Genomic DNA, 142,260 nt, shown 5'->3' on the forward strand with positions numbered 1-142,260 from the left:
TTTTTTTTTTTTTTGATAAAAAGTGAAAGTATATGGTGTGATTTTGATATATATATATATATATAAGATTCATGTTATTATTCACATTAATTTATCACTTATTTTATATTGACTTATATGACGTGTTATATATATATATATATATATATATATATATATATAATATGATTGATTTGAACATGCAACTTTACCTGGTATGAAATAAGTGTGAAGAGTAGCATTGCTCTTTTTCTAAAACAAAATTAAGGGTGTGCAGTTTTCTAACACAGTGTTGACTCGTGTGGATTGACTCTCGATGGTAGGTGGAGACGAGGCCGAAATTCTATTTTGGTTTCCGACAAAGTCAAAGGCAGGAATTGAGGTAAAGCTTCTTCATTGATCATTTGTGCGCTCTTCGCTTCAAATTCATCATTCTTCACTTCTCTTGTCTATTTTTGCACCCACCCCAAGGACAAATCTCTTTGCTCATATATAATTGTAACGACTCAAGAAAAAATGTTAATTATATATGCGCTATGACCCTAAAATAATTAGTCAATTTGGAGCTTGCATACAATTATTTATAAAGTCCAATTTCGCCTAATAATTAGGCAATGTGTGACTTAACATTCATGACTGTTTTTATAAATTACCCATTCTATATGAGTTAGACCTCATTTTCCCATATATGGGACCGATATGTTATAAATTACCCCTCTTAAACTATTGACATTGTTCGTCAAGGCCACGTCGACGTCATGCATTGCTCCAATACCACATGACTTGGCATTACTAAGGGACATTGATACCATTTGTAATTATTCAGAGAAAATAGAGAACGCTAATCATATTTGCGCTATAACCTCAAAAGAACTAACCAATTAGCGAAATCAAAATTAAACAACAATCATTAGTTTAGTGTAATTTGGTTATGTGAAATTTGATTGGATTGATTTGATTGTCGGATTTTGCCCCTACTAATATGCATACTTATAGTACTTCATGAGATTTTATCGCAAATATACTAGACTTATAATCAAAAGTTATATTATGTAATATATTTATTTTTTGATGGGGTCATTTTTATTTTTTTATTTTTGAAGGGGAAATTATTCCAATCTCATTAATTGATAAATGATACATTGTAGAGCAAAAACTTTTAGAAAATCATAGTCGAATATATGAGGTTACAAGTTATAGATATATACATAACAATATGGCATTCAAGACCTATCTATGACATCAATATCCGCTAATTCATGAACAACAAATCTATTCGAGACAGACTCAGCTCAATGCATAGGTAGCTCATATTCTCTGGCCTTAGAAGCAGAAAACCTAATGCCGAAACTTATCATCCTTAACCCCAAAGCTAGGAAACTGTTCACATCCACGACCCAAGGGTTTGAACAATAATTATTCAAACAAGTTACAAAGAAACTGCAAAAAAGAAATCAAAATACAGAAAAACACAAAACCAATAGACAGCAGCATCGATGGAGGCGAAGCAACAACTGCACGTGTGGAGCACGCGCAGGAGAGTGAAGCTCTCACGTAAGTGTGTAGGCCACGCACTGGTGCGTGGTGGCAGTGTTGCGACAAGGAGGACGGCGATAGGTGGCGGAGAGGCTGGAGAAGGCGGGTGAGAGTCGTGTCGTTAACCTGGCAAGCCCAAAAGAAACAGATCTAACTTAGATCAGACTGAATCTAAAACTCCCAAGACGACCAGAACAAAGGAAAAAGGCGACAACCAAATGAGTCAGCAAGTCAATAAGGTGGAGGAAGTGGCATGGCTGTTGCTGAAACCAGTGATGGATACTAAAACCAGGAGACATAACAGAAAAAACAAGTGCATAAAAACAAAAGAAGGGTAGGAGGGGGGAGGGAAGGGGGATAGGGGTCATTTTGTTAGTTAATGAATAACAAATTAGATGGGAGATTATATTATATAAAATGAATGTGATGAATACTTATAAATAATAACTCTATATATAGATTAACTAAAGATGTCCCTTTTGTGACTCAGAGGCATTCATAGTTGTCATAGAAAAATTAACTAGAAACTAACTCCGATGTTAAAATATATTAAAGGCCGCTCAATTAACACCTGAATCCTCTTCAATTGACATTCATATAAAGAAATCCCTTTGAAACACTCTCAACTGCATTATGAAAAGACACGTATAAAAGTTTATTGAAAATAATACCTTTTTGTTGTTGTAATATTTTAGATTATTCACTCAAAGTAATAGTATTTAAATATATCTCCTCAAATAAAAATGGGGAGCATGCTCCTAATTTGTTTATGTACACCCTTTCATGTTTCATTTGAGGCCCAAACCTTTGGATCATTTCGAGGATTAAATCTTAAAAAGTAAGTAAATCTAAATTTTGAATAATGATAAATATTATATATCAACTATTACGTGGCAGCCTCAATAAACTTATATATATATATATATATATATATATAAAAAATAATAATAATAATAATAATAATAATTATTGTAAAAAAAAAAAAAACGAATAATTAATTGATTATGAATAAATCATAAAACACTTTGAAACATTCGTCACTCGCCCGTCCACGTCAAAGTTAGCTAATAACCGGCCAGATTTAAGTCAACTGTTACACCCAAAAAGAAATAATAAAAGCCAAAAACTTTGGTCAACCACCAACCAAGGGAAATCCCGTCAATACATCCTTCTTCTAATTTCTTTATACATAACCTCTAAAATTTGTAATTTTTTTATTTTTTAATAAGACTTTAAGGGTGCGTTTGAGATTGAAATTTTGCAAGAATAATCTGCGTTTTAAAAAAATATTACAAAATGTAAGGGGTTTGATATTGAGATTTAAAAAGTATTTAATCTAAAATAAGAAAAAAATCAACGATTTCTATAAGTAGGTAGAAAATTTTAAAAAATCGCACTTATTAAAATCGCAATTCCAAACAGATCCTGACTTCTTACATCCTGAATAAAAAGTATATAAAATTAGGACAGAGTTTTCTTCTAAACTGGGTTAGAGGAACTTCCTTTAACCCAGTCTATAAAAATGACATATGTCCATTTTTTTTGAATAACATGTGTTTATTTTTTTTAATAACATATTAGATACATATGAGTTTTTAATATATATATATTTTGACATGTCCGGACAAGAGGGGGGAGAGGGATTCGAACTAGTGACTTCCACTTCATTAAGGGGGTGTTTGTTAAACAACACCCCACCACACGTCACTGTTCATGGACCACGGCACTGTTCATGGATTAAAAAAAAGAATAAAATAATAATAATAATTGGTATGGAAAAATGAAAAAGTGGTATTGGGAAGTAAAAAATTTTGTTTTGTAGTAATTTTTTTATTTGAATAGTAATAAAAAGTAAATGATTGGATATAAAAAGTGAGTGATTTGATATAAAAGTAAGAATATTTTTTTGGAAAAAAAATGAAGTGAATAGTATGGTGGATGTGGGGGAATGTGAGGGGGTTTAACAAACACCCCCTAAATGTGGTCACAGCCGATTGAGCTACCTCTTGGGGACCTCCACTTTATTTATTTCAACTTTATCCCTGTTATTAAAAAACATATGCATCTCACATGTTTAAATGATACATATAATTTTAATAAACTGAGTTTGAGAAAGTTTTTCTAATCCCTGTTATTAAAAAACATATGTATCTCACATGTTTAAATGATACATATTATTTTAATCGACTGAGTTGGAGAAAATTTTTCTAATCCAGTTTGAAGAAAAAGTCTGTCCATAAAATTATTTCTTAATTTTAAATAAATATTGTAATTAGATTTTAAAAAATTATATAAGCTAAGAATTACATAGGATCCATAACCAGAATTAGAAAGGAAAGGGCAAAATCGAGAAAGAAGATACATAAAAAAAAAAAAAAAAGGACATAAATAGCACGCGGGGACCGCCAAGGAGTTTTAAGTTTGAAGCACACGCATGCGTCATGACAACACAGTATCCAATTCGAACCCAACCAAACTCCCAACTCTCGATTCTCAACCAAAACATAAATAAACCGCGACATTAAAAGCCGGTTCTTCTCTCTCATCACCTGGCTTTTCAAAAAGCAACACCACCCATCCGGACTTTCTTTGCATATTCTCGTCACACAAGGACTCTCTATACTCTCTCTATCTCCTCCTTTCTCTCCCATTGACGCTGAGTTTATTGGATAATCGGGTCGGAGGGTCTGCCTTGGATCGATCCAAGAATCTCCAACCCTGAAATTGCTACTATTCACACTATTTTTTTTTCATGATCTGTAAGTTCAAGTCTCACTTTTTGTCCCCATTGTTAACTTTTTTCTGCGTCTTTAAAAGGGATTCGAAGCATTAGGGTTTCGTTTTGGTTGTCTTAGCTCCTGGTTTGACTTCAAAGCTTTTGTGGGTTGTTGCATTTGATCTTGTTATTCTTTGCTTTACTGTGTATCTAGTCTAGTTTATTCTGGCTGTGCATATTGAGTGTCTTTTATATGATTGTTTGAGCTAGTAATGATCAGTGTGAGTGATTTGGTTTGTTGTATTTTGAAAGAAAAAAAATGCTTTGTTTTGAATTCAGGGGTGAAATTAAGAAAAGAAATTGAATTTGCGTTTTCTGGGTTCTGTTTGTTTGGGTATTTTTTTTTGCTGTAAGCCGCTGTTTGGTTGCGGAGAGAACAAAGGGAAAATTAAAAGTTTTTAAAATTTTGGACCCTACTCTCTTGCTGATTAGAATTTGGCGAAATGATTTAACTTTTCAACTAAGCTGTGTATGTGAAGGTTTTCCCTTTTGGAAGCTCATAAATTATGAAATTGTTTAGAGTAAATGCAATTGATTGCTTTCATTTCGCTGGTATTTTGGACTGACCAATCAGAAAATTTTGGAAATTAATTACGTAATTGAAGTTATGTGGGTTGGCAGGCCCTGACTGTTTGAGCTAGAGCTCAGTTGCAAGTCTTTTTACGTATTGTTTGTGGTTAATTCTTTCGTCTTGAGCTTTGCTTTTTGGTGATTAACAGAATAGTTGGTCTGGAATAATGACAAGAGTGACCCGTGATTTTGGTGATACCATGCAAAAGGAGGCCGTCCCAGCAGTATCTGCTGATGTGATATTTAATTCTAGTCGTTTTCCAAATTACAAAATTGGAGCTAACAATCAGATTGTGGAGGTGAAGGATGACCCAAAAGTACTATCAATGAAGGAAGTTGTTGCCCGTGAGACTGCGCAACTGTTGGAACAGCAGAAACGCCTCTCAGTTCGTGACCTCGCTAGTAAATTTGAGAGGGGTTTGGCTGCTGCTGCTAAGTTGTCTGAAGAGGTTGAGTTTTATTTATAATTTTTATGCTCTCTATGTTAGTAAATTAAGTTTGGATCGTGAGTGATTGTTTGGTACTTATTAAATTTTTGTAGAATTCCATTTCATTCATTTAATTCTCATTATGTATGAATTTTTCTGAGCTTTTGGTCGCTGAGAACAAAGGGAAAATGGTAGTTTGAACACTTTGTATCTGTTCTAATAAACTCAGTTTAGATATGCTAATTAGTGGTACTAAGCTGAGTTGAAAGAAGAGTATTTTCAATAATTAAATTATTGAAGAATATAAGGTCAAACAGATTAAATTATTTGTATTTCATATATTGTAGAGGGTGTAAATAATTTGGAACACTGTTGGTCTGTTATACGTGTGAATGCTTCTTTCTTATGTTGTTTTTGTGTCCAACTTGGAAGAATAAGAAGTAATGATTTCCAAGAAGAGTGGATGATACTGGTATCCAAATTATAAGCTAGTCATTTGTGGACTTCAGGCTCGGCTCAGGGAGGCAGCTTCATTGGAAAAACACGTTCTTTTGAAGAAGCTTAGAGATGCACTGGAGTCCTTAAAAGGGCGTGTGGCAGGTAGAAACAAGGATGACGTAGAGGAAGCTATTTCTATGGTTAGTTTTCTATATCATGCCCTTTTTATTGGATTTGTTCCTTTGAGCATTCTTATGCCACATATCAAACATTTTACTTGGTTACTTGACAAGAAAACCCAATGGGCTGGGGAACAAATTACCTACAACAGAAAAAGGTCCAAGATGGTTACTCATGTTTACATGGACTGAGGAACGTATGAAGCTTAAAAAAAAGAAAATACATAAAGAAAGAGTAAGCGTAATTTGGTATGTGTAGTGTATGTGTAATGTATAAATTCAATTTATAATTTACATTTTGGTTAGCTTGTATAGCTATTAAATCGGAATTATCCATGGTTTGACCTAAGAAACATTCCTTGTACTCAGTCAATCAAGTGGTGTTACTGGAAATTACTAGCATAGCCAATTGCATTTTGATTTTCCTCATATAAATATTGCCCTTTTGTTCTGAAATATTAAGTTGAGTGGCCTCAAACCCTATAGTTCTTTCTTTTGTTTTGCCCTTTTATAGCAACTTGAAGATTATGAATTAAATCCTTAAAGAGCTTGAACTATGAAGTTTCAGAATGAAAAAAGAGGCTAAACTCATGGGATTGTCGAATAAGACATCACATTGATTCTATATCTAGATTTAAACTTAACCTACCTTAACTGTGTCTGTTTTTAAACAACACTAACCATGTTATTCTGTTTTGTCTGGTAACATTGTGGTTAACTCTCAAAGTTTCACTCATCAAGGTTTATATAAAAAAGAGAGAGTTGAAAAGGAACACCTTTAACAAAGAAGCATTTAATTGAAGATAAAAAATCAATCAACACTCAAACTCTCTTTTTCTATACTTGCCTTTACAGGGCCCATTTGCCATTGGTGTGAGTTTTGCGTAACCATTTTGCTATAATCAGGGTTGCATAATCACCAACAACGAATAGCATGTTAGCATTTTACAACTGTATTGGGAAAATGCTGTTGAGATTAAAGTGCTTCTGAAACTGTTGGGCTACATAAATGCATAATCACTTTTGGGCCTTGGCTTGTTAAAATAACCATCAAGGATACTGTGAAAATTGTTTTCGAAGAACCATTTGGCTGGTGGAAATAACCATTAAGCAAATAATTGCTGCTAAATTATTGTCACTTCCTGCAGGTGGAAGCTTTAGCAGTTCAGCTGACTCAAAGGGAAGGGGAGTTAATACAAGAAAAGGCGGAGGTCAAGAAGCTAGCAAATTTTCTTAAGCAGGTGAGATGAACTTTTTCAGCAGAAGTTGGATTTTATGAGGAATAGTGCAACAAGTAGAATAAAAAAAAAAGGGGAATAGTGGGTTTTATCTGATGGACAACAAAGGGTGCTGAATGCTGGCAAAATGATATGAATGAAAGAAATGGAGTGGATCTATCACTTTGATATCAACACCTCCAATATCAAATTTTTGGGTTCAACAATTCCTTAAATGTCATAGAAATATGTTCTCTATTTCTTTATACTAGATCTCCCCAAAATTGCTCCACCCAATTCTGTACTGAAAAAATTACGAAACACTAGCAAATGAAGAATGTGGAGTCCGTGGACCATCTTCTTCTTCATTGTGAGGTTACATGTGCTATTTGGAATGTTTTCTTTAATTAATTTGGGTTGTCTTGGGTTATGCTTGGACGAGTAGTCGATTTGTTTGTTTGTTGGTGGATTGTCGGCAACACTTGGAGTGTTGTTGTGTGGAAGATGGTGTATTTATGCCTTTTGTGGTGTCTATGGAGGGAACTGAATAATAGGTGTTTTGAGGACAATGAGAGGATTTTGGAGGAGATTAAGCCTTTATTTTTCAATACTTAGTATCTTTAGACATTTGCTTATATATCATGATTTTGTTGTTCTTTTTGCTCCTATTAGCTAGGTGGCTTCTCTTGTATGCTTTCTATGTAAATGGGGGCGCTTTATTCTTTTAATAATATCTTGATTAATTATCCTAAAATGAAAAGAAAGAGAACTTGTTCTCACTATAGTTCCAAACACTTGCTATTGTGACACACTCTCTCTCCTCCCACCCTTCTAGATTATTTTGATTCTTAAACTTTTCATTACTCTTAAAAAATACTCCTGCTTTCCTTCTCTAGACATTCCAAGATATTTTTCCCATTGGCAAAAGTCGAGCATAAATTTTGTTCACTTTCCTACCATGCGTGTGTAAGGAATTTTTCTTTTTTTGCCCCCTATTGAGTGTTTAGATGCAATTGTAGGCTTCAGAAGATGCTAAAAGACTGGTTGATGAGGAAAGAGCTTTTGCTCGTGCTGAAATTGAGAATGCCAGAGCAGCAGTTCAAAGAGTGGAAGAGGCCCTTCAAGAAGAAGATCGAATGTCTCGGGGTTCTGGAAAGCAGGTATGTTTTTTCATGTTGTTTCAAGAGCGTTTGACTTTCACAGCCTTAATGTAGCATTTGAGGCTTGTTTAGTTGAAAATGTTTTAATGCATCGAGTTTTATGTAGCATGTTGGCATGCTTATCCTTTATTGCATAATCTATTTCTTTACCTCTTTATATTTGGATCTGGATTGGTAATTTTATTGATTTGAGAGTTGATATGGGAAGATAGTTTCATCTTGGTTTATGTTCTCTTTGGTGGTGTCTAGTGTTTGGAACATGTCAACATAATAAGAGCATCATTTGATATAACATACCTTATTTGTTGTTTTAAACAAATATATTTTATTTGGGACTTTTAGGATTTGGAAGAATTGATGAAGGAGGTTCAAGAGGCTAGACGAATTATAATGCTACACCAGCCTAGCAAGGTATATACTAAATCTATGGTCTTCTTTTCCTTATAAATTATCCCCCCCTCCCCCCCTTCCCTCTATGTGTGCTTGTGTATGTGATGGCATTATTTGGCCTCATCTATTTATAAAATTTGTCTTTTATTTGGTGAAATTTTCATTTTCTATGTGGGTTCCTAGGTGTTTTTTGCCCCGTAAATCTGTCCATCTTTACCATGTTATTGTTGTAATTCATCATTGTATGTTATAAGTGTTTCACATGTTTTTTGCTTTGTGTAGCTGTCAATTCATCCAAATATGTTTTAGCTGTTTCATGCGCTGTCTGCTTATGTATAAATAAGTAAATATACAGTTTAGCAATGGACTTAATGATCTGTGGACGGTTCCTGTCACAGATCAAGTTTCTGTAGGTTGAAATGACTTTCAAGGTTGGATGGTAATTCTGAGGACAATAGCTGTGAGCTTAATATTTTGAATTTTAGCTATGAGGATGTCTTCGTTTCTTTTTACTATCAAAGAAGTTCCCAAAACTGAAAATTACTCTAAAGAAGGCAGCTTGACCTTTCTTCTTTGGCTGCATCACCAACGTGAAGAAGAGAAATCGAGGAAATTGGGTGTGTTAGCCTTGGATGAGAGAGCCTATGACCTATTAATAGATGCTGGACTTCAAATTTTTGGGGTGCATTGCTTGGAAATGGTAAAGCTGGCTGCTAGTTGAGATGATCACTAGCATGGAGTTTTTTCATCTAGACTTTCTTTTCTGTATTTGTATTTTTGTTTCTAGTGTTTCCAGATATTCAAAGAATTTTGTACCCAAAGGATGGCTCATCCTCCTTTCTATTAGTAAATTTCGTTGTTTTTCTATTTAAAGTAAAAAACATAGAGGCTTTTCAAATCTAGCAATTCGATTTTTCACTGGACCAATATAGTGAAATTTGTCAAGTTGCAAAAGTCATTCTTATGCATAAAGTTGTTATGAATTATTATGTGTATCCATTATAATGTAAACACTCCTGAGTTTGTTTAATTTTGTCGTGCTGTTGAAATGGATGGTTACATTCTTTAACCATATGATGAATTAGATTTATTATTATTATTTTTTCTGTTATTTTCATATATACATTCTCCTGTTTTGATTTAAAATATATCCACCAGATGTTCTTATGTTAATAATGAATGAATAAAACATTAATTTGTAGGTTATGGACATGGAACTTGAGCTTCGAGCATTGAGAGCTCAACTTATGGAGAAGTCTAAGCATTCTCTTCGGCTTCAGAAAGAGGTTTGTTTATTATTTTTCACTATGTTTGCAGGTTTTGGTTTTAACGTTTATGAGCTTGTCAAGTATTTTTGGCCCAATGTATGTTTCTATATGCTTAGTTTATTGGTGGCACATTTTTTTTCCTGCATTATCTGAAGGCGAATTATTCAAACATGGCGTTACCTTTGCTGTTATTCTCCATCAATTTCTTATTGTTTGAAGTTATCTACTTGTCACATATGTATCCTCTTACTATTCTTTCTTGTTTTGGATTACTCTATTATTTAGCATATCTATCCCATAGGCGTTTTTGAATGAAGTGGTTTTAGAGACTTTTGAATTCTGTAAGGGAGCCAAGTGCATGCATCTTTCGACATAACATTTTTTTTTTAATAACATGGAATCTCACCAAGGCTGCCCTTTGAACCCACCCCTAGAGAGTAAACCCTGGATACATGATCCCACTTACCAGAACCGTGTATCAGGTAATCCAGTGGAACTTCTAGTGCGGAATCAAGCCCAGCCTTTGACCACTAGGTTGCTCCTTGACGGGTTATAACGTTTTTCTAGTTTGACGATATAGCAGCCCTTGGATGATTTGGGTTCTGTACTTAAGATCTTGAAGCAATCCACATATATATGATTTTGGGCAGAGAGTTGCAATTATTGTTAATATGAATAATCATTTATCCTAACGGAAGATTGTGGACCTAGGTCCTGTTTTGCATGCTTCTGATAATCATTTTAATGCTCTTGCTGTCATTTATCAGTAATTAATGGTCATCTCTATGCTTTAGTTGGAGTATTCTTTCATCAAAATGTCATGGCTCTAATGACGTTGGGGTATCCTTTGTATACCTCATGGATGCTTGTGTAGGGTACCAGAAATGGTGAATTTGTGGTTCTATTAATTATCTGATCTGACCCAACATGCCATTTTTCTTCTCCTATTCTCTCTATCTCTCCCCCTGAGAACTATATACAAGAAAGTGGTATGACCATAATCTAACTTGGATCTTATATTATGTTAGAGGCTCTTAATCCTGTTTTTTTAAACTAGGGTGAGTCACATACTTGTTCGGGGCTCACCAATCTCTAGTATTAAATATCCCCCCCTTGTAAAAGAAACGGGGAGTCCGTGGACGATCTTCTGCTTCATTGTGAGGTTGCTTGTGCCATTTGGAATGTTTTCTTCAGTTGATTTGGGTTGTCTTTGGTTATGTCTAGAAGAGTAGTTGATTTGTATGCTTGTTGGTGGACTGCTAGCAACACTCTTGAGTGCTATTGTGTGGAAGATGGTGCCTTCGTGCCTTTTGTGGTGTTTATGGAGGAAAAAGAAGGATTAAAGGTTTGAGGACCATAAGAGGACTTTAGAGGATATTAAGTCTTTATTTTTCAACATTGTACCTTTGGACAACTGCTTTTGTTTTTCCTTTGGTGATTAGTTATTATGATTTTCCTACTTATCAAAAAAAAAAAGTTATTATGATTTTCTTGTTCTTTTTGCCCATACTAGTTAGGTGGCTACTCTTGTATACTTCTTGTATACTTGATTGCGTCTTACACTTTTAATGATATTTTGATTACTTATAAAAAAAAATTAAATATCCCCCCATGGTTTCTACCTTCGTCTTTACTCCCTTTTGCTTTGATCCTGTTGAAATATTTCAGCTGCCAATATTATGTACAAAAGAACTATCCCTGGAATGTGAGAAGCTAATTGACTTTATTCATTTTCAACATTGTAAAAATTTTGGTCAGGGTACTTATCAAAAAAAAATTTTGGTCAGGGTAGTATTGCATTTGTACCTAACACTTTCTTTCATCCACGTTACTTTTTTTTTTTTTTTTTTTTTTGTCATGTCATGATTGATGTGGTTGTGTTTCTTCATGATTCCATTTCTCTACTTTTCCTATTTCTTATAGCCTTTTCAACGAGGGCAAGCATGCAGGTATTGTCCCCAGGAAAAACTAGCTCGGTGATTCAATAGTTGTGACACAAGTGACAATTATTTAAATGTGTGATGTGTCACTGGGTTTCACATAGCAATAGTTGGTAAAACATTATTGTTCTGTAGGAGTTTCTTGGTTTATTCTTTTGTTATTGATCTTTTATCTCTGCTGTGTGTGTATGTGGCTCTGCTGGTGTAACATAAATAAAACTTTCTCGTGTGTGCATCTTTTTTTATTAATTTGTTAAAGTTTCCCCCGCATACCTTTTCCAGCTGGCAAAGAGCAAGAGGGTCGCCGAAAACAATTCTCAGTTATTTGAATTAGATGGGCATGAAGCTTTAGGTTCATACTTGCGGATTCAACCTTCCTCTGATAATGCTCCAGAACTTTCTAAATGTTTAATTCAGTGGTATCGTGTATCATCAGAAGGTGGCAAAAAGGAACTTATATCAGGTATATGTGGTAATATATTTGCTGCTTTACATTATAGACTTTTGTGCTGTATTTATCAGAATAAATTACCATAGTGATGGCCCTGTTGTGCTATTCTATAAAAGCAATTCAACTTTATGCAGAGATTTATGCTTCTTTGTTGCAGTCTTTTTCCTTATTTCAGCAGAAGTCCATGGCTCAATTCTTGACTTGTTATTCAGATTGTAAGATTGGAAGTAGGGAATCCAGGATGTAAGGCATACTCATAAATTATGCATTCTCATCAACTTATCAAAAAATTATGCATTCTCATCTGTGCTTAAGTTACAGTCATGGAAGGTCTTGGGGGCTCGTACTCCCTAAAAAACATAAATATGTACTCTAGAATATTTATGTGGATATTTATGTTTTTAGGGAGTACGAGCCCAAGACCTTCCATGACTGTATTCCAATCTTTAACCAAAATTAGAAACCAAAATTTATTATATAAAGTTTATTATTAGAAACCAAAATTTATTTTTAAAATGCCATCCTGCACTCCCAAACAGGCCTATTCCCGTGAGCCTAGCTATTGCCTTGTAGAGGTAAAATAAAGGAATCTTTGTTGACATGGTTTTCTTCATGTGCCCGGTAGACAATGATTGCAATAATGAGGACTTGAATATTTTACAGTGCTGCTAGATGAGGGGAGAGACCAAATAGTGTGTGGGGTTGTGAAAATTCACTTGTTGACCTTTAATACAACTGGATGCATGGCCATAGTTGAGGACCGAGATGACAGGTTGAAAGACCCCTAGTTAAGGGTTTGTTATGTATTTTAATGTTGTTCCACACTTGCTAATCTGTAGATGTAGCGGAATTTTTTTCGTACAAATTCTACCAACTATTGTGACCCATTGACAGTGTTCTGAATGCTTAGATTCCATAGCTTCAATTTCCTTCTTTTATTTTTGTTTATTTTGCAGTGAATGTGTCAATAAGAAATGATATAATTAGTTTAGTATATTCAAATCTTCTCGAATAGCTAATCTTGTACCACAGAATGTAAGTGGCAGTTCAAAGTTTGATAAAGCAAATTTTGGGTTTGTAGAATAAACTTCTTTAGCAAATCCTCTCATACTTTGCTTGACCATACCCAGTCTTCCCTTGGTCATTGTCTATTCTATATATATGCTTCATCTCACCTTGGGCTGATTACCCGCATATTCACTATTGCTTAGTAGGTGATGTTGTGCACAAATCCTGGGGAGATGGAGTTCATAAAGTTACTAGGGATAGTCAAGAAAAGGAGTTCTTTACAGGCAAATTTTATTATTTGTGAATATATTTATTTTGCCGCCACTTTATTTTAGAGACGGTTAGCTTGGTGTGCTGGTAGGTTTTTTTTTTTTTTTTTTTTTTTTTTTTTTAATAATATCTACTTGTTTAATTATTTATTATTGTTTGCGGCTGACCAGTCATATTCTTATATCTACTTGTGTGTATTTGTGGTTGGTTCTCTCTCATTTAACATCATAATTTCGTCTTTTTGTACCCAAATTAGCTGTTGGTATTATAACTCAAATTTGTTAATGGTGGAAATCATGTTGAGTTTATGTTCTAAGGTATCAAGCTGCACACAGAGAGCTGCAAAATTTGGTAGTTTCTTTTGTCCCCCTTTTGTCCCTATTTCTGATGCAACTTTCCATATCTCAGGAGCCACAAAGTCAGTTTATGCTCCTGAGCCTTTTGACGTTGGGAGAATCTTGCAAGCTGACATTGTTTCAGAAGGACAGCAAATCACATTGACAACCGCTGGTCCCATAGATCCAGGTCTGGTTTTGATCCTTGCTCTCAATGGTTATTCCTTTGAGTGTTTTTTTCATTGATAAATTACATGCACCTGGTGGATTTTGAACTCACTACTTCTCCAAAGTTGTTTCTTACGAAGGGAGGACTTGCCATTTGAGTGGCATTGTTTATTTGAGTTTGAAATATCAATTTGTATGGTTTCCTTTTCTCTTAATTTATTTCAAAAGTAGGTAATAAAATGTTTTTGTGGTTCTCATACATGCAAATTATTTGTGTGCTTATACTGTTAGAATGAACTGAAAAAGGGCTGATGTTTTCTTCTTGAGCAGCTGCTGGTTTGGGAAGCTATGTGGAAGCACTTGTGCGGAAACATGATGTTGAATTCAAGGTGTGTTTCCTACTGTTCTTTTATTTATTTATTTTTTGTATGTGACTAAATGTATGCCAGCATTTGACAACATTTCAGTATTTGTTATAACCTTAAAGTTTTCTTACATTAGGGCTGTGCATCATTTTTCTGATAATCTTGATACTTCAGATTATGGGAAATAGCTGTATATTTTTATCACCAGTCGGTAGATATACTCTCTTTTGATGTTTGTTTTTTCACTTCACAGGTAGTTATCACCCAGATGAATGGTGTAAATTATGCATCAGAATCCATTCATGTGCTTCATGTGGGAAAGATGAGGATAAAACTTTGTAAAGGAAAGACAACACTTGCTAAAGAATACTATTCCACTTTAATGCAGGTAATTGCAAAGTAATTTTTTTTTTCCCTGTTAAAAAAAGGGCCCTAGAGTGGTTTTGCATTTACCTCCTACCCTTATTCTTTACATGCTCTTCTGCACCTGCAATAAACAAATTAGTTAGATATTGACAAACTTCTTAAAGATCCAGGCCTACAACCTACCCTAACAGAATCCAACATCTAACCTGACTGATCTCTAGAACAATTTAAGCTCCATTCCCGAATTTGCAGTGAGCCACTTTTGACAATCTTCAAACGAATGACCAGCAATATGGTTAGTTGATAGAACACTGTCGAAGAACGGAGTGGCGGGCTTGCATTTTTTTGGTTCCCGACCACTAAGTGGAATTTTCTCTTGCCTTTTTATTCAAAAGTATAATTTCATTTCATTATATAATGGGTCTAATTATCTTAAGTTCTTTACTTTCATATGATACTCAATTTACTGAAATCTTTTGGTGATTGTGATGTGGTTTTGGTCGACCACGATTTATTCTAGCCTTTAAACAAGAAAAAAAAATGAATTGTAAAAAGACTGGCGAAAAATACGCGTTAGTAATGAGGGATGGGTCAGCAGTTATTGAACACAACCCTAAATCAATGAGATCTTCTAACATATTCGAGGGCTCAACGTGACTAAGAAGGGAAGGCGCGCTACAACTAACATGACAGGCAGCTGAAAAACGCTAGCTTAGTGCACACAATGGTTTCTCTGATATGGCCTCGTTTCTTCATGCTCCGCCCAACCTTCTTATCTAAAACCTTAATTTGCTTGGATTTTTTGTGTTTAACAAGCCAAAGTCACTTGTCATATCAGTTATTTCTGACACTGTTTTATCATATGCTTTAGCTATGTGGAGTTAGAGGAGGTGGGAATGCTGCAGCTCAGGCATTGTTTTGGCAAGCAAAGAAAGGACATTCCTTTGTAATAGCCTTTGAATCGGAGAGGGAGAGGAATGCAGCTATCATGCTGGCCAGGAGGTTTGCTTTTGATTGCAATGTATGTGTTTCTCAAAGTTCTTTCAACTTATGGCTTATATTAAAATTTCTAGTTATCACTTATAGATAAAGTTTTCCTCCAAGAAATTCCTCAATTTCAGTCTATTAAATTGATATCTGTTCAAAATGCGTGTGAAAATCACATGCTATATTAAAATACATGTGAGAATTAAAAACGCACGGTAACAAACAGATGTCAGTTTAACAAACTCGGTCAGGACAGTTTGAAAGAAAACTTTAAATCCCTAGTCTTTTTTGTTTTCCCCTGTTGCTTTTTGTTACTGATTGCAAACGCTTAAAATCCCAGATCATGCTAGCTGGGCCAGATGACAGAGCTCCTTTGGGAACCTAAAGGATTTCCATGGATCCCACTTTCTCTAAATGTAATTATTTGAGTTCTCCCACGTATCATGTATAAGTTTGTAATAGTAGAGATGGCATTGTATAATTGATATGGGCTTCCATGATTTTTCTTTTTTTTCTTTTGAGTTTTTTCCCCCCAACACCAAGGCATTTTTTTTTATTTGCCTTTTTGTCCGAGTGTTAAAAAGTTTCCCACTTGCATTTGAAGGAATTATTGCAGCTCATTGTAAATCTGTAATACATTACTTGAGGTTTTGATTGATTGATATATTTGACGACTGGTGCTGATTGATTGATACTTGCTATTGGAGTTCAATGTGCTACATTTCTCTGTGAAGATTGATGCAACAATTTGCATTAGCATCACAATCTATTTATATTACCTGTATGTGGAGAGTACATTCTTCCCCGCCACAATTTGAGAGCATTTTACTAGAATTTGACGGTTACATTTTGTGAAGCGGCTGAAGAAGATAAAGATGAGGGAGGGTTACGCAAGGCGTAAAATTTTGGGAATAGAAAAAATTAGGTAATTAATTTACTGTAGCAGTATGACGTGGAGTGAGGGTTAATGTGTAATCTTAGCTGGTGTCTTAAAATGATGTGAAGAATCCTAGCTGTCATCTTGGAAGTCAGAAATTAATAAGAACACTTGTCGCGTTTTTATTGGGTATGCCATGAAAAAGTAACAGATTTTGTTAAGTTACTTAACAAAAATTGATTTTAGGGAGTAAACTGTTATTTTGGCCTACCCTAAGGATCTATAAATTATTTTTTATATTACATGAAGTGATTTGTAATTTAGGCCAATTACATAGGCTTATAAATTATTTTTTATACTACATAGAGTGATTTGTAATTTAAGCCAGTCACATAGACTAATTTTGCATTTATTCCTTTTATTAATGCTTAAATATTATTAAATAGTATTTTTGAACTCAATTACTGAATATTATTAGACTGAGTGCGCTCTTCACTTGGGAAATTGTAGAAGTTTCTTATGAGGTGATTTTTAAAAACACAATTCGATCAAAATTCAATAATAAGATTCGAAAAGCCATGTCATTTAAAAAAAAAAAAAACAAAAAACACTTGTAAATAGGGGTGTTTGAACGGGACGGTTATAACCATCAACTGCTTATAACCACTAACCGCTTTAGAATGCGGTTATAAAAAACCGCTAACCGCCTACCCATATATATATATATATATATATATATATATATATATATAACATCCAAAACGACGTCGTTTTGACAGTGTATGACTGTATGTATGTGAAATATAACGGGATATGTGATGTTTTAGGCCAAATTTTATTCAAAAACATTGCATGCCCCAAAAAATATGTTCTTTTTCATCTTTTTGGGAATGCTTAGGCTAAATAAGCTCAAAAAATAGGCATAATGATGGCTTAAAACACTTAAAAAGCTTAGAAGTCCATATAAAAAGCGATTATAAAATCATCTTATTGGTTTGAATAATTACTAATCGCCTGTTATAAAATAATGACTAATCGCCTAAGCGGGTTATTAAAAATTGATAACCGCTTGTGAAGACCAACTGGTAAAGACTTACATAAAATGGACAAGTTTGGATTTCCTAGACATAAACCCACGAGGTTTATACTTTATCGCACGAAAGACTTTCACTGTGTCGCCGCCAACAAGGTTTTTGGTGGATCCCAGCTTGGAAGCGTATTTACAGCCAGGGCAGCACAATCAGAGCTTCTGCTTGCTTCCTCCGCCATTGTCAGCCTCCCAAACATTAACGTAAGAATCCTCGGTGCCTCCTGTGACTATTTTGCCGCAAGAGCGTGGGAAATTCAAGGTTTACTTGATTTCCCATTCCCTTGGAAATTCATCTCTCTGTGTGAATTTATTTCTTTATTTGTTTGAAATTATGGTTGATTCTGATTCTGATTCCGATCCCGAGACCCGGAAAATCCGAAACATATGCATACTAGCACACGTTGATCACGGCAAGACCACGCTTGCCGACCACTTGATCGCCGCCTCGGGTGGCGGCGTGCTCCACCCGAAGCTGGCGGGGCGCCTTCGTTTCATGGACTATTTGGACGAGGAACAAAGGCGTGCCATCACGATGAAGAGCTCCTCCATTGCTCTTCACTACAAGGACCACTCCGTTAACCTCATAGACTCCCCTGGCCACATGGACTTCTGTAGTGAAGTCTCCACCGCCGCTAGGTTAAGTGACGGTGCGTTGATATTGGTTGACGCCGTGGAGGGCGTCCATATCCAGACTCATGCCGTTTTGAGGCAATGCTGGATAGAGAAGCTGTCACCCTGTTTGGTGCTCAATAAGATTGATAGGTTGATTTGTGAGTTGAGGTTGAGTCCAATGGAGGCATATACCCGGTTGTTGAGGATTGTTCATGAGGTTAATGGGATTGTGAGCGGGTATAAATCGGAGAAGTATTTGTCCGATGTTGATTCAGTGCTTGCGGGGCCGGTGGGGGAGATGGGTGATGATGAGAGCTTTGAGTTTGTGGAGGATGATGAAGAGGATACATTTCAGCCCCAAAAGGGGAATGTAGCTTTTGTGTGTGCATTAGATGGGTGGGGTTTTGGAATTCATGAATTTGCTGAGTTCTATGCTTCGAAGCTTGGGGCGAGTACTGCTGCACTGCAGAAGGCTTTGTGGGGTCCTCGGTATTTTAATTCAAAGACAAAGATGATTGTGGGGAAGAAGGGAATTGGTGGAGGCAATAAGGCTCGACCCATGTTTGTTCAGTTTGTTCTTGAGCCACTTTGGCAGGTTTACCAAGTGGCTTTGGATGCTGACGGGGATAAAGGGATGCTTGAGAAAGTAATTAAGTCATTTAATTTGTCTATTCCAGCTCGTGAGCTTCAGAACAAGGACCAGAAAGTTGTGCTTCAAGCTGTTATGAGCCGGTGGCTTCCTCTGTCAGATGCGATATTGTCAATGGTGGTTAAGTGTATGCCGGACCCTATCGCAGCACAATCATTTCGTGTATCACGTTTGCTGCCGAAGAGAGAGGTCCCAGATAATTTGGTTGATTCTAATTTGCTTGCAGAGGCAGAGCTGGTTAGAAAATCTGTTGAGGCTTGTGATTCGAGGCTTGAAGCTCCTTGTGTTGCTTTTGTTTCCAAGATGTTTGCTGTGCCGGTCAAAATGCTTCCGCAAAGGGGTTTACGAGGAGAGGTTATAAACAGTCCAACTGAAGAAACTGGAGAAGGTGAGTCGGATGAGTGTTTCCTTGCATTTGCTAGGATCTTCAGCGGGGTTCTTTATTCAAGGCAGAGGGTTTTTGTGCTCTCAGCTTTATATGATCCACTAAGAAGGGACTCAATGCAGAAGCATGTGCAGGAGGCTGAGTTGCAATCCTTGTATCTAATGATGGGCCAAGGCTTAAAACCGGTTGCTTCTGCAAAGGCAGGGAATGTTGTGGCAATTCAAGGCCTTGGTCACCACATATTGAAGAGTGCAACTCTGTCATCAACAAGGAACTGTTGGCCTTTCTCAAGTATGATATTCCAGGTTGCCCCAACTCTTAGAGTTGCTATTGAGCCATCTGATCCAGCAGACATGGGTGCTCTTTTGAGAGGTTTAAAGCTTCTGAATCGGGCAGACCCATTTGTGGAGGTCACTGTTTCTGCAAGGGGTGAACATGTCCTGGCTGCTGCAGGAGAAGTTCATCTAGAAAGGTGTGTAAAGGATTTAAAGGATAGGTTTGCGAAAGTAAGGTTGGAAGTCTCTTCTCCTCTCGTGTCCTATAAAGAGACCATTGAGGGAGACGTTTCCCATATGCTGGAGAATTTAAAATCAATTAGTGCGGGTTCAGATTATGTTGAGAAGGCAACACCAAATGGAAGGTGCGTAGTCCGGGTGCAAGTCCTGAAGCTTCCGCCTACTCTAACAAAGGTGCTTGATGAAAGTTCTGATTTACTTGGAGATATTATTGGAGCTAAGTCTGGGCAAACCAGTAAAAGTTTGGAAACCCGGAGATCAACCATCGTGGAAGATGAGAATCCAATTGTAGCACTTAAGAAACGCATAATGGATGCTGTGGAGAAAGATATTTTGTCAATGACTGAGATTGACAAGGAACGGGCTGACAAATGTAGAGTAAAGTGGCTAAAGCTTCTTAAGAGGATTTGGGCACTCGGGCCTAGGCATATTGGTCCTAATATCCTCTTTATACCGGATTTCAAAAGAAAGGGCACCGACTCCTCTGTTCCTATACATGGTTCTCCTTTTGTGTCGGAGAAATTGGGCTTTGTGGATGAGCCTATTGATGGTGACACAGCTGCTGAGACATCTTCCGAAGTAACTCAAGCGTTATCCGTGGAAGCAGAGCGACTTGAGAGTAGTGTTGTATCAGGGTTTCAACTTGCTACAGCATCTGGACCCTTATGCGATGAATCTATGTGGGGTTTGGCATTCATTATTGAGGCTTACATTTCTCCATTTATTGGGCAGGCTGATGAGTCTGAAACTTCCCACCAACAACTTGAGCAGTATGGCATCTTCACAGGACAGGTTATTACAACTGTCAAAGATGCTTGTAGGGTGGCTGTGCTTCAGAAGAAGCCGAGACTTGTTGAGGCCATGTACTTTTGTGAGTTGAACACCGCTCCTGAATATTTGGGTCCCATGTATGCGGTGCTTGGTCGAAGGCGGGCCCGAGTGAGCAAGGAAGTAATGCAGGAAGGTTCCCCATTGTTCACTGTGCATGCTTATGTGCCACTTTCTGAAAGCTTTGGTTTCGCCGATGAGCTTAGAAGATGGACTTCTGGAGCTGCTAGTGTTCTTCTTGTGCTTAGCCATTGGGAAGCACTTCCTCAGGATCCTTTCTTTGTACCCAAAACAGAGGAGGAAATTGAAGAGTTCGGAGATGGGTCTAGTGTGCCTCCAAATATAGCCAGGAAGCTCATTGATGCTGTAAGACGACGGAAAGGCCTTCCTGTGGAGGAAAAAGTAGTCCAGCATGCAACAAAGCAGAGGACTTTGGCTCGTAAAGTGTAGAGGTTGTTGATTTTGTTGTATCATTAGCTCATATGAAAACTGTAAGGCAATACATCTCATCATTGAAACAAGTTTAACTCTCTTTTGTCATTAGCTATTAAGAGATATCTACAGGTCACTATTGATTTCGTGAAAAAAATTCAAACTCAATGATTGAAAGTACTAGTTTGACCTATTCATTTTCTGTTTTTGTCAAATGCAACTCATTTCATGACATATACTCGTTTCCTAGAATGATTGTGTGGAGTCCTGCATGATTTTTTTATTTAATTTAATTTTTTATTTAGTTTTTCTTATGATGCATGGGACTTTGCTTTATGAGTAGTTGTTTCCTTGTATTTTTGCTCTACCATGGCTAGCAAAATTGGGGATATAATTTGACCCATCTCATGGGAAAATATGATGCCTGATTGCTGTATGCGAAATTCAATCTGACATTAAATTGTTTGAGGTTACTTATTTGGTTCTCAAAGCTGGTCTCAACAAACACGACTTACAATTTTGTGTCCTATCAAGAATTTTTTTTTATTTTTTTGTTGGAAGTTGTAGGAGACTTGTGTGAATTTTTATAACTTAGAACATTAGCAATAGACTCCCTAAATCCCATTCTCTTCCCTAATTGTAGGGAAAACTCCTAAAAAGACCCCTGCAATAGACTCCCTTCGTGTTCCCTAGACTAAGGGAAACTCCCTTATTATATTTAAAAAAATGCTCTATCTTTCTTCTTTCATCTCTCTTTCTCATAATATTTATTTAAAGAATATTTAAATGGTATAGGGAAAGGATAAGAGAAGATATTGTGAGTTTATTTGAATAGAGAAGCAAAGAGTAGCTTGGTTCTCTAAATTTAAGAAAAATCTAAGGAAGCTGCTGCTAGTGCCCTTAGATATACTGGTAAGATCACATAAGTGTGTGCACACTGGAGCAGGATCCTCTGCAATTGTTAGGATATTCTATCCATGCAATTCTGTGAATCATGACTGCTTGTATGTAATGGAAGACCAAGATTTGGTCACATCACCAATCGATATGAAAACTCCAATGTTTAGAAAAAGTAAGGAAAGACACTAATGAGTGCTGACAACATTTCTGCTTTTCTATCTTCACAATCTACAACAAACAACAGAAGAACCCCATTGTCAGCCTCAATTCTCGCAACCATCTCACGCGGTCAGTCACGGTTGGCTTGCTGTAAAATATGTTGATTATACTGTTGGAGGTAAATTTTTTTTTCCTCTATTCATACTGTTGGAGTTAATCAGTTGTTCTTCTATGTACATATGCATCTGCTTGGGAAGCCAAGTGTAAAATAATTGGGTAATGTAACTAATGTTCATTTTAACATTATGTACATGCTTTTGCACCTATAGTTTTCGAGAGTTATGCTGTGTTGCAGCTCATGCCTTATTGATGCTTGTGCTTGTGTCCAAAAGTTAAATTACCACCCTCTAAGATCTCAATATTACTGTAAGAACACATGGCATGTATTGCTCCGAATGCTTTCATATTCTGTTTAGTGTATTGGTTTTATTACATTCCTTGATCATTTAGTCTGATATGTTATAGAGGTTCTGAGGATAAATGGGTTTGCTTTTTTGATGTCGTCGGGAATTGAAAAATTTGAGCCTTTGTTGTTTATTTCTGATTTTAAAAGCCCTAAGATTCTTGGTACATAATTTATTATGCTATCTCTTTCTCTCTCTCTCTCTCTCTTCCTGATGGGTTATGGATAAAGAAGTTGCTTCTGCAATAATCTGTGTAAAAGTGTTCTATTTTTACTAGGTTTTTATTGGTTAATTCAAGCTAAAATTCATTTGAAGTCTTGGTTCACTTTGGTCTTGTGGTTGTTTGATTGAGATTGATGGTGGGTATTGAAAGTTTTAGATCTTTACCACCGGAAGTTTGTTGATAACTGAGAACAGGGTTTCTGAGCTGGTTCAAGATGATATATGTATTTGGAAATTATGTAATCTTCCGTTCATAGGAAATGGCTCTAAAGTCAATTTCGTGTGTGCGTTTAATTTGTGTAAAAATGTGTACTTTGGTAGGTTTTTTTTTTTTTTTTTTTTTTTTTTTTTTTTTTTTAACATTTTTTTTTTAAAACTATATTTATTTGTGCTTTTTTTTTTTTAGATTAATTTAATGCAATTTTTAAACTAAATATATTTATAAATTGTAATATGAAAATACAACTTGACATTTACACCTTGAGCAATACGTCAAGACCTACCACTACCTGCTGGCGGACAATTACCGTCGTCATTGGTCTTTGTCCGCGGCCACATTATTCAACACACAATGGTCCAACCACTCTGAAAAAGGAGCCGAATTGCTCCGCAAGAGAAATGAAAACAGAAATAAAAATATTAATTTTAGGCTTTCCCTTCTCTCACTTTCTGTCTTTGACGTTTCCATTGGGTCCGCTCGATCAACGGATCTCCCGCCGTTACATTCAGTTTCAGGTGAGCCTTCTAAATATTTCTAAAAACTCATGGGTTTAGCTCGATCTGTGCTTGTTTGCTATCTTTTCCTAAGCTTCTTTGTTTATTTATTTATTTATTTTTTTCAAGACTAAAGCTTGAGGGAGATGGAGGTCCTCCAACATTTTAGCCACAAGGAGCATCCCTTGATCTTTGTAGAAGACTTAGAAAATGAAGTTGTTTGCTCTGGTTGCAAAGAATCAGTATGGGGCGGTGCCTACAAATGCTCTGAATGCAACTTCTTCCTTCACAAGTCATGCGCCGAGTTACCCCCTGAGATACAACACTCTCTGCATCCAAACCACACCCTTGTCCTCCAACTGCCATCACAGCTTAAACTTTGTGAAGCCTGCTATGGGAGTTGCGAAAATAGATTCTTCTACCATTGCAATACTTGCGATTTCGAAGGCCTTCATGTCGAATGTGCTTCCGGTTGGCGAACGAAACCCGACAATTGTCACCAACATGAATTCGTTCCCATCTTTCAACAGATCCACTTCACTTGCGAAGCCTGTGGTGAGGATTGCAACAGCTTTGCCCAGGTATGTCGCATTTGTCAACTCTTGGTTCACACTGAATGTACTGAGATGCCACGTAGCATAAGAATTATAGCTGATCGTCACTTGCTCACTCTCATTTATTCACTTGGTAAAGTGATGAAGGAGCACGACGATCATGTATTCTGTAATCTCTGCTACAAAAAGCTCAAACTGAAGTATGGGGGTTATTATTGTCGTGAGTGCGATTTCGTAACCCACTTGGAATGCGCACGCCAAAATTGGATTGGACCAAGTGATACCATAGACTCAAGCAGAGATCTTATTGAGGATATCAACTTAGAAGAGGATGAAGAACCTGAGGTGGTCAAACATTTGGATCATAAACATTACTTAATCATCAGCCGCAATGAAAGGGAGATTTATGATCATAAGCGTTGTGAAGGATGTATGCAATCAATTACCGCCCCATTTTATAGTTGAGAGCAATGCAACTACTTTCTTCATAGCACGTGTGCTAGATTACCCTTAAAGATACGACACCCAAAACACCGACATCTGCTTACCCTCTCCGCAAGGGGAAATCTCATCGATGGCATCGTAAATTGTAATGCTTGCGGTTGTTATAGCCATGGCTTCGCTTATAAATGTCACGATTGTGACTACAGCCTCGACATCCGATGTTGTTTGATTCCGAAAACCTTTAAACATGAAGGTCACCAACACTCCCTCTTCCATGCTATAAGTTCTGTTGAAAAGTGCAGTGCTTGTGACAGATCAAAGAACAACAATGGTGTATTTGTATGCACTAAATGCAATTTTGCATTGGGTTTTGAATGTGCAACACTTCCACTCAAAGCTAAGTATGAATATGATCCACATCCCCTCTCACTAATATACACTGTCGAAAATAATTCAGGAGAATTTTATTGTCTAATTTGCGAAGAAGAAAGAAATCCAAACCATTGGTTTTATTACTGTGTAAAATGCAACTTTGCTACTCATCCTCAATGTGTGGTTGGAAGGCATCCCTACATTAAGTATGGAAGAAATTTTACTCGGAAAAATCACCAACACCCTCTCAATTTTGTCCGAAGGACTAAGGAGTCCCATCCATGTAACGCTTGCAGTGAAACTTTTGATGAAGATGCAGCCGTAAACTGTACACAATGCAAATCCATTATCCATTTGTGGGATAAATGTTTGTATAAATTATTTTAAAATAAAATAACTTCTTAGCACCGAATAGAAAAATATATTTTTGTAGTTAATTGTACTAGCTAGCACATTTGTGTTCGCACTAGAGAGAGCTCCTCATAATTGTATACATTTATTTCATCATATATATACTTTGATTGGATTAGACTTTTGTTTCTCTTTCTCTTTTATTCTTTTATATGTTAAAGTTTGGTTAAGTCACTAGAGGAGTAATATAGATATGGATGTCACTAGGGCCATAATTAAGTCGAGCTGAGCTTTAAGATTTCAAGACTTGCTCATTTTTTAGGATGCTTATTCGAGCTAAGCTATTAAATGTGTGTTCAAGCTCAACCCATTGGAAGCTCAAGTGAGCTCAAGCTCATTGAGAATGTCATTTGAACCGAGCCAAATACTTGATAAGCTTGACCCAACTTGAGCTCGAGCTAGACTATAAAATTTTATCACATATCCCCAATTGAAATCCACAAATAGCCAAAATTGGACCATACCATTACATCTTCATGTTTCCTAATCCATTTCCCTTTTTATCTCTTCTGCAAATTCCCCTGTATTGATTTTTTTTTCTTCTTCCAAAAGCTAGAAAGGATGGAAGATGAGATGGGGGTTGGGTAATACAATGCCCAGGTGCGAGGTCGACTCAAATTGAGGCAATCAGCCACAGAGCCATGGTTACGCACCTTCACCCTCTCCACTACATTTTCTCAAGTGATCGCCCACCACCATGTCATAGTCTAGCCATCCCCAAATGAAAAGAGGCCAAGGATGGCTAAACAGAGAAGCTAACCTGTCATAGTTTGTAATTTGTTGGGATCAAATGTCATTTTTTGAACTTCGAAGGCTAAAATGCAAAAGTGATCATACTTCGCAAAGAGAAGGGTTAAATGTATATTTTCCATATAAGAAGAAAAGAATGCTTAACCCAAGTGACACAACTTAGAGATTTTATATATATAGAAAAAAAAAATTACAAATTATATAGAATCAGAAAACCAGAAAGGGAAAAAGAGATGAAAAAGTACAACATAAAATTCCCCTAGACTAACATGGACAAACATAGCAAAAAAAAAAAAAACAAATGGTACAAGAAAAGAAGGCAATTATTTTGAAAGCACTTGGTGCTGATCACGACCGTTGAACACAACTCAGAAAATCTTGCAGCCCCTCGACAATGGGACCCCACCAGAGCAAATAAACTAATCAAGTTCATTTCATCACAAGGAACGCAACCACGACAACTCCAATGGACTCCAACATTCCATGCATGCTGAGACTTACTGCGGCAGCCTTGTCCATGGTGGTAGCAGCACCAGACGGACTCACCGGAGCATCCTCCTTTGTCGTCTTAGGCTTCGACGCCGTTGGTGTGGGGGCTGCTGCAGCCGCTACTTTTTTAGGCTTAGGCTTAGGATTGAAAATGTCCAGCGGAAGAAGCACTTTGCTCACCTGATAAATAACAAGTTGGTCATCTGAATACACTGTACCACCCAATGTGGTGTTCACAAGGCCAGTCGAGATGTTCACTTGGTTTCCAGCGGTGGTAATGTTTAGAGGAAACGCGCCGGCGCTGACATCTCCAGCTTCAGTCGGCACTGGATTGCTCAAGGTTTGGAAGTTTGAGAGAGCAACAACGGTGTTCAAGATATGAAATTGTATTAATTGAGTCTTTTGCAGGTCAGATAGAGAGTTTATAGTTCCCGGTTTAAGGTTCGAAAATGCGGAATCAATAGGAGCAAAGATAGTAAACCCATTACTTGAACTGTTGAGCTGCCCATAAAGTTGCTTAGCCACACCTGTGCTCTTTAAGAGGCGAATAAAGACCGAGTACCCATGAGCCTTTTCGAGGATTTTGGGGACGTCGGTGGGACCTTTCTGCACAGGGACCAGGGCAGGCTGGGCTGGTGCTTGGGCTGACTGGACTGGGGGAATGGCAGGCTGAGCTGGGGGATTGGCGGGCTGAACCGGAGGATTGGCAGGCTGGGCCGGGGCGTTGGCGGGCTGGACTGGAGCTGCAGCCGGCTGGGCTGAAGTTGTGATGCAATGGATGAGAAACACAAGAAGAATTGAGAGGGAGGAGATAGCCTGTTTGGTCATATTTGAAGTGTTGCTTAATTTGTTTGCTTGGGAAATGGAGAATTGGAAGTGAGTGTTTGATATGAGGAGATCGAGGGGGTTTTATTGAGGGCGGGAGAGAGTGTAGTTAGGTGAAAGGGTAGAATAATTGAAATATAGTTACAAATGCTTAGTTGTTTGCAGCTTATCTGTCTTGGGAAGGTAGAGGGATGAAGGGATAGAATGAGAGGTTTCGCTGTTTTAGCTGCTACTTCGCTTGGCAAGGTAGGAAAAAGAGAGTGGATCTCAATTTGATGTACGTGCGGGCGAAAAAGAGATGAATATGATTGCTTTGCTTCATTGAGACAGACTGAAGAAATAGAAAGGGATTTATAACATGGGGAATGCAAGCCTAGCATAATGGAACAAGAAGTACTTAAACCTTTTTTGTTTGTTGTTTTTTCCTAAAATAGAAAATTTAAGCAGATACCAATAGAGTCTAGAGGGGCATTTCTATATTAGCAGCTCACTATACCGAGTAATTCTAGAAGGTCTATTTATGTCCTACTAAGAATGATGTAGCTATTAAAATCACAATTTAATCAAAATTCAATAATGATTAATCACAAGCCCAATTGTGATTTTAATAAACACGTTATTCTTAGTAGGACACAAGTAGAACATAAGTAGGCCTCCTAAAATTACTCCACTATACCAGTTCCGTTCATGAAATTAAATTTGTCTTATTAATGAAACTATGTTTGGCTTATCAATGTTTTAAGATTTGTTTTATAAATTTTTTAATTTATTTATTTTTCTCTTTTAAGAGTTAATTAGGAGACAGTAACCTACAAGCTATATGAATATGTTAAGCTTTTATTTTCGGTTCATTTCAATTAGACAAAGACCTCAGTTGGTTCATTTCACCAACATAGAAACACTGCATCAACTAGGTAGAACCCCTCTCTCTCTCTCTCTCTCTCTCTACACAAAGTAACACAGAGGTTTCTAGCGTTTCTCAAACACCGGAAATCAGTGTGTAATTAAATTCCAAGAAAAATTTCTTAGTGTTTATTTTTCGGTGTATTCGAAGGGCTGAGTTTTGTGTATCGGGATTTGGTTTTTGTCGACTTAAAATAAAGGAAAAAAAAGAAGCAAAATTGGTCCCTATGATTTACTTGATTTACAATTAACTCTCTGTGGTATCAAAATGAACTCAGATATTTTTTAGGTATGTCAAAAAAAAGAAAAAAAAAGACAACAATTTACTCTTTACAGTTAAATTTCGTCAACTCAGATTGCATTAGTTTGATACTGATACAGTCTAAGTATAACAAACATAGGTAGTAAACTTAGACATTGTTTAACAATGGTTTTAAAAAAAAAAATGGAGTTAATTAACATATTCGTATGAAAGGCCATGAAATAGAATTGTCACACAGATCAAGTTGAAACTAGGGAGCGACTCTCAGTATGTTTACAAGTAGATACTCGGCCTCAAAGGTTAGCTCAATCGGCTGGCGACCACGTTTTATGAAGCGAAGGTTACTAGTTCAAATTTCTCCTCCTCCTCTTATATGGACATGTCAAAAAATAGAAGGAAAAAAAAAAAAAAGGTGGGTACTCTTCTTACGGGTGCCAAACATACTTTAAGCTAAATTAAAGCTCCATTAATTACCTCTCAAATTCACTTTTTTTTTTTTTCTCAAACAAGGGCAAATCATCAATCTACCATGTCAAAAACACAAATTGAACCAACAAATTCAATCCATTCGGCATCAAAACCAGAAAATGAACCACAGGTTAACATCAGTACGTAGGCTAAGAATTTTCCAAAAATCAATGTAACACATAAAGCAGCTGCCAGCAAAAACCCCAGGTTAAGGCAATGGTTTTGTCTTAAGATGACCTTGTACACTTTTTTTTAAATTTTTTTATTAAGGGCATTTTTGTTATTGGGAGGCATATTATATTGTTTGTTAATTGAATGATAGTTTAAAGGTATATTGTCAAAATTGAAAGTTTGAAAAAGAGATTGTCAATTAGGTGATAGCTTAAGGAAGATATTGTGGTCCTTGTGAATGCTAGCCCCGGATGGTTTATAAGCTAATTAACTAAAATCCAAAATAGATAGGTGACATCAAACTTGAGGTTTGGATTTAAATCTCATATAGATTTTTAATTCATGCCAATGTGATTTAAGATTAAAAAGAAAATATGAAGAAATTAATTAAGTTGTAATTAACCAAACTGCACCAATCTTAGACAAAAAATAAAAATAAATAAAAAAGAAAAAAGAAAAAGAATAATGTACTGGCTAGTCCTTCAAAATATCTATCGTAGCATTAATTGTCAACAAGGTTGGATAAGGTCTAATAGACTAATATGATCTCAATACCACACATTGCTACACAAGAATGGATAAGGTCTTTAAATTTGACGTTGCAAAACTCTTGGCGTGAAGACCAACCACCTAGCAGAGTATCACCGTCCGTCTGCGATCGGCGTCCAGACCACTATTTCACCAGATCGATCAGTGAGCATTCCCTCTTGATCCGTTGTGATTCGGAGTGGGCAAGATGGAGATGGAGGCGATCCAACATTTTAGCCACGAGCATGACTTGATCTTTGTGGAAGAACTACAAAAAGATGGCGAGAATGAAGATGTTTGCTCTGGGTGCGATAAATCGGTATGCGGTCCTGCCTACGTATGCTTTCGCTGCAACTTCTTTCTCCACAAGTCATGCACTGAGTTACCCACTGAGATACAACACCCTGTGCATCCAAACCACACCCTTGTTCTTGTTGCGCCATCAAAGAGTAAATTTTGTGATGCCTGCCTTAAGTGTTGCGAAAGATGCTTCGCCTATAGGTGCCATAGTTGCAATTTCGACCTTGACATTGAGTGTGCTTCTGGTTGGCGAATTAAACCCGACGACTGTCACCAACATGAATTTGTTCCTATCATGAAGCACATTCCGTTCACCTGTGAAGTCTGTGGTGAGGATCGCAACAGCGGCTCCCAGATATGTCGCATTTGTCAACTCTTTGCTCACACTACATGTGCTAAAAGGCTGCGTAGCATAAGAATTATGGCAGATCGTCATTTGCTCACTCTCATCTATTCACTTGGTCAAGTGATCAGGGAGCATGAGGACGATCATGTATTCTGTCAGCTTTGCTATAAAAAGCTCAAGTATGCGGGTTATTATTGTCAACAATGTGATTTCATAGCCCACGTGAAATGCGCACAGCAAAATTCAATTGGAGCAAGTAGTGATACCATAGACGACTCAAGCATAGAGGAGGAGGAGGGTATCGACTTTGAAGAGGGTGAAGAACTTGAGGAGCTCAAACATTTCCATCATGAACATAACTTATTCCTCAGCCGCAACCAAGTGGAGGTTCATCATGAACATAAGCTGTGTGAAGGTTGTGTGAAATCAATTTCTGCCCCATTTTATAGTTGTCAGCAATGTAATTACTTTCTCCATAGCAAATGTGCTAGACTACCCTTAAAGAAGCGGCATCCAAAACACCGACATCTGCTTACCCTCTCCGCATGGAGAAGCAAAATTGACAACCTCTTATTTTGTTATGCTTGTGATCATCTAAGCCATGGCTTCTGTTATATGTGTCACGAATGTCCCTACAGCATTGACATCCGATGCTCTTCAATTCCGAAAACTTTTCGACATGAATGTCACCAGCACCCTCTCTTCCATGCTGTAAGTTCCGATGAAAAGTGCAATGCTTGTGATATGCCAAACCATAATTCCAGTGGTGTATTTGTATGCACTGAATGCAATTTTGCCTTGGGTTTTGAATGTGCAACACTCCCACTCAAAGCTAAGTATGAATATGACCTACACCCCCTCTCGCTCACTTGCGCTGCACAAAATGATTCTGAAGAATATTATTGTTTAATTTGCGAAGAAGAAAGAAATTCAAATTATTGGTTCTATTACTGTGTAGAATGCAACTTTACTGCTCATCCTCAATGCGTGGTTGGGAGGCATCCCTACATTAAGTATGAAAGAAATTTTGCTCATAAAAACCACCAGCACCCTCTCACTTTTGCTAAAGACTCTCGTCGATGTGATGCTTGTGGTGAACCTTGTGAGAAAGATCTGGGCGTAAACTGCGCACAGTGCAAATCCACTATCCATTTGTGGAAGAAATGTTTTGATAAATGGAGAATAAAATAACTTCTCAGAGAAATATTACAGCCGGCCATAAAGAGATTTCGAAGTCATTCAAAGTTCGACATTAATAGACCTCAGAAACTCATCCACTCACCCAAACAACAGAAGATCGAGCCCCATCGTCAGCCTCCAACTCACATGGTCTCTGTCATTGGCGTGAATCAAACCTCATACGATCGATGATCATCATTGAATTGTATACAGGTAGGTACTGTGAGGTCACATTCTATGGCCATCAAATTGCTTATCAAATGATGAACAATTGATTACTTTTTTTCATGCGTTTTTTAATGTATTGTTGTTGTTGTTCTTTTGTTCATAAATATCTGCTGCAGCCATGGCACTGATGATGTCATGGCTGCAGATCACCAATGATCATCTGCAGACTGCATTTACATCGATCTTCTGTCTTTCATCCCATTCAAAGTCATTCTGATCCAACACTTCTGAATGTGTTTTGATAGGATTCCACGTAGGACTCATCATATACATCAACTGAACCCACATTATTTGGTTATGGAGATGGATAAGGAGAACCAACATGAAGATCATGGGCAGTAGTGGTGTTTGCCATGGGCCAAAATGTGCCACGTGGCATGGGTAATGGGGTTAGTTTTAGTCTTATCTTATAAGAGGAGTTAGTGGGAAGTTTATTTACTAGGAGGTTGTTTAGTATGGGCAGTTATGTGTTGTGGTGTGAGATAGTGTGAGAGAAGTGGTAGTGGTATAGGTAACTGCTAGTAATAGAGTATTTAAGAGTCTTTGTATTATGTTATGAGGAGGATGATTTGTGTAGAATCCTAATTCTGTTGTGGTTCAACTCCCACCCTAAGTAGAGTATTATCTTGTTTATCTTGTTCTGACTGGGACCCACTAAGGGTATCAGAACGTATTATCTTGTTTATGTATTTATATTGTGGTAGAACTCCAACCATAAGTGGAGATTTGTAACGTATATTATCTTTATATTATATTAAATATTAGTTGTGTTTCTATTATCTATTTAGGACCTAACATGTTTCTTAAAAGTGTTTGATCAAAATTACACATACCTTAACATAGTCATCGATCCCACACGTACTGAATCATTTGCAACGATTATCTTCTGCATTTCATCCCATTTGAAACCAGGATTAGAATGGAGTCCCTTTTTAAGATCCCATACTGCTTCTTCCAAGTTCTAAGGCGATTCCTAATGTGTTCTTTTGTCAAAACGTACAAGCCCAAAATTTTCATTCAAGGCTGTAAGTGCTGCTCTGTATTCTGCAGGCTTCATAGGAAATTATATGCAATGCAATTTTTTTTTTTTATTCTATTCGTTACCTTTTCTAGTTTGAACCACAAAAAAAAAAAAAAAAAAACTCAGGTTGCTTATCCACAAGCACAGAACAAACGTTGCTAATCCATGGTTACGCACCTTCACCCTCTCCAATACATTCTCAAGTGGTCATTGGTGTGCACTATCGCCCACCAGCATATGGCATAGCCGAATCCGAACCATCACCAAGTTATGCAATTTCCCAAAAAATCTCTTTTTTTTTTTTTTTTCCCAAAAAACCAAACAAACAAAATAAAATAAAATTTGGGGCTAATTAAATGAGTTCCAGCCTTGTTGATCTATTTTATATTCTTTTTTTCATGATATATAGGCTTTTCTATTATTTGTATTATAAGATAATTTTCTAATTATTATTTTTTCCTTTATGTTTTAAAATTATTTTAGTTACTAAACACAAAAGAAAACAAATTATGTATTTCCTTCCATTGGCTTTACACAAATCTCGATCTACAAACCTAGAAACATTAGAAATCTAGACAAAAAAGTACTAAGTATATATATGATGACACACCGACATATAATAAAGATACACATATATGTTTATATATATAAACACAAACAAGGGTAAATGAGGATGGTATCAATCGGTAACCCAAAAATCTAATTTAGATTTTCATAAACTCTTATAAGCATTCTTAATTTGCACACCTTTGAACCATCTGTGCCTGTTTTTTCTTTTTTTTTTTGTTCAATTGTGCTGACATTTCTTTCTCTACACACTTCTTCTTCTTCTTATTATTATTATTATTATTTGTTTCTAATGGCATTTTTTGCATAGATTACCCTTCATTTTTTTTTAAAAAAATTATGTTTATCAAATGTTAGTTTGGCCCCTACAATAATGATTTTCTGGCTCCGCCATTGTAAATGGGGGTGGCTTGGCCAACATCAAGCTGGCCATAGGGTGTGCTTGAGTCAACCCTAATTTTTCTTTTTAAACAATTTACCCCCTCCCGGAAGCATTGTTGGGAGTTTGTGTGGTTAAAAGTCAGGCGTGTCGCAGGTTACTCATATTTCATCCAAAAGACCAAAAAAAAAAACTAAAAAGATGGCTAACTTGTCATAGTTTGATAAAACACAAAAGCAATCATGCTTTCCCGGGGAGGGGAGCGCGTTAAGTGTATTTTTCCCATATAATCTTATCATTCTTATGAAAAGAAAAGAAAAATGAAAAATGAAAAATGAATCTAAATTTCGAGAAATCTAGTCTTGTTTTGCTACATTACTTTGTAAATGTCTTTTTTGTAAAAAGTTTTGCAAGCCTAGCATAATGGAACAAGAAGTACTTAAACCCCCCTTTTTTTTTTTTTCCTAAAGTAGAAAATTTAAGCAGATCCCAATAGAGTGTAGAGGGGCATTTCTATATTAGTGGCTCACTATACCGAGTAATTTTAGAAGGCTTAGTACTTGTGTCCTACTAAAAATGATGTGGCTATTAAAATCACCCTTTAATCAAAATTCAATAATGATTAATCACAAGCTCAATTGTGATTTTAATAGGCATGTCATTCTTAGTAGGACACAAGTATGACATAAGTAGGCCTCCTAGAATTACTCCACTATACCAGTTCCGTTCATGAAATTAAATTTGTCTTATTAATGAAACTATGTTAGGCTTATCAATGTTTTAAGATTTTTATTATTATTATTATTATTATTATTTTTCCTTTTAATAGGAGACAGTAACCTACAAGCTATATATATGAATATGTTAAGCTTTTATTTTCGGTTCATTTCAATTAGACAAAGACCTCAGTTGGTTCATTTCACCAACATAGAAACACTGCATCAACTAGATAGAACCCCTCTCTCTCTCTCTCTCTCTCTCTCTACACAAAGTAACACAGAGGTTTCTAGCGTTTCTCAAACACCGGAAATCAGTGTGTAATTAAATGCCAAGAAAAATTTCTTAGTGTTTATTTTTCGGTGTATTAGAAGGGCTGAGTTTTGTGTATCGGGATTTGGTTTTTGTCGACTTAAAATAAAGGGAAAAAAAAAATGTAAAATTGGTCTCTATGATTTACTTGATTTACAATTAGCTCTCTATGGTATCAAAATGAACTCAGATATCTTTGAGGTATGTCAAAAAAAAAAAAAAAAAAAAAAAAAGACAACAATTTACTCTTTACAATTAAATTTCGTCAACTCAGATTGCATTAGTTTCATACTGATACAGTCTAAGTATAACAAACATAGGTAGTAAACTTAGACATTGTTTAACAATGGTTTAAAAAAAAAAAAAAAAGGAGTTAATTAACATATTTGTATGAAAGGCCATGAAATAGAATTGTCACACAGATCAAGTTGAAACTAGGGAGCGACTCTCAGTATGTTTACAAGTAGATACTCGGCCTCAAGGGTTAGCTCAATCGGCTGGCGACCACGTTTTATGAAGCGAAGGTTACTAGTTCAAATTTCTCCTCCTCCTCTTATATGGACATGTCAAAAAATAGAAGGAAAAAAAAAAAAAAGGTGGGTACTCTTCTTACGGGTGCCAAACATACTTTAAGCTAAATTAAAGCTCCATTAATTACCTCTCAAATTCACTTTTTTTTTTTTTCTCAAACAAGGGCAAATCATCAATCTACCATGTCAAAAACACAAATTGAACCAACAAATTCAATCCATTCGGCATCAAAACCAGAAAATGAACCACAGGTTAACATCAGTACGTAGGCTAAGAATTTTCCAAAAATCAATGTAACACATAAAGCAGCTGCCAGCAAAAACCCCAGGTTAAGGCAATGGTTTTGTCTTAAGATGACCTTGTACACTTTTTTTTAAATTTTTTTATTAAGGGCATTTTTGTTATTGGGAGGCATATTGTTTGTTAATTGAATGATAGTTTAAAGGTATATTGTCAAAATTGAAAGTTTGAAAAAGAGATTGTCAATTAGGTGATAGCTTAAGGAAGATATTGTGGTCCTTGTGAATGCTAGCCCCGGATGGTTTATAAGCTAATTAACTAAAATCCAAAATAGATAGGTGACATCAAACTTGAGGTTTGGATTTAAATCTCATATAGATTTTTAATTCATGCCAATGTGATTTAAGATTAAAAAGAAAATATGAAGAAATTAATTAAGTTGTAATTAACCAAACTGCACCAATCTTAGACAAAAAATAAAAATAAATAAAAAAGAAAAAAGAAAAAGAATAATGTACTGGCTAGTCCTTCAAAATATCTATCGTAGCATTAATTGTCAACAAGGTTGGATAAGGTCTAATAGACTAATATGATCTCAATACCACACATTGCTACACAAGAATGGATAAGGTCTTTAAATTTGACGTTGCAAAACTCTTGGCGTGAAGACCAACCACCTAGCAGAGTATCACCGTCCGTCTGCGATCGGCGTCCAGACCACTATTTCACCAGATCGATCAGTGAGCATTCCCTCTTGATCCGTTGTGATTCGGAGTGGGCAAGATGGAGATGGAGGCGATCCAACATTTTAGCCACGAGCATGACTTGATCTTTGTGGAAGAACTACAAAAAGATGGCGAGAATGAAGATGTTTGCTCTGGGTGCGATAAATCGGTATGCGGTCCTGCCTACGTATGCTTTCGCTGCAACTTCTTTCTCCACAAGTCATGCACTGAGTTACCCACTGAGATACAACACCCTGTGCATCCAAACCACACCCTTGTTCTTGTTGCGCCATCAAAGAGTAAATTTTGTGATGCCTGCCTTAAGTGTTGCGAAAGATGCTTCGCCTATAGGTGCCATAGTTGCAATTTCGACCTTGACATTGAGTGTGCTTCTGGTTGGCGAATTAAACCCGACGACTGTCACCAACATGAATTTGTTCCTATCATGAAGCATCCCTTGATCTTTGTGGAAGACTTACAAAATGATGATAAGAAGATTCAAGTAATTGTTTGCTCACTTTGTGATCAACTTATTTGCGGTCCTGCCTACAAATGCTCTCACTGCAACTTCTTCCTTCACAAGTCCTGCGCCGAGTTACCCCCTCAGATACAACACCCTGTGCATCCAAACCATACCCTCGTTATCGGAAGACCATCAGAGTATAGAATGTGTGATGCCTGCCGTAGGGACTGCAAAAGATGCTTCTTCTACCATTGCAGTAGTTGCAATTTCGACATTGACATCGAATGTGCTTCCAATTGGCGAAGTAATACTGATGACGGTCACCAACACGAATTCATCCCCATCTTTCAACGCATCCACTTCACTTGTGAACTCTGTGGTGATGAGGATCGCAACAGCGTTGCCCAGGTATGTCGCATTTGTCGACTCTTGGCTCACACTCGTTGTACTCGGAGGTCACGTACCATCAGAATTATGGCAGATCGTCATTTGCTCACTCTCATCCATTCACTTGCTAAAGTCATCAAGGAGCACCACGATCTGCTATTCTGTAACCTCTGCTATAAACAGATCAACCTCAAGTATGCGGGTTATTATTGTCAACAATGTGATTTCGTAGGCCACTTGAAATGCGCATACAAAAATTCAATTGGAGCAAGTAGTGATACCAAAGACGACTCAAGCATAGAGGAGGAGGGTATCGACTTCGAAGAGGGTGAAGAACTTGAGGAGCTCAAACATTTCCATCATGAACATAACTTATTCCTCAGCCGCGACCAAGTGGAGGTTCATCATGAGCATATATAAGCTGTGTGAAGGTTGTGTGGGATCAATTTCTGCCCCATTTTATAGTTGTCAGCAATGCAATTACTTTCTCCATAGCAAATGTGCTAGACTACCCTTAAAGAAGCGGCATCCAACACACCTACATCTGCTTACCCTCGGCCCAGGGGGAAACCTGTACGTTGACGGCCTCAGATTTTGTTATGCTTGTGGTCGTCTAAGCCATGGCTTCGCTTATGTGTGTAACGAATGTCTCTATAGCATTGACATCCGATGCTCTTTGATTTCGAAAACTTTTCGACATGAATGTCACCAACACTCTCTCTTCCATGCTGTAAGTTCTGATGAAAAGTGCAATGCTTGTGATACTTCAAACTTTAATTCCAGTGGTGTATTTGTATGCACCGAATGCAATTTTGCCTTGGATTTTGAATGTGCAACACTCCCACTCAAAGCTAAGTATGAATATGACCCACATCCCCTCTCGCTCACTTGCGTTCCAGAAAACGATTATGAAGAATATTATTGTTTAATTTGCGAAGAAGAAATAAATTCAAATCATTGGTTTTATTGCTGTGTAGAATGCAACTTTGTTGCTCATCCTCAATGCATAGTTGGGAGTTATCCGTACATCAAGTATGAAAGGACTTTTGATCATGAATGGCACCAACACCCTCTCACTTTTGTCCGAAGAACTAAAGACTCTCGTCCATGTGATGCTTGTGGTGAAAGTTTTGGGGAAAATGTGGGCCTAAACTGCACACATTGCAAATCCTTTATCCATTTCTGGTGCGTGTTTTGATAAATGGAGAATAAAATTACTTCTTAGAGAAAGATTACAGCCATAAAGAGATTTCGAAGTCATTCAAAGTTCGACATTAATAGAGCTCAGAAACTCATCCACTCACCCAAACAACAGAAGATCGAGCCCCATCGTCAGCCTCCAACTCACATGGTCTCTGTCATTGGCGTGAATCAAACCTCATACGATCGATGATCATCATTGAATTGTTTACAGGTTGGTACAGTGAGGTCACATTCTATGGCCATCAAATTGCTTATCAAATGATGAACAATTGATTACTTTTTTTCATGCGTTTTTAAATGTATTGTTGTTGTTGTTCTTTTGTTCATAAATATCTGCTGCAGCCATGGCACTCATGATGTCATGGCTGCAGATCACCAATGATCATCTGCAGACTGCATTTACATCTTCTGTCTTTCATCCCATTCAAAGTCATTCTGATCCAACACTTCTGAATGTGTTTCTTAAAAGTGTTTGATCAAAAATTACACATACCTTAACATAGTCATCGATCCCACACTGAATCATTTGCAACGATTATCTTCTGCATTTCATCCCATTTGAAACCAGGATTAGAATGGAGTTCGTTTTTAAGATCCCATACTGCTTCTTCCATGTTCTAAGGCGATTCCTAATGTGTTCTTTTGTCAAAACAAGCCCAAAATTTTCATTCAAGGCTGAGTGCTGCTCTGTATGCTGCAGGCTTCAAAGGAAATTATATGCTCTATTCGTTACCTTTTCTGGTTTGAACCAAAAAAAGAAAAAAAAAAACTCAGTTTGCTTATCCACAAGAACAGAACAAACGTTGCTTATCCATGGTTACGCACCTTCACCCTCTCCAATACCTTCTCAAGTGGTCATTGGTGTGCACTATCGCCCACCAGCATATGGCATAGCCGAATCCGAACCATCACCAAGTTATGCAATTTCCCAAAAAATATATATATATATTTTTTTTCCCAAAAAAGCAAACAAACAAAATAAAATAAAATTTGGGGCTAAATGAGTTCCAGCTAGCCTTGTTGATCTATTTTATATTCTTTTTTTCATGATATATAGGCTTTTCTATTATTTGTATTATAAGATAATTTTCTAATTATTATTTTTTCCTTTATGTTTTAAAATTATTTTAGTTGCTAAACACAAAAGAAAACATATTATGTATTTCCTTCCATTGGCTTTACACAAATCTCAATCTACAAACCTAGAAACATTAGAAATCTAGACAAAAAAGTACCAAGTATGATGACACACCGACATATAATAAAGATACACATATATGTTTATATATATAAACACAAACAAGTGTAAATGATGATGATATCAATTAAAGGAAATATCCTCCAACTCATTTAAAATAGTGTCAAGTACTATAAACATCTAAAATGCACATTAAATTCTTAACTTCATTAATAGTAGTTAGTAAACTTAGACTGAATTGAATGTACATTTTAAATATTTATAAACACTTGACACTATTTTAAATGGGTTTGAGAATATTTTTTTCAATTTGGTTTGGAAGAAATTTCTGTCCATGTCTCTCATCATGTGGTTATAAATAACTTAAGATTTTTAGTAAATTGTGTTTTGTCCTTTAGGATAGGATTTGTTTGGATAGGATAGGAAATGTGCATAGTTATCCATGATTTAAAAAAAGAGAAATGACCTAGACACAACTTTTTGGTATAACTTTGACCCAACTTTTTTCTCGTCATTTTTTTAAAAAAGCAAAAAAAAAAAGAAGTAATATCATCCTATGTGATCCTTTTTTTATTTGGTATTTATTATTATTATTATTATTTTTTTTTAAAAAAAAAAGTTTTTTTCTTCATAATAATGACCTTTTTTTTTATAATTTTTTTTTTTTTTTTTTTTTTAAAAAAAGATAATTTTTCTGAAAAAAAAATACCAAATAAAAAGTAATGCAAAAAATTGTGTTTATCATTCTTCTTTTTAAAAAGTCATGGATAACGCATCTGTGCCCCACTTTGCCGGCCAATGCTGGCTTTTGATATTATATATATGGGATAAATTATAAGAAAAAGTTGACTTATTATATGCACATTTCCAACCAAACAATCTCTTCGATCAGCTTCATTTTATTTATGTGGTCTATATATCGCATGCCGTGTCGTGTGCGTATGAAGAGATTGTTTGGTTGGAAATGTGCATATAATAATTAAGTCAACTTTTTCACATAATTTATCCCATATAATGATCATATCAAACGCCGGCATTGGCCGGCAAAGTGGGGCACAGATTGCGTTAATATCCATGATTAATTTTTTAAAATCATGGATAACTATATATGCACATTTCCAACCAAGCAATCTCTTCGATCAGTTTAATTTTATTTATATGTGGTCTATCGCATGCCGTGTCGTGTGCGTATGTTTGCTTTTGTGCACGACTGTGAAAGCTTGAAGAGGTAATTATAATAAACATTTTACCCATTTCTAAATGTTAAGAAATTTGATCAAAATAGTTCAATGAATGAAGTTCAAATTGTATTCTAGATCGACTAACACCTTCTACTGTAATAAAACATCTTACAACATATTAAACCCTTCAAAAGGGACCAGAAACGCTCAGATTTTTCTTTATTAGTGCAGATTCTCCCGGCCCGCGCCTTCGGGTGCCGCAATGGCATCATCTTGATTCACCGAGCTAGCCTCGGTGATCCTTGAGCATCATAAATTAATCCGCAATGGCATCATCTCAACCCAAAATATCTCTGTTTCTCGTTACCAAGAAATCCTAATCCATCAAACCCACAAACGGATCGTTTTTTCTCCCTTCTCCGCTAATTAATATGAGCTTGTACCCCGTGCAATGCACAGGTTGTTTTTTAAAATGACATAATGGATAAAAAATAATAATAATTAGTGAGTGAATAAATGACAGGAAAAAAAAAAAAAAAAGGTTTGAGTTTGAGTTTTTTGTGAGCATTATACCTCCCAAAAAAGATCCATTGTGACTTGTGAGCATTAAACCCTACTACCTATTCTCGATGCAACAAATATCAAATAATGAGCCTAAGGAAATATTTTGCAAATTATTTTATGATGACAAAATATTTTGGCATGACAGATTATTAATATTAGACTTTTAATCAGACCTATGGTTAATTTAGCCATTTTCCATATATGACTCAGTTATGCCAAATCTTCATATTACCAATGGGTCCATATTGCTTCATTTATATTCTAATATAACGTGTTATTTTTTACCCATGTTATATTCTAATATAACATTCACGCAATAATGAGCTTAAGAACAATTTTTCATTTATGAGTTTAAGGAAATTTGTTTGAAATTATTTAATTAGGACATTATTTTGAATAGATATCAAATAGTCATTGCAAGAAGCAAAAATGAGGCAACGTGAATAAGTATTAACTATATAGAGTAAAAGTTCAAGCATGCAAATTATGATTAAGTGGAGTTATTTTCCAATTTATTTTCTATAAGTTGTTTCTACTTTCTGTTTTTTCTACATTAATTCGGGTTTGAAGGCCAAATTTTGAACTATAAGTAATAAACGTTTTGAGATAATGAAGAGAGAAAGCTCATGTAAAAACTGCAGAAAAATTCCAAATGAGAGTATCTATCAAAATGTTCTAAAGCTTTTTGGGTTCTTATTATCATAAAAAATCATTTAATGATTTATAAAATTGGAATTGGTTATAAATTAAATTAATATCAAAAGCATTTACAAAGAAAAAAGTGATTAAAACACTGCAATAGAAATTGAAAGCGAGAAAAAAAAAATGAAAAGGCATTAACGGATGATAAGTAATTAATTCAATAAATCATTTAGCTTTTGAGGGAAAAGTTAGAACTATATGTCTTTTTTTTTTCTAAACCAAATTTTTAAAAAAATATATATTTCTTTTTTTAAGTTTTTCTTTTCTTGGTTCACGCATCACGTACGTGGGCACATATTCGTCAACCTTTATATTCTTTGTCTTTTTAAGCAAAAATTAAAAATATTAATAATAATAATAATTATTAATTCCATGTGCAAGCCTTCACGTTATTTTAAGCAAAAATTAAAATAATAATAATAATAATAATAATTAATTCCATGTGCAATCCTTCACGTTATTTTAAGCAAAAATTAAAGAATAATAATAATAATAATAATTAATTCCATGTGCAGGCCTCCACGTTATTTTAAGCAAAAATTAAAAAAATAAAATTTGTCTCCCATGTGAAACCCTTCACGTTATTTTAAGCAAAAAATTAAAAATAAAATTTGCAGTCAAGTTAAATGAAACGCACAGTTTAACTAAAAATGCAAGAATTAAAAAAAAAAAAAAAAAAAAAAAAAAAAACAATTTTTTAAGCACAAATTTGATTCAAAAAGCAAAAGCTGTGCATGGGCCACCATATAGCATAAAGATAATTTAGGATTATGAGGTCTCTTAGATTTTTTTGTTCTTTCTTCGTATGTACCATATATACTCTTGCCAGACAATTATGGCATTCATAAGAAGGTGAGAAAAAATTTCAAGGTTCAGTAAATTTTCCTGTATGAAATAGGGAAGCAAAAGAAAAATAAATATTGGATAAAATTTATTTATATTAATCCAATAAAGTTAGTAGCTAATTTGTTTGGAATATCTTCATTGTCTGTTCTATGGCTTGATCCACATTCTGTCAAACTTTTTTTTTTTTTTAAAAAAAAAACTTGCTCTTTATTCATTGAATCAGAAAAGAAGCCAGAGCCAAAAAGCTCTACAGAGATAGAGCCAGTTACTCTAAAATAACAGTATGTCAAACTTTGACCAGTCAAATGGGTTGGTTGAATGCTAGTGCAATCCTAATTTGGATAGGGTCACTAATAGGACGTCGTTTTGCTTTGTTATCCATAATCAGTCTTCTTTGTCGTGCTAATCTTGAATTTTCTATTTTGTTTCTATTGCAAAATTGTGAAGGGAAGAATACTTTAATAACAAAATTCTATATACTATCATATCGTTCATGTAATTAAACTTCACAATAATACTTAAATAAATGTGTTTCAAATAGTTAAACACATCATAGGGGCACATCTTTGTATTTTGAATGGTTTGTTGGATAGCATTTAAAAATTAACACGCAGTACTACATCCTCCCGCTTCCTAATAATGGTTTAGGATTGATGTGGGCACATCTTCCTTGACCTTTATGTTATTTGTTTTTTGAAGTAAAAAATAATAATAATAATTAATCCTTTCACGTTATTTTAAGCAAAACAGTTTTTTAAAAAAATTTGTCTCCCATGTGCAACCCTTCACGTTATTTCAAACATAAATTTAAAAATAAAATTTGGGCACATCTTCCACAAACTTTATATTCTTTGTTATTTTAAGCCAAACTTTTTTAAAAAATATATTTCTTTTTTTTAAGTTTTTATTTTCTTGATTCACTCATCACGTGGGCACATATTCGTCAACCTTTATATTCTTTGTCTTTTTAAGCAAAAAGACAAAGAATATAAAGGTTGAACTCATCAAATGTCTTTGAGATATGTTTAAAAATAAAAAAAAATTAAAAAAAAATAACAACAACAACAAGAAGTGGGTACTCTTCTTTCGGGTACTAAACATACTTTAAGCTAAATTAAAGCTCTATTAATTACCAATCAAATTCACCCCTTTTTTTTTTTTTTCTCAAACAAGGGCAAATCATCAATCCACCACGTCAAAAACACAAATTGAACCATCAAATTCAATCCATTCGGCATCAAAACCAGAAAATGAACCTCAGGCTAACATCAGTAGGCTAAGAATTTTCCAAAAATCAATGTAACACATAAAGCAGCTGCCAGCAAAAACCCCAGGTTAAGGCAATGGTTTTGTCTTAAGATGACCTTGTACATTTTTTTTTAAATTTTTTTTATTAAGGGCATTTTTGTTATTGGGAGGCATATTGTTTGTCAATTGAACGATAGTTTCAAGGTTTATCGTCAAAATTGAAAGTTTTGAAAAGACATTGTCAATTAGGTGATAACTTAAAGAAGATATTGTGGATGCTAGCTCCGGATGGTTTATAAGCTAATTAACTAAAATCCAAAATAGATAGGTGACATCAAACTTGAGGTTTGGATTTAAATCTCATATAGATTTTTAATTCATTCCTACAGATTTCATTTCAAATTTATATTGCATTTAGTATATCTTTATCCAAATTATTCTTTTCTCACAATATTGACAATGTGATTTAAGATTAAAAAGAAAATATGAAGAAATTAATTAAGTTGTAATTAACCAAACTGCACCAATCTTAGCCAAAAAATTAAAAAAAATTAAAAAAAAAAAGAAAAAAGAAAAAGAATAATGTACTAGTCCTTCAAAATATCTATCGCAGCATTAATTGTCAACAAGGTTGGATAAGGTCTAATATGATCTCAATACCACACATTGCTACACAAGAATGTATAAGGTCTTTAAATTTGACGTTGCAAAACTCTTGGCGTGAAGACCAACCACCTAGCAGAGTATCACCATCTTCGATTGGCGTCCAGGACCACTATTTCAGCAGATCGATCAGTGAGCATTCCCTCTTGATCCGTTGTGATTCGGAGTGGGCAAGATAGAGATGGTGAAGATCCAACATTTTAGCCACGTGGAGCATCCCTTGATCTTTGTGGAAGACTTACAAAATGATGATGAGGAGAATGAAGTTGTTTGCTTTGGGTGCGATAAATCGGTATGCGGTCCTGCCTACAAATGCTCTCCCTGCTACTTCTTTCTCCACAAGTCATGCGCTGACTTACCCACTGAGATACAACACCCTGTGCATCCAAACCACACCCTCATTATCAAAGCACCAGAAAACAATATTTGTGATGCCTGCTGTAGGGATTGCAAAAGATGCTTCTTCTACCAATGCACTAGTTGCGATTTCGACCTTGACATAGAGTGTGCTTCCGGTTGGCGAACTGAGCCAGACGACTGTCACCAACATGAATTTGTTCCTATCATGAAGAAGATTCAGTTCGCTTGTGAACTCTGTGGTGAGGATACCACCTGCGAAGCCCAGGTATGTCGCATTTGTCAACTCTTGGCTCACTCTCTTTGTACTCTGTGCCCACGTACCATCAAAATTATGGCACATCGTCATTTGCTCACTCTCATCCATTCACTTGCTAAAGTCATCAAGGAGCACCACGATCTGCTATTCTGTAACCTCTGCTATAAACAGATCAACCTCAAGTATGCGGGTTATTATTGTCAACAATGTGATTTCGTAGCCCACTTGGAATGCGCACACGACAATTCAACTGGAGCAAGTAGTGATACCATAGACGACTCAAGCATAGAGGAGGAGGAGGGTATCGACTTTGAAGAGGGTGAAGAACTTGAGGAGCTCAAACATTTCCATCATGAACATAACTTATTCCTCAGCCGCAACCAAGTGGAGGTTCATCATGTACATAAGCTGTGTGAAGGTTGTGTGCAATCAATTTCTGCCCCATTTTATAGTTGTCAGCAATGCAATTACTTTCTCCATAGCAAATGTGCTAGACTACCCTTAAAGAAGTGGCATCCAAAACACCAACATCTGCTTACCCTCTCCGCAAGGGGAAGGGAAAACTACTTTGACGGCCTGATCATAAGTTGCGATGCTTGTGATCGTGCAAGCCATGGCTTTGGTTATATGTGTCACGTATGTCCCTATAGCATTGACATCCGATGCTCTTTGATTCCAAAAACTTTTCAACATGAATGTCACCAACACCCTCTCTTCCATGCTGTAAGTTCCTATGAAAAGTGCAATGCTTGTGATATGCAAGAATATAATTCCGGTGGTGTATTTGTATGCACCGAATGCAATTTTACCTTGGGTTTTGAATGTGCAACACTCCCACTCAAAGCTAAGTATGAATATGACCCACATCCCCTCTCGCTCACTTGCACTGCACAAAACGATTCTGAAGAATATTATTGTCTAATTTGCGAAGAAGAAAGAAATTCAAACCATTGGTTTTATTGCTGTGTAGAATGCAACTTTGCTGCTCATCCTCAATGTGTAGTTGGGATCCATCCGTACATCAAGTATGGAAGGACTTTTGATCATGAACGGCACCAACACCCTCTCACTTTTGTCCGAAGAACTAAAGACGTCTCTCGTCCATGTGATGCTTGTGGTGAAAGTTTTGAGGAAAATGTGGGCCTAAACTGCACACAATGCAAATCCTTTATCCATTTGTGGAAGGAATGTTTTGATGAATGGAATAAAATAACTTCTTAGAGAAATATTACAGCCGGCCATAAAGAGATTTCGAAGTCATTCAAAGTTCGACATTAATAGACCTCAGAAACTCATCCACTCACCCAAACAACAGAAGATCGAGCCCCATCGTCAGCCTTCAACTCACATGGTCTCTGTCATTGGCGTGAATCAAACCTCATACGATCGATGATCATCATTGAATTATATACAGGTAGGTACTGTGAGGTCACATTCTATGGCCATCAAATTGCTTATCAAATGATGAACAATTGATTACTTTTTTTCATGCGTTTTTTAATGTATTGTTGTTGTTGTTCTTTTGTTCATAAATATCTGCTGCAGCCATGGCACTCATGATGTCATGGCTGCAGATCACCAATGATCATCTGAAGACTGCATTTACATCTTCTGTCTTTCATCCCATTCAAAGTCATTCTGATCCAACACTTCTGAATGTGTTTCTTAAAAGTGTTTGATCAAAATTACACATACCTTAACATAGTCATCGATCCCACACGTACTGAATCATTTACAACGATTATCTTCTGCATTTCATCCCATTTGAAACCAGGATTAGAATGGAGTCCCTTTTTAAGATCCCATACTGCTTCTTCCAAGTTCTATGGCGATTCCTAATGTGTTCTTTTGTCAAACCAAGCCCAAAATTTTCATTCAAGGCTAGAAGTGCTGCTCTGTATGCTGCAGGCTTCAAAGGAAATTATATGCAATGCAATTTTTATTTTTATTTTTTTTCCTATTCGTACCTTTTCTGGTTTGAATTAAAAAAAAAAAAAAAAAAAAAAAAAGAAACTCAGGTTGCTTATCCACAAGCACAGAACAAACGTTGCTTATCCATGGTTACGCACCTTCACCCTCTCCAATACATTCTCATGTGGTCATTGGTGTGCACTATCGCCCACCAGCATATGGCATATATAGCCGAATCCGAACCATCACCAAGTTATGCAATTTCCCAAAAAATCTCTTCTTTTTTTTTTTTTCCCCAAAAAACCAAACAAACAAAATAAAATAAAATTTCGGGCTAAATGAGTTCCAGCTAGCCTTGTTGATCTATTTTATATTCTTTTTTTCATGATATATAGGCTTTTCTATTATTTGTATTGTAAGATAATTTTCTAATTATTTTTTTTCCTTTATGTTTTAAAATTATTTTAGTTACTAAACACAAAAGAAAACATATTATGTATTTCCTTCCATTGGCTTTACACAAATCTCAATCTACAAACCTAGAAACATTAGAAATCTAGACAAAAAAGTACCAAGTATGATGACACACCGACATATAATTAATAAAGATACACATATATGTTTATATATATAAACACAAACAAGCATAAATGAGGATGATATCAATCGGTAACCCAAAAATCTAATTTAGGTTGTCATAATAAACTCTTAGAAGTATTCTTAATTTGCACACCATTGAACCATCTGTGCCTTTTTTTTTGTTCAATTGTGCTGACATTTCTTTCTCTACACACTTATTATTATTATTATTATTTGTTTCTAATGGTATTTTTTGCATAGATTACCCTTCTTTTTTTAATTTTTTTTTTTTTAAATTATGTTTATCATATGTTAGTTTGACCCCTACAATAATGATTTTCTGGCTTCGCCATTGTAAATGGGGGTGGCTTGGCCAACATCAAGCTGGCCATAGGCCGGGTGCGCTTGAGTCACCCCCTATTTTTTCTTTTGTTTTGATTTTTTTTTTTTTTACAATTTACCCTCTTCCGGGAAGCATTTTTGGGAGTTTAGGTGGTTAAAAGTCAAGCGTCAAGTGTTTTTTTCCCCTATAATCTTATCATTCTTATGAAAAGTAAAGGAAAAGGAAAAAGAAAAAAGAAAAATGAATCCTTAATCCCAATGACACAACTTTTCTGGAGATTTTACATATTAAAAAAAAAAAAATCACAAGTTACATAGAATATGTAAATCAGAAAACCATAAATGGCAATAAAGATGAAAAAGCACAAACATAAAATGCCCCTACACTAACATGGACAAGCTTAGTAAAAACAAAACGCAATTATTTTGGAAGCACTTGGTGCTTGCTGATCACGACCGTTGAACTCAACTCAGAAAATCTTGCAATGCCTCGACAATGGAACCCCACCACAGCAAATAAACCATCAATTTCCTTTCAACACAAAGAATGCAACCACGGCAACACCAAAGGACTCCAACATTCCATGCCCGCTAAGACTTACAGCAGCAGCCTCGTCCACTTTGGCAGCGTCAGACGGACTCTCCGGAGCATCCTCCTTTGTCGTCTTAGGCTTCGACGCTGCTGGTACGGGAGCTGCAGCTACTTTTTTAGGCTTAGGATTGAAAATGTCCAGCGGAAGAAGCACTTTGCTCACCTGATAAATAACAAGTTGGTCATCCGAATACACTGTGCCGCCCAATGTGGTGTTCACAAGGCCAGTCGAGATGTTCACTTGGTTTCCAGCGGTGGTAATGTTTAGAGGAAACGCACCGGCATCTCCGGCTTCAGTCGGCACTGGATTGCTCAAGGTTTGGAAGTTTGAGAGAGCAACAACGGTGTTCAAGATATGAAATTGTATTAATTGGGTCTTTTGCAGGTCAGATAGAGAGTTTATGGTGCCCGGTTTAAGGTTCGAAAATGCGGAATCAATAGGAGCAAAGATGGTAAACCCAATGTTGGAATTATTGAGCTGCCCATAAAGTTGCTTAGCCACACCTGTGCTCTTTAAGAGGCGAACAAAGACCGAGTACCCATGAGCCTTTTCGAGGATTTTGGGGACGTCGGTGGGACCTTTCTGCACCGGGACCAGGGCGGGCTGGGCTGGGGCTTTGGCCGGCTGGACTGGGGGAATGGCGGGCTGAGCTGGGGGATTTGCGGGTTGAGCCGGAGGATTGGCGGGCTGGGCCGGGGCATTGGCGGGCTGGACTGGAGCCGCAGCCGGCTGGGCTGAAGTTGTGATGCAATGGAAGAGAAACACAAGAAGAATTGAGAGGGAGGAGATAGCCTGTTTGGTCATATTTGAAGTGTTGCTTTGTTTGCTTGGGAAATTGAGAATTGGAAGTGAGTGTTTGATATGAGTGGGAAGGAGGAGAGGGGTTTTATTGAGGGCGGGAGAGAGTACTGTAGTTAGGTGAAAGGGTAGAATTATAGTTACAAATCATTAGTTGTTTGCAGCTTATCTGTCTTGGAAAGGTGGAGGGAGTGAATGGATAGAATGAGAGCTTTTGCTGGTTTTGCTTGGGAACGCAGGAAAGAGAGAGTGTATCTCAATTTGATGTGCGGGCGAAAAAGAGATGAATATATATAATTGCTTTGCTTTCACAGACAAAATTGCTGTGGCATCCACCCCTACGGAAGTACGTAGTTGATCCAATTTTTTTTTTTTTAAAGAGAGTATGTTAAGCTTTTATTTTCGTTCATTTCATTTGATAAAGACCTCATGAGTTGGTTCATTTCACAAACACATAAACATTGCATCAACTATATTGGTTTTTGTCGGCTTAATAAAATAAACGCCAATAAAAAGTTAAAACTTTTTTGACGATGTTGTGAGTGCACTTGTGAGTATTATGTCACACAGTGAGAAAATATAAAAGAAATTAGTGTTTAATATATCTAAGTCGACCTTAGCTCATTAGCTTAGGCTTTTGGGCTAAAATTGTGTTCAATTAATTATATTAATGTACTCTGGGTAAAAACTCCATAACCACTTTATCTTCCAACAAATGGTATCAGAGCCATAGTTACAGTGAAGGGGAGTTGGATCAATGTGAAGAGACTCACAAGTGAGGAGAAGATTGTTGTGAGTGCACTTGTCAGTGTTGCGTCCCACATTGAAAAAATATAAAAGAAAAATAATATTTTTTGGCCTTAGGCTTTTGGGCTAGAGTTGTGTTCAATTATGTATATTAATGTATTTTTCGTAAAAACTTCATAAGTCGACAACAAATTTTATGAACCACCCAAGGCCAAAATGGTTGTGCAGGCCGGCTAGCCTTCCTCTGCCACCAACTTACTTTCCCTCCTTCCTCTACAACTCATCACCACCTTCTTTTATGAAACTGATCACGGCGGCTACCTCTTCCTCAATGTGGACACATAATTGACTCATACACAAAGTAAAAAACACTTCGAACGATAATGTGAGAACTCTCTCCCTTCGCCAAACTAGCTTGATGAAGAATTTTATGATCGCGATGAGCATGTTTAGCAGCGGAGCTAAAAAATTACCAAATTAAAAATATAATAAATGTAATTTAAAAATAAAAAAAAAATGAATGTTTTTCAACTGCAACCGTTAGGTTTCCACAACTAGAGTTTTAGAATGATATTCTTTAACAACCCTTTTAAGTTTGAAGTTTTGTCATTAAAATCCAACAGTGTATTATTTTTTGAAATATCAAATGTTTTTTTTTTTTTTTTAATAGATAGTTTTTAATTTGGACATTGTGATTCATATATATATATGGAATAAATATAATCATGGAATAAATTATATAGAGCAAAAGTGTTTACTTTTTTGCTTTGATTATGAACACTACCCAACTTTTTTTTTAAAACATATATCTTTCGTAATTTTCTACAAGCTAATATTATATGAATCATATAATATTCTCTGAGTAGCAAATAGTACTTGATGGGTGATGCAATCAAATAGTACTTGATGGTTGATGCAATCAAAATAACATATCATTTTTGCCTTATTTACTAACCAGAGAAAAGGAGAAGGTTACCAATAATTCAATACAAAGCTTTAGAAGGATTTTTTTTTTTTTTTTTTGACTTTGGTTTTCAAAAGATCAAGTGAGCCTCTCTTAAAAGTTTTTATTTTTTTTTAAATAACAAATGCGTAGAGGCCATTTTCAAACTTTTTCTTAAATAAATAAATAAAAATTGAAAGGCTTGTGGTGGCGATACTGCCATAGCCCCCACTGGCCCAAATGTGGTTCCGCCATTGAGCATATTGTAGCAACCGCTAGAACAATAATTATATTACTCTTGGCAGGCCATATCCAGCTTGAATTTAAAGCATGTTTAAGATTGCGTTAAAGAGCTTAAAAAATATTTTTAGTGCCTAAAAAACTATACCAAAGTTAGGAAACAATAGAAGAGTTGTAACCAAGGCTAGCAAATTCATCACCGCTAACCGCACTAAGCTTCTTGGAAAGAGTCGGTATTGCGTATGGTGATTGCCCTTCTACTATCTACAGCAACACCACCTACACGTGGTAAAAAATCCACCATCGATGCATCCAAGTGGCTTCGCCGATCGCATCGCTTGGCATCAATTTTTAATTTTTAATGAGGAATATATATAGCCAAGTGATAGCTTTTTATTGGTTTAGCGTGACTTTCAGTTAATTTTTTGGACATAAGATGGATGGAGAGACTATCTTCGTTTTTAGTCATAAGCAAAGTATTATCTATGATACGAAATGAAATTGAGGTGAATAAAAATAAACTTGTTAAACCACATGTGTAAGCTTAGTCGTTAATGGACAAACTTTGACAACCTTTTTAAAGTTGATAATCGAAGAACCCATGCAAATCAACTACAAGATCTTCTTATATTTCTTATTGATTGCTCGATGGCTTTACATAGAGATTACATGAAAGAAATAGACTTGAATAAAAATACATTAAAAGATAGCTAATTAATGAAATATAACTTTTCTGGAGATTTCATATATAAAAACAAAATCACAAATTATATAGAATATGTAAATCAGAAAACCAGAAACATGGAAAGAAGGCAATTATTTTGAAAGCACTTGGTGCTGATCACGACAGTTGAACTCAACTCAGAAAATCTTGCAACGCCTCGACAATGGAACCCCACCACAGCAAATAAACTAATGAAGGTATAAGCCATCAAGTTCCTTTCATCACAAAGAATGCAACCACAGCAACTACAATGGACTCCAACATTCCATGCCCGCTGACACTTACTGCAGCAGCCTCATCCACTTTGGCTGCAGCACCAGACGGACTCTCCGGAGCATCCTCCTTTGTCGTCTTTGGCTTCGACGCCGCTGGTACGGGGGCTGCAGCTACTTTTTTAGGCTTAGGATTGAAAATGTCCAGCGGAAGAAGCACTTTGCTTACTTGATAAATAACAAGTTGGTGATCTGAATACACTGTACCACCCAATGTGGTGTTCACAAGGCCAGTCGAGATGTTCACTTGGTTTCCAGCGGTGGTAATGTTCAGAGGAAACGCACCGGCATCTCCGGCTTCAGTCGGCACTGGATTGCTCAAGGTTTGGAAGTTTGACAGAGCAACATCGGTGTTTAAGATATGAAACTGTATTAGTTGGGTCTTTTGCAGGTCAGACAAAGAGTTTATGGTGCCCGGTTTAAGGTCCGAAAATGCGGAATCAATAGGAGCAAAGATGGTAAACCCATTATTTGAACTGTTGAGCTGCCCATAAAGTTGCTTAGCCACACCAGTGCTCTTTAAGAGGCGAACAAAGACTGAGTACCCATGAGCCTTTTCGAGGATTTTGGTCACATCGGTGGGACCTTTCTGCACCGGGACCAGAGCAGGCTGGGCTGGTGCTTTGGCCGCCTGGACTGGGGGAATGGCAGGCTGTGCCGGAGGATTGGCAGGTTGAGCAGGAGGATTCGCAGGCTGGGCCGGGGCGTTGGCGGGCTGGACTGGAGCCGCAGCCGGCTGAGCTGAAGTTGTGATGCAATGGAAGAGAAACACAAGTAGGATTGAGAGGGAGGAGACAGCCTGTTTGGTCATCTTTGAAGTGTTGCTTCGTTTGCTTGGGAAATTGAGAATGATTGGAAGTGAGTGTTTGATATGAGTGGGAAGGAGGAGAGGGGTTTTATAGAGGGCGGGAGAGAGTGTAGTTAGGTGAAATGGTAGAATTATAGTTACAAATCATTAGTTGTTTGCAGCTTATCTGTCTTGGAAAGGTGGCGGGAGTGAATGGATAGAATGAAAGCTTTCGCTGTTTTAGCTGCTACTTTGCTTGGGAAGGCAGGAAAAAGAGAGTGGATGTCAATTGGATGTGCAGGCAAAAAAGAGATGAATTTGAGCAAAATTAGCAAGCATGGCATTCCAAGATACAACGTTGTTTTCACCCATCTTGCAGAACACATTGGACGCCACGTACAGTAATTGTATGGCCTGATTCTGCTTTTCTTATATCCACAGATATCAATCAATCTTAGCTTTAAACATGTTAAGGCAGAGCACTACATGTGTTGTGTCTTTAAACATGGTCTTTTATTTTTTAATATCAAATGTACATAGAGGCTTAAAGTTGTACACACAGCCAGTCAAAAAGAGAATGGGCCTTTTCATGCGTTTTTTTATGCAGTGCTTTTGTTATTTTGTTCATAAATATGATTTCTGATTTCTTATGATTATGAACTCTAGAAATTCAAAATCTTCAGATTATTATTCATAAATTCCATGACTTATAAATGTAAATGATTATAAACGATTAGGTAATAGATTACAAAGTAGAATGCAACTTCCATCTACAGCTTCACTATTATTAGCATCCATTTCCACGTTGAAGTGCTGAAGGCGAACCAGTCCAAGTTGCTAAGAAATGTGGTAAAGGTTATCTAACTCTCCAGACTGGGCTCTCAAGTCTCAATGTCATTCCAAAGAGACAATATTTGCACCATATACCGTCTTCTTAGGTGAACCCTCAAACCGAATCTAAAATGTAAAAAAACAAACTAACTGCATTCTGCAAGCCAAATATCTGAATCTAATCGCTCTATTCTCTCCCCACCTACAAAAGCATGAAACTGGTCACGAATCTGAACCCAACTACAGCCAGGATTCTTCTTCACTCCCCTTGATTTCATCAAGTCCCTAACCCTGTTCGCCTCGTCCCATCTCCCTGCTTCTGCATACATGTTTGAAAGAAGAATGTAGTACCCAGAGTGCTGAGGCTTCAACTTGAACAAATGCTCTGCTGCCCAACACCCCAACTCTACATTCCCATAGATTCGGCATGCCCCAAGCAAAGCTCCCCATACATTGGCATCCGGCACAATAGGCAGGCCTTTAATAAGCTCAATTGCTTCTTCCATTAAGCCAGCCCGGCCAAGGAGATCAACCATACAAGCATAGTGCATTTGTGTTGGCCTAATATTTTGAGTCTGCATCTCCTCAAAGTACTTCTTTCCCTTTTCAACGAGTCCTCCATGACTACAAGCTGACAAAACTGCAATATACGAAACTGAATCATATTCTACACCACCATATTCCCTCATTGCTTCAAATAGATTGATAGCAGTGTCCAATTCACCTAGCATTCCATAACCCAAAATCATAGTATTCCAAGACGCTACATCCTTTTTCTGAATCTGGTCAAAGACCTTACTAGCTATATCAATTCGTCCACATTTGGTATAGAAGTCCAACAGAGAGTTAGCAATGAAGAGCTGAGCATGAATAAGTTTTCTCACTAATAATCCATGGATCTCTTTGCCTTGCTTGATTGCGGCTAGGTTTGCACAAGCTGATATAACACCCACAAAGGAAACAATATCATGCGTCATGCCTATAAGCCTCATTTCTGAAAACAAACTCAGAGATTCTAAGCAATCAATAGTCTGAGAATATCCCACAATTAGTATATTGTAAGATACTTCATCCCTAAGGGAGATGTTAAAGACATTTCGAGCAAGATTTAGGTTGCCACATTTTGCATACATATCTGTCAGAGCATTAGAAACAAATAAATCATTGGCAGATCCCATTCGAATTGTCCTTGCATGGATTTCTTTTCCAGGACGAAGAGAACCCAGTCGTGCACAAGCTGGAAGAACATTTGTGAAGGTGACAGAGTTGGGAGTTTGATCGTGAGTTTGCATTTGTCTTATTAGTCCTATGGCAGCCAACTCAAGCCTGTTTTGAGCAAAATTAGCAACCATGGCATTCCAAGATACAACGTTCTTTTCACCCATCTTATAAAACACATCGGATGCCTCAGTTGTATGGCCAGATTTTGCATACATGTCGATCAATGAGTTAGCAATAAAAACATCACACTCAATACCCATCCTCATACTGAACCCATGAATCTCCTTTCCTGCTTTAAAAAGTTCTAATTCCACCAAAACGGGTAGCATACTAGAAATAGTGATAGAGTTTGGTTTAACCCCTGCATCGATCATCAACCTAAATATCTCCAAGGCGTCAATATTATGCTTTGTAAAAGAAAGACTAGTGATAATCGCATTCCAAGAAACCTCATTCCTCTCAACCATTTCACTGAAAACTTGCTCTGAAGCCTTTACATTCCCACATTTTCCATACGCATCAACCATAGTATTGTTAATATTCACGTGAAGATCCAGACCAACCTTCACAACATAACAATGAATACGACTCACCATGACCGCATCTTCAAGCCCAGCACAAACCGGCAACACACTAACAATGCTAACCAAATTTGGCCTGAACCCAGACCTCAAATTCATCTCTTTGAAAAGATCAAGTGCCTCCACATAACAGAAATTAACCGAAAGCACCCCAATTATCGTATTCCACGATATGACATCCCTTTCATGCATTTCATCAAACACCCTCTTGGTATCTCCCAAATCCCCACAATTACCGTAAAACAACAAGAGGGTATTCCCAACAAAGACATCCGTGTCAAACCCGAGCTTAAACACAACCCCATGAATCTCCATTCCCTTCCGGACCTCCAAAAAGTCCGAACACGCCTTAAGAACGAAAGGGAAGGTATGATCATCGGGCCGAACACCGGTCCTAACCATTCTATTATAAGGCTCAAACCCATCATACACTTTAGCAATTGAGTTAGCCCGAATAAGGGTGTTCCACAAGAAGGCAGTGCGGCAATGCTCAACAGTCTGTTCGAAAAGACAGCGAGAGGTAGTGGGGTCTCCGAAAGTGGAGTAGCTGAGAATAAGGGAGGCACAGAGAGAGACACTGTGGGGAAGCCAGCCGTTGAGAAGCGCAGAGGCGTGGGCTTGCTTGGTTTGGTGAAGGGATCGGGCGTTCGAGCAGAGAGTAACCAGATTCGAGTGGGAGTGAGTACATGTTGCCGTGTCAGTACACAGCGAGACAATGTGGGTTTGGGTTTGTTTAGATTTGCACGAGAATGTTGAGACTAGAGAGAGAGTTTTGCGTGCATGGTGGTGGAACATAGAAGAATGGAGACACGCTTCGGGCGTTCTTAAGATCGGTGTTTATGGTATTAAAAACAAAACAATGAAAGGAAACTCTAAACTCGAAACCCAACTCCGGTGAAACAAAAAGGTTATCCGCTGTGGGTACAGAGTGTCTGCTCGTTTATAGGGGGAAATATTTTTCGTAATCCTTCAAACAAAAAATTTAATGATTATTTTGTGCTGAAATTAATTATGTAATAATTTTGGGGGAAGGGGTTCTGTTTTGTTGAAGCTAAAAACTCAATTTCAATTTTTTTTTTTTTTTAAATGATGTGGCATGGCCGGGTGTCTCATGTAAGCAACCAGCGTCATCACTATTCACTTACACTAGCGTGGTGGATAGCATTACTCTTCTAGCTTTATGAGAAAAATCTTACGAGTTAATATTTTTTTTATATTTGATTTATCTCATCTTACAAATCAACTATTAAATTTGTGAATTTATTTAGACTTTATATAAGTCAATGGTAAACTTCACAAATCTAATAGTTAATCTATTAAATTTGTACGAGAATATGGGCTAAATTTAAAAAACTTATGGCCCACTGACATTTATCGCATGGGAGCTAATCAAGAAAACTCATTAGTTCAATTCATATCAAACACAATTGGTAAACCAATAGAGAAGAAAAATGAATTTTTTATTCATATTCAATCCATTTAGAAAAGGAGAACATATACTTGTTACTAGCACAAATGGCAGGGTACTCCAATGACCCTACCCACGCAAACGTTTTAACACCCACTTTCTTCTCAATCTCTCATTTAATTTCATGAACATCATCGCCCTCCTCTCGTCAAAAGAAAGATATTCACATGCCTCAATGATAAGATCATCATCAAAGTCAGGAATGGTCTGCACCATTTCAAAGAGTTCATCCAAGCACACACTCTTCTTATTTTCCGTCAATGCATCCGCTATCCTACCAATATCTGCAGCCATGGCACTCACCATTTCTAACAAGATATCACTTGAACGTCTCCTCTTCAATGGTTGTTTGGAATGTGACGATGAAGAAGGCCTAGCCCTCGTCTGCTGTGATGATCCTTGCATGCCATCACTAGCATTATCATGCCACATTTCTTCATTAGCAAACATCTCTACGGGGGTTTCAACATCCTCTTCCTCGTTGAGAGTAGGATTGCTGTCAAGTTTGGCACCAACTTCAGACCAATATCCACCTGGCTGCTCATTGCCAATGATCATCCGTAACTCGTTCCAATTCTCAATAGACCTGGCTCGCAATTGCCTTGCATCTGGATGTCTCTGACATGAATACATGTTAATTAAGCAATGCAAAAGAGAATACAAAATCTATAAAGTGTTAGGACACAACTGGGGAAAAGAAGGTTCCACTTTTCCCTTTACTTTCTTATTTTCAAAACGGGATAGCTAAAAAGAAAAAGAAAAAGTTTGGATATATAAGAACACCAAAATAGGCTCATCCTGCAATATAGTTGATATGATGCATTTCCAGAGAAGAGCCTTTACATCCAAATCATTTTATCAGTGGTGTCCTAGAGACTGGAATATGAACTTGTCATGATCTTCAGAAGTTGCACAAACAAGCTACAGTGGTGGAACATAACATAAATGATCGAAGAAAAAAATGCATCAGAAATATTGAGTCAATTTGAAGGATCACATAAAGTACCTTGATATATTCATTCCAATCAGAGTCATTCGCGATAACCATCTTATATCTCTCATCCCACTCAAACCCACTATGAGAGAGGAGTTCCGTCACAAGTCCGTACTGTTTCTTCCATGTTTTCAACCGGTTTGTTATGTTTTCCTTTGTCAAGTCCAACCCAAACTTGTCATTTAAAACTGTAAGAGCAGCTGTGTAAGCTACAGGCTTAAAATTTTTCTCAAGCTTATTTCCCAGCATCACTTGCTCGACCAGCAACTGTGATAAGCATCGATCCATCTCATCTGTCCAAGATATGTACTTCCCTCTGTCGTTTGCATTATCACTTTGATTGTAGTATGTTTCCTCAGCAATTACAGCTTCATTCTGAGCAATCAAATCCAAATTATCATCACCTATATTTAGGGAGCTTTCGGGTGGATCAATGCAACCAATGATAACACATAACTCCTCGTAGTTGTTGATGACTCGTCCTTGAAGAATCCTAGCATCAGGGTTTATCTGTCAAAAAAGGGGGGCAAAAATAAAATACTTCCCCCTGTGAGCATCATGTGAAAACGTCAACATGGAACTTTCTTTAGGAAATACTAATACAACAAATCTGTCAAGTGTGTTAGTACCTTGATATATTCATTCCATGCATAGTCATCTGCAATTACCATCTTCCGTCTTTCGTCCCATTCAAAGTCCCTCTGATCCAAGACTTCTTGTAGAATATCATACTGTTTCTTCCATGTTTTGAGACGGTTCCTGACGTGGTCCGTCGTCAAATCAAGATGAAATCTTTTGTTTATAGCCAAAACTGCGGCTTCGTATGCAGCAAGTTTGAATTTGTTATCTAATTTATTTTTGTTTCCAAGTATTATTTGCTCCACAAGAACTTTGCCAAGGCAGCGATCCATTTCATTTGTCCACCTCATGCTCTTCCCTTGATCTTTTGCCTTCCCACCACATTGAATAGGAGAAGCATTAATAGCCTCTGCAGCCTCATTATGATTGCCAAAGATAATGCACAACTGATCGTAGTTCTGAAGAAATTTATTGCGGAAACTCCTGGCATCAGGATGAATCTGTAGAGCAATTACAAGACTTAGCAAGATGATATGGAGTTATGCACTAAAACAGGAGGGGAAGGGCCTAATTTGAATACAACATAGTACATACTTAAAATTTATTTAGGGAAAAGAGAGTGACCATCATGAATTCTAGCAAAATTCACATCTGATCTTCAACCTTAGAAAGAGACTTGCTACTTTAGCATAATAAAAATCAGATTCAAACTTGGATTTCAAAAACTTGAATCTTTATTATGTCCTATTACTTCCGTATGTAGGTTAAATTGCCTATAGGCTTTCGCAAAAGGTCTGATTGAGTTGTCTCCTTCCCATTTTGAAATACTTAATCATAGTAGCACGATGGTTATTTTATTATACAGACATTCAAATTATATGACTTCCTATGAGTGTGGGGGCCCAACTATGTTCAAATCAAATGTCAACTGGGTTATAACAGATGGGTGTCACAGATATAAGACTACTCTGCTTTTTCTTTTTTTTTGGCTGTTCAGAATATAGAATATTTTTATAGACCTTTTAGATTGATACTGCAGAATCACGGAATTGAGTTGCAAGGGAGTAAGGTTATATTTTTTATGACTGCATAAGTAGTTAGAATAAATTGTATGATAAATTTGAAGTGAGAAGTTGATGAGATACTTTAAATTTCTTTCTTCTCTTTGTGGCTTTAGATCTTTTATTTCTCACAATCTTCAAAACGCAACTAAATGCAAAACCAGTTTTCTTTTGCATTAGAAAGAAACTGATTATATTGCAAAGAAATATAAGTTTTCTTTCAAGCATGTCTGAAATGAATTAAACATGTATGCACTTAAAGTTGTCTTTTCCACATGGATGAGTTTCTTGACATAGTACGTTCGTTTTGCCTTTTTCCATAATTCTTCATATGCTGTTAGCATCCCTTCAATTGTTTAATAACCACCTGAATGGAAAGGGGTTTTCCTTGTGTGGATCCTATTTCAATGGGTTGATGAGTTGATCCACCGACACATCTTGCTATTAATGCTTTGTTTTGTTTTTCCTTCTAAGAAAAATAATAACAAGTTGAAATAAGTCATTTGATACTCATAATTGTTTGCTGCAATATACAATAATTCAAAAACATTATATACAGGAAAGTAAATGTTGCCTCCTACTACAAAATGAGATTTGAGCAAATCAATCTTTTTTTGATAAGTAAATTTGAGCAAATCAATCTGGATGTGTTTTTTAAAAGGTCCTACAAATATCATAATTAGAAGTATTAGATCAAAATTGCATACCTTGACATAGTCATCCCACACTGAATCATTTGCAACAATCATCTTCCGCATTTCATCCCATTTGAAACCAGGATTAGAAAGGAGTTCCTTTAAGATCCCATACTGTTTCTTCCAAGTTCTAAGGCGATTCCTAATGTGTTCTTTTGACAAATTAGGCCCAAATTTTTCATTTAAAGCCAAAACAGCCCTGTCATATGCCTCACGCTGTAGATTATTGTCTATTTTATACCCATTTCTCACTTGCTCCACAAGAATCTTACCGAGGCAACGATCCATTTCTTCTGTCCACCTTAAGTTTTTTGTATGCCTGTCGTCACTCTGAATCTCAGACACAATGCCTGCATCCACACCCTCCTTGCTGACTGTCAAGTCTACATCAATTTCAGCATCATTATCAGAACAGCTTGTTACTGATTGATCGTTGCCCAAGATAATGCACAACTCATCATAATTTTCAATAAACTTTGACTGGAACAGCCTGGCATCAGGGTGTGCCTGCAGGTAAAGTAAATCAATTAATAAGAATTTAGTATCACCACGCTCAAGTGCATAATTATTGCATCAGAGTGAATGAATACACCTTGATGTAGTCATTCCATGCAGAATTATCTGCAATAACCGTCTTTCGTGTCTCATCCCACTTAAATCCTTTATGAGCAAGAAGCTCCTTTAAAATTCCAAACTGCTTCTTCCACATTTTTAGCCTATTTCTAATATGTTCCTTTGTCAAAACAAGCCCAAAATTTTCATTTAATGCTGTAAGTGCTGCTCTGTATGCTGCAGGCTTGAAAGTGCTATCTATCTTGTTTCCCTTTTTCACTTGCTCAACAAGTATCTCTGTAAGACAGTGATCCATCTCACCCGTCCATGTCATGTATTTTACATTATCTTTAGCATTGCAACTACGAGTCTGGTATACCTTACAATGCATTCCTGATTCCTGAAAATTTTCAAACATATAGTAAACCATGTTGACATGTTCTGTTTATTACATGTAAAAGATAAACAAACCTAGTGACAACACCTGTGGCTAAGCCCTTATAACACAGACCTGCCTTGTGGTTTTTTTTTGTGACACTTGTACCCATGTAGTCAAATAAATGAGGTAAAAGACGAATGCCTTTTAAAAGAGATTATATTTAGACAATATCCTTACTAACTCAGCAAGCAATCAAAACTTTTTAAGTCTCTAGAGCACAGAGAGAGAGAACTCAACCCATTTAATACCAATTCAAGGGTTAGTGCTCACTTCTAGCACAGAGAGACCAACCCCAGAATCCTATCAAAGCAGAAAGAAAGCTGAAAAGAAATTCCAGTATGACTGGAATCCTATAGCTGATGATGAAAAGATAACATTTCACCTGTGCTTAATAGTTATAATTAAATCAATTTAACAAACTTCAATCTCATGTAATTTCATCATCATCCATCACTTTATAGAAGACTTCATTGCAACTATGAAACATTGGCTAATACAAGACCGGCAAGGGATGATGCATATACCCTTAACACTTTGAATGGTCATTCCCATTGAAATGACTATTCCAAGGCGATTACATTTCACCTTCTTTCTTAATGGAATAGGCATTATGCGTACCAAGCATAAACTTAAGAGTTGAGAATTGAAAACAATGAAATATAAGAAAATTACTCAGCTATATGATGTTGAGTCTCTTTAAGGCTCACCTTACCTAGAGCTACAAATGAGACTTCTGTGACTCCTTTATATAACGAATCGATTCAACTTAGCAATGAAAAACGGAGATTGCAGTGAAAGACAAACGGAGATCTCTGCTTAGCTGCGATGGAGAAACCGAAACGGTGTTGGAAATTGCTGGTCGGTCTTCGTTCTCACGGTTGCCTTCTCATGGCGAATTTCCTATTGTATGGGCTTTTTCAGATTTTTTTTTTCTTCTTTTTTAACAACCATCCCGGTGCACGTGCTACCGGCATGAATGAACTAAAGGGTATAATATTCATTAAAAATCTTTAAAATGTATTTTTTTTAAAAAAAAAATAGTCTTTTTTAAGTTTTCTCATGATAGTCTCTATGCTTTCAATTTCGATAATTAACTCATTTTAAGTCGTAGGTAATGATTTTTTTTTTTTTTTTTGACATGTCCGCACAATAGGAGGAGAAAAATTCGAACTAGTGACCTCCACTTCATTAGGCGTGGTTCCAACCGATTGAGCTACCTCTTAGAGACAGTCGTAAGTAATGTTAAAGACCATACTTTTATCTCATCATAATTTTACTATGTTAACGTGACAAAATTATTAGCGGAATTCTCCCATTTGGGAATAATTAGAAATTATGGTAGGATTATTAAGACTATAAGATTCAAATGTTGATTTATTCCTAAACATCCTTTATGAATTATTTATTCTTTTCAAAATATCTTTATATACGTTTTATCCAAATTTTTCTTACAATTTGCACGTTTTACTTAGTAATTTCATCCTTGTCAATTGTATAAATTGAACTTTTGAAGCCAATAAGTTCAACGGTAACAAAGTAGGATTAGGAAATGTGAGGTAGTAAAATGGTTTTTTCAACCATTGTTGCATGCTTTAGTTTCGAGTTATCATAGCATCATTAGCAGTCTCACCAAAATTATTTTTTTGTTAAAATAGTGAGGCAATTTGGTGAAAAGACCTTAAAACCCTCCTATGCAGCCTTACTACTTCATGGAAAGTAAAAAAAAAAAAATAGTGATAGTGAGTGCCTTTCACTCATCAATTTAATAAAAAATGCTATTAAAATTAGTTTCCTCTATGCCCTTAAATGCAAATCCTTGAAAAATACAAATATTCAAAAATATAAAAGTTGGAGAAATAATAAACAAATCTTTGATAAAGAATATTTAAATGGAATGATGAAAGTTAATTGTTAAAATGATGAGATTGTTGGAGTACTTTAAAAAAGTGAGTAATTAAAATAGAGAAAAGTGTACTTTTAACTATTTTGGTCTATACAATTTGGTGAGATTGCTAATAATGCTTCTCCATATTTAAACTTTTGTTTGTTAAGTAAATTCAAGATCTCTGTTACTATAGCTCTAGTGTTACATCTACAAAAAGTTAAGTAAGCCTCGTCATATCTTTAGAAAGCTAGAAGGAAATTTTAAAATTTACCACTCCTGCTGATTATTATTATTATTATTATTATTATTATTATTTTTGACATGTTCAAACAAGGGAAGGGAGAGGGAGAATTTGAACTAGTGACATCCGCTTCATGAAGCATGGTCCACAGCCGATTGAGTTACCCCTTGAGGACGTCGTTCTTGTTGCATTTAGAGCTTAGTTCATCTAAAAAAACCATAAATGTTCCTAAGCTTTCATCTAATTTGGATTTAGTCCTTAAGTTTTCAATTTTAAGAATAAAGTCCCTAGGTTTTGTCTAAATTTTAAATAAGTCTCTTAATCACTTTAACAGTCTACTATTTACCACCTATGTGTCATTTGACACGTCAACATTTATGTCAACACCAAATGCCAAGTCATCCATTAAAAAACACAAAAACAAAAACAAAAGACCCCAAAAACGAAAACCATCTTACTTGTCCTTCCAATTTTGTGGCTTTGTAGCATCAGGATTATCATGGGTGCATCCTCCGGTCATGACCATGTGAGAATCTATGTATATATTTATGTATATGTGTATGCTAAATCTGGGATTGTGTTGAGATATGAATTTATTTCCTTTTAGTTTGTGAAATTTTTGGTATTTGACTGTTTTGTGAGATTTTTGTGCATTTTAGATGACATATTTGATGTGCTTTACTAAGATCCATTTGGCTTTGTTTGGTAAATGAGTTGGGGTTTCCCTCGTTAATATTCATCATCATTTCTCAAAAAAATCAACATCAAAACATTCTGACATATTGGATTTATGCTTTACCTGATGATGCGGAATTGGCATTGGGTGCCGACATAAACGCTAGAGTGTCAAATGAGACATACGTGGCAAATGATAAACTATTAACTTTAACGGTAAATTGACAAAGTTACTTATTTTAAACTTTGGTAAAACTTAAGAACTTTATTCTTAAAATTAGAAAATCTCTAAAATTGTTATGTATACACTAGAACATGAGTTTGAATTCTGCAATGAAAATTTTCATACTTGATTAATGCAAACTATATTGATTTCCATTGATACGCAGATTGGACTGGGTCAGGTCATGACTTAGTTGGACTTAAGAGAGCTCATACAGTTCCCACCGACTATGCCCGTTTTGTGTGGCCCCCAGTAGGTATGTATTACTATAAATCATGCTAAAGTAGAATAGCTACAATTTGTTTCACTAATCTGCTGTTTTCAATTAGAAAAAAAATAAAATAAATCATAGGATCTGATGAAGGAACTATGTCTCCACATAATTAAAGGCATAATTCATAAACAAAATCAATGAAAGTCGCATGGTAAGATCTATTATTACAATATAAATAAGAGGGTTTTTCCATAATCAATGGGTCATAACATGTGAGCTAGGACTAATGCAACGTTTTTTTTTAGGGAGAAAGAGTTGTTTAATTAATCTATAGAGTAGAATTTGGGACCACAAAAGTTGTGTACATACGAGGATGAGATCTTGACTGCTGTTGGGAAAAGAAAAGAAGTGATTGTAATAATGGCAAGCGGGGCTCTTATAAAACATGGAAATAGATCTTCTCCATTTCAAAATCTCTTAATTTTCTTTATTTAATACATTTTGAAGGGAAAAATTGGGTGACAAGAGATTCGAATTAGGGATTTTCGCTTCATAATGTGTGGTCTCCAATCGATTGAGTTACCTCTTGGGGACTCAAATCTTATGATTGACCTAGTCTATAAGCGTGGGACAATTCAAGTGCTTAGAGTTTACCCATAAGTTAGAATAATATATATTTTGGGATTCGATCGACTTAATTAAATATGAGCCCCCTATTTTTTTTTTAAAGAGAAATGTGTTTTTGAAGCATAATAACTCAACAAAAATGTACGCAAAATAACGTCAGAATGTAAAAAAACATTTCTCTAAAAATAATGAGCCTCATCTATTGGCGCGGTTGGGACATAAGTAACCCAAACTCTAAGCTAAAGAAAAATCAAGTGAGGGATATAAATATAATAAAGTAGAAAATGTCTTAATTGAGCTTTAGGTATAGTGGAGTGTGGTGTGAGATTAGATTAGACTTATAAGGTTGGTTGGCAGGTCACATGGTCTGATGGTCCAATCCATATCTCATGTGACTCTTCCAGCAAAGCCCTTCCCACCTTTTTCTGTCCTTTTGCAAATTGTTTTGGACACAACCAACAAATATACATATATTTTTCCTGATTTTTCTTTAATTAATAATAATGCCGGCTGATGCCAGAGAGGACAAGAACACCCTCATATCTTCCTAATAGTTTAATGAATTGACTATATTGCCCTGCACTCTAAGTGAAATTGAAAATGTTTTTCTTAATGGGAATTTGCCAATAATACCCAAGAATGGATAATAAATTACTTGACCCCAACCCCATATATATATAAGGGTTTCAACCATTGTTCGATGTTGAAATAACAAATATCTAAAGACAATTTAATGTAATACAATATCCAGAGATAATGAGTGGGGAAAAATTAAATTTAGTCTATAAATTTTCATGCAATTTTATTTAGTCGGAGCCAACGGCTCTGTTTGGTAAAAGCCCCCCACTATTCATCAAAAAATTCAATTTTCAACATTCTTATTAGGATCGGAAGCGACCATGGCTCCTCCAAGGCCTCCCATCTCTCCCAAAGAGTCAAATTTTCTTTTGGGCATATTTAAGCGTTTTTTAAACCTTATTATGACGCCCTTACAGACAATTTTTAATATAGCCCAATTCCTTTAAAGTTAAATTTTTAGTTCGTCTTGTAGGGCTGCACAAGCGATTACGGTTAGTGGTTATTGGCTATAACCGCTAACCTCAACCGCCTTGGTTGGATATTGATTTTTAATAACGGCAACTGCTTAGGCGGTTAGCGGTTATTTTATAACCGGTGGTTAGCAATTATTCAAATCAATAACCGGCGGTTTTATAACCCTTTTTTTTATATGGCCTTTTGAACTTTTTAAGTATTTTGGGCCATCATTAGGCCTATTTTTTAGGCTCATTTTAGACATTTTTTGCCAAAGTATTCCTAAAAAGATAAAAAGAACACATTATTTTTTGGGCCAGGCAATATCTTTGAATAAGACTTGGCCCAAAACATCGTATACCATATTATATTTCACATACATATATTCATACACAGCCAAAACGACTCCGTTTTGGATGTTATATTATAATTATTATTAATATGAAATATATAATAAATATTTATATTATTATATATAAGAGGTTAGCGATTATTAACCACTTTTTCCTACTCCTAAAACCACTAACCGCAACTGTTCTAGGTGGTTAACGGTTAACGATTAGCAATTAGTGATTAGTGGGGCAATTATTGGGACCGAGAGCAACTATAGCCCCTCCAACTCCCTAAATTTTCAATTTTGAAAATTGGGCATGTTTGTTAGTGTATTTTGAAGAGTTTTTTTTATTTTTTAAGTATTATGCGTTATTTTTTTTGTTTTTTTCTAATTGAATAAGGTAAAAAATGCTACAGGGAAATGTTACTTATTAATTGATATATTAATATATTTGTCTTGAGGCCCAAAAACAAACACAAACAAACACGCCATCCCTCAATTTTATTATGTCTTTATTGGATCATACAAACAATTGAATTCTACCACATAATCAGTACTCAAATTCTTGAATTTTCAAAACTTGGTAATGATTCGGCGCCATTAAAGATCATGTAGGATTTCGTTCCATCCATTAGGCGTATCAATTGAATATTTGCAAATCTGTTTACTTGATTGAGACATACCATCTACCATGTTTCAATCACCATTCCATGTTTAATGTTATTAAATTAAAATAGTTATTTCGAGACAACCAAAAGGCGGTACAAGTCAAAATGGACCGTCTGTTCATTTCATTTGATTTTGAACCAACCCTTCCTAAACAAATCAAATCAACTTTAAATTAATTTCAATTTATTTACAGCCGTCCATACTAAAAGGCAAAAATGGATTGACTAAAATTATAATTAGATTAAAATTTAATTGTAATTTATTACAAGTTTAATGATGATTTTGAAGTTAGATCAGTCTTCGAAAGAACTCAAAAGACTGATACATGATTTTCTCTCAAAAAACAGAAAAAAGAAACATAAAGAGAATTTATAGGAAAAACTTCACTTTAGACCCTTGAATTACTGCATGTTTTGAGAAAACCTCTTAAAATTTAAAAACTCCCAATTTACACCGTAAACTTTTAATTTCAATCAATTGACCATTTCCATCAGATTTTAAATGTTAAGAATGATACAATAGCGTTTATATTCCTGACTGTTATATAAAATTTCAAATTTATCTTTAATTTTAAATTAAAAATTAAAAAAAAAAGTTATAAAAAAAAAAAGAAAATCGAAAAAATATATGTAAAACGTTGGCGAGCTACATATACTAGCTTATCAATGAGAAAAATAATAGAAGGAATTTCGATGAGAGAAGGGCAACTAAACAAAATAAATACTCTGTTGCTTTCTATTTAAGGAATTAAAAAAAGAAAAAAAAAAAAAAAAAAAAAAAAGATAATGATTGGGTCCCAAATGCGAAGGGACAGTCAAGTCAATAAACACAAGGTCATTTCCGTCAAAACACCAACATTTCAAAAATACAAAACCCCCATATCACACCGTAAACAACTCGATCCACACCCTACCTTATCTCCATCAGACGGCATCCAACGGCCTAACACAAAAGGAGAGGAAAACAACGCTGGCCCTCCGATCTCACAACCTGGCCCCTCTTGCTTCATTATATAACCCCACATTTCTACTGCTCCTTCCCAACGCCCTCTGAGTCTCTCTGTTTCACTCACTCATAATCCGATCGAGTCACGCCCGTGCTCGATCGCAGGAACTTCACCGACCGGAGCCTCCCCGGATACTCGCTACTAGTCGCCGGATCACTCGTCGGTGAGTTCCGCTTCTTAGATATCGCATGCATTTTACTGTGTCTGGTTGCTCAGAAAACTGAAAGGAAATGAATCTTTGCTTTCCTTCATTTTCTGCAACCAAACGTTCTAGGTCTTCTGGTTTTGTTGCTTAATGCGGGAATTTTGTATGTATTTTATCTTCATTCTGGTTTGTCAGAAAATAATTCTCATTTTGAACTCTCTTCCGTGGTTTTTTTCCTTAATATGTTTGGCAACTGAGAAAATGGAGGAAATGAGAGAATTAGGTTTTAGACTATTATTTTCCAGCATCTGTGAAGCATAATACATTTCTGTTATTCTTTTTACTCATTTTTTTACGAACCAAACTGATCATTAGGATTTTAAGTGAATTTCACTGATCTTGCTGCTTGATTATTGCGCTTGTATTTGTGCTTGGTCTCCAGAGAGAAAATGAGGGAAATCCTTCACGTTCAGGGTGGGCAATGTGGCAACCAGATTGGATCCAAGTTTTGGGAAGTGGTCTGCGACGAGCACGGCATCGACCCTACTGGTCGATACACTGGGAACTCCGATCTGCAGCTAGAGCGCGTTAATGTGTACTACAACGAGGCCTCCTGTGGGCGGTTCGTCCCTCGTGCTGTGCTCATGGACCTGGAGCCCGGTACCATGGACAGCGTGAGGACCGGTCCCTATGGCCAGATCTTCAGGCCAGATAACTTCGTTTTTGGGCAGTCTGGTGCCGGAAACAACTGGGCCAAGGGTCATTATACCGAGGGAGCGGAGCTCATTGATTCGGTTCTTGATGTTGTGAGAAAGGAGGCTGAGAATTGCGATTGTCTTCAGGGTATTATTTCTCGTTTCTGATCGATTTTTCTTTGTGTTCAGTTACTTTTAATTATTTGCTGCAAATGGTTTTAGGAATTTATAGGGTTTTAGTTTATCTGAATCTGAAGTCAGGAGGTGATGCTGAGAACTGTGGTCAATATGATTTTGGAACTTAACTAAAGAATCAGAAAAAGCACGCTATCAGGCTAGTTATCGTGCTATCAACTTGGGAAACCACATTTTTTGTTGCATATCGTCTATAATCTAAACCTGATTCAGTTCTTGAGTATAATTCTGGACATCAAAAGTGGCCTAGTATTGTTTTTTTTTTTTCCTTGCTTTCGTGTCTGATGGAAATTAGTTTCGACCTGAATTGTACTGTAGGTTTTCAAGTATGCCACTCGCTCGGTGGAGGAACTGGTTCTGGGATGGGGACTCTGCTTATTTCGAAGATCAGGGAAGAGTACCCTGATCGGATGATGCTTACCTTCTCTGTGTTCCCATCGCCAAAGGTCTCAGATACTGTTGTTGAGCCGTACAATGCCACTCTTTCTGTTCACCAGCTTGTTGAGAACGCAGATGAGTGCATGGTGTTGGACAATGAGGCGTTGTACGATATTTGTTTCAGGACTCTCAAATTAACCACTCCAAGCTGTAAGTTCTTTATATTCAACTGCATCAAAGTAGAAGCTAGAATTTTAATTCAGTTGAGTGTCAAGGCTTATGGATGGGCATTATTTTGTAGAAATTACTGATGCCCTTTTTTTTTTTAATTATTATTATTATTATTTTTATTTTTTTTAATGCCATGTTTGTTTTCTTGACTTTGTCATATATGAACATGCTAAATTATCTTTTGAATGTGCGCTACTCCTTTTTTTTTTTGTCTTTTTTTTTTTTTTCATTATCAAGTTTTTGTTTGCTAATTGCATGCTACAAATTATATACAAGTACATTTTATCAAAAGGGGGAAAGTTAAAATACTTGGTAAAAACTCAGAGATGTCAATCATGTCCTTATTTTATATATAATTATTGTGTAAGTTCTTTACCTGATTTAATGGCAAAGGACTGCTACTTGTTTTTAGTGTCATTTGTTTTCACTTGAAGCCCATGTGCCTGGGAGCTCACACTATTATTTGGCTTTGTTGTGTTCTGAGTATTATCAATTCTTATGGTTGGTGGTCGACAGCTGTTGTCCTGATGAAAAGTCTTATCATTCATTGATTACACCTGATGGATTGATTGTTACTATGTGTATGTTGCGGGGTCAATTTGTTGCCTCTCCAATTATCATAATGAACCATGTTTGGTAGCATTTATTAGGTTTATTTGATGCTTGAACTTGGTATGATGGCATGTGCTGAGAAAGACTCTTTGAGTGATTTCGAATGTGGGGTCCACAGTGGATGTTGCATGATACATACGGGTTTAGGTATGGTGAAAATGGATGCTTAGTTATGTTGGTTAGATGTCGTTGTCCAATGTCTGGCTTTGTTTTTGGGTGTATGGTACTGCATAATAATTGTACCGAGCCTTCCTGGTTTTGCTTTGTTTACTGCTTGTGTGGAACTTTTTTTCTTGTATGTACTGTGATGAATTTTATATCATCAAGGTAACAACTTGTTTATGATTCTTGATTGTTATAAATCTCAGTAATTTTAATTTGTTATATGCCATATCTTTTGCTGATGCTAGATCCACTATATCATTGGCCTTTTAGGTGAAAATTATCTTATGAAATTATTTTTGACATTTTGGTTGGATGAATCTGTTTTATGATTTACTTAAATGGACAGTTATTATCCTTTGGGCATTTAAACAGGCCCGTAAAATATTATAATGCTTCAAACTTTTTTTGTATTATTGGTATGATATGTTTAAATTGAAAGGTTTCAGACAGTTATATGGTGTGAAAGGGTTTAGATTTTTTTTTTTTTTTTTTTTTTTTTTCAAGTGCTCTCCTTTATCTCTACCAAGATGCATGCTGATTAACTTTGATTTATGTTCCTCTGGCAGTTGGTGATCTGAACCATCTGATCTCTGCAACCATGAGCGGTGTTACATGCTGCCTAAGGTTCCCTGGCCAGCTTAACTCTGACCTCCGGAAACTTGCAGTGAACCTCATTCCATTCCCCCGTCTGCACTTCTTCATGGTTGGGTTCGCTCCTCTTACATCACGTGGGTCTCAACAGTATCGTGCTCTAACTGTCCCAGAACTCACCCAGCAAATGTGGGATGCAAAGAATATGATGTGTGCCGCAGACCCACGCCACGGTCGCTACCTCACAGCTTCGGCAATGTTCAGGGGCAAGATGAGTACTAAGGAGGTGGATGAACAGATGATTAATGTACAAAATAAGAATTCGTCATACTTTGTTGAGTGGATTCCAAACAACGTGAAATCCAGTGTCTGTGATATTCCTCCTAGAGGCCTCTCGATGGCATCGACCTTTATTGGAAACTCAACCTCTATCCAGGAGATGTTTAGGCGGGTGAGCGAGCAGTTCACCGCTATGTTTAGGAGAAAGGCTTTCTTGCACTGGTACACTGGAGAAGGCATGGACGAAATGGAGTTCACTGAGGCTGAAAGCAACATGAACGACCTTGTATCTGAATACCAGCAGTACCAAGATGCCACTGCTGATGAGGAGCTCGAGTATGAGGATGAGGAGGAAGGCGTGCAGGAGGAGATGTAAGGAGGCGTGGGAGATTTAAAAGCTTTTTCCCATTGCATTGTGATATATTTGGTGGCCAAAAATCTACTACTTGCGGGGTAATCATGAGATAGTTTTTCCAAAACTTTTTTTCTTTTTCTTTTTCTTTTTCTTCCTGTGGATGAAGTATTACTTTCATATGGTAGAGTTGGGAAAGTGCCTATTTTTCCTAGTAGTCTGGTATTGGTAGTTGGGAGTTGGCAAGTTGTGTGTATGTTTGATTTCAAACTTAGCTTCTCTATCAGTTTCTACTATGATGTTTAGCAATATTCTATATGTGAAGTTTAGAGTTGCGTTTTTGGTGGTTAAGTGCTGTCATTCATGGAATGTTCTACCTGTGTCATTGAACCGATGATTCCAATCCAAATCCAAATCAAAGGGGTTCGTTCAAGTGTATGACGGAGATAAGGTGACATACTCGATTGACCCACTATAAATATATTAAAGTTTTAATAACATTAACCACAGACCCTTATCATCTTGCTCAACCTCAACGTAACCCTCTCTGTTTCTTTGTTGGCTGTGTCCTTTGCCTTCACGCCAAATGAATCGATCATTGCTTCCTCCCATTTCTCTCTCTCTCTCTCTCCAACCACTCTGGTTTTCTGCAATGTTGTGAATTGATCCGAAGTTGTGAGGACTGGATGATCTGTATGAGAAGTCTGACAAACACAATGTCACAAACTTTTAGCTAGATTTTATTATGTTGCCCGTGTTTGGTCATTGAGTAAACGGAAGAGACCAGAAGAAAAAACTTTGGGTTAGTTAATCACAAATCAAGGGTCTATCGACCCCAAGGGGCAAGGGGGTTCCTAACTCCTTGGTTCATCAATATTGAAACCGACTATCATCAGCTGTCGATATGGGCTATTGTCCCAAGAGTTTGATGCTTAGTCAATAGCCCCACTCTATTTGCCTTTGGAACAGAGAAGGTGGTTCAGCTCTGAGCTGGGGCCCATAGTCGTAGGTGGTCAGAGTTCCACAGGAAAAAAAGTCTCATACTTCATGGTTGAAACCATAAAGTATGTTGACCAATGAAAATGGCATTATTTTTGGCTGTTAGTTGAAGAGGGAAGCCCCATGGATTTGGATCCAAAATGGGATGTTTACTGTTTAGGTGTATTTCAGAGCCATCTGTTTGTTCGAGTATGAGAAGGTTGTTCTCCCCAGGGCGATTGGCAGAGGATTTTTCAGTGTCTCGGTTTCTAGTGAAGGTGGATTTACCTGCTTTTTCCCAGCTATGACAACAAACATAGATCTTATATTAGTATTAGAAAACATTATCACAATGAAATCCAATTATTTAGTACAAACCCGAACTCGACACTTGTTTTTTGTAGGTACAATAGAAGACGAAAAAAAGATAACAATGGGGCTATTGGCTATACTGATCATATCAGCAAAATGATCTCCTCCCTATACTAATGGCATAAGTAGTTGTAACTTATATGCCATCAAAACATCTAAGTTGAGAAGGAGTTCAATGATTTGCTTGAAAGGCTTTTGGCTGGCGTGAGAAGAGCCACAGTCGCCCTATCTGAACTTGAGAATTTCCGATACACTGCTTTCAGCTTGCTTTCTGCCGCTGCAGAATGTAAGCTAACCAACAGCTCTGCGCACTCCCTGTCAAATAGCAAAAAGTAGACAAAAATACGTTAGTTTGTGCATGGAGAGAGGCATAACTATCAACAAGTAAGGAGTTCTAGAAAGCTTACTTTAGTTGATCTTCCGAGTAGCCTGTGTGGTGCTCTAGAGTTTCAGTCCAGAAAGGGGTCTTGTCAAGGGTACATCGTGCAGCATATACAGCAGAGGCAGCAATCATGGAAGGACTGTGTGAAATTATTGTAGTGTAATGCATTATACCAAGTTCAGCTAGGAAAAACATCGTATTCTCCATCTACATTATTACCACAAAAATCAAACAGTTTATCCAAATTATCCCTTGCTGAGTTTTGGACATGAAATAATTCTTGAAATCACAACAAAATTTATTTATGTACCTCTTGATCCGATGGAATGGAGGCCTTGATATATCGAACAAGAAAGACATAAGGAGTAGGGACAGTCAATAACCATCCCAGCTTTTCCAAGATTGCTTTCTCAGTGACCAAAATCTGTTCTTTCACATAGGCATTGTCTGAAATGCAAACGAAATCATTGACCTGCCATTTTCCAGGAAACCCAAGATTGATGAGCAAACATAAAATCTTATAAAAAGGAAAGTAGATGAAGAAAGTTATATACACCAAAAAGCAAAGAAGATTACCTCTGGTGCCCAAATCTCTTCATACTTGCTTGCAATAAGCATGGAGCTTATTCCAACTAACTGAAGTTCCCTCCTAGATACAGCTTTCACAGAAAGGAACCGATCCACAATGTTTATTGTGAGATAGAGGGTTTCAGGCATGAGTTCAAACTTGCGATGAACTTCTATCAGCCAGTCTACAAGGATTCCTCTCATCTTAGCATTTATGTCTGGCTGGTTAATCATGTAATCATGCACTACACTCGCACACTGCAGCAGTTAATTTAGCATCAGACAAAATTTTGAGAGGACAGAGGAGGAGTAAAAAAGAGAGCCAGAAGAAGGTGTGAAGAAAGAAACATTACCTCTGTATGCTTGTAGAAGTTGTACATGTCATCCAAGTATTCAACTACTGCCAATTCGTTGTCGACATCGGCTGCATCGATGTTTTCGATCGGTTTCTTCGGCTTATTTGTGAGTCCACAAGCAGCCTGAGGTTGTTAAAACGTTTAGTACAAACAAAAAGACAGAACAACATCCACAACAAAAAACCAGAAGGTCACCTTGCTTCTAGCAGTGAGGGTTGAAGTGAAGGTCTTGCCATGCTTCCTTAGGGAACCTTGTCTTGATTTTCTTCCACCAGCAATTTTACCCTCGTCCTCTTCTTCATCAGAGCTAATCACAATCACCTCCTCGGGTATGGGCTTCTTCTTGAGTACAATCTTCTTGGGTACCACCACCTTTGTTGCTGCACGGCCTTTACCAGCCGCTACTGCATCTACAGCTTCTTTGATGGGTTTCTGCATATTGACAAAATTCAATCCATTAGTAATTTGGTGTACTTAACCCGGAAAACAATGGTTCTAAGAACGATTCAGATGCTACCTCGTTGTTTACTGCTGCTGCTTGTGCTTTACCCAGTGCCCTGCAAGACAAGAAATATTACATGAGTGAGAGAGACGACAGAGACAGACAGAGACAGAGACAAAGACACAGACAAAGACAGAGAGACAGACTTTGCATGATGAGGCTTCCCTTCCACAGCTCTCTTAGCAACCAGATTACCAATATCTTGGAGAACCCGCCTATTCCTTCCTTCTGGTTGCATATTTTTCAGTTTCCCTTCACCTGAAATATCGTAAAACCAAAATAAACATGATTGATAAGAAAGAAATGAACAAGGAATCCTAAACCACCAATGAAACAGTAGAAAACCAAAAAGAGTCCTCCAAGAATTAAAGAAAAACTAGAACGCTTCGTTCTTATTAATTTATCGGATTGATCCTTTTATCTTTCACTTTCTCATTCTCAGTTTCTTTCTTGTTTTCATCAAATCACTCGCACGATAATGGAACGACCTTTAAGAAATTAAAATTTACTCAAAGAATCAAAAGAAGCGCTAACTCTGTATGGCTCTCTACCAGTGATTAAAACAAAAGGTCAAGAAATCAACAACGAAAGAATACTTTCTTTTTTTTTTTCACTAATTCCATTAAATAGTTGCAAGTAAGATAAGCCAAATAAACACCCTGTTGCAGATTCAATCCAATATTGGAATCGAAATAAAAATATAAACCCAAATAGATAAAAACAAAATAAACCCAAAAAGAAAATTGACTAATCTCAAAAAGAAAAACCCAGTTGCAGATTCAATCCAAAGTGCGAAATAATCAAAAACCAAGAAACATTTCACAAAAGCAAACAGAACATAAATTCCAACGAACACTCAAAACACCCAAAAAAACGAAAATCCAGTTCATAATCAATCTGCTAGTTCGAAAGAAATAAAAAACCAAGATATCACAAAAACTAACAGATAAAAAAATGCCTCAAAAACGAGTTGGAAGTACCTCCAGGTTGTTGCAGAGGAACAATAGCTCTTGATGCCATTTCTTTTTCTTGTTCTTGCTCTTGAGTGTTATAGCCAAAAACTCCTCCAAAGCTCGACAACAACGACGACAGAAACCCTTGGAGGCGACTGTTGCGCGTCTCTCCTTCGTCAGCGTCTGTGGTCGCCACTTCGTTGACCCCAAATCTCTCTCTCTCTCTCAAGTTTCTCTCTCCCAGATTCTATTGATTTCTTTCCCTCTGAGACGACTTCTTTTGCTTTCGGCTTCGCTGTGTTGCTTTCAAATTTTCTTCAGGATTTTGAATTTTAAAGAACGCTCAATGAGAAATATATGAAACTCTGCAAGCCCAACGGTCTTATTCTTTATCGAAATCAGACCGTTGGATGGATGTGAAATCCAACGGTTGGGTATTCTTCTCTTATTTGGCAACTCACGCTTTTTTGATTCGGAAATTTCTAGCCGTTAGCGCCTTAGCGGTACCGCTACGGTCGTTCGGGTGGGTACTGTGGGCTTCAGTATTTCGGGCCGCTCCAATTTGTTGATATTTTGTGCTCCATTGTCAAAGTACCCAAACCAGGCTATCAATCGATATTTAAAACTTAGGAGTAAATGAGATTTTTTTTTTTTTTTTTTTGGTAAAATGAGACTTTGATTATCCATTGTAAGTAGATGGGTTGATTGGTTCGGATTTTTTATTTTAGTTTACTCGTCGTGAACCATTTGTGGCCAGTTACTTATTAAAAAAAAAAAAAAAAAAAAAAAAAAATTAGCGAGATATTATAATTCTATCTAACATTCATTCAACAATGTTATAATTATGTTGAATATAAGAGTGGTGATATTACGCACGCCAGCATGAGTGCACAGTGCCTCACATTGGTGTGAATAGTAACCAAAAGTTATTGTTTCAATATTTTTTTTTTTGTTTCTGTTCATACCAACGTAAGGCACTGTTCACTCACGATGGCGTGCGTAATATCACCACTCTGAATATAATTATCTAGCGCTAATGTGATCCCATTATTTGATTATAAAAGGGGCAAAAGGCAAATTAAGGGTCACAAGTCTTTTGCTACAAAAATCACAAAATACATGTCAATTTAATAGATTAAATTTGAAGAAATTCTTCCAACTAATTTGAAAAAAAAAAAAAAAAAAAATTCCTTTTAGCCTACACAATGAAGTATTTAAAATCCAATTTTTCAATAAAGTTCCAATTTCTTCATCTTTAACATATAATGTAGAGTTTTTCACTATTGGCAGGGAGCCATCCGTCCAATCTGGAGCACAAATTTCTCATCAATAGTATTCACATGCTTCTGAAAAACTATACCATAGAAGATCTCTGCAATAGATGATTCCTTCCCAACCCAACGAGATATGGTAGAAACCTTTGCAACCACTCCAAGTATACCATCTAACCATATACAATGTCTAAGGGAAAGAGCTTCGCCTTAGGAGATCTTCCTCCTCTCCTCTTCTCTTTTGTGAGAATTTCGGGGAGGAAGTTCCTCGGTTCGCCGCTATTTCTCACGCGCCTCACCACCGAATTTATGGCTTATATTTTTATTGTTTACTTGCTTTTCCTTTGATAACGGAGACCAAGCAACGATGTTCTTTATGCATAAATCACCGAGTGCTATTATCTTCGAATATTATTGCCACCCTTTTCGCTGTGGTGCTCAAGCTCCACTATGCTCGTTGCCAACTCAATTGATGACGCCACATGCTAGACTTCAGTTGCAAAACCGCTTGTCACGATGACCATATGCATATGTAATTTTTAGATCTTATTTGTATTTCTCTTTTTATGAATGAAATTTTTTCATCTTACCCATAAAATGAAAAAAATAGTCAAGTTACCGTTTGTGCCAACTAAATAGGGATATGCTCCATTGGATTTGAACCAAGTTGATTGGAATAGACATGTGACGTAAGACTGACGATGGCTCATGAGGTGATTGCTCGGAATTTTTATTTTTATTTTTTTTAAAAAAAAAAAATCCTTGTGGGCCTATTGGCCTTTAGAGAAGAAATCAGACGCGGAAAGTCCATTAAGAGCGTCTGTCTTTATTCTCTGCTTTCATGTGGTCCGGTGGTCCAAAAAGGTTAGGTTTTATTTATTTTTTATTTTAATGAATGCGAGAGAGGGGGTCCAAGAAGGCTAGTTGAAGAGCCTATACTATGGATATATTCATATAGACGCTAGGAAAAAAAGGAAACTAATGATATAAAGCTCAGAAAAAAAAAAAAAAATCATTAGTATTGAAGAAGCCTATATTTTCCTGAAAAAATAACTTCTTTAAAAATATTTTACTATGAAAAATATTTTACATCGAAATAAACGAAGCCTTAACATAGAGTTTGACGTTATGGCATGGCAATTGGCCTTTGGCGGGTCCTTTGTAGGCAAAAGTGCAGCAAATTGTAGATGGTAATGGCCTAGCCATGGGTAATGCTAGCAACTTTGCCGTTAGTAGCAGTAAAAGGGTTTTGCGTTGTGTGGATTGTAGCTAGCAAGGGGACAATTAGGACACCCTCAAGTGGAAAGTGCTTGGAAATGGTTGTATAGAGGGGATTTGGCTTTCTATGTGCAGTAAAAAAAAAATTACTATGTCAACAATCCAAATTTAATTTGAGAGGTAATTTTACTTACCCCATGAAGTTATGCGCCTTTTGCAAACTCTACCCCAATGTTTAAAGTTTCTCGCTTTGGTATATCGAACTTTAATTTCTTTCCACTTTCTCTCTTCTGTTAGGATTTTCTGTTAAATCCTAACGGAAATGTGTGAAATTACTAAAATACCTTTACTAAAATTACTCATTCCACCGTTTTATTTAATTGCAATATGTAACGGAAGGGGAAAAATAGAAAGAAATCAAAGTTCGATACACCAAAGTGAAAGACTTTGAACATTATTAGGAGGGGGGTGTTTGCAAAATGCGAATAACTTCATAAGAGAAAAGTGAAATTACCCCTTAATTTTACTATCTCAGGTAGTAGAAGGCTTCGACGTGTTTGGTTTAGAAAAAAGCTTTGCACGCAAAGTTGAGTACACTAATAAACTTTTGTCGTACATACATTTGTGAGGTTTGTGTCCTACATTAAAAAAATATAAAGAAAAATAGTACTTAATATACTTAAGTGAACCAATCCCATTAACTTAAACTTTTTGGCTAAAAGTAGTGTTTTAATATATATATTAATTTACCGATGTTTGACTCACTTATTAGTATTTTTCTCCCCCCAACATGCCAAATCCGGGTAGTAAATCATAACAAATCTGGAGTGGGTAATATGGCAGCAGAAAGTAATGATCATGCCTTGCGCATGTGGATTTTTTGGAGAGAATCTACCAAGGAGAAGGAAGGAAAGGATCCAATGGGCACAAGTGTACTACTTTATCTGGAAGGAAAGAAATTCCATAAACTTTGAAAGTGAAAGAATGAACCCTGAGTTATTCCAAGAGATTCCTTGCTGTGTGAGATAACACATATTACATATATGGGATTGGCCTTATTGTACTGCAATTTTTGCCTATTCAACCACCCATATAAGATTTAGAGCAGCCCATGCTCTCACATGTGACAGATTTCTTATTGCAATACTGTAAGTTAGATTTTTTTCTCTCTTTAGAACATATTCTAAAGTGCTAAGTGATTTGACAAAATAGTTCATTGGATATAATAGCACTTTTGAGAGTAACAAAAAACACTTTTATAAAGAGAATAACACAAAAGATATATGAGGAAAATAGAAATAAGTTAATAGATTCCATGTCTTTGCATATGACCCAATGGGTCATATATATTTACAAATGGTCACAAATCGTAATCACAAAATCTAAATTAATAGACACTTTAAATAATGTATTAATTTCCGCCGATGTCAGACTATTTGCTCTTTTCTCCTGTACTCAATTTATCGTTAAGCGATGAAGATTCTTAACAAACAAATTGACATATTTGTATCTAGTTAATGTGGGACAAATTTTTCTAGATTTTCAGATTGATTTGAAAGATGTGAATCTTTCAATTAAATGTACAAACAAATTTTAAATATAAAAATACATTTCATAATTATTTAAAATACTGAAAATAAATATTTTTATTAATTTATTTTAAATAAATCTAACAGCAAGATGCAATCTCACTTTGAAGAGAGCATGGAAACTACCTTAACATATTTTTTGGACTATGAGCAGTACAATGGCTGTATAGGATAGTTTGAGACTTGATTTGCTATAATTAGGTTGTTCACGTTTTAAATTCGAGTCGTTTAAGAACCTATTTGGAATTGTGTTTGAGAAATAAAGTTTTTAAGTCAAAAATAGCTTTTGGGCAAAAACTTCATTTTTAAACTTTTGCCAAAAGTGTGTTTTGACAATTTTTAGGTTTGTTGGACCCTTAAAAGTATTTTTAATTTTTTTACCAAATGAGTATTTTTTTCTTCAAACGGACTTTTTAAGTGTTAAAAGCACTTTTAGAGCCTGTTTGAAATTGCGTTTGAGGGTCCTAAAAGTACTTTTAACACTCAAAAAGCTCGTTTAAAGAAAAAAGTACTCGTTTGGTAAAAAAATTAAAAGCGCTTTTAAGAGTCCAAAAAGCTTAAAAAATTGATAAAACACACTTTTGGCAAAAGCATAAAAATGAAGCTTTCGCCCAAAAACTTTTTTTTTTTTTTTGACTTAAAAGCTTTATTTCTCAAATGTAATCACAAACATGCTCTTAAGCTCCTTAAATGCTCTTAAGCTCCTTAAATGCAATCCTAAACAGGCCGTAAGAGAGCAAGTTATGTCATTCTCAAGAGTGTTGAGGCCTCTTGCTCCTAAACAAACATGTCCCAATCTAATTAAATATAGAGAAATGCTAGGGGTATATATATATATATATATATATATATATATATATATATATATTTGGCCAATTTTATTTTACAAATCAACTATTTGATTTGTAGACTTATTGGACCCCATATAAGAAACTTATTGACCCATAGCATTTCTCTTAAATATATCGTATTTTAACTTGTAGCATTTTTTTACATCGTTTGAATACAAAAAATACCTTAAATTACATAATTTTTTAGTTTTATTCTATGTTGAAGTGTATCTATCTTATCCCTCTCTTCTTCTTCTGTTTTTGTTTGTTTTTTTTAAAAAAATTTATTTCTTTATTTACTTTTTATTTTTTTTGGTGATATTATATATTAGGGAAAAATATAAGATGACCCCCCAAGCTATTAGTTAGTTGCAATTTGGCCTCTCAATGTTCAAAATGTAATAAAGTAGCTCCACGAAGTTCTAAAAATTTTCACATTGGCCATTCCGTTAGTCAGCACTGTCAAATTGAATGAAAAATGCAATACAACATCGTTTTTTAAGGTTAAGTTACTAAAATGCCAATTTAAAAAAAGAAATCAATTTAAAAAAAGGCCTCCCAAAACGACGTCGTTTTGCTTGAAAAAACAAAACTTTTAAAAAATTAATTTTAAAAAAAGGCAATGGGGCATGTGGGGTGGCCGCCCAGCCACCAAGTGATTTTTTTTTTTTTTTTTTTTTTTTTTTTTTTTCAAGCAAAACGACGTCGTTTTAAGGGGACTTTTCTTAAATTGATTTTTTTATCCCAAAAATGCATTTTAATAACTTAACCTCAAAAAACGACATTGTATTGTATTTTCCATCCAATTTGACGGTGTTGACTAACAGAATCACCAATTTGAAATTTTTTGAAACTTCGTAGGACTATTTTATTATATTTTAAACATTGGAAGGCCAAATTGCAACTAATTTATAATTTATATTTTATATTTTATATTGTTTCCAATATATTAATTTTCTCTCGTTTTCACGGGGGGAATCATGCAAATAAGACCACGAAACCTTTCGGTGCTAAGCCAATCATATCAAGGAGGAAATATGAAAAAAATAATCCATGCATTTGGGTCTTTTTGTTGCTTTCATTGGAAAAGTCACATGCATTATTATTTTTTTTTATTGATTTTTAGCTTTGTTGTTATACGTTGATTATATTCATAATGTCATTATAAAGAAATAGATCACGTGCATACCCAACGGAGGAATTATAATCTCACCCAATGTCACGTGCTATTCCACGCAGTACGGTCCATGAGTGCCTCATTTCTTGTTTCGCCTTTTGGACTTTTTAGGCAATTAAAAATTTAAAACCTGTAGCACCCAATAAGATAGGGGAAAACAAATTCACACCAAGTTGTTTGAAGAAAATTATTTAGCCTTATCATCTCATTATAAGGGCATGTTTGGATGTGCGATTTTAATAAGTGTAATTTTTAAAATTGTATTTTTAAAAATTATGTTTTTAAAATTATTATTTTTTAAAATCGCATAGGCGTTTGGTAAAACATGTTAAGAAGTATTTTTTTTTTTATTATTAATTGAGTGTTTAGATAACATTAGCATATAATTGAGGTTTTATGACCAAATAGGTAAATATTGCGCCAAATATTTGTTTTAAGCGAAATCGTGATTTTGGTTTAAATTCGCATTTTTTCAAATAAGCACCCCCTAGTCAGCTTATACAAATCACGAATTTTTCCAACCAAACACTCCAAAATTGCAATTTGGTTTAAAAATGCAGATTATTTTTTAAAAAACGCACTCCCAAACAGACCATAAATTTACATAGACATGATAATTTATATTTTATTGGCTAATGTTGTGTTACATAGATTGGTTGACTGTCATATAAGAATTATTTTATAGAATAACTTCATTTTAAGCCCCTGAATTATCATGTGATTCGTCATATTTTAAACGTTAAAAGTGAGATAATGATGTTTATACCCCTGACTTTTTTATAAAATTTTAAATTAAAAATAAATAAATAAAAACGAAAATCAGGAATATTTTGATCTTTTTAAGTATTTTCTTTAGAAGCTAATGGCTAAATCTGACGAATGAGTTCAAATTGATTGCAATTCAAAGTTAAAAGAATTCAAATTAAGAGGTTTTTAAATTTGAGGAGAGTTTGTCAAATCACCCCTTTAAAGATTTAAATGAAAGTTATCCCTTATTTTAATAATATCTAATGAATAAGTATTTATTACTCATAGTATTTCTCGTAAATGTCAAGCCACACATCAATTCAGATTTGTTGTAACTAAAGTGATACGTGTAATCTAATAAAAGCTCTACCAAATTTTATTGAAGGAATTAAACTCATAAAAAAACTTTTTTTTTTTTTTTCAAGGAAAGGAGCAAAAGATGTAACGTTGTGATTTAAAAATGCTAATTTCATGATTTTTTTAAAAAGAAATTATGTTCCTAATAACCAAATTTAAACACTTTTAGATGTTATTATTATTATTATTTTCATTTGTACGTGAAGGGCAGTGGTAAATAGTAGCAGCTGTAAAAATGGTAAATAGCAGTCAAAAGAAGTCCACCACACAATTCCTTTGCTTTGCTTTGTGAAAACCAGTCTTCCATCCTCCATCCTCCATTAAATCCAGAAAGCTCTCACTCTCAGAGAGAGTCTCAGTCTCAGTCTAATTAATAAACACCGCACATGTCAGAGAGCTGCAACTCTCGCCACTTCTCGTGGCTCATGAAATCCTGCTTCCCCAATCCACACGACACCAAATCCTTTGCCCATTCTTCCCAAACCCACACCCAGCCCCAGCCCCAGCCCCACATTCTTGGCGACCAATGCGCCGCCACCACCACCACCACCGCCTCCTCTCTCCCGGACGACCTCTTGCTCGAGTGCCTCTCGCGTGTTCCATCTTCTTCTCTGCCTTCCGTCTCCGCCGTTTGCCCCAGGTGGGCCCGCCTCATCGACTCCTCTCACTTCTTGGGTCTGCGCCGCTGCCACCGCCTACTCCACCACTTCGTCTTCGCCGTCTCTGCCACCGAGTCTGGCCTCTACGCCGCCAGTCTACGCTTACAAAGCGATGGGGTCTGGAAGGTCGCCTTCTTCCTCCCCGACGACGCCGTTTCGCTCGGGAACTTCCACGGCCTGCTCTCCCACGCCCGGTTGGCCGCGGTGGGGCCTAAGATTTTTATCATCGGTCGGAACGCGATGGTGCGCTACGACACGTGGTCCGGGACGGTGGTTCCCAGATCGGCGATGATCTTCCCGAGGAAGAAGTTCGCCGCGGCCGTTGTTTCCGGCAAGATCTACGCTGCCGGAGGGGGTCCGAGGACGAACGCGGTGGAGGAGTACGATCCCGACTCCGACACATGGCGCGTTGTGGCCAACGCTCCGAGGAGGCGGTACGGCTGTATCGGAGCGTCGGTGGACGGGGTGTTCTACGTAATCGGGGGGCTCAAGATAGGCGCATCGGGGAGCGAGCCCTCTCGCACCGCTGCCAACGCGGAGGCCCACGTGTACGCGAGCTCAATGGATTTGTACGACGTGGAGGCGCGTGGGTGGCTGAGAAGCCGAGCAGTCCCCGGCGGCGGCTGCGTAGTGGCGGCTTGCACCGCTGCCGGACACGTGTACGTTCTCACCAGCCACGCCGTGGAGCTATCTTTTTGGAGATTCGACGCGCGAAGAAAAAGCATTGGTAACAGTAGTATCAACGCTATCAGTAACAATAGTAGCAGTGGCAATAGTGGGTTTGGGGAGTGGTGTAGGTTAAAGAGCCCTCCACTACCGGCGCAAGTTAGAATAGACAGCACCGTTAGGTTCAGTTGCGTGGGGGTGGGTGAGAAAGTGGTGTTGGTGCAAGTCATCGGTTGCATCGACGACTTGTTGCGGCGGAGTGGGAGGAGTTCGAGGGGTTTGAGAGAAGGGCTAGTGTTGGTCTATGACGCCCCTGGCGGAGAGTGGAGCAGAGCGGCGGATCTGCCGGAGGTAATTCGACGCGCCGCCTGTGTGTCTGTGGAGTGCTGAACGGCGGACCTTCACAACACGCGCAACCGTACATCTTGAAAACCTGCGTTGATTTGCCTATTTTGGCACAATCTAATTGAAGATTTTTCTAAGATTGGGAATTTGGGTATGGGCTAGTCTACTACATTGATGTTTGGACAAAATTCTGTGTTGTTTGAATTCGAAATTTGTCGAATTTGAATGTCTTCATTTGGATTTGGGTAACTTTGAAGAACTTCATTGGTTGTCTTCTTCTTTTGGTCGGTTGTTGCTGGTTTTATTGTGAAATTCTTTTACTTTTACTAATATTGGGGTTTTGTTCAATTTCTTTTGCGCCGAAAAGGGCTTTTTCTCTTCTAAATTTCCCATTCAATTGACACTAAAACAAATAAATAACAAAGACTTCAGTGCAGAACTAATTTCTTCAAGGTTGAAACTTGAAATGGAATGGGCGCCATTGTACTATTGTGACGCTTTCCTCTACCAAATTTAACTTCAATTTGCTTTCTTTTCCGCTTTCAATTTTTTTTTTCCTAAATTGAATAGGAAAAATGGTTACCAGGAAGGACCTTTACTATATACACCTGTCTTCTTACTCCCTTTAAAATTAAACAAAGATCTATCTCAATTCTCACATGGAAGAGTAATGACAGTGACCATCTTTTTATTATTTTTTTGTTATCTTAACATTGATATGGCTTTTAAAATTACTATTGGATTAAAATTCAAGTATGATTCATTTAAAATTTAATGTTAATTTCAAAAGCCACGTCACCTTTAAGAGGATAAAAAGATTGTCCATAATATTACTCCAAATTCTAATGATAGTTATCATAGTTTATAAGCCACCTAAGTAAATGGAGAAATTGGGAGAGGATATATATATATATTTTTTTAATTAATTAATTTTTATTTTTATGTTTTAAATTTTGTTTGTTTGTATTTAATAATGAATATGGTGTCAAGCGAACAAATATTATTTCAATTTCAAATGAAATAGAAAATTATTTTAAGATTAAGATTTTATTTTATTGCATTTAACGGTGTACATGATGTCTAATGTCATGTATTGAATATTTTGCTATGTTATTTATTTATTTTGTAAATGCTATGTTATTTAAATGATGTGACAATATGCATAATTTTAAATAACTTGACATTATGTATACTTTTAAATGTAACAAAATAAAATTTTGACCATGAAATGAGAATATGATCCTCTCAATTTCAAATGAAATAGATAGTATCGAGCTATTGACTTAGTATTTTTTAGAGTGGTAAAATTGTTCAAAAAATCCTTTAAATACGCTAAGTGGTTTTTTTTTTTTGTTTTTTATAATATATATATACACTAATAAAATATATAGAAAAAAGCAAATACTAATAAAAATTTGTCAATTCAACTGGTTTCTTTTTTTAATAAAAGAACAAATAAAAGTTAAAACTACCGAAAATTTAATAAGCTGGAGATGCAGGGTATCGAACCCTGTACCTCTCGCATGCAAAGCGAGCGCTCTACCATTTGAGCTACATCCCCACGCATGCATTAGGTCCTTGTATTTTAAAAATAGATATAAAACCTATGATTATGAAGTTGACCATTTACCTCTGCCTGAAGACGCGCAGAGGGAAAGACAGAAAGAAAGAGAAACCCCTAATTAATTCTCTCTGGTTTCTCTGCTCTGCTCCGATGGATTTCCAAGTGGTAGTTCTGGCCGGTGGCGCCTCCAAGAATCTCATTCCTCTCGTCTCCAAGGTTCCATCCCTCTCTCTGCTTGCTTTGCTTTTGCTCTCTCCGAATTCAAATTCTCCTTTCACTTTTTCATTTCCCTCTCGATTTCCCCCATAAACAATCGGTCCCTTGAGTAATCTCCTCCCTGTATTTAGCCTCCACTTTTCTTCTCTAACAAATTCCTACAATCTGCAATGGTTTTCTGAATGCAGGAGGTTCCAAAACCTCTACTTCCGGTGGCAAACCGGCCGGTTCTCTCGTACGTTCTGGAGCTGTTAGAGCAAAGTAACCTTAAGGATCTCATTGTTGTACGGTTCCTACTCTACTCGCTATTTAATCTAGTTTCGTCTTTTAATTTGTTTTCTCTCTATGCTTTTCTTTTAATTTGTTGTACAAATTATTGAAGTTTTGTTTATATGTATGGTTGTTTAGGTGGTTGAAGGGCAAGACGCGGCTGTTCGGGTTGGTGGTTGGATATCTGGGGCTTATGTTGGTCGTCTGCGTGTCGAGGTATTTCCCGCTTTAGAAAGGAATACTTTTTGCTGCATGCTTTTAGAATTTCATGCTTAATTGTATGAATTGGTAGTTTGCAGTTATCTTGATGTACTGACAATTGGTGAATGATCAAAATCCATGTGGAAGATGAATTTGGAAGGTTGGAAGTAATAACATGATATTTTGGCATCCATGTTTCAGTACCAGCTTCTGTTGATAATGAAGAATATGGCGAAAGTAGCAGTAAAATAGTGCACAAAGTGGGGTGATTAAGCTGGTTGTTTTTATTTTTTGTTCAAGCGATTAAGCTGACTAATTAATGCACCAATTAATAAAGGATGTTAGGAAAATAATGTGATTGATGTTACAATTCCAACTGGTACAAAGAATGCATTCCATCAGCTTGAATCTTGAAGTTCTTGCCACCAGTTTATCTAGATTCTTAAGTTTTGAGGAAAGGGCGTGTCGTGTATTTAATTTAGAAATTTGATAACTGTTGGAAACAATTTGAAACAAGTTGGAGCTTCCTGCTAGGTTGGAAGAGATACTTGGATGTAGGATATAATGAGTGGCTAGATAGTTTGCAATGGGATTAGTTTTACACTTTTACTTCCATGAAGGATATGGTCGGTTGTGGATTCTTACATCCACCATTTTTTTAATATTAATTATATAGGAATAGGGTGCTCTTGGCTCGACAAAAGGTTTTTCTTTATCCATGGGCAATGATTATTGATGTATTAGGTGTATCTTTATTTATAGAAGCTTTAATTTTGGTGCTTATCTTGATTGTTGGTTTAGTTTATGCATGGCAAAAAAGAGCATTGGAATGATCTTAGCTCTTAGGTAATTTAGTATCCCTATGCATGAAGATAATCAATTTGGTCGCTGTGGTCGGACTCTATTATGGATTTCTAAGCACATTTTCCATAGGGCCCTCTTATCTCTTCCTTCTTCGAGCTAATGTGCAAAATCATATGGATACAATCAACATTGTGCATCTTGATCGACTGGATTGTTCTTTGTAGATTCTGATACAGTAAATGTTTTAAGGGCTTTATGAGTGTTTATGATGTGCTTTTTCATAAGTAAACGAGATATCATTGAAAAGTGCAAAAGCCGCAATCCAAGTACACAAGAAGAATAACTAGCTAGAAAGAGAAAGAAGTTTAAGAAAATCAAGAAAATCAATCACATTAAGATCTAGAGTAGTTGTCTAGTGAGAAAAAGTTTTGAAAAAGAAAGAATTTAGCTCCATCACTCTTCTTTTGCGGTCTTCAAAATAATTTATTTTTTCCAAAGACCCCAGAAAAGACAAGATGGAAGCATCTTCTACACTGCTGCTCCTTGAGGACTGCCACACACGCCTTTCCAAGAAGTGAGAAGATCTATTACTTGTTTAGGCATAACCCAAGCTAAACCAACACAACTGAAAATGGCATCCCATATAGCACTGGCAATCTAATAATTGTGTAGAAGATGATCCATAGACTCTTTACTTCTCTTACACATGCATCACCAGGCAACCATAATGACATGTCGTTTTCTAAGGTTATCCATGGCAAGGATCTTCCCTAGGGCGGCTGTTCAAGCAAAAATGCCTCGCTTAAGGGGACCTTTCTCTGACAAATACACTTCCAAGGGAAAGGGGTGTTATCATGAGGTACAAGAACGTTATAGAACGATCTAACGGTAAACATCCCTCTTTTGGAAGGGCCCCGTTAACCTTGTCTTCCTCTCTCTAGCTCAATCTAAGGGGAGTACAAGTTAAAGTTTAATGAATAAAAAAAAAACAAATCTCACATGCCTGAGATCGCTTAGCTTCAGCCTGAGGTGCAATAGCATTAGTTCTAATCTGCTCATTGGCCAGATTGATTTTCAGTTTGAAGGTGAACCTTACCTAGTCAGAAAACTTTCCTTGAGTTAGGTTTAAGCAGACCATTGCTTTATGTAGGCTTGATTCTAGTTAGATGTAGAAAGCCTTTTTCATTTTTCTTTCAAAGGGCTTATTAATGTGATATGCATTACTTATAAAAAAAGAAAGAAATGGAAGACATTGTCCTACATATATCGGCTAGTCAATGGTTGATGCTGCAATTCTGAATGGCTTTGGCATCTGTGTTATTCCAGAGTTGTTTCAGATGATGAAAAAAATAATTGTGGGCAGTGAAAAATGGTACCAAAATTTTGCTACTCTCTCGTGGATGCAAGCATGATTTGTTTTATGCAGTTTCATATATTCCTAAAGTCAGCAGGCTGTAGATTCCTTATTTGTCTCATAGAACTGCAGTTTATCAGTAATATAAGATCCGACGATTACCGTGATACTCATAAGTCATCTATATTAGCTGCAACATGTGCTGCTTAACCTAATTTGATACTCCAAATAGATAGAGCTTAAGTATTACCCTAACATTTCAGGTTGCTGCAGTCCCAGAGGATGTTGGAACAGCTGGTGCACTTCGGGCCATTGCCCACCGCCTGACTGCGAAGGACATCATGGTTAGCATCTGTAAAATTTATAGCTATTGGGCGCTGGAATGTTTTTTCTTACAACTGTTGGCTTCTTACGTTTCTGCAGGTTGTGAGTGGTGATCTTGTTTCTGACGTTCCTCCTGGTGCAGTAGCGGCTGCGCATAGACGACATGATGCAGTAGTGACCGCAATGCTCTGTTCTGCTCCTGTCAGTGGACCTTCGGAGTCTGGTTCCTCTGGTGGAAAAGACAAAACCAAGAAGCCAGGACGCTACAACATTATAGGGCTGGATCCCACAAAGCAGTTCTTATTATATATAGCTACAGGTTTAGATCTTCAAGATTGTCTTTTATTTAGGATGTTGCGAATTGTGTTCCTGATGCAGCATCTTGCAACCCTTGCCAGGTGCTGAACTAGAGAAAGATATTCGAATGCAGAAGAGCATACTTCGTGCGGTTGGCCAGGTAATGGATTGCTGTGGGTCTATTTTTATTTTTCATTTGGTAAACATTTTCCAGCTGTTAATGGGCTTCTGATGAACTTCATTATATATATGTTTTTGGCCTTCTTTTCCTCTTTTAAAAGGAAAGTATCCAAGTTCAGTGCTAATTTTGGTATAGGTTTGCATGATTCTGCTTGTTCTAACACTTTTCTGTTCTTTTCATCCTTCATGCAGATGGAAATCCGAGCTGATCTCATGGATGCTCATTTGTATGCATTCAAGAGGTTAACATGTTATCTGCTTTGCTTCCCAATGATTTTCTATCTTACTTTTTAAATTGGTTGCGTATAGTCTTGAATATATTCTCCGTGGTTATGTCCCAGGTCTGTTCTACAAGAAGTTTTAGATCAAAGGGATACATTTCAAAGCTTAAGGCAGGATGTCTTGCCTTATCTTGTGCGGAGCCAGCTGGTTAGTTCAATATAGCCTCTGCATATTAGGTTATTGTGTAAAACATACCTTTCTTATAGTCTCTGAACCTGCTCATATTGCTTTTACGAACATTAGAAGTCAGAAGTGTTATTAAATGGTGCACCACAAGCAGAAGAAAATGGAAACGAGAAGGTTAATCCCCTGAAGAACCAAGTAATGCTGTCCCAAATCCTTGCTAATGTGTCTACTCCAAGTTTTCATGAACTCTATGGATTGGGTACCAATGGTTCTACTCGAAGAACCCATAAATGCTGTGTTTATATTGCCAACAACAGCAAGTACTGCATGCGCTTAAATTCCATTCAAGCATTCAGTGATGTAAATCGAGACGTGAGTCAATTAAACAGTTAAAGCCTGTGTTGCATTCTATGATTTATCTATTTTACATTTTTCTTTTACTCTTCTTTTGCTTAATCTGGTTGAGCTTATTTTCCGTTCTATATGGGTCAGGTCATAGGTGAGGCCAGTCATCTCTCAGGGTATTCCTTCTCTGCTCAAAACAACATCATCCATCCTTCAGCAGGGCTTGGGTCAAAAACAACTGTGAGTTGAATGCTCTACAAACACAGCCTTACAATTACCATTAGTCAGGTGATTGCTTTATATCCATTGTTGAGGTCATTTCTTAGTGTACTCATCATGGGGTTTGATGGTCTTAGGTGGGACCACATTGTATGCTAGGGGAAGGTTCACAAATGGGTGACAAATGTAGTGTGAAACGCTCTGTTATTGGCCGTCACTGCAGGATAGGTTCTAATGTAAAGGTATGATGAATTTTCAATCATGAAGGATAGAAGAATAGTATATATTATCAGCTTTGTTTATCTGTAGGTTTCAGTACAACTGATTGCCACAATGGCATGCTTAGGATTGTCTACCATGTAGTTATGATGAAAAGGAGATTCAAACTGAGATATTTGTCTCGACTCTTAATTTTGCTTTCTTCTTATTTAGGTTGCTAATTCAGTTATTATGAATCATGTCACCATTGCGGATGGTTGTTCGATCCAAGGTTCTGTGATCTGCAGCAATGTACAGCTTCAAGAGCGTGTTGTATTGAAAGATTGTCAAGTAATCTCTCTCTCTCTCTCTCATGAGTGCTTGTGGATGGTGTTTCCTTATTCAATCATACTTTGCCCTTCAATCCAGGTTGGAGCAGGTTTTGTGGTTACTGCTGGGAGCGAGTGCAAAGGGGAGGCCTTGGCTAAGAAAGAGAAATGAGCACAAGGGGGAGTCCCTGGGTGGGAAGAGATTTGGTAATCTCTTTTTTGAATTGTGCTTTACTGTAGGCTGGAGCAGATTTTGTGGTAACTGCTAGCAGTGAGTACAAGGCGATGCCCTTGGCAAGAAAAAAGGGGATTGCTAACTTCCGTGAGTGTATTATCAGCTCTCCTTTGCTTTTTCTGTTTTTATTTTTTATTTTTTGATAGGTGCTCTTTGTGTCGTTTATATTCTGTGTTTTTATGACCAAGGCCGATCAAATAGATAGCATCAATTTTGATAATTTATTGTAGGTATTGAATAGAAAGCCTTTTACTCTCAATCAATGTTGTCTGCCTTTAATTCATGCTACGAGCACCTCCATCGATGATAAAGTAGTTTAGTAATAAGATGCAGTGATCTCTTATATTCTATTATGGATCAATGCTTTTGCATTGGTTATTACTCATTATCTGTAGCACATCCATTAACTTGAGGGACATTTATCCAGCTATACTCTTTAGTTCCTCGCACGTAAAGCCAACCGGTCTCATCTTGAAGGATGATGGTTTTGGTTGATATATCGGAGGGACGACCTACTCCTGAGCTCGGGATCCGGATCCTCTCCGGTCCATAATGGATTGGAGGGTATCCAGTTGATGGTTGAGATTTCTTTAAAGAAATGCTAGCACAAAAATGTGCCATGTGTCCTCCCAATAAAAAAATAAAAAAATATTAATTAGTACTTAAAAAGTAAATAAAAACTAAAATAATAAAAAAAGGATAGGTGGCCACCACCGTTAGGCCTATGGGTGGCTTTGGCCACCCCAGACCGGCCCAATGGCCAAATTAAAAAAAAAAAAAAAAAAAAAATTGTTTGGCCCTTGGGGTGGTCCGCCCACCTCTGGCCGGCCTAAAATGGGGTGGTCTGGGCCGTCTGGCCATCTCCTATGGCCAAGATGGGGTGGTCAACTACCTCTTATTTTTTTAATTTTAAATAATATTTTATTGTTATTTTTTGTTAGTGGGGACAAGTGTTCTATATGTGGTTCTAGGATTTCTGAGAATAAATCATAGCCATGAACTGAATATTCTCTAGTTCATTTTGGACTGGAGAGGATCCTATTCCATGAGCTCGGGGCTTGGACAGCAAGGATAGTTAATGAGGCTCGCCCGTTAACATATATTCCTTTGTTTTATCAATTTCTCACGTAATTTCTAGTTGAGGTATTGCACATTTGATCTGCCAAACGAGCTCACTTGTTGACACAAGAATACTCAACAAGCCTTAATACAAAGAACTCTACCTATTTCTCGCCCTTCAAAGTAGCAGCTTTGAATAGCCACGACTCGAATTATTTTTATTTCTTTTTTAAAGTCTTCGATCGGCAAATGGCATAATTCAAGTCATTAGTGTTCTTTCTTGGGATCATTTCTTACAACAAAAAGTATAGGGAGATTTTTTTTTTTTTTTTTTTGATATGTCCGCACAAGGAGAGGGAAAAATGGGAGAGAAGATTCAAACTAGTGACATCCGCTTCATGAGACGTGGTCTCTAACCGATTAAGATATCTCTTAGGGACAAGAAAAATATTCTTAAAAATTATGAAATTGTGCCATATAACAAGTTTTATCCCGACATATTTCAATTAGGGCCGAATGAGATAATTAATATCAAAGTAATTCTATAAGTCTCTCTAAAAATGAGGTGGCTTTTAAAGTCATCATTTGATTAAAATCTTATCGTGATCAATCATAAGCCCAATAATAATTTTAAAAATATCATTCTTAAAGAGACACGAAGGGAACTTAGTAATGTCAATTCTCATTTCTGACCCTCATATTGATCGTTTCCGGCAGTTCCTACCCCATCCAGACCATAACGATTGTAGCAGTTATGTAACATGCATGAGAGAAGCATGGATCGATGGAAATTAGAAAGTATTCATTATCATGCGTGCCTTCAAATTATTTTAACATAGAAAACAGAAAAGAAAGAAAAGAAAAGAAAAGAAAAGTGGCCTTCATATGGATTCCTGCTTTCAGTGCTTGCGGATCTATTTATCTGCGTGTTTTACCCAAATTTCTACTAAGCCTATAGCTTATTATGAGATCACAAGTTGTCTTAAGCTGATGAAAAGTGGTCAAATTCAATCAATTATTCATTGTTCTACCACTGCACTTAACGCGTAAGTCATAAATTCCCTTCAAATATCAAGTAAGATTTATTTTATTTTATTTTTTTATATTGCTTTTGTGAATTTGACTTGGGAAAGTGGGTCGAGAGAAGACAAATGACCTTCTTTAGCGCTTAAAATTGTATGCAACTCACGTTAATTAGCTTGATGTCATGGTGTCTATATTTAGCCCTCTCTAACGAAGAAAAGATGCCCTTAAGCTATTTGTACCTATGGCCTACTCCCTATAGTATAAGTTGTATGTACCACTCCAAAGGCATCCTCCAAAAGTAGCTTACGTTTCTTATAAAAGACAACTTAAGATTCGGCTTTACATGTTATTAAAATAACAGTATGTATGTTATAGTTTAATTAACAGTTAAGATTGAATTTTAAAGTTGACTTATTTTTAAAAGCTTTTAATAAGAGAAAAAATGAAAAGAGATTTTAAGAGATTTAATTTTGATCGTTAATTAAACTACAGTATACATGCTGTTATTTTAATTAAAGTATATGAGCCAAATCCCTTAACGCAGGTGTCAAGTGGAAGTGAAAAACTCAAAAAGTTATAATGAGTCGCAAAAGTCTCATCGATAAGATAAGATTGAAATTGAAATTGAAATTAATGCTAGATTATACCTAAGTCTGAGGCTAGAGGAGGCAAGCAAATAGGGAAGAGGGGTTGAAAGAGGACAAATGACCTCGCTTAAAATTGCTGTCATGCTGCCTATCTTTTTAGCCCTACCGATGGCCTACTCCCTAGTTAGTATAAGTTGTATGTATGACTCCAAATGCATGCTCAAATAGTAGCTTACCTTTCCTACAAAAGACCACTTAACCCAATTATGTGTCAAGTGGTAGTAAGACTCAAAAAGTAATCATGATTACCAAAAAGTCTTACTAATTAATAATGATAACAAGTTTATGGTTGAAACTGAAACGGATTCGGATCTTCTGAAATTCTTAGGAGAATTCTAATTTCTGAAATTTCAGATTCAAGCCATTCATTTTTATCTAAGAGTCATTATCTTGCCATGTGTCTCACTACTAATAAAATAATAAAATAATGATGATTATTAATATCATGAATATCATTAAAAATTTATTATTATTTTATTAGTAGTAGGACACGTGGCAGAACAATGACTCTTAGATGAAAATAAATGGCCTGAATCTGAAATTTCAGAAACTAGAATTCCCCTAAAAAAAAAAAAAAAAAATAGAAACAATTTACCATTTTCTCTATACGTAGATTTTAATTAATTATTGGCAGAGGCAAAACTAAGATTTATGGAGTGGGGGGACGAATTTTTTTTATTTTTTATTTTTTATACATTAGGAAGACAGACTTAAATAAATACAAAAGCACATTGATACATATAATTTCTGTGTATGTGTTTGTACGTATTTATATAAAATAAAAGCATATAAGTCTTAAATTTAATCTTATGACATCACAAACATATAATAGTATAAACAAATAGCAAAATAAACTAAACATGATTTATTAGGTCCAAGAAAAATGTACCTTTGAATATGCAGAGAGACACAAATATTATTTTGGGGGACAAAAGTATAATTTTGAGAGGACAAATTTATAAATATGCATACTTTAAGACACTTTTTAAAATTTTTGGAAGGACATTCGTCCCCCAACCATTGCCTTGGGTCCGCCCCTGATTATTGAGAATTAAAATTATGATACAAAGTAAAACACCTAGATATTGTAATAATATTTTAAAGAAACCAAAAGACACACATACAACTTCTTAATATTTTTTAGATAGGTTGTCAAACTTTCACATGAATTTATTTTCTCAAATAACACTTAAGTAATCAAATTATCTTTATAATTTTTACATTTTGATTGTTCTTTTATTAAGGTGTTGTGGTAGGTGTACAGACATTCTTTATATATTTTAATAAATATATACTTGTAGTTAAATTGTTGATGAATGATGAATATATAAAAATTTCAAAATAAATAATATATAGTTTTTCCTTTATTTGTTACTTATATTATTTAATAATTTTGATGATTATTTTTGTTTCAACTCTTTTTAATTTGGCCCTCTTGAACCAAAATCTTGGTTTCCTGGAAGCAGGTGAGTCGTACACCAAAGTAGGAAAACAACATCTTTTTTTTTTTTTTTTTTTTAAACAATAATAATAATAGGAAAATAACCTATGTCGAAGATGAAGAAGGACACCCAGAAACTGATATTTGACAGAATTAATTACATCATATTTGACTGAATTATTTACAACTTGACAAATCTTTAAAACGATCGACAGAGACACTCATTTATTAAGGAAAGAAAGTTCGCTACCATTGCCTTATAAGAGGGACTCCTTCCCATTTAGAAGGAAATGAGGAGGAGTTGGTCTTTTATTTTATAAGGGTAGAATGATCATTTAATTTTTTTTCGGACCATTTTACATTTGTAGAAAGGTGGATCGACTCTTCTCCATTTCCTTTGAAATGGAGAGGATCCTTCTCTGTATAAGATGAGATTAATGACGTACTATTATTAATTTTATGTGCCTATCTAATGATGTACTATTACTGATTTACGAGCCTCTCTAATGACGTATTATTATTGCTATTATGGCTTTATTGGCTGTACAAGGATTTTCTCAATTTCAAATGAAATATATGATATTTATTTTAATGAAAATTTCACTTTAAATCCTTGAATTACTATGCATTTTGAGAAGACTCCTCAAATTTAAAAAATTCTCAATTTCACCTCTGAACTTTCAATTTGATGCAATGTACCCCATTCTGTCAATTTTTAAATGCTAAAAGTGATAAAATGACAAAAATGACTATTATACCCTTGACATTTTTATAAAATTTTAAATAAAATAATAATTTTATTATTAAAAAAAAGCACAAGGTGAACTTTTTTTTTTTTTTTTTTTAATTTAAAAAAAAAAGAAAAAAAAAATTGAAGGGTAATTTGTTTTTTTGGGATTTCCGCTAGGGTTTAACGGCATTTGACAGAGGGGGGTAAATTGCATCAAATTGAAAGTTCAAAGAGTGAAATTGAGAGTTTTTGAAATTTAAAGGGTCTTCTCAAAATGCGTGATAGTTCAGAGATCATTTGTGAAGATTCTCCTATATTTAAATTTGAAGTTAATATATCTAACGATATAATTAAATATTATTTAATTTTTTTTTTTAAAAAAACATTCTAGTATTGACTTTATACATATTATTAGATGTATTAAATTTAAATTATGAAATGGAGAGGATCCTATTCTTGCTTCGCTGTATTTAGTGTTTGGCATAAAATTCAAAATTTATTTTCTACTTTATATCACATCAATTAGAGGCGGAAAGATTAACTGTTTACCGTTTACCGACCAACAACTGACTTCCAGCAGTCGGTATGCTTTTTTTTCTTGTCGGTTAAATGACAATTAACCGATTTTTCAAGTAAAATTTGAATTTTATCTAGTAGATTTCCTTTTTTGTTTTGTCCAATTGATTTGTGGTTTTCTTTTTGGTCAATGTTCTAGAGACTTACTTTTTCTTTTCATTTATAAAGTATATGCTTTACTGATTCTGTAGTTGAAAAGAAATTGATAAATCGTAACATAAAAACTTGTAACAAAAAATTAACGGACTACTTAATTATTAACCGACTAATTGACAAACCGAAAAAATAGAAACTATTCCTTATCGTTAACCGACTTCCACAATTTGGTAAGCGAAATGCTCCTACCGATACCAATTAAACTGATACCCACCTCTGCCATCATTTCCTCTCTCAAGACTCTTTTAAACACACGCTTTTGTCTTTATTGCACAAATACGCGTGAAGAAACATTGACAAACCATAGCATATGAGTACTATCTTCGCATTATCAATTAATAGTCCATATCGACTTCAACAGCAACCTTCCTCCGGCCAGCAAAGCATGAACAACATCCAGTGTTATCTTCTAGTTTGACCTTTTGTGGACCCAGATATCTGCTAAACTCCACAACCTTCCAAGTTGCATATGGCTACTGTTAGGTCGATAAGGTCTATAAGAACATAAAATTGGCAATGTACAAATTTTCCTTATAATCTTTGACAATTGCTCTCGCACCCATCTTCTTGTTGAAAATATCTAATCATCTTCTTGTTGGGGGTGGATTGTAGCATTAGGACCAATGCTATGGTTTTGACTTTCACATATATCATATTGATTTTGACCAAGAGAAAAAGAAATGCTGTTTGATTTTGTACCCAGGCTAACTCTTATATATAGATTAATGAAAAGTTGACTTCACACAGATTTTTTAAACTTAATTCTTCTGTCGTTTTGTGAAAGCCAAAAGTTGTTCTCAACATTTTTTTGTTAAACTAATGATTAAATGATTAAATATATATTTTCCTATCAGCTTAAGTTTTTGGGATAACTGGTAATTTAACATGGTATCTGAGCTAAAAGTCCTGAGTTCGAACCTTGATTAAATATTCCATGTGTTGGGTTTCACTTATTAAATATATTTTTTCCTATCAGTTTAAGCTTTTGGGATGAATGGTAATTTAACATTTTTGGACCCCTTTGAGTATAATAGGAATTAAAGTAAGATCAATGTTTAATAACTTATTAATATCAAAACATGTAATTCTTAATTTTAAGTAAAATAAAAAAAAATTACTCAACTAAATATTCAAGAGCTCATAAGGCGTCCCCAAGGGGTAGCTCAATCGGCTGGGGACCACGCCTCATAAAGCGGAGGTCTCTTTTTTGAATCCCCCTCTCCCGTCTTATGCGGACATGTCAAAAAAAAAAAAAAAAAAAAAGAGCTCATAAGGCTTAATAAATGCTCCCACCCTGTTATTGATGAAATTAGTGGAGAATTAGAATTTGTACCGAAGTAAATTTTAGTTAATAAGAATTATTAGTTATCAGTTAGGGTTAAGATTAGTTTTATTTTAAAATTAAGTTTATCATTAGTTGAGTATTATTTATTTTATCTTATTGTAAGTGTTTATTTAAATACACTAGAAAATTAATGAAATTATCGATAAGTTAATTTATCAAACGTTTAATTTTGTTGTTGAGGCTTAAGATTCCTCGAACTATCTTAAAGTAAGGAGGCTTAAGATTTTTCGAATCATCTTTTAAAAAATCACTTTTTCTTTTTAATTTTCCAACACAGATTATATGTGGGTACAAAACAATTGGTATTAGAGATAGGTTGCCTATCGATCACCATAGACCCAACCATGTTTGTCAGAGTCTTCCTGATGCTAGAGTAAAAAGTTTCTAGGAAAGTTATGCAATGGTGAGTTCTCTTGAAACCTATGAAAGAACATGGCCTTAAAATCTGTTAGGGAAGAGGCTAGTGACTCCTCTGATGAGGACTCTTTTGAGGATGAGGATTCGACTTTGCTTGCAAAGAAGTTTATAAAATTCCTTAGGGCTAAAAAGGGAAAAAGCCAGATCAAGTCCTCCAAGTTTTCTAATAAATCTAAGGGTGACTTCAATGGAGCTAGCCTTCCTAGAAAAGAAGAACAAGAACTCTCAAAGCATTCAATGACACGAGTTTCTAGTTCTTTTCTTTTATTTTTTTTTTTTTTTTTGGCGTATTCAGGCTGAATGTCTACTTTATAAGAAATCTAAGGAAAATGCCACGAATGTGACCTTAAGGGAAATACCAGGAAAGTTAAAACCATTCATCCATTGAGGGGTAGTACTAATAGACTAATAGTTATCTTATGTACCTAGTGATAGAATGGTCACTCCATGCCTAGGATTGTACTTCTTGCGCCATCATTCATCCCATTGCCTGTTATCTAGCTTGTGTTTTTCATATAGCCACAAATTTCTTTTAAGTTGTTTGAAAGAAATTTCTTTCAACCAACCTATTTTAATAAGTGACAAGTATTATGTCTAAGATTATACTACTCTAATAGTAAAATGACAATAAATGACTATTAAAATATTAAAAAAAAAATATAAAAGATGACACTTATCACTTATTAGAATAATTTGGAGGAAATTTATGTCCTGTTCATATATGCCTTTTTGTGGATCCGACTTATATGCTATTATTAAAATAACAGCATGTAAGCCGAATCATTTTTTGCATTGCATTGTGTCTTATTTTTGGTTGTCTTTATTTGTGTTTCATTTTTTTTAATAAAAAAGCGTTCCTATTTGTGTATTTTTTGGGTGCATAGTCTTTAAATCACAATTATAGTTTATCTTTTGTCTTATGCAAGAAGAATGATTTTTATGCAATATGTAGTGTTTATGTGCATAGATAGTGTCGAATATTTAGCTTATGCTTGCCATTTGTGCACAATATGATTTCCACAAGTTAAGTTTGGCCGCACGTGTGAGTGTTTGATAGGCAATTATTTGTGAAGATATTACATTTTTTAAGGACCAAATTGACTAGTTCAACCTAAGGTTTATATTTCGAAAAATGGGAAGGGCTCAACTATTTTGTTCATTTTGGGGGCCAATTTTTGCCTTATTTTTTAATTTTAAAAAATATTAAAATAAAAAATAAAAAAAGTTTCTGAAGTAATAATTTTTATTTTGGTTATTCTTTTTTTGGTATTTTTTTAAAAATAAAAACTATATTTTGCTTCAGAAACGTTTTCCTTATTTTTTAATTTAAAAAATAACAAAATTAAAAATTAAAAGAGTTTCTAAAGCAATAATTTTTATTTTGGTCATTCTTTTATTTAAAAAAGTGGTCATTATTATGAAGAAAAATACAATTTTTATTTTTTAAATAAAAGAAGGACCAAAATAAAAATTATTGCTTCAGAAACTTTTTAAACTTTTTATTTTATTATTTTTTTAAATTAAAAAATAAGAAAAAAAGTTAGCTCCAAGTTAACGCCAAGTTGGAGCTTTATCATTCCTCTTATATTTCATCTAATATCTCACTCTATCCACCATGGCGCATGTGCACGACAGAAAAAATTGATGTTCCTAGATATGCCAAAAAGTAAATATTGCATGGTAAAATTTCGAACTTTAATGTCTTTATAGAAATGTCAATTGTTCGTCCCCAAGAGGTAGCTCAATCGATTGGGACCACACTTAATGAAGTGGAGATCACTAGTTCGAATCCCCCTCTTGTGCGGACATGTCAAAAACAAAAAAAAAAGAAATGCCAATTGTTCACTCAAAATATATAGAGTGAACAATCAAAAGATATAGACTCATATTTGATTTGATTAGAATCAATGTTGAAATCAAATATTATAATATCAAATTGCGTAATATATTAACATCCCTACAAATTCAAGGTAGAAGATTTTGGAAGTTTGAGTTTGATTTTTCTTCTCTTTTCCTTATTGCTTGTTGGAGATGGAAGTGGCTGGAGGTGGTTGGCGACGATAATAATAGGCAACTATGGGTCAAAATGAAAGTCAACAAAGGGCTGAAAGGAGAGGGAAAAACCTACTATGCGGTCGGACTGCAAAACCCAACTTTTGCAACTCCCAATCAACTATTGCCACCTAAGCTAAGTGCACAAACATAACTTACAACCAAATACACCGGATGAAAAAAAAGAAAGAAAGAAAAGAGAGAAAGAAGGAGAAAGAAGAAATGGCGTGGGTCTGGCAGAGAAAGAAGAAATGGCCGCTAGGGTTATTGCAATACAGGTCGTGTATGGCTGGTCCGGTTGCATTTTCCGGTTGCTTTTTTTTTTTTTTTTTTTTTTGATTTTTGATTTTGATTTTGTTGGGTCTCTGTTGGTTCGGCTGATTGGGGTTTTGAGTTTGGGAAGAAGAGGGGATTTGGATTTGGAGTTTGGGTTTTATTTTTTCTGGTTTGGCTGATTGGGGATGTTGGTTTTGTTTTTCTGGTTTTTTCTGGATGAAGAAAAGAGGAAGAAGAACAGAAGAAAAGAGGGTTTGAGAGAAAGAAAGAAGAAATGGCCGGTGATACTGGGTTTGGGGTGGGTCAAACTGGTTTGAGGCGAGACCCACGGCGCCGAGGGAAAGTCTTGGGATTTTCTCTTTCTTTGCACCTTCTTCTTCATCATATTCTTCTTATATATTCTCTGCTTGTCATTGTATCTTATATTGTCTTCGATTAGTTAAATCAAGTTTTGGTCAGAGCTTTGGACCCAGGAAAATGAAGGTGAAGTTTCCCCTCCATGCTAAAATATAGTCTTAGTCTAATTTCTTATTGAACTATAAATCTTGCTATCCTTGAATTCTTTAATCTTTTTCAATGCTCCTTGATGGGTTTATGGGCTTTTTTTTTTTTTTTTTTTTACCTCTTCTGGGTTGTTTTCAAATTTTGATAACATAAATTTGCATGGCACTTTTCTGCAGATTTTTTTTTTTTTTTTTAAGAAAAAAATTTTATTTTTTTATGAGCTTTGCTATTGTTATTTCAGAATTATTTGTTTTCTTTAATCATTTCTTTCACTGCTCTTTCTCATGGCTCTGCGAATTAGCCCTTCAACGAAGTCCTTTGAAACTAAGTTCTTTATTTTTGTTGTAGAGAAGAGGAATTTGGTGTATTTCAAAGAGAAGAGGAAGAGAAGAGAGAAGAATGTTTTAGAGAGAAGAAGAGAAATTGAAACCCATTCGATTTATTAAAGAGAAGAGGAATTTATTAGGTGTTTTAGTTTTATTGTGTACTTGTGTAATAAGGTGACGTGTCACTCAACTATTAGATGCTGCAAAAGGCATTGTTTGTAGATGGACCGCATAGTAGGGACACTCAAGGAGAGTCAACTATGAGTTGAAATGAAAGTTAACTATGGGTTCAAATAGGTTTGGATTTTAGACAATAACATAAAGGTCTAACAAAAATGGGCCAAAATGACTGCTAACTTTAGGTTGAAATGAGCCTGAGTTTTAAATAATACCACAAATGCAAAAAAAAAAAAAAAAAAAACAAAAAACAAAACAAAACAAAAGATGGGCAACTTGGCCTTTAAATTTTTTTTTTTTTTTTTTTTTTTTTTAATTTTTTAATTTTATTTTATTTTGAGTTTCAGAAAACTTATATAGTTGATGACAGGATTGCAAAAGAAAAACTAAATTTAAAGGGATAAATGTAAAATTGGTTCATGTGGTTGGCCTAAATTACAAATCACTTACTGTGGTATAAAAAATAATTTATAGGTCCCTATAATTGACCTAAATTATAAATCACTCTATGTAGTAAAAAAAATAATTTATAGGTCCTCATAGTATACCAAAATAACAGTTTGCTCACTGAAATCAATTTTCATTAAGTAACTTAACATAATCTATTACTTTGTCACGCTATATTCAATAAAAATGCAACACGTACTATTATTAATTTTTTACTTAAAAAAATAAAAATTATGATTTTTCACATCATTTTACGACACTAGCTAAGTTTACGCATCAGCCCACACTCCATGTCATATTGTTACAGTAAATTAATCTAATCTCTTCTATTCTCAAAATTTTACCCCTTGCGTAATCCTCCCTCATTTTCATCTTTTTTGCCACGATTTGGGATCATTTTGCGAGAATTTGAGAGTCGTATTTTACAAGAATTTGACGTGGAGTGAGGGCTAATGTATATTATCTTAGCTGGCATCCTAAAATGATGTGAAAAATCCTAATTGTCATTTTTGAAAGTCGGACTTAATAATAACACATGTTACTGTTTTTATTGAGTATGATGTGGTAAAGTAATGGATTTTGTAAAGTTGTTTATAGGAAATTGATTTCAGGGAGTAAACTGTTATTTTGGTCTACTCTCATGAAGACCTATAAATTATTTTTTATAACGTAGGGAGTGATTTGTAATTTATGCCAACTATAGGGACCTATAAATTATGTTTTATACCTAAGGGAGTGAGTTATAATTTAAGTCAACCACATTGACCAATTTTGCGTTTATCCCAAATCTAAACATATTTCAACTATCCAATAATTATTTCGGATTAGGATTCTTTCTAATTCATTTGAACTGGATAATATCCAGTTATTTATAGGGAAATGCTAGGTGCTCTCTTGGTGTTCTTCTAGTGTTCTCCTGGTCTTATGTGGATATTATTTTCTAAAAAATAAAAAAAGAAAGTTGCTCTTATATATCTCACTTGGTATTTATAAAATAATATTTACGTAGGAGTAGGAGGACACTAGGAGAATACCAGGAAAACACCTAGCATTTTCCTTATTTATATTAGAGGAGTATTTTTGTCATCTCAAAAAGTGAAAAGACAAAAATACTCTTCCAATATATAAACAATGAACCGGAAAGAATCATGTTCTACCTATAACACAACGTACACCTTCAGCATGCGAGAAGCTCCAAATTAATAAGGATAGACTCCAAACATTAAACTATATTTAACTAAACTCCGCAAGAATTTGCTGTTGATGGACTTTCCATATCTTCGTGGTCTCCATATTTGGCTGATTGTCTGCACAGACGAGCTTTTTTTTGGCTCGAATATTCTCTTCCACTGGGATTGTCTCTGCAAGTCCAAAAACGTCTCTCCATCAAAGGTATCTGCCGGAGATGAGTCAGGAGTGAGATTCGCCGTAGGAGGTGCGGGAGGAGACGAAATCGGCAGTGATGTTGTCGAAGAGAAAAGGGAAAAATAAAAGAAAAAACCCAAACAAACACAAAATAAAAGAAAAAAAAAAAAAAAAAAAAGAAAAAGAAAGAAAAAAAAAAAAAAAAAAAAAAGACTTACAGTATTCTGGTGGAGACGATGACTCTAAAATTGAAGTAAGGGAGTTGGGAAAGAGGATTTTTTTTCTTTTCTTACGCACATGATGCACATCCCAGATAGACTCAAGAGAAAAAGAATTGCCACAAATTGAAACAAAGTTGAAAGGGACTAAGCATTGCTTTTGTGATGGCAGAAGAAAGACAAAATTCTACCGGACGTACCTTGGGAATCATTAATCATGGCTCTGATATCATGAAATATAATTTAATGCTATGTACAGAGGCAGAATTAGAATATTTAGTTTAGAGAAATGGATCCTTTAGCACATTTAGGAAGACAAATTTGTCCAAAAATTTTATCCTCCAAAAGAAAATGACCATATTACCCCCATAAATAGACTAAATAGATATTTTCCATTTCAAATGAAATGGAGAAGATCATTTTCCTTAGTTTGGGGGGTAATTTTTTTTTTTTTTTTTTAGAAAAAAAAGTTTAAAGGGTACAAAGCTAATTTTTAAAAGTATTTAATCTTTTTTTTTTTTTTGGGACCACTCGCAGACCTCCCAAGGCTAGGGGTGGTTCGGCCCCTGGCTATGGAAATATAAAATGAAAAGCGGATTAAAAGGAGATATGCTATAGTGCAATAAAAATACTATTTTTGGCCCACAAAAGTCTTAGATGGCAAGAGATTATAGGTCCATAGTGAGTGGGACCACAACAACTATGGATTGGGCCTATGACCTCTTGCCACCAAGAACTTTTATGAGCAAAAAATGATCTTTTTATTGCACTATATAATTTATTGATTAAAAGAAAATAAAAATAAGAGATTTTACTCTCATAATGTCAAATCCCATAATATGATCTAAAATATGAGATTCTCAGATTTTAAAATACTGGCCCTCCATTACATCAAACGGCCCAAATAAATGCAGAGTTTTGCGTGTTACCGAGATAAGTGGGTTTGGTATGTTGAAAACCAAACGCCCTAGTAACACACAAACTTTGCATTTATTTGGACCGTTAGTTGTAATGGATTACTCAAATTTTAAAATCTGAAAATCTCATATTTTAGAAAATCTGAGAGAATCCAAATCCTAATATATTATAACACTAGCTATTAGGGTTCTGTGTTGTAGATGAGACAAAGTAGAAGATTAGTCAGAGTTTTGGAGTTATTGCGGTAGGAGACAAATGGGTCATTTATTAAATACAAGTTAGATTTTTACTGCAAAGACTTTGTTAGTATAAACTGATTGCATAATTAATCTTATATAGCTAGTGGAGTGATTTGACCTCTAAAGAGTTCTTTCAAAGGCTTTAATTTTATCACCAAAATTGTTGTGTGAGATATCTTTATTGCTTTGATTAATTTTGGCGATTGATTGTGTGGCTGCTATTTTTTTTTTTATTTGTTGGTTTTATTGGAAAACACTTATTCACCACCCTCTAGGTGTTGTTTGGAGTCGTTGAGTGAATTTGACTCTATAATACATTATTGCAAAACATTTTATATAGCTGCAGCCAAGCCCTCATCTCCTTTCACTCTTGTAGGGCTATTCCCACATCGATCATTCTCTCTCAACTATTGCTATCTTCCCTTACAACGCATAGAAATGACTATTGAATCTCAAAATGATCATGAAAATGCATGGGGACTGCTCAAGGCCTTGCCTGAGAAGTTATGGGGAAAGGTAGTAGATGTTGCAGAGAAGATAAAGAAATTTGGAGAAGATGATCCACGAAGAATTACTCATTCCCTAAAAGTAGGGCTGGCTGTCACCTTGATTTCCTTATTCTACTACATCCGACCACTCTATGATGGTTTTGGTGCCAATTCAATGTGGGCTGTTTTTACTGTCATTCTTGTCTGCGAGTTTTCTGTTGGTAAGCTTCCAATTTGTTTACAAGATTGATGAATTTATTTACAATAGAACAATAAGGGGCGGAACTAGGATTTTTGGTGTGTGGAGACTGATTTTTTTTTTGTTGATAAGTTAGAAACATTAACTTATTATATAAACACAAAAGCACAAAAATAGTCCCCAAGAGCTAGCTCAATCGGCTGGGACCACGCTTAATAAAGCGGAGGTTACTAGTTCGAATCTTCTTGCCCCCTTTTGTGCGGACATGTCAAAAAAAAAAAAAAATTATTTATATGTGTGTTTGTACTTGTTTATATAAAATAAAAACATAGAATTTTTAAATTTAATCTCATATCATCACAAAGACACAATAATATAAAGAACTAAACACAATAATATAAACAACTAAACACGATCTATAGAGTTCAAAAAAAATGATACCAAAAATAAATATTGTAAACCCAAATAACTACAAAATAGTCACTCAAAAAATAAATAAAAATATTTTCATCAATTCTACTCTTTTGCACAAATAAATGCAAGTAAAAACAAGATATGTGGAAGATGGCTAAGAATGACGCATAAAATGTTAATTTTGGGGGGACAAATATATCAAATTTGGGGAAACGAATTCATAAAATATGTATATTTTATAAAGAATTGTAAAAAATTTGGGGGAGATTCGTCCCCACCCTTACACTTTGGTCCGCCCCTGAGAACAACGTACTAATGACATGGAGCTGACAATTTCTGATTTTGGTTTTCTTTTGCCATCTTTTAAAGGAGCAACACTAGGAAAAGGCTTAAACAGGATGCTGGCAACCTTATCAGCTGGTGCTCTAGGTATTGGAGTCCATTCCCTAGCAACTCTGTCTGGTGACACAGGGCGGCCCATAATACTTGGGTTCTTTGTCTTTTTGATAGGTATATATATATATATATGTGTTACATTAAGTCGGATTCTTTGTGTTTTATATTTAGTTCAAAATTGTCAAACTCATTTCATTGTGGTGCTCATGCAGCTGCAACAGTTACATTTGCAAGATTCATTCCAGCAATGAAGGCAAGATATGATTATGGACTGATGATATTCATATTGACCTTCTCCTTGATATCCGTATCGAGTTACCGAGAGAATGATCAGCTGCTAGTTATGGCCTATCAGAGGCTAACCACAATCGTGGTTGGTAGTTTTACTGCCATTGTTATATGCATTTGTATACGCCCTGTTTGGATTGGAGAGAATCTTAACAATCTGGTAGCTAACAACATGGAAAAGCTTGGGAAATCCTTAGAAGGTATATATATATATATATATATATATATATATAACTCATTTCTATTTTATTTATTTCATAATTAATTGCGTTGTTTTGTTAATTACTTGCAGGATTTGGGGGTGAATACTTCAACATAACAGAAGAAGGGCCGTCCATGGATGATAAATCATTTCTTCAAGGATATAAAAGCGTTCTCACTTCACAAGAAACCGAAGAATCTATGGTGGGTATCCAATTCTTATAGTCATTGTTAAAATATAAATTAAATGATTAAATTCTTTTATTTCTATTATTTAAATCTTTTAAAATAAGTGATGATTTCTTAAATCTCCATCACCACCTGATTTAAACCTGTTTTTTAATGTTTCAGGCAAATCTAGCAAGATGGGAAGTGTGGCACTTTCGTTTTGGGTTCCAACATCCTTGGAAACAGTACCTCAAAATTGGAACCCTTTGTCGGCAATGTGCATACAAAGTTGACGCTCTTAACAGCTACCTTAACACTAAGATCCAGGTAATCTCTTTCATAAACATGTAATGATATATATATATATATATATATATATATATATATATATATATGACATTTTTCTGCAGAGATTTATGTAGACTAAAATTGTGTGTACTAATTAATTGAAGCCTCTTATTTTTGTTCCTTTCAGTTTCAGACACCAAGTGAGTTCCAAAGCAAAATCCAAGAGCCATGCACAAAGATTTGCTCAGAATCTGGGCAAGCACTGAAGGAATTAGCATTAGGGCTAAAAAAGGTGATGAACCAGCCAACATCAGTTAATCTCCATATTGAACGCTCAAAAATGGCAGCGGAGAATCTGAAATCATTGCTCAATACAACGAGCCTTTGGGAAAATGATAATCTCCAAGTGATCATTCCAACTGGTGCAGTTGCTTTAATTCTAGTGGATATCGTGCCATACATAGAGAAGATCTCTGAGGCTCTGCATGAATTAGCCTCCCTTGCACATTTCAAGAGGGTGGACGCCAGAGTGTCGCCATAGTAATTAATCACAATATTTGCTCCATCAGGGAACATGCAACATCATTAATATCGATCCTATGGTCTATAACAAGTGGGTGCTCTTGACAGGAAATAACAAGCTAGCTAGGGTTCATTAATTCTTAAAAGCTTTTTTTTTTTTTGATATATAATTCTTAAAAGCTAAGCCAAGTGAAATGGAGAGGATCCTATTCTTTCCTTGTATAGAAGGAAAAGAGAATCGTGGTTGGGATTAACGCATTAAATAGATATTGTAAATAGCCTTAATGTTTGGTTTGGCAAGTGGGAATGTTATCCCCTCACATTGGTGGTCGAGGTTCTAATAATCTCCTGATTGAATTAAGTGCATGGAGTTTACTCATGTATGCATGCATGCATGCATTGAATAGTATTAATTATTCTATTTTCAGCACTTGCAAAAAATAAAAATAAATAAACTTACTGAAAAATGGGAATATAAATATATTAGTAAGGCAAGGCTTAAGTGTAATGCTCTAATTATTAATAAGAATAAATGCATTTTTGGTCCATGTGATTTAAAGTTTTGACAAATTGCCCTGTAAGTTTTAAAAAGTGATTAATCACTCTATGAGGTAAGCAAAAAAGAAGAAATTATATAATGCAAATGAAAAAGTTGACAGAATCCGTTAGTGTGCTAAATGAGGGTGATTGAACAACCCCAATGGCTATTTGAGCATATGTGGGAGTTGCTGGTTTGGCCAACCTCGCCCGCCCAAATGGCATAAAAAAAAAAGAAAAAAAGAAAAGAAAAATAATAATAAAAAAAAAAATTTGAGGAGGTGGTCACTAAACCACCACTAATTAATGGCGGTCATGAGGCCAGGTTGTTTGGCCACCCTCTTTGGCTGGCTTAATCCAGGCTACGGTGGCACATTAATAGATTCCGTCAACTTTTTTCATATCAGTAATTTGTCCTTTTTTGCTTACACCAGAGAGTGATTAATCTCTTTTTAAAATTAATTTAGAGAGTTACGTGTCAAAACCCAAACTGCATTGGCAAAAAATGCATTATCTCTCCAATAGTATTGTCACCACAAAGAGATTTTCACCATCTTTTTGAAAAAAAATGATCTTAAAAATATATTTTCTCACTTTCTTAATTTGCTTTATCAAATAAGTTATCTTTTCTAACACAACTAATGTAGAGTTTTTCATGTTCCATGTTCTAATATTTCTCTTTAGCATTCAAATTTTGCTTATATGTATTTTCTAGAGATTTGGTTTTTTATAATATTAGAGTATTAAATAAGGGTTAAATACACGTAATCCTCATAAACTACCAATCATTTTTTTAAAAAAAAGACATCACAAACTGACATATGTAACACTTGGATACATCAAATTATAATTTTGTAACAAATAAGTCACCCCAATAGGTCAGGGGTTGGTTGTGAGCCACCCCCGTTAACCCACCACAACCCACCCTCCCAACTTTTCATGGGGGTACGTTGCACCACCTTATACACCTTATAAAATGTAAATTTGGTTTTTCAATGGCTAAAATGAGACTATTTTCGTTTTTTTTTTTTTTTTTTCATCCATTCTATCGATCAACCGTCAACTTCAACGCTAACAAAGTGGCACTTTTGCCACAAAATAGTACGTAGTTTGATGTTTCCTAGTATCACACATGTCAGTTTGTGTGGCTCTTTTGAAAATGGTTGATATTTGAGGGAGCTTAAGCATATTTAAGCTATTTATAATAAAATTAAGGAGACTGTTGATGATTTAGCATATATAACATATTGTAATGCTTACGTTGACATTCATCTAAAGCGAAAGTTACAAAACCGGTAAAAACTCCCGGGCTTAATATCATAGGTGTATGGGTGGAACCACTACGTTGAATTAAATATTTTATTTTATTTTATGTTTGGAGAAATAATCTTCCTCCTTATCTCATTTTCACACATTTTTATATTCATTTCCCTCCTCTTCCCCCTTCTCTCTCCATGGGTGCTTTTGAGAATAAAAAAAAGAATAAAGATGGGATAAAAATTATATTTAAATAGAATTTAGAGAGTTTATTGTGTGGTGCTTTTGAAAAGTTAACTAGTTAAATTTTAAAAAATGAATTTTTTTTAGTCAAATTTTAACTAAATATTAGAGAGTTCAATAAAAAAGCTCTGGTCATCATTAATAGGTATTTAATCTTGGATTTGAAGTAAAGTTTAAACAACTCATCATATAATTGTCAACTTCAAAAGATTGATTGTTAAAATAATGGACGGTCTGAAAAAAAGAACACAACATCACATCAAAATAGAGAAGAAAAAATGGGTAGAAATGAGAGAAAAATAAGGCATCAAATAGCAGGTAAGGAAATCACCAGTTATTTCAAAAGCTAAAATTAATAGGAAGAGGTAAATTTAATCATTTAATTATTACTTTAATACTCCCTTTCATGTATGGGCTAAAACTCCATTTTAATAGATGAGCCCCAACACGTGGAATATTTAATTTAAATGGGAGTGATTTGGCGGAGTCGATGTTTGATCCCATGACCTTTGACTCTGATACCATGTTAAATCACCAGTTGTCCCAAAAGCTTAAAACTTTTAGGAAAACTAAAAATTTAACAGAAAAAATAGGTACACAAAGTAGAGCCTCACCTCATAATTAATAAGTGAGTCCCTTCATGTTATAGCACTACTTATCTCATGTTAGCAGGATGCCCTAGCAAGTCGTAAAGCTAAACCCATGCTAGCTTAAAAGACTTTTCTTCACTCCACACAAACTAATAGAGTAGTGAAATGTACTAGCAAATTAATCAAGCAGTAGGTTGTGATGATCTAAATAGATATTCTTCAATTGACCATGGGCCGAAGTACCGATCTAAGGTACCTGCAAAGAAGGGAAAGATAAGTATATTATAGTTTATCGGAGCGAGCCAATGGGAGATATGTTCAATGCTTAAGTCGGCCTGACATGATTGAGGAGAATAGAAGATGGAGTTTGAGAGGAGATGAAAGTCCCATTTTACGTGTTGTCTACTACTTTTTTTAGCCAGTTTGCCATATATAATGACTAGCCATATGGCACGTACTTATTGGAGACTTTCCTGATGTGGCGTTCCCTAAATCTCGTGACTCCTGCAACCATAATTTCCTACTTGGATCGTGAGGAGCAATGCTAATGCATGTATTAAGAGATGGGATCTAGTGTGACGCTTTATGGTTAAAGTTGGGTTCATTGGGTGATGACCAAGTATTCGGTTTTGTTATAATATTATATTTCCATAATATTATATTCTCATAATATTCTCAATATATTACGAAAATATTTGATACCGTATTCATTATTGTAAATATGCTTCCCAATGATTTTCTATTGTACTTTTTAAATTGGTTGTGTATAGTCTGTAAGAATTCAATATATAATTAAATGCTAATTGACAATAAAATTAGCAGCGGAATGAATAATTATATAAATACCTCTAGCAATGTTTTGCTCAAGCCAATTGAAGAACAGCTTCACAGAAACAAATCTGGAAAACAAAATATTGAGAGGTTCTTCTGACCTATGCCTACCAGTAAGTGCCAATTGATGGAATACACAGGCCTTATTTATAGGTAGGTCAGGGGACCCTCAATTAGAGCTGTTACCTTAATTATTCCTCCCATCAAGGAATAAAAATCAAATCAATACAGCTAATTGATTCCACAAAAATAAAATCATTAATGAAATCAAATACTTGTTCCACAAGAATTAAATCAATGATTTAATTCAGAATATTTGATTTTACACAATAAACTTTAATTGGAATAAATTACTGAACACCGTAATTTTATAATTACAATAATATATGTGACATAATGGACATACTTTAAATAGAATTTCTTACATTCTCCCACTTGGCCCTTATGACACATAAATTCCTTATGGTGTTCAGTTCTATGATATGACCAATACTTCATTTATTTCAACCATTCATGGAATCCTCCCACTCACTCAAAGAATACCACACATGAATCATGGCAGAAAAGCTTTTATATGGTAAGTCGTCCCTTCCATGCATCACGATGTGCAATACCTCCCTAAATGAGTACTTTATAAATAATGTACTTTATGAATGAACTTCCTATAAGTCATTTGGGTCCAACTTTAATTTTAGGGAAATCATATCTAAAATCCTTAGGTAAACGCGCTTTTTTTAAAAACTCCCTGGGTATTTTTTTTCGGAAATTTAATCCCTGGGTCACTCGAGACTACTTAAAAACTCCTTACCGTTAATTTTTGTTAACTTCCGTTATTTGAGTTAAACGCACCGTTTTACTTAAGTCCACCTCAGTAGAATTTTGTATCCTACGTGTTCACATTGGACACGTAGGATATAAAACTCACCGTTTTGGACCATCCAAAACGGTGAGTTTGGCTTAAACTTGAGGGCTTATTTTTTGAAACCCTCAAGTTTCATACGGTCACAATACCAGCCTCCCGATACACCTCAAGCGGCAACCCACCGACGCAGACGCCACACCGACGCAGACCCCGCCGGCGACAGGACCCACCGGAGACAGAACCACCGGCGACAGAGGCCACCGGCGACAGTACCCACCGGTTAAATCACCCATTTCGGCGTCACTTTTCCGGCTAGGTTTCCGTCAAATCACAATATTTTGAATCGGAAAAAATCTGGTTTCGACGAAGGTATTTTCCGAAATTTCTTTGTGGGTTTTGTTGATTGACTGAAATGGAAGCCTTTAATAGTTGTTTTTTGAATTTTTTTGTTGTGTTGGAAGCATTTGGTCGAAACCCCATCCCCAACCTGTTTTTTGTCCAACATCTGTCCCCATCCGCAACTTGTTTTTTGTCCAACATCTGTCGAATATTGCACTTTTGAGCCAATATTAGTGTTGATTGGCAGTGGGTGTGGTCCACCTTGGTTGTGGTCCTGGAATGAGACAGTTGTTGTGTCGTGTGCACTGGCAGGTTTGGTCAAGGGGGATTTTGTCGTGTTAGGCAGAAGGGATTCTATCAATTTTTTTTTCTGTGGGGCTTAATTTCCTTCCATTTAATGTACAACTCAACTTGCTCAATATACAACTCACCGTGCTCATTCTAGAAGTGGATTGATGTTCTGAATTTGTAGAAGTCAAATTTGGTGTTTAATTTATCTGTTATTTTATTATGGGATTTAATTTGGATGAGGCATTGATAATGAAATAGTAATTTGAAGATGGTATATATATATATATATATATATATATATATATATATATATATATATATATATATATATACTGTTCTTTATATTTAAAAATGTTTTCCTTTAGTAGTTAGCTCAACCACATTTTGCCTTAAACAGAAGGTTTTATTATCTCATGAGCTGTCTTCTAGGATAAATTGTCTATATCCTCTTGTGATAGCTTTCCAATATGAGATTTAATCTCTCACGCTCACAAGTGTATATAATTGTACCTATATTCAACTACTTTCTTGGATTACATGCCCTCCATGCTATTGTGCATGGTAAATTTCATGTCAATCTGGTGGGATTTACTATAATCTAAAACTTATTTATTTATAAGCTTGTTTAAAATTCTTTTTAAAGAAACTTTATCTTTAACATTTCCATAACATTTCCAGATTAGACAGTTTCTAATCTCTCATTCTCTTAATATTTAGCAAGCATGATGGACATGTATATTAATATAATGTAATGGTGACTTTGGCAAAATAGTGATCCTATGGAAAGTTATTAAGTAGCAAATGTAACTTAAACCTGCATCTTTTACGTATATTGATGAATTTTTGCATAATTTAAGGCATTGAATAGGTTAATGGTTCTTATAGAAAGAGAAATTTTTTACATGTATTGTATGCATTTGTTGAGCTTTCCACATATAACAATGAGCGAAAAGTGCACTTTGCACCTATAACATGCATGTGCAAAAGTATATGTTTATTATTACTATTATGTTTTGTCCTTTTTTCCCAATTGAATGGTTGCCAACTATGTCAACCTAACTTCCAAAATCAGCTTAAGTTGGGCATCTTGAGTCCAAAACATGCATGTATAATTTTTAATGATATATATATATATATATATATATATATACATTAAATCATTTCATTTCATGCAATAGATAGATATTATTGTTTTTTGTGTTTTCTTGTATTGACAAATATTTTTTCTTACACTCGTTTATATGTTTACAGATATGGCTGTCAATATAATCATGCACCACGGTGGAACAATGACACATACCCCATTTAACTACGTTGGTGGCGACGTCCATGAAGTGAAAGGCTATGATGTTGACTATTTTAGTATGTGGGAAGTCAAAGAGTTGGTTCGTGACTTAGGATACATGAGCGACGTTAGATGTTGGTATAATGTCGGTGATGGTCCACATAATCAAGTGATATCTTTAAATAGTGATGCAGACGTTGTAGATTTTGTAAATATTATGGATGAGTACAGAGCACAAGATGTTCATTTATACGTTGAACATATGGTGGACAGTGCTATAATAGTAGATGAGCATTTATTTCTTGAAGCTGTTGAAGGACAACATGGAGAAGGTGGTAGCGGGGTGGGTGAGATACCTAATACTGCCCAGCATGACGGAGATGGAGAAGGTGGTGGCGGGGTGGGTGAGATACCTAGGGCTCCCCGTCATGATGGAGATGCAGAAGGTGGTGGCGGGGTGGGTGAGATACCTAGGCCTCCCCTTCATGATGGAGATGGAGAAGGTGACGGGGTGGATGAAATACCCCGTGCTGAAGGTAGTATACTTATTTCTTATTTGTTAACTTAATTGTTTTTTCAAATAATATATCATGAGAGCACTTAGCCTTCCCTTCCTGAATGACTAACAACAAATTTGATTGTTTCTTTTAGGGATGGAGGACATACCTAATGCTGCACGTGAAGATGGAGATGTACAAGGACAAGGTGGAGAAGGTGGACATTCTCAATCAAAACATTTCAAAAGCCCCCGAGTTAAAACTAAGGCTGCCCGTTCTGTTACGCCATCCAAGAAACCAAGCGGGCAACCGACCACCAGCCGAGGAGGTACATAGAAATTGAAATTGAGTTGGACTCTTATGTTGTCACAATTATTTATGGTTTTTATTAGTTGATTCTTTTGTTTTAGGTTTTTTATTTTAATTTATTTGTATATATTTTTCAGTACGTAGAAGAAGAAGAAGACGGGTTGCTCAACCGGTTTTGCAGGACGAGGAAGACAATCAGAATGTTGGTGCGGACACCGTGCCCAAAACTGGTAAAAAAAAAAGTGGACGTGGTGGTAGGCCACGGAAGAAGAAAGTGGAAGAGGATATTGATGAAGTTATCAAGGAGTTGTTGACTGACTTCGAAGCAACCGATGGCGAGGATGAGGACCTTTTCTATGATGCTGCTGAGGTCAATAAAGAGAATGATGGGACGTCCAAATGGTGGGAAAAAGTTGACATTAACATAGGTGATAAAGGAGCCGATTTTGGGGAAGAGGAATCTGCTGATGAAAGTGATGGTCTTGCAAGTTTGCAAGAAAGTGATGCTGCCGAGGTTGGAAAAAAAAGGAAGCGGTATAGACAGTTCAATCTGAAACATGACTTGAAGATTCCAGTGACGTTTGAGCTTGGGGATCAATTTGCAGATTCAAGTTCCTTCAAGATGGCACTGAAGACGCATGCTGTGCAGAAAGGGTTTGATTACAACTACAAGCACAATGACACGAGTAGGGTGAGTGCAGTCTGTAAATTAGACCATTGCTCATGGAGGATTCATGCCTCTACTGATGCTACCAGGACTTCTTTTCAAATTAAGACGTACTACCCGATTCATATTTGTGGTAATCAGTACGAAAACTCCAGATGCGATGTTGAGTATCTTGTTCGTGCTTATAAGAGGGACTTCAAGGATGACCCCACGTGGACACCATATGCATTGAAACAGAGGGTGAAGAGAGACCTTAACATCGATGTTCCTATTGACCGTTGCTATAGAGCGAAGAAGGAGGCATTGCATCAAGTTTTTGGTAGGCACTCTAAGCAATATCGCCTCACACGGAGATACGCAATGGCAATACTCAGCACGAACCCTGGTAGTAGTGCTTTTGTACACAGAGATGGAGTATTCTTTCAGCGGATGTATATTTGTCTTGATGCATGTAAGAAGGGGTTCAGACATGGTTGTCGGCCTATAATTTGTTTAGATGCTTGTCATCTAAAGGGGGAATATGGGGGGCAATTGTTGTGTGCCATAGGCAAGGATGGCAACGACGACATGTTCCCCATTGCAATTGCTGTGGCTGAGGCAGAGACAAGAGATTCATGGCAGTGGTTCATTGCCATTTTATTGGAGGACTTATGCGGGCCAGAAGGCGGACTTGGTTGGACTATAATGTCTGACAGACAGAAGGTATTTAGTGTAAAATACTATTTATGTTCTTATTGTGTTATTTTATTCCTTTTATTCCTTTATGTTGTTCCATATAATTTAACATAAATTTATGTGTGTAGGGGCTTGGAATTGCAGTTGAGGCTGTGTTGCCACATGCTGAGCATCGCTTTTGTGTTCGGCATCTACATGCGAACCTCAAAGCGAAAGGCTACACCAGGAAAGCTATGAAGGATGAGTTGTGGGGGGCTGCACGTGCAGCCAATGTTTATGCGTTTGACCATCACATGCAGAATATATTGTCAATGGATAAAGGTGCACACGATTACCTTAGTGGTGTACCGAAGGCATCATGGTCCAGACATGCTTTCAACTGCCAAACCAAAAGTGATATGTTATTAAACAACTTGGCCGAGAGCTTCAACGCGTGGATTAAGGAAGCTAGGATTAAGCCTATACTGACTATGCTTGAAGAAATTCGTCTGCAAATAATGGCACGCTTCCAGCAGAAAAGGAATGGAATCCGGTCGACCCACTACACAATATGCCCAAAGATCCAGAAAAAATTGGAGAGGTCAAAAAGTGGTGCAAGGAATTGTATTAGTCGGTGGCAGAATGAGTTGGAGTTTGAGATCGAGGACATGTACGAGCCACGGCGTTTAGTCCGGTTAGATCATCGCACATGCACATGTGGACGATGGCAGGTGAGTGGGATCCCTTGCTCACATGTTTGTGCTGCAATTTACATGCATAAACAAAAACCAGAGGATTATTTGGATGATTATTACAAGATGGACAAGTATATGCAAGGATATGCAGCTCGAGTGTATGGCATGGAAGGTCCACAGACATGGCCAGCTGATGATCCATGCGATGAAATCCAGCCACCTATCATTAGAAGGGCTCCTGGTCGACCAAAGATTAGTAGGCGAAAGGCTGTGGATGAGCCAACTAACCCCTACAAGCTAACCCGTAGTGGATATATTGTTAAATGTGGAAATTGTGGGGGTTTAGGGCATAATTATAAAGGTTGTCATTTACCTTTGAACCCAGACCGGAAGAGGTGGAAACCGAAGAAATATAAGCCGAAAAAAGATGCTACTCAAGCACAGGTAAAACAAATACATTTTACAACATAAGGTTCATATTCCAAAATTTGTTAACTTAATTATTATTGTACAAGTAATATAATAATTATTATTGGTATTTGTCTGAATGTTTGGTTAAATTATTGTAGGGATCACAAGCTCAACCCCACCCAGAAGCAGAAGCCCACGGACCATCACAGCCAAGTGTACGTACACGTAGGGCTACTCAGTCACAGGTAAAATTCAAGTTTTTTTTTTTTATTAAGAAAACTCTTATTTCCTGATGATTCCATAGCTGCTCACTAATATATGAAAGTTTGCTAAAATTGGTGGTGGGTACTATTCACAATTCTGGTTGAGATTATGGTATATTTCAATTAAATTAAGCTCGAATTTGGGTTAGTGTGAAGTGCATTCAATAAGCTGCTTTGAGCTGCAGCATTGTAAAGTGTATGTGGCGACCAATGGATTGTCCTAAGTCATCACCATACAAGTGTCCCACATCATTAATTCCCAATATTGTCACCAAGTTCTTCAATTCTACGGCTGTCAAAAAAATGAAAAATATATATATTACTTGTCATTCTAAAATGAGGAAAAACCAAAAGGTATAACTTAATATTGGTTTGTCCTGTTGTTGGCTTGTAACTTTTAATTTTGCTCTGCATCTCCAGCAATAATCCTTGTTATAAAAAAAAGCTAAGTTTACTATAATAGAAACTGGTTATTGAGATGTGATTTTGTCTTTGCTTATGTAATGGATGAACTCAGTATAGCTATTTAGGATAAGGTCCGATGGTGTATGCATTTTTTCAGAAAACATTGATGATACTATAATAGAAGCTAACTCTAGTTATCAAAAAAATATAATCAATAAGTAATGGGAGCTAACTCTAAGCTGGAAGTTTGGGAGGGTGCTTTAAGTTTAAGGTTAAGGAGGGTGCTTTAATCTTTGATTTCTATTAGAAAATTGTCTATTTAAAGAAGTGTTTGTAGAAGTAATATAATAATTATTTGGAAATGCTTCATAATCTTTTCCTTTTTTTTAACGCATTTTTTGGATCCCAACATGAACGACAGGCAGAGGTAGAGGCCCCCGGGTCATCACAGCCAAGTGTACGTACACGTAGGGCTACTCAGTCACAGGTAAAATCCAAGTTTTTTTGTGATTAAGAAAACTCCCCCCCTTTTTTTTTTTTAACGCATTTTTTGGATCCCAACATGAACGACAGGCAGAGGTAGAAGCCCCCGGGTCATCACAGCCAAGTGTACGTACACGTAGGGCTACTCAGTCACAGGTAAAATTCAAGTTTTTTTTTTTTTTTTATTAAGAAAACTCTTATTTCCCGATGATTCCATAGCTGCCCCCTAGTATCTAAAAGTTTGCTGAAATTGGTGTTGTAATTTAGTAAATTAGTCTGCGGTTTTTTTTTGCACTTAAAAAACTCATATACTTGTGCTTAATTTGTAATATTCACAATGATTTCCGGTTTTTTTTTTTTTTTTTTTAATTTGTCTTAATTATTATTTTTGTTAACGCATTCTTTGAATCCCAACATGAACCACAGGCGGAAGCAGCAGCGGAATCATCACATCATGGTAGTACACGTAGGGCTACACGTGTACTAAGAAGCCGAGGAAGTGGTGCCACACAATGATCACATTTATCACTTACAAGATCTCTTGATTTTGCCTTTTTCCCGTATACCTATTTCATAATCAAGTGATATGTCGGCTTTTTTTGTTTTATGTTTGTAATATAAAAAACAATTGGGGGATTCATTTTGGGACTTTATGTGCTTGTAAAATTCAATGTTGTTCATGAAGCATTAAACGTGCACTGTTGTATATTGAATTATATTTTGGAATTTCGTCATGGCAATTACTAATTCCAGATTGTATTAGTGGACGGATAAAATTAATTCTGTCTGCAAATTCTACTGTAGGGTTCAATATTTCAGACTTAAGAGCAACATACAAATAATCATAAATCGCCGCATACAAATAAAACTAATGCATGGAAATAGTTGTTCCAAAAAAGTAATCAGCCAACCTGATAATTACGTCTGGATTTTTACATAATTGTTACATAGAAGCCATAACCATATATCCACGTGGATAACATAGCTCAGTAAACAATATCCTTGACAACAACAAAATAGATAGTCTATTCCACTGATAATAATCTAATTGCCTCATTCTCATGCCTCAATGCCCCATCAACCTTAGACAAATCAACAGTACACAAATCACCAACAAAAAAACCAACAAATATGTTTGGATCTTTAGTTGTCCCCTAAGTAATGACACTTCACATTTCAGGGAATGAACTTGTTTATACAACGCAGGTAGGACCTCCCTTCCGCGAGCACAAGTTTCTTCGTCATACCATTGGAAAAAACGACATTGGCCAACTTTCTGTAATTACACAAAAAAATCTGATAATTACGAACAAGTACGAAGTAATAACTATTTGTTAAAACCAAATTATCCAAATTCAAATACCTTTTTACGGTCATACATAGCACACCCATAGAATCGCCTCCCAGGATTTTTTATAGTAGTGGATGTTATAATTGGGCTTGTAAGTCCGCACCTACACTGCACAGGTTCCATATCCTCTTTCACCGATGATGTTATAGATGCCGACGACATTGACTGTTCATTTTACAGTAAAACCCACAATTATTAGAAGTAATCACAGTTCCCTAATGGGTTTCACTAAATAAAATTCACAAACCTTTTTCATCTTCCCATCGTAGAATTCGCTTTCATTGTATCCTATCCCGAAATCTTTCTTCCTCCTGTTCATCTTATAATATGAACCTAACAATATATAACTGACATGTGAGAGAATAATCAAGATCATAAAAGAAAAATAAAATCAAGCTTCCCAAAAAATTATTCTCACTTCAATTTGTAATCTAAATAATACTGGGAAAAAAAATGTACCATAAACCCTAAACAAAAGATAATCACATTGTTTAAAATGTGATTCCCCTGCAGAAATAGTACTGCTCAATTTGTAATCTAAACAATACTAAGTTGTTAGTGTAGTAGCTGGAGATGGTATATGAGCATAGGCGGCTCCCTACAAACATGCAAATATGCAGTGTAATCAAACATGCAATAAAAAGAAATTAGCCGTAACATCCAACCACGTATATAATACTGCTCAATTGTAGAATGATGAAACTTCCCTAAAAAAATTTACGACGTCATCAAAACCCAACCAACCACAATCTATCATATCCCAACAATAATACCACTTTTTTCTCCATTGAAAAATACTTTTCTTCCAAATGTTAATACTAATATGATTAACATTTCTTCCAGTAATTGACCTTTCTTCTTATCAACTAAAAAGGTGGCAAAAATATTGGAGGACCTAAAAACAAATACATGCATAAAAAAGTATGGCATGAACTATTAGGTTAAAAAAAAAAAAAACCAAAATTTCAAAAAATACTGTTCAATTGTAGCATGATGATGCTGGCGTAAACTATGCACAAAGAATTCCTATTTTCATGTCCTCGACAATCCACCATTTGAGTAGAGAAGCAAAAAAATTAAATAAATAGTTATACAGATGAAAAAATCCCCCTTGACCAACTTGCCAGTTCACACGAAAAAACAACTGTCTCATTCCAGGACCACAACCAAGGTGGACCACACCCACTGCCAATCAACAATAATATTGGCTCAAAATCGCAATATTCGACAGATGTTGGACAAACAACAGGTTGGGGATGAGGTTTCAACCAAAAGCTTCCAACACAACAAAAAAATTCAAAAAACAACTATTAAAGGCTTCCATTTCAGTCAATCAACAAAACCCACAAAGAAATTTCGGAAAATACCTTCGTCGAAACCAGATTTTTCCGATTCAAAATATTGTGATTTGACGGAAACCTAGCCTGAAAAGTGACGCCGGAATGGGTGATTTAACCGGTGGGTACTGTCGCCGGTGGCCTCTGTCGCCGGTGGTTCTGTCTTCGGTGGGTTCTGTCGCCGACGGGGTCTGCGTCGGTGGCGTCTGCGTCGGTGGGTTGCCGCTTGAGGTGTATCGGAAGGCTTGTATTTTGACCGTATAAAACTTGAGAGTTTCAAAGAAGAAGGCCTCAATTTTAAGCCAAACTCACCGTTTTGGATGGTCCAAAACGGTGAGTTTTATATCCTACGTGTCCAATGTGAACACGTAGGATACAAAATTCTACTGAGGTGGACTTAAGTAAAACGGTGCGTTTAACTCAAATAACGGAAGTTAACAAAAATTAACGGTAGGGAGTTTTTAAGTAGTCTCGAGTGACCCAGGGATTAAATTTCCGAAAAAAAATACCCAAGGAGTTTTTAAAAAAAGCGCGTTGACCTAAGGATTTTATATATGATTTCCCTTAATTTTATCCCCACGGATAAGAATAATATATATGCGCACAAAAATCTTTATAACATAACATTTATGTCTATAGACCAATTAAAGAGAAACTAAGCACAAATGAATTAATGAATCTCATATATTCCACATGACTTTATACTTTCTTTACCGGTAAACCTTTAGTCATGGGATCCGCAATCATTAATTCAATACTTATATGCTCAATAGACACTTATTGTCACTTAATGTTCTCTTTCATAGTGATACTTTATGTCGATATACATACTTCTGTTTCTACTCAGTTTATTCTTAGAAAAGATAACTGTAGTAGAATTAACTCAGAAGATCTTTATGGGTCTAACTATAAAATCGACAATTTTGAGACCTTTAACAAAAATGTCTCAACCATAATGCCTGTGTAATTGATTCACAGCATATAATGACTTTTGCTTTCATGGTAGATGTAGCAACTGTAGTCTGCTTACTGCATCTTCAGTACATATATACTGAAGTTGATTCTCTACTATCTACACATTTAGCAAAAATCAAACCTGAATAAACACCACCAAATGGTAAGTGTATCTTTAAGTTAAACTGTAGTTCTTGGTTCATTGCATATTCCATAATACTATATTGACCAAATAGTCCAACTGATGTCAGGTTTAATGTAGACCTGTGCATACATATGGAATATCTTTCATCTGCCTTTATTCCAAGACATTTTGGGACATTATCCCCTTTAATAATAGGTGTTACTGAAGATTTATAGTTTTTCATTCTGAATCTCTCTCAAAACTTTAGTGAGAGGAACTTTATGTAGCAAACCTAAATTAATGCTTGCAAGCAAAATATTATCTATATACAGGACTAAAAGAAATGTAACTTTACTCCCACTGACCTTAAGGTATATTCAATGATTAACAAGGTTCTCAATAAAACCATGTGAGGCAATAACCTTGTAAAAAATTATATACCACTAGTGAGAGGCCCATCTTAGTCCATAAATAGATATCCTTAATTTGTAAGCTTTCTGACTGTTATCAATAAAACCTTTAAGTTGTATTATGTACACCTCCTCCTTAAGATCCTCATTCAGGAAAATTGTTTTTCACATCATTTTGATATAGCTCTAAACCAAAATGAGCTACTCATACCATGATAATCAATGCCTTCCTTTTGAGTAAGATCATTGGCTATAAGTCTGACTTTATATCGTTCAACATTACCCGGAAGCATCCTTTTAGGTTTTATAAACCCATTTGCAGCCTATGGCTACAACTCCCTTTGGTAAGTCAACAAGATTGCAGACTTGAATTTTAGCCAATGATTTCATCTCATCCTTTATGGCATTGAAACACAATGTAAAGTTATCTCCACCCAAAATGATGTGAAAACAATTTTTGGACCGTCCTTAGGCCTGACATAAAAATCAGACTCCTGGAAGTATACAACGTAATCACTAGGAATTGTTGGTCACCTTATTCTAGAGGATCAACTTAATCCTACTTCCTCTGCATTTGGCAAAGTTTGAGTAGGTTCATTCTGAACTTGTTCCTTATGAGTTGACTGTTCTGAAACCAATTGTGCTTCAAGATAATCAATTTGATTTTCCTTAAGCACAACCAAACACCCTTCATGTGAAAAAGCTTCAGTCAACTCTTGTGCTTCCTCTAATTCAATCTCTTGAGGATAAGCACTCTCACTAAGTTTAGCGTCCTCTAGAAATTTTGAATATCTAGACCCAACAATTCTAGGATTAAATGAAGAACAGTAAAGCCTAAACCCCTTGAAGTTTATTGTATAACCTATAAAATTCCGCTAGTTGTCATTGAAGCTAATTACCTTAGGTGTGGATTATAAATCCTCACTATAGCAAGACAACCCCATATGTGTAAACAATTTGAACTTGGTTCCATTCATTCCTTAATTTAGGTGTCTTATGGACAACCCTGAATGGAATCGAGTTAAATGTATACACAGCGGTTTTCAAGGCTTCACTCCATTAGGAGAATAGAACATTACCTTTCATGTCCTCTTTTGTGTAACTACCATAATACTATCTGCATCTATCAGATCTTACGATCTTGACTTTTGTTTTGTTCTGTTTCTCTACTTTTACCTTATAGGTACTGAAAGCATTTTATGCCCAAACCTTATGATTTAGAAGATAGAGATACATAAACCTTATATGGTTATTACCGAAAGAGATAGGATATCTCTAACCATTTAGGCATTTCAAAAATCCTTTTATTGGCACCTTTAGTGGTATAGTTGGTATGCTTTTCCTTAATGCAGTCCACATAAATACCAAAGATAGTAAATTTCAAGAGTCGTAAAAACTCTATCATTTATCGACCTTTTATTCTTTATAGAGATATATTTCAATCTCCAATGCCATAACATAGAGGATTTTCTCATTCATAAGACTTTGCTTTATGTCAACATTTATATGCAGGGATTAATTTTCCAAAAATTGGGATCTAGATCAATTTTAAATAGACCATTAATTTAATATTCCACCCAAAAGTTTTAACAATATTCAAACTTGATTTTAACAAACTAAAATAGAAATTAAATTTCTAAAAGAATTGTGGAATATATAAAAAAACATTATTAAGGTCAAAATAATATAACTGAATTTTTAAAAAATTAATCTATAGATCCTAACAACCTCCAATTGTAAACAAGTATTATTTAGAAAACCCTGCATCATGTTGACAACGTGGACCGCTAAACCAAATTCAATCCACATAGTCCTTAGGAGAGTCAATAAAAGAGATTCATGACACACTAGGTGTATGAGATTACCTTTATTTCAAGTCATTTATGATACTTTAAGCAATCATTCTTTATATGCCCATAATTTTCCTTAGTGTAAGAGAAACAAGTATCTTAATTACCATAATACTTTGTTGGCACCTTGTTCTCATTCATCAACTATTGGACATGATTGCCTATAACGGTCTTTCCCTTAACATGAGTAACTTTCTGGATTCTCAAGTCTTAATCTCTCATCTTCTTGAACACATATGATCAGAAGTTCCTCAATTGATCAGTTATCCTTATGTGTGCCACAAGATATTTGAAAAAATCATATTTAGATGAGAGAATTTAAAATAAAATTGACCATAATGACTCAAAAAACTCAACCTTTAGGGACTTTATAATGAGCTGTTATGTCCTTCATTTCCATAATGTGCTCAAGCACATTTTGAAACTGTAAAAGGTTTTACTTTAAAGCTTTTCTATTAGGGTGCAAGCCAAAGCCTTATTGGAACTCACTAAATATTCCTCAATGACCTTTCTTTGGCCCTAAAACATTAAGGAATAAAACCCTAATGCTTTCCTTGATATGAGATTTCATGAACGTTGAAACTTAAGCGATTTAAATCACTACAATCGTTCATGTTTAATAATCTCATGTGGCGTACTTGATTCCGTGGGAGAAGGTGATTCGTCCACACGAAACGCCAATTCAGTCTCCAAACACCCCAAAGTGAAAAGCACATTTTTCTTTTCAGTCAGGAAAAAATTACCACTAGGAATTATTGGAACATAAAATACTAATAATTAAAGCAGTAGGAATACATCCAGTAACCAAGGAAAAATTATATACTTTAATGCTATGAAATAACCTTATTTAAATTAACCAATGTTAATTTAATAGTAAATTTCAACCTACCTGTGGGCAAAGGTGCATCACGCATGAAATTTACTCTTTATTAATAAGACTGATAAATTTAGCATTAATAAATAAAATTTTCCGTACCTGTGGGCCTAACAGAAATTTTATTTTCAATATTAAATTTACTATCTTATCCTAATTAACTCATAAAAATAAAAAATAAAAACGTCCCTGTGGGGATTGGCAAATTAAATTTATGAATTAATTACAACACGATGTTAATTTTCTCTATGAAGTTCATATATATAATCTTGATGCAATTATCATCATAAAATCAGGATGTTGTGGCTCTCCCAAAAATTATTATGACAATTACGACTTCATTAACATCGAATTTATTTTAAATTAACCAATGCTAATTTAACAGTAAATTTCAACCTACCTGTGAGCAAAGGTTGCAACACGCATGAAATTTACTCTTTAATAGGACTAATAAATTTAACATTAATAAATAAAATTCTCCGTACCTGTGGGCCTAAGAGAAATTTTATTTTTAAAGTTAAATTTATTATCTTATTCTAATTAAGTCATAAAAATAATGTCCCTGTAGGGATTAGTAATTAAATTTATGAATTAATTACAACAGGATGTTAATTTTCTTTATGAAGTTCACATATATGATATTGATGCAATTATCATTATAAAATCAAGATGCTGTGGCTCTCCCAAAATTATTATGAGAATCACGACTTCATTAACATCCAATAACTGTATAGATGCAAAAACTAAAGTTCCAAAGAATAAAAGACAAAACCAACATGTCAGTGGGTAAACAGTATTTTTTCAAAGTACAACCGGACAGTGTCCCAAGTAAGTGAGGGGGCACACAACGGCACACTTAAGTCCCAAGACTTGCCTTGCCAGAGCTTTTCGATTGCAATTTTGGATAGTACCATAAACATTCACCAACACATGAGGCTTAGTTAATTATTCTCAGGTCCAGGCATCAAACAATTTATATTTAAACAATTAAAATGATAAATATATTCTTGAGTTCATGTATTAAAGAAACAATAATTTAATACTGAACAATTTAAATCATAAAATAAAAATGTAACATTAAAGCATCATAATCTGAATAGCCTAATGGTCTTGAAGTGACATTAGGCCCTTTATCCCTTAAGAACCCAAGTTCTAAACCCCATGAGCCCAAATCAGCTTCTTTCCTTTTTTTTTTTAATCCGAATGGGCTATTATATTGGGTCTTTCTTTATCGGGTTGGGCCACTTTATTGGGTTACGGGTCAGCCCACTTAATGACTTTTTTTTTTTTTTTTTTTTTTGAATTACTGGATCGGGCTTGGGTTAAAATAAACCCATACCCAATAGCCCAAAACACTAGACCCGGTTCCATATGGGTTTGAAAAAATCCTACCCGGATCATCATGTTCCCCAACCCGAAAAATTCCCAAACCTAGCCGCCGCCCCTCCTCTTCCCCATATGTTGTCGCCGCCGCCCTTTCCTCACGGGCCACCCACGCAGAACCGTCTCCCAAACAGCCAGCCTTATGTACCGACCACCAAGGGCCGCCGTACAATGGCCAACCAGCTATGGCAAGCGGAGAAGGGCAGCCGTTCCGGCCAGACCACGGGCTGCCACTGTCATCTTTACGAGCGGCCGCTCACTGTGGCTAGTGGGGAAAAACCGGTGCTTATCGGCGGCGGGAACTCAGCCATCCAAGGAGTTTCATCCACCATACACCACCTTCATGGGCTTCTGGCGGTTCGGTCTAAAATGGTGCTTCAGTGAGGCAAAAGGGTGTTGGTTCAATCAAAACATAACGGTGTATCCAAAAAAAAGGACCAACACCAACAATTCCCTTAGCACCTCTGGGTTAGACATGGTGTCCGTCAGTTTGTTTCTTGTACTCGTGGCCGTGGGTTTAGCTTGTTTCAACAATATAGAAACAAGAAATAAAAAATAATACTAACATGCCGTGGGTTTCATGCTTTATGTTGGTCACCATATTTTGTTTCAATAATCAAATAAACAAAATAAATATTATTGAAACAACAAATAAAATTTTACAGTAGGCATATATAAAATTAGACTAAGCAAATATGGCCTAGAGAAGGCTCTGATACCACATGTAAGAATTCAATATATAATTAAATGCTAATTGACAATAAAATTAGCAGCGGAATGAATAATTATATAAATACCTCTAGCTATGCTTTGCTCAAGCCAATTGAAGAACAGTTTCACAGAAACAAATCTGGAAAACAAAATATTGAGAGGTTCTTCTGACCTATGCCTACCAGTAAGTGCCAATTGATGGAATACACCGGCCTTATTTATAGGTAGGTCAGGGGACCCTCAATTAGAGCTGTTACCTTAATTATTCCTCCCATCAAGGAATAAAAATCAAATCAATACAGCTAATTGATTCCACAAAAATAAAATCATTAATGAAATCAAATACTTGTTCCACAATAATTAAATCAATGATTTAATTCAGAATATTTGATTTTACACAATAAACTTTAATTGGAATAAATTACTGAACACCATAATTTTATAATTACAATAATATATGTGACATAAGGGACATACTTTAAATGAAATTTCTTACATAGTCTTGAATATATATCCGTGGTTATGTCCCAGGTCTGTTCTACAAGAAGTTTTAGATCAAAAGGATACATTTCAAAGCTTAAGACAGGATGTCTTGCCTTATCTTGTCCGGAGCCAGCTGGTTAGTTCGATATAGCCTCTGCATATTAGGTTATTGTGTAAAACTCGCCTTTCTTATAGTCTCTGAACCTGCTCATATTGCTTTTACGAACATTAGAAGTCAGAAGTGTTATTAAATGGTGCACCACAAGCAGAAGAAAATGGAAATGAGAAGGTTAATCCCCTGAAGAACCAAGTAATGCTGTCCCAAACACAGCATTTATGGGTTCTTCGAGCAGAACCATTGGTACCCAATCCATAGAGTTCATGAAAACTTGGAGTAGACACATTAGCAAGGATTTGGGACAGCATGTTTTGTGGTTACGGCAGGGAGCGAGTGCAAAGGGGAGGCCTGGGCTAAGAAAGAGAAATGAACACAAGAGGGAGTCCCTGGGTGGGAAGAGACTTGGTAATCTCTTTTTTGAATTGTGCTTTACTGTATGCTGGAGCAGATTTTGTGGTAACTTTTTTTTTTTTTTTTTTTTTTTGATGAATAAGGAATTTCATTCAAAAACAAACAATCCAAACTACAAAGATATTTCAATTACAAGCCTTCTCAAAATGCCAAAAACTTAGCCAGGCAAGGCTTCAAGCATACTCCAAGCAAGCCAAATGCATACAACATACAATTTGGCAAGCCAGCACTACCAAAAGAAGTCCAAAACAGGACTGTTCTACAAAGAAACAACAAACAAACCAAACTTGCAGAAAAACAACCACGCAGGGTCTAAAACCAAATAACAAACCAAACCAAATGCAGAAGCAGAGAACAGAAAGCACTACTCAACATCATTCGCAACACTAAAAAACCTCTCCAAAAAGGAGAACAACCTTCAAGAAGAAAAGCAAGGTAGAAATAGAACAACAAGCCTGCACAGAAACTATAACAGCAAGTCAGCAGGCAGATTCCACAAAGAAGCTAAAACCAAATTCTCTCTAGTCCTTGGGAACTTTCCCTTCCTAGCAAGTCTTGACCTCACCTCCCAAATTATCTTCTTCAAAAGCTGCTCCTCAGTGCTAGGCTGACCAGAATGCTTTAGCTCATTCCTAGTGCGCCATAAATTGTAGATAACAGAACCTAGAACCAATCTGCAAAGAAAACCTTTAAGAGACTTGTTCACCCAATCTCGAATTTCTATCTGCAAAATCTCATCCCAAATAACTGGAGAATGGTCCACTCCACATCGAGCCATACATAATTTCCAAGTTCTATAGCTAAAACTACATTCAAAGAACAAATGCCCCTACTTTCAACTTGATTATGACAAAATAGACACTTAATATCACCTTGAAACTCCCATTTAATCAACCTCTCACCTGTTACAAGTCTATCTTGTATAGTAAGCCACAAAATGAAAGCATGCTTAGGAATGGCATATGAGAACCAAACCAATTTCCACCAGGCAATCTCCTCTTTCTTCTCTCTCAGCAGCTCCCAAGTTTCTGAACTAACATATATTCCCTTCCTAGATGCAGTCCACAAAGGATTATCATAAGGAGCAAACCTAATCTCAGGAAGCCTAGCTTGGATTTCAACCAGAGCATCAGATTTAGCTGGTCTCCAATGCCATTCTCCATTAAGAATTATAGAAGAGAGTTTGGCCTCCACAGTGCTTCTAGCATCATAAACAACCCTATGCCCATAAACCTCATACAGAATACCTGAAGGATGTTATGAATCCAACCAAAGGTGAATATTCTCCCCATTTCCAACTTCAAACTTCAAGATCCTTTTAGCTATACTCCTCAACTTCAAAATCTTCTTCGAACTCCAAGAATAGGTTTGAGGAAAGCCAACACTCTAGAAACTCCTCCCTTTTAACAAATTTTCTCTTACCCAGGCCACCCAAATAGAACCTGATCTAGCAAACAGACTCCATACATGTCTGAGCATAGCAAATTGGTTCCAAATCTCCAACTGTTTCAAACCCAAACCTCCTTCCTTCTTAGGATAACATAGCTCTTGCCAAGAAACCTTAGCCTTTGCAGACCCTTCAGTCTTCCCATTCCACAAAAACCTATTGAATTTCTGTTCAATAGCCTGAATGACCTTCTTAGGCAGAATAAAGATACCAGTCCAATAAACTTGCAAACTGTAAAGCACAGAAGATAATAATTGGAGCCTCCCTGCATAGGATAAGTGCTTAGAAAGCCATGAGTCAATGAGCCCAGTAATCCTATCCAACAAAGCCCCACAATCAGCTGCAAAAAGTTTGGTAGAAATGAGAGGTACCCCAAGGTACCTAACAGGAAGATGGCCCTCATTCATCCCCAACTCTCCTAACAACACATGTTTCACTCTATCTGAAATCCCAGAGCAAAAGAAAGAACTCTTAAAAAGATTAGCTTTCAAACCAGAGAGTTCTTCAAATTCAAGTAAAGCAACTTTAACAATAGTGATAGCATTCAAAGTTGTTGTAGAAAAAATAAGATCATCTGCAAAACATAAGTGAGTAAGTTTCAACTTCACACACTTGGGATGAAACTGAAAACCTGATCCAACACCAGTGTGCTCAACTATAATCCTTGAAAACACCTCCATGGCTAAAACAAACAAGTAAGGAGAACAAGGATCCCCCTGCCTAAGCCCCTTCCTGCCTTCAAAATAGCCAACCAATGTGCCATTTAATCCAACTTAAAAACCTAGGAGAGGTGATACACTCCTTAATCCAACTTAAAAACTTCAAAGGAAAACCAAAGCAATGAAGACAGTGTAACATGAAATTCCAATTGACAGAATCATATGCCTTTATAAGATCAATTTTCAAAGTACAACGAGGATCCCCTTTACCCTTATGATAATTTTTCACAATTTCCTGAGCCAATAAGACAATTTCTAAAATGCTTCTTGAAGGAATGAGAGCTAATTGATTCAGGCTAACCAAATCACACAACAAAGGGAGCATCCTATTAGAAATGATTTTAATGATGCACTTATAGATCACATTACAACAAGCTATAGGTTTGAAATCCCCCATAGTAGATGGATTCACCTTCTTAGGTACCAAAGTTAAAATAGTGGCATTAACCTCCTTAAGCAATTTGCCAGAAGCAAAAAACCCCTTAATAGCTGCCACCACCCCTTCTCCAACAATAGACCAAGAGGTCTTAAAGAACTCTGCAGAGAGCCCATCAGGACCAGGGGCCTTGTTGGCTGGCATGTGAAACAAAGTTTCCCTTATCTCTTCTGCAGTAACCTCCTTCTCCAAAATAGCAGCCTTATCACTAGAAATAACAATAGGAATAAGCTATCTAATCCTAGCTGCTTTCTCATCAGTGAATTGCAACTGATCTTACCATAACAACTTCTCATAAAACTGGATAGCCATCTGTTTGATCTGCTCCACATCCTCCACTCTATTTCCTTTCTCATCCCACAAATGAGTGACAATGTTCTTAGCATTCTAAACCCTAAGGGATCGATGAAAGAAACTGTTATTCTGATCTCCTAGTTGCAACCACTGATTTCTAGCTTTTTGCTTTAAAAAAGACTCCTAAGCTTTTGTGATAGATACATAAGCATGAAGACATTCTCTCTCTTTAAGCAAGCAATCAGCTCTCCCAAAATTAGCAATGACATCCTTTTGAGCCATATCCAAATTCTCACAAGCCTCCATAATTTTCTGTTTAAGATTCCCAAAGCAAGACAGGTTCTGAACTTTTAGCACAACTTTCATAGATTTGAGCTTAGCATACAGTTTATACATAGAAACCCCATCCACCTGAAAATCCCGACCCTCCATAACCCATTTCAAAAAATCTTAATGCTCCAGCTAGAAGTTAAAAAACTTAGAAGGCTTTGGACCAAAACTTTGCATACTACCAACTGAGATAATAGCAAGGGAATGGTCAGAAACTCCCCCTGAGTGAAATTCCACAATGGTTTTACCAAAGTCATTCAACCAAAACTCATTAGCCAAGACTCTATCAAGTTTCCTAGCTACAAAACGAGGCTCCTCACTTTTATTAATCCAAGTATAAAAACAGCCACTGAAATTAATATCCAAGACCTCTAAATCATTCAAACACTGCCCAAACTCAATTTCATAAGAGTTTAACTTATCAAATCCCCACTTTTCTGCCAAGGTCTTAACAACATTAAAATCACCACAAATCATCCAAGGACTAAGACCTACTCTAGCTTTCAAAGAAACTAAATCAGCCCACAGCAGCTTCCTGTTTACACAATTACTATCCCCGTATATAAAAGAATGAAACCAACAGAGATTATGTTTGAGGGATTTAATGACACAGTTAATACTTTGATCACTCTTATTAAGCACAGTTACTTCAAAATCAGAGCGCTTCCAACAAATCCAAATCCTCCCCAAAAAATCCTGATCATAGTTATACACATAATCCCAATCAAAAACAATGCATGATCTAACTTTATCAGCTTTATGAAACTTAACCCTAGTTTCAATCAAACACAGAAGACTAATCTTATGAACCTTAATCAATCTCCTCACCTCCAACTATTTAGAGGGATGATTTAAACCCCTCACATTCCATATGAGGAAATTCATGCAGTAGCAGTGAGTACAAGGCGATGCCTTTGGCAAGAAAAAAGGGGATTGCTAACTTCCGTGAGTGTATTATCAGCTCTCCTTTGCTTTTTCTGTTTTTATTTTTTATTTTTTGATAGGTGCTCTTTGTGTCGTTTATATTCTGTGTTTTTATGACCAAGGCCGATCAAATAGATAGCATCAATTTTGATAATTTATTGTAGGTATTGAATAAAAAGCCTTTTACTCTCAATCAATGTTGTCTGCCTTTAATTCATGCTACGAGCACCTCCATCGATGATAAAGTAGTTTAGTAATAAGATGCAGTGATCTCTTATATTCTATTATGGATCAATGCTTTTGTATTGGTGATTGCTCATTATCTGTAGCACATCCCTTAACTTGAGGGACATTTATCCAGCTATCATCTTTAGTTCCTCGCGCGTAAAGCCTATCGGTCTCATCTTGAAGGATGATGGTTTTGGTCGATATATTAGAGTGACGACCTACTCCGGCCGTGAGGTTGGGATCCGGATCCTCTTCGGTCCTTAATGAACTGGAGGGTATCCAGTTCATGGTTGGAATTTCTTTAAAGAAATGCTAGCGCCACAAATGTGCCACGTGTTGTCTCAATAAAAAAATAAACAAATATTAATTAATACTTAAAAAATAAATAAAAATTAAAATAATAAAAAAAGGATTGGTGGCCGGCCACTACCGTTAGGCCTGAGGGTGGCTTTGGCCACTCGAGACCGGCCCCAATGGCCAAATTAAAAAATAAAAAATAAAAAAAATCGTTTGGCCCTTGGGGTGGTCCGCCCACCCCTGGCCGGCCTAAAATGGGGTGGTCTGGCCATCCCCTATGGCCAAGATGGGGTGGCCAACTACCTCTTATTTTTTTAATCTTAAATAATATATTATTATTATTTTTTGTTAGTGTGACAAGTGTTCTATTTGTAATTCTACAATTTCTGAGAATAAATCCTAGCCGTGAACTGGATATTCTTCAGTTCATTTTGGGCTAGAGAGGATCCTATTCCGTGAGCTCGGGGCTTGGACAACAAGGATAGCAAATGAGGCTCGCCCATTAACATATATTCCTTTGTTTTATCAATGTCTCACGTAATTTCTAGTCGAGGTATTGCACATTATTTGATCTACCAAATGAGCTCACTTGTTGACACAAGAAAACTCAACTAGCCTTAATACAAAGAACTCTACCTATTTCTCACCCTTCAAAGTAGCAGCTTTGAATAGCCATGACTCGAAATATTTTTATTTCTTTTTTTAAGTCTTCGATCGGCAAATGGCATAATTCAAGTCATTAGTGTTCTTTCTTGGGATCATTTCGTACAACAAAAAGTATAGGGAGATTTTTTTATTTTTTTATTTTATTTTATTTTATTTTTTGACATGTCCGTACAAGGAGAGGGAAATGGGGGAGATGATTCAAACTAGTGACATCCGCTTCATGAGATATGGTCTCTAACCGATTAAGCTATCTCTTAGGGACAAGAAAAATATTCTTAAAAATTATGAAATTGTGCCACATAACAAGTTTTATCCTAACATATTTCAATTATTAGGGCCGAATGAGATAATTATTATCAAAGTAATTCTAGAAGTCTCTCTAAAAATAAGATGGCTTTTAAAATCATCATTTGATTAAAATCTTATCGTGATCAATCATAAGCCCAATAATAATTTTTAAAATTTTATTCCCATCGTATCAAGCAGTTCCTACCCCATCCAGGCCATAACGATTGTAGCAGTTATGTAACATGCATGAGAGAAGCATGGATCGGTGGAAATTGGAAAGTATTCATTATCATGCGTGCCTTCAAATTATTTTAACATAGAAAAAAAAAAAAAAAAAAGTAAAAAAAAAGAAAAGAAAAGTGGCCTTCATATGGATTCCTGCTTTCAGTGCTTGCGGATCTATTTATCTGCATGTTTTATCCAAATTTCTACTAAGCCTATAGCTTATTATGAGATCACAAGTTGTCTTAAGCTGATGAAAAATGGTGAAATTCAATCAATTGTATGTAACTCACGTTAATTAGCTTGATGTCCTGGTGTCTATATTTTAGCCCTCTCTCTCTCTAATAAAGAAAAGATGCCCTTAAGCTATTTGTACCTATGGCCGCCTACTTCCCATAGTATAAGTTGTACGTATGACTCCAAAGGCATCCTCCAAAAGTAGCTTACATTTCCTACAAAAGACAACTTAACGTGAGGCTATGTTTGGCAAAAGAGTGGATTTAAGGAAGTAGATCGAACTGTAGCAGATTTGATTGATGTGAGAAAAAAAATAGAAATATTTTATATAAAAAAGTGAAATTTTTTGTTTTATAGTGATTTTTTTATTTGAATAATAATAAAAAGTGATTGACGTGATATAAAAGTAAGAATGTTGAAATTAATTCTGAGAAGAATTTTTTAAAATTTTGAATCTAGTCCGGTCCACTTCCAGTCCGATCATTTGGCAAACGGTGCCGAAGTGTCAAGTGGTAGTAAAAAACTCAAAAAGTAATCAAGATTACCAAAAGTCTTATTGATAAGATTGAAAATTAAATTAATGCTAGATTATACCTAAATCTGAGTCTAGAGGAGGCAAGGGGAGAGGGAAGAGGGGTTGAAAGAGGACAAATGACCTCATGTATAGCTTAAAGCTGGTGTCATGCTGCCTATCTTTTTAGCCCTACCTATGGCCTACTCCCTAGTTCGTATAAGTTGTATGTATGACTCAAAATGCATGCTCAAATAATAGCCTACCTTTCCTAAAAAAGACCACTTAACCTAATTAAGTGTCAAGTGGTAGTAAGACTCAAAAAGTAATCAAGATTACCAAAAAGTCTTACTAATTAATAATGATAACAAGTTTATGGTTGAAACTGAAACTCATGCTAGATTACACCAAGATGAGTGGTTATATTTCTTCCCACATAAAGGTAATTAATAATAATGAATAATTCTTTTTCTTCTTGTTTTTACTTGTGCAAAGAATGATATTAAATTTAGTATCCCTCTCCACATAAAAATAAAATAAAAAATAATAAAATAATAAAATAATAAAATTACCATTTTCTCTATACGTAGATTTTAATTAATTATTGTGGGGGAGGGGGGGAACTAAGATTTATGGAGTTGGGGGACGAATTTTTTATTTTTTTATTTTTTTTATACATTAAGAAGATAGACTTAAATAAATACAAAAGCACATTGATACATATAATCTCTGTGTATGTGTTTGTGCGTATTTATATAAAATAAAAGCATATAAGTCTTAAATTTAAATTTAATCTTCTGACACCACAAAGATATGATAGTATAAACAAATAGCAAAATAAACTAAACATGATTTATTGGGTCCAAGAAAAATGTATCTTTGAATATGTAGGGAAACTAAATAAATGGGGGGTATTTGATTTTTTTTTTTTTAAAAAAAAAAATGTTGGAAGAGAGGGCAAAACTTAAAAAAAATAAAATTAAAATTAAAGAGAGACAAATATTATTTTGGGGGACAAAAGTATAATTTTGAGGGAACAAATTTATAAATATGCATACTTTAAGACTTTTTTTAAAAAAAAATTTGGAAGGACATTCGTCCCCCAACCATTGCCTTGGGTCCGCCCCTGATTATTGAGAATTAAAATTATGATAAAAAGTAAAACACCTAGATATTGTAATAATATTTTAAAGCAACCAAAAGACACACACACAACTTCTTAATATTTTTTAGATACGTTGTCAACCTTTCACATGAATTTATTTTATCAAATTACACTTAAGTAATCAAATTATCTTTATAATTTTTATATTTTGATTGTTCTTTTATTAAGGTGTTGTGGTAGGTGTACAGACATTCTTTATATATTTTAATAAATATATACTTGTAGTTAAATTAATTGTTGGTGAATGATGAATATATAAAAATTTCAAAATTATATAATTTTTTCCTTTATTTTGTTACTTATATTATTTAATAATTTTGATGATTATTTTTGTTTCAACTCTTTTTAGTTTCGCCCTCTTGAACCAAAATCTTGGTTTCCTGGAAGCAGGCGAGTCGTACACCAAAGTAGGAAAATAACATCTTTTTTTTTTTAAAAAAAAGAAATAATAATAATAAATAAATAAATAATAGGAAAATAACCTATGTCGAAGACGAAGGACACCCAGAAACTGATATTTGACAGAATTAATTACATCATATTTGACTGAATTATTTACAACTTGACAAATCTTTAAAACGATCACAGAGACACTCATTTATTAAGGAAAGAAAGTTTGCTACCATTGCCTTGAGGGACTCCTTCCCATTTCAAAGGAAATGGGGAGGAGTCGGTCTCTTATTTTATAAGAGTAGAATGGTCATTTAATTTTTTTTGGATTATTTTACATTTGTAAAAAGGTGGATTGGCTCTTCTCCATTTCCTTTGAAATGGAGAGGATCCTTGTCCGTATAAGATGAGATTAATTAATGACGTACTATTATTAATTTTATGGGCCTCTCTAATGACATACTATTATTGATTTTATGAGCCTCTCTAATGACGTATTATTATTGCTATTATGGCTTTATTGGCTGTATAAGGATTTTCTCAATTTCAAATAAAATATATAATATTTATTTTAATGAAAATTTTACTTTAAATCATGAATTACTATGCATTTTGAGAAGAATCCTCAAATTTCAAAAATTCTCAATTTCACCTCTGAATTTTCAATTTGATGCAATGTACCCCTTTCTGTCAATTTTTAAATGCTAAAAATGCTAAAATGACTATTATACCCTTGACATTTTTATAAAATTTTAAATTTACCCTTAATTTTAAATAAAAAATAATAATTTTATTATTAAAAAAAAGTAAAATGTGAACTTTTTTTTTTTTTTTTTTTTTTCAATTTTTCATTTAAAAAAAAAAAAAAGAAAAAGAAAAATGAAGGGTAATTTGGTTTTTTTGGGATTTCCGTTAGGGTTTAACGGAAATTGACAGACGAGGCAAATGGCATCAAATTGAAAGTTGAAAGAGTAAAATTGAGAGCTTTTGAAATTTAAGAAGTCTTCTCAAAATGCGTGGTAGTTCAGAAATCTTTTGTGAATATTCTCCTATATTTAAATTTGAAGTTAATATATCTAACGATATAATTAAATATTATTTAATTTTTTTAAAAAAAACGTGCTAGTATTGACTTTATACATATTGTTAGATATATTAAACTTAAATCATGAAATGGAGAGGATCCTATTCTTGCTTTGCTGTATTTAGTGTTTGGCATAAAATTCAAAATTTATTTTCTACTTTATATTACATTAATTAGAGGTGGAAAGATTAACTGTTTATCGTTTGCCGACCAACAACTGACTTCCGGCAGTCAGTATGATTTTTTTTTCTTGTCGGTTAAATGACAATTAACCGATTTTTCAAGTAAAATTTGAATTTTATCTAGTAGATTTCCTTTTTTGTTTTGTCCAACTAATTTGTGGTTGCCTTTTTGATCAATGTTCTATAGACTTACCTTTTCTTTTCATTTATAAAGTATATGCTTTACTGATTCTGTAGTTAAAAAGAAATTGATAAATCTTAACGTAAAAACTTGTAACCGACAATTAACGGATTACTTAATTGTTAACCGACTAATTGACAAACCGAAAAAATAGAAGCTATTCCTTTTCGGTAACCGACTTCCACGATTTGGTAAGCAAAATGCTCCTACCGACACCAATTAAACCGATACCCACCTCTGCCATCATTTCCTCTCTCAAGACTCTTTTAAACACACGCTATTGTGTTTATTGCACATATACGCGTGAAGAAACATTGACAAACCATAGCATATGAGTACTATCTTCGCACTATCAATTAATTGTCCATATCAACTTCAACAACAACCTTCCTCCGGCCAGCAAAGCATGAACAACATCTAGTGTTATCTTCTAGTTTGACCTTTAGTGAGCCGAGATATCTGCTAAACTCAACAACCTTCCAAGTTGCATATGGCTACTGTTTGGTCGATAAGGTCTATAAGAACATAAAATTGGCAATGTACAAATTTTCCTTATAATCTTTGACAATTGCTCCCGCACCCATGCATCTTCTTGTTGAAAATATCTAATCATCTTCTTGTTGGGGGTGGATTGCATCATTAGGACCAATGCTATGGTTTTGACTTTCACATATATCATATTGATTTTGACCAAGAGAAAAAGAATTGCTGTTTGATTTTGTACCCAGGCTAACTCTTATATATAGATTAATGATAAGTTGACTTCACACAGATTTTTTAAACTTAATTCTTTTGTCGTTTTGTGAAAGCCAAAAGCTTTTCTCAATCTTTTTTTGTTAAACTAATGATTAAATGATTAAATATATCTCTTCATATTAATTTAAGCTTTTGGGATAACTGGTAATTTAATATGATATCAGAGCCAAAAGTCCTGAGTTTGAACCTTGATTCGGTCAAATCACCCCCCATTTAAATTAAATATTGCATGTGTTGGGCCTCACCTATTAAAAGAGAGTTTAAGCCCACACATGATGGGGAATGTTAAACTAATGTAAGTAATTAAATATATTTCTTCCTATCAGCTTAAGCTTTTGGGATGAATGGTAATTTAACATTTTTGGACCCCTTTGAGTATAATAGGAATTAAAGAAAGATCAATGTTTAATAACTTATTAATATTAAAACATGTAATTCTTAATTTTTTTAATGATAATTTTAAGTAAAATAAAAAAAAAAATTACTCAACTAAATAATAGTTATGCTTTCAATTCAAGAGCTCATAAGACGTCCCTAAAGGGTAGCTCAATCGACTGAGGACCACGTCTCAAAAAGTAGAGGTCTCTAGTTCGAATCCCTCACATCCGTCTTATGCGGACATGTCAAAAAAAAAAAAAAAAAGCTCATAAGGGTTAATAAATGCTCCCACCCTGTTATTGATGAAATTAGTAGAGGATTGGAATTTGTACTGAAGTAAATTTTTGTTAATAAGAATTATTAGTTATCAGTTAGGGTTAAGATTAGTTTTATCTTAAAATTAAGTTTATCATTAGTTGAGTATTATTTATTTTATCTTATTGTAAGTGTTTATTTAAATACATTAGAAAATTAATGAAATTATCGATGAGTTAATTTATCAAATGTTTAATTTTGTTGTTGAGGCTTGGGATCCCTCGAACTATCTTAAAGTAAGGAGGCTTAGGATTTTTCGAATTATCTTTTAAAAAATCTCTTTTTCTTTTTAATTTTCCAACACAGATTATATGTGGGTACCAAACAATTGGTATAAGAGATAGGTTGCCTATCGATCACCATAGACCCAACCATGTTTGTCAGAGTCTTCATGATGCTAGAGTAAAAAGTTTCTAGGAAAGTTATGCAATGGTGAGTTCTCTTGAAACCTATGAAAGAACATGGCCTTAAAATCTGTTAGGGAAGAGGCTAGTGACTCGAGGACTCTTTTGAGGATGAGGATTCGACTTTGCTTGCAAAGAAGTTTATAAAATTCCTCAGGGCTAAAAAGGGAAACAGTGAGAACAAGTCCTCCAAGTTTTCTAATAAATCTAAGGGTGACTTCAATGGAGCTAGCCTTCCTAGAAAAGAAGAACTAAGAACTCTCAAAGCATCCAATGACATGAGTTTCTAGTGTTTTTTTTTTTTTTTTTTTGGCGTATTCAAGCTAAATGTCTACTTTATAAGAAATATAAGGAAAATGCCACGAATGTGACCTTAAGGGAAATACCAGGAAAGTTGACACCATTCATCCATTGAGGGGTAGTACTAATAGACTAATAGTTATCTTACGTACGTACCTAGTGATAGGATGGTCACTCCATGCCTAGGATTGTACTTCTTGCGCCATCATTCATCCTAGTGCATGTTATCTAGCCATCATTCATCCTGGTGCATTGTACTTCTTGCGCAATTGCGCTTTTCATATGGCCACAAATTTCTTTTAAGTTTGTTGGGAAAAAATTTATTTCAACCTATTTCTAATAAGTGATAAGTGTTATGTCTAGAATTGTACTACTCTAATAGTAAAATGGCAATAAATGACTATTAAAATATTAAAAAAAACATGTAAAAGATGACACTAGTCACTTATTAGAGTAATTTGGAGGAAATTTATGTACTTTTCATATATGCCTTTTTGCATTGCATTGTGTCTTATTTTTGGTTCTTTATTTGTGTTTCATTTTTTTAATAAAAAAGGGTTCCTATTTGTGTATTTTTGGGTGCATAGTCTTTAAATCACCATTAAAGTTTATTTTTAGTCTTATGCAAGAAGATTGATTTTTATGATAGATTTAGTGTTTATGTGCATAACTAGTGTCGAATATTTAGCTTATGCTTGCCATTTGTGC

General features: G+C 35.5%; 14 protein-coding genes, 1 non-coding gene and 3 pseudogenes across 20 annotated transcripts; 11 read left to right on the plus strand and 7 right to left on the minus strand.

Annotated features, from left to right (window-relative positions):
- The first annotated feature begins 4,020 nt into the window (after positions 1-4,020).
- On the plus strand, positions 4,021-16,523 carry SCAB1 (plectin-like protein). The gene is made up of 13 exons (XM_059574518.2): positions 4,021-4,274; positions 5,011-5,310; positions 5,799-5,927; positions 7,055-7,147; positions 8,143-8,283; positions 8,626-8,694; positions 9,876-9,959; positions 12,164-12,344; positions 14,019-14,135; positions 14,444-14,502; positions 14,732-14,866; positions 15,716-15,865; positions 16,172-16,523. Exons 2-13 carry the CDS (start codon positions 5,029-5,031, stop codon positions 16,214-16,216), a joined length of 1,485 nt encoding a protein of 494 aa, XP_059430501.2. The 5' UTR covers positions 4,021-4,274; positions 5,011-5,028; the 3' UTR covers positions 16,217-16,523.
- Positions 16,524-17,853: 1,330 nt separating this feature from the next.
- Positions 17,854-21,402, plus strand: LOC132164150 (Ribosomal protein S5/Elongation factor G/III/V family protein). Its single transcript, XM_059574582.2, has one exon. It carries the CDS (start codon positions 18,130-18,132, stop codon positions 21,235-21,237), a length of 3,108 nt encoding a protein of 1,035 aa, XP_059430565.2. The 5' UTR covers positions 17,854-18,129; the 3' UTR covers positions 21,238-21,402.
- Positions 21,403-23,624: 2,222 nt separating this feature from the next.
- LOC132163892 (protein VACUOLELESS GAMETOPHYTES-like) lies at positions 23,625-25,079 on the plus strand. The gene is made up of 2 exons (XM_059574269.2): positions 23,625-23,699; positions 23,808-25,079. Exon 2 carries the CDS (start codon positions 23,825-23,827, stop codon positions 24,695-24,697), a length of 873 nt encoding a protein of 290 aa, XP_059430252.2. The 5' UTR covers positions 23,625-23,699; positions 23,808-23,824; the 3' UTR covers positions 24,698-25,079.
- A 1,559-nt stretch (positions 25,080-26,638) lies between these two features.
- Positions 26,639-27,526, minus strand: LOC132164541 (fasciclin-like arabinogalactan protein 12 pseudogene; annotated as a pseudogene).
- Positions 27,527-29,902: 2,376 nt separating this feature from the next.
- Positions 29,903-32,603, plus strand: LOC148583986 (uncharacterized). 2 transcript variants are annotated; one of them, XR_015913002.1, is made up of 2 exons: positions 29,903-31,893; positions 32,154-32,603. XR_015913002.1 is itself a non-coding variant. In XM_088519249.1 (1 exon), the coding sequence occupies exon 1, from the start codon at positions 30,064-30,066 to the stop codon at positions 31,690-31,692; it is 1,629 nt and encodes a 542-aa protein (XP_088375375.1). In that variant the 5' UTR covers positions 29,903-30,063; the 3' UTR covers positions 31,693-31,966. The 2 variants fall into 2 exon arrangements, 1 of the variants encoding a protein (XP_088375375.1); XM_088519249.1 differs by lacking the exon at positions 32,154-32,603 and having other exon boundaries at positions 29,903-31,966.
- Positions 32,604-36,297: 3,694 nt separating this feature from the next.
- LOC148583987 (uncharacterized) lies at positions 36,298-37,758 on the plus strand. Its single transcript, XM_088519213.1, has one exon. It carries the CDS (start codon positions 36,459-36,461, stop codon positions 37,668-37,670), a length of 1,212 nt encoding a protein of 403 aa, XP_088375339.1. The 5' UTR covers positions 36,298-36,458; the 3' UTR covers positions 37,671-37,758.
- Positions 37,759-44,891: 7,133 nt separating this feature from the next.
- LOC132163893 (uncharacterized) lies at positions 44,892-46,692 on the plus strand. Its single transcript, XM_088519087.1, has one exon. The coding sequence runs from the start codon at positions 45,037-45,039 to the stop codon at positions 46,690-46,692; it is 1,656 nt and encodes a 551-aa protein (XP_088375213.1). The 5' UTR covers positions 44,892-45,036.
- A 2,042-nt stretch (positions 46,693-48,734) lies between these two features.
- LOC132163930 (fasciclin-like arabinogalactan protein 12 pseudogene) lies at positions 48,735-49,873 on the minus strand (annotated as a pseudogene).
- A 2,599-nt stretch (positions 49,874-52,472) lies between these two features.
- Positions 52,473-53,461, minus strand: LOC132164513 (fasciclin-like arabinogalactan protein 12 pseudogene; annotated as a pseudogene).
- Positions 53,462-54,145: 684 nt separating this feature from the next.
- Positions 54,146-56,876, minus strand: LOC132164139 (putative pentatricopeptide repeat-containing protein At1g69350, mitochondrial). Of its 2 annotated transcripts, XM_059574570.2 has the most exons (2): positions 54,963-56,876; positions 54,146-54,878 (listed from the first exon to the last, which is right to left on the minus strand). In XM_059574570.2, exons 1-2 carry the CDS (start codon positions 56,833-56,835, stop codon positions 54,385-54,387), a joined length of 2,367 nt encoding a protein of 788 aa, XP_059430553.2. In that variant the 5' UTR covers positions 56,836-56,876; the 3' UTR covers positions 54,146-54,384. The 2 variants fall into 2 exon arrangements, with proteins under 2 accessions (XP_059430553.2, XP_059430552.2); XM_059574569.2 differs by having other exon boundaries at positions 54,146-56,876.
- A 675-nt stretch (positions 56,877-57,551) lies between these two features.
- LOC132164333 (uncharacterized) lies at positions 57,552-62,721 on the minus strand. 4 transcript variants are annotated; one of them, XM_088519236.1, is made up of 7 exons: positions 62,541-62,721; positions 61,430-61,789; positions 60,850-61,344; positions 60,510-60,611; positions 59,132-59,581; positions 58,515-59,012; positions 57,552-58,126 (listed from the first exon to the last, which is right to left on the minus strand). In XM_088519236.1, the coding sequence occupies exons 2-7, from the start codon at positions 61,778-61,780 to the stop codon at positions 57,578-57,580; spliced, it is 2,445 nt and encodes an 814-aa protein (XP_088375362.1). In that variant the 5' UTR covers positions 61,781-61,789; positions 62,541-62,721; the 3' UTR covers positions 57,552-57,577. The 4 variants fall into 4 exon arrangements, with proteins under 4 accessions (XP_088375362.1, XP_088375363.1, XP_059430810.2 ...); XM_088519237.1 differs by having other exon boundaries at positions 62,536-62,721; XM_088519238.1 differs by having other exon boundaries at positions 57,974-58,116.
- A 6,034-nt stretch (positions 62,722-68,755) lies between these two features.
- On the plus strand, positions 68,756-72,728 carry LOC132163329 (tubulin beta-5 chain). Its single transcript, XM_059573580.2, has 4 exons — positions 68,756-68,897; positions 69,322-69,722; positions 70,088-70,357; positions 71,722-72,728. Exons 2-4 carry the CDS (start codon positions 69,329-69,331, stop codon positions 72,399-72,401), a joined length of 1,344 nt encoding a protein of 447 aa, XP_059429563.1. The 5' UTR covers positions 68,756-68,897; positions 69,322-69,328; the 3' UTR covers positions 72,402-72,728.
- A 932-nt stretch (positions 72,729-73,660) lies between these two features.
- On the minus strand, positions 73,661-76,822 carry LOC132163656 (G2/mitotic-specific cyclin S13-7). Its single transcript, XM_059574025.2, has 9 exons — positions 76,515-76,822; positions 75,681-75,792; positions 75,550-75,589; positions 75,228-75,464; positions 75,030-75,155; positions 74,686-74,934; positions 74,420-74,581; positions 74,135-74,316; positions 73,661-74,042 (listed from the first exon to the last, which is right to left on the minus strand). The coding sequence occupies exons 1-9, from the start codon at positions 76,552-76,554 to the stop codon at positions 73,883-73,885; spliced, it is 1,308 nt and encodes a 435-aa protein (XP_059430008.2). The 5' UTR covers positions 76,555-76,822; the 3' UTR covers positions 73,661-73,882.
- Positions 76,823-83,936: 7,114 nt separating this feature from the next.
- LOC132164095 (Galactose oxidase/kelch repeat superfamily protein) lies at positions 83,937-85,699 on the plus strand. The gene has a single exon (XM_059574516.2). It carries the CDS (start codon positions 84,063-84,065, stop codon positions 85,389-85,391), a length of 1,329 nt encoding a protein of 442 aa, XP_059430499.2. The 5' UTR covers positions 83,937-84,062; the 3' UTR covers positions 85,392-85,699.
- Positions 85,700-86,834: 1,135 nt separating this feature from the next.
- On the minus strand, positions 86,835-86,907 carry TRNAA-UGC (transfer RNA alanine (anticodon UGC)). Its single transcript has one exon. It is a non-coding gene; the product is annotated as a tRNA-Ala (tRNA).
- Positions 86,908-87,001: 94 nt separating this feature from the next.
- Positions 87,002-92,549, plus strand: LOC132163578 (transferases/nucleotidyltransferase). Its single transcript, XM_059573919.2, has 13 exons — positions 87,002-87,126; positions 87,315-87,410; positions 87,535-87,612; positions 90,019-90,099; positions 90,179-90,398; positions 90,478-90,536; positions 90,749-90,798; positions 90,898-90,985; positions 91,082-91,336; positions 91,457-91,549; positions 91,666-91,770; positions 91,961-92,077; positions 92,156-92,549. Exons 1-13 carry the CDS (start codon positions 87,061-87,063, stop codon positions 92,225-92,227), a joined length of 1,380 nt encoding a protein of 459 aa, XP_059429902.2. The 5' UTR covers positions 87,002-87,060; the 3' UTR covers positions 92,228-92,549.
- A 14,028-nt stretch (positions 92,550-106,577) lies between these two features.
- LOC132164649 (aluminum-activated malate transporter 8-like) lies at positions 106,578-109,514 on the plus strand. The gene is made up of 6 exons (XM_059575191.2): positions 106,578-106,918; positions 107,680-107,820; positions 107,919-108,194; positions 108,287-108,399; positions 108,547-108,690; positions 108,839-109,514. Exons 1-6 carry the CDS (start codon positions 106,648-106,650, stop codon positions 109,190-109,192), a joined length of 1,299 nt encoding a protein of 432 aa, XP_059431174.2. The 5' UTR covers positions 106,578-106,647; the 3' UTR covers positions 109,193-109,514.
- Positions 109,515-117,250: 7,736 nt separating this feature from the next.
- LOC148583988 (uncharacterized) lies at positions 117,251-119,330 on the plus strand. The gene is made up of 4 exons (XM_088519088.1): positions 117,251-117,583; positions 117,685-118,674; positions 118,800-118,856; positions 119,325-119,330. Exons 1-4 carry the CDS (start codon positions 117,311-117,313, stop codon positions 119,328-119,330), a joined length of 1,326 nt encoding a protein of 441 aa, XP_088375214.1. The 5' UTR covers positions 117,251-117,310.
- Positions 119,331-142,260: the final 22,930 nt, after the last annotated feature.

This window comes from Corylus avellana, chromosome 8, assembly GCF_965113065.1.
Source record: "Corylus avellana chromosome 8, dhCorAvel1.hap1.2, whole genome shotgun sequence".
Taxonomy (NCBI): Eukaryota; Viridiplantae; Streptophyta; class Magnoliopsida; order Fagales; family Betulaceae; genus Corylus; species Corylus avellana.

Bases quoted from the DNA above. Each gene is read 5' to 3' on its own strand.
- SCAB1 (XM_059574518.2), top strand. From the start codon at position 5,029: ATGACAAGAGTGACCCGTGATTTTGGTGATACCATGCAAAAGGAGGCC. The intron at 5,311-5,798 runs GTTGAGTTTTAT...TGTGGACTTCAG, and splicing joins CTGCTAAGTTGTCTGAAGAG to GCTCGGCTCAGGGAGGCAGC. The intron at 9,960-12,163 runs GTTTGTTTATTA...TACCTTTTCCAG, and splicing joins CTCTTCGGCTTCAGAAAGAG to CTGGCAAAGAGCAAGAGGGT.
- LOC132164150 (XM_059574582.2), top strand. From the start codon at position 18,130: ATGGTTGATTCTGATTCTGATTCCGATCCCGAGACCCGGAAAATCCGA.
- LOC132163892 (XM_059574269.2), top strand. From the start codon at position 23,825: ATGGAGGTCCTCCAACATTTTAGCCACAAGGAGCATCCCTTGATCTTT.
- LOC148583986 (XM_088519249.1), top strand. From the start codon at position 30,064: ATGGAGATGGAGGCGATCCAACATTTTAGCCACGAGCATGACTTGATC.
- LOC148583987 (XM_088519213.1), top strand. From the start codon at position 36,459: ATGGAGATGGAGGCGATCCAACATTTTAGCCACGAGCATGACTTGATC.
- LOC132163893 (XM_088519087.1), top strand. From the start codon at position 45,037: ATGGTGAAGATCCAACATTTTAGCCACGTGGAGCATCCCTTGATCTTT.
- LOC132164139 (XM_059574569.2), bottom strand. From the start codon at position 56,835: ATGTTCCACCACCATGCACGCAAAACTCTCTCTCTAGTCTCAACATTC.
- LOC132164333 (XM_088519236.1), bottom strand. From the start codon at position 61,780: ATGCATTGTAAGGTATACCAGACTCGTAGTTGCAATGCTAAAGATAAT. The intron at 59,013-59,131 runs GTACTAACACAC...CTTTTTTGACAG, and splicing joins CATGGAATGAATATATCAAG to ATAAACCCTGATGCTAGGAT. The intron at 58,127-58,514 runs GTACTTTATGTG...TATTCATGTCAG, and splicing joins ATTGGAATGAATATATCAAG to AGACATCCAGATGCAAGGCA.
- LOC132163329 (XM_059573580.2), top strand. From the start codon at position 69,329: ATGAGGGAAATCCTTCACGTTCAGGGTGGGCAATGTGGCAACCAGATT. The intron at 69,723-70,087 runs GTATTATTTCTC...ATTGTACTGTAG, and splicing joins GAATTGCGATTGTCTTCAGG to GTTTTCAAGTATGCCACTCG. The intron at 70,358-71,721 runs GTAAGTTCTTTA...TTCCTCTGGCAG, and splicing joins CAAATTAACCACTCCAAGCT to TTGGTGATCTGAACCATCTG.
- LOC132163656 (XM_059574025.2), bottom strand. From the start codon at position 76,554: ATGGCATCAAGAGCTATTGTTCCTCTGCAACAACCTGGAG. The intron at 75,465-75,549 runs GTAGCATCTGAA...GTCAATATGCAG, and splicing joins CAGCAGCAGTAAACAACGAG to AAACCCATCAAAGAAGCTGT. The intron at 74,582-74,685 runs GTAATCTTCTTT...GGAAAATGGCAG, and splicing joins AAGAGATTTGGGCACCAGAG to GTCAATGATTTCGTTTGCAT.
- LOC132164095 (XM_059574516.2), top strand. From the start codon at position 84,063: ATGTCAGAGAGCTGCAACTCTCGCCACTTCTCGTGGCTCATGAAATCC.
- LOC132163578 (XM_059573919.2), top strand. From the start codon at position 87,061: ATGGATTTCCAAGTGGTAGTTCTGGCCGGTGGCGCCTCCAAGAATCTC. The intron at 90,100-90,178 runs GTTAGCATCTGT...ACGTTTCTGCAG, and splicing joins TGACTGCGAAGGACATCATG to GTTGTGAGTGGTGATCTTGT. The intron at 91,337-91,456 runs GTGAGTCAATTA...TATATGGGTCAG, and splicing joins TCAGTGATGTAAATCGAGAC to GTCATAGGTGAGGCCAGTCA.
- LOC132164649 (XM_059575191.2), top strand. From the start codon at position 106,648: ATGACTATTGAATCTCAAAATGATCATGAAAATGCATGGGGACTGCTC. The intron at 106,919-107,679 runs GTAAGCTTCCAA...CATCTTTTAAAG, and splicing joins TGTCTGCGAGTTTTCTGTTG to GAGCAACACTAGGAAAAGGC. The intron at 108,195-108,286 runs GTATATATATAT...AATTACTTGCAG, and splicing joins GCTTGGGAAATCCTTAGAAG to GATTTGGGGGTGAATACTTC.
- LOC148583988 (XM_088519088.1), top strand. From the start codon at position 117,311: ATGTATATTTGTCTTGATGCATGTAAGAAGGGGTTCAGACATGGTTGT. The intron at 117,584-117,684 runs GTATTTAGTGTA...TTATGTGTGTAG, and splicing joins TAATGTCTGACAGACAGAAG to GGGCTTGGAATTGCAGTTGA. The intron at 118,675-118,799 runs GTAAAACAAATA...AAATTATTGTAG, and splicing joins AAGATGCTACTCAAGCACAG to GGATCACAAGCTCAACCCCA.